This window comes from Haemaphysalis longicornis, unplaced genomic scaffold, assembly GCF_048455015.1.
Source record: "Haemaphysalis longicornis isolate Haplotype H1 unplaced genomic scaffold, Haemaphysalis longicornis Haplotype H1 scaffold_1, whole genome shotgun sequence".
Taxonomy (NCBI): Eukaryota; Metazoa; Arthropoda; class Arachnida; order Ixodida; family Ixodidae; genus Haemaphysalis; species Haemaphysalis longicornis.
The window spans coordinates 419,758,922-419,903,100 of record NW_027526203.1 but is presented as its reverse complement, the minus strand read 5'-3'; the positions used below and the strand labels follow the sequence as shown (position 1 = coordinate 419,903,100).

Sequence of the window (144,179 nt, the reverse complement as noted above, 5' to 3'; positions counted from 1 at the left end):
TCGCGCGGAGAGATCATAAGTGAGCGACGCGTTTCCGTCGCTGTTACAAGGTGTTTACTTGCACACGCATGTCCCGTCACAAGTATTTCATAATGAATTTACAGCGTACTTTTCTCGGCATCAGTTGCATCGTCCTTGGCGTTAGCTGGCTGCGTATGTAAGAGCTGTGGGTCGCGATGGTAGCAACTACTTAAACGCGGCGGTGTCGCCGGGAACAAGCGAGTGGCTGATTGCTTGCCCGAATTACTTGGTTTACAGACAACTTTTTTGGTAATTTGCATCAAATCCACAAGGAGCGGGAGAGACGGTGGCCACAACAAAAAACACGCTTCCGCATACGCACGGGAAATGTGTTGTAGCAGACGACAACACGACTCGGCGTCCTACAAGTGACGTCACTCGTAGGTGGCGCCACGGTATGTCCTCGAGGCCATATTGGCCTCGAGGACATACCGTGGTGAGGGGACGCGCCGGCGCCAGTGCGTCTGCCGCGGCTATGACGCCACACAATCCAACACAATCCACTTTAATCCAATTCAACCCAAATCCAATCCAATCCAATCCAAGCCAAGCCAAGCCAAGTTAAGCCAAGCCAAGCCAAGCCAAGCCAAGCCAATCCAATCGAATCCAATCCAATGCCCCTCGCGAGAGAGTGTTCGCTATCGGAGAGGAGAGGGGGTGAGCGGCGGAGAGCGCAGCTGGCGCGGCGAGGACAATGGGGGAGGGGCGGACTCCGACGACGACGACGCCGGATGCAGGGACAAGGCGGGTGAATGAGATGCGGTCGCATCTAATATATTGTAAGCGCTGGTTAGCGCCACAACGCCAGAGGAACATGCGTCCGGACAATCCCCCGGTAGTTGTACACAAACGCTATGTGCCAAGTACTAGCAGAAGGGTATGCGCCAGTGGACTCTTACTCCGGAGGCCTGTCTTCCACATGCAATCATGCTTCATCATCGTCATCAGTTGTCCATGATCATCAACGCCTGTCTTGGCTGTTCTCTGGGGCTCGCTCCCTGTCACGTAGGACGAGGCTTGCCTAATAAAGACGTCCCCCAAGACTCCTGGTGCGTGCCTTACAAGATATACCAGAAAGCACCTCATTCGCTAAGAAGACGACTGACAACGCCACCACCTTATCGCCTTACAACACCGAGTCTACCAACGAACAGTCAACTGAACAATCCTTGGCGCCATCGAGAACATGACTTTCAAGCCCTTTGGTGCCAGTGGTTTAAAGTGGACCTTAATGAGCGTGGGAATTTCCCATGCAACTAAGTACGTCTAATACAAGTGTGGGGTTTCGTACGAATAGCAGAGTTGATAGCCGGACACGACAGCGGCAGGTCCTACACCCTACACTTTGCGTTTGCCTTGCGACACTGTGCAAAAGAAACTATCGCTTTCATTTCCATACTAAACTTACGGTACTTTTTGTGGGCCACGTAGCGTCATCTGTAGGTGGGGGACACTGTTGTGACTTTTTGATTGATTGATTGATTGATTGATTGATTGATTGATTGATTGATTGATTGATTGATTGATTGATTGATTGATTGATTGATTGATTGTAGGGTTTAACGGACCGACGCAACGCAGGCAATGAGGTGCGCCGTAGTGGAGGGCTCCGGGTTAATTTTGACAACCTGGGTATCTTTAAACTTCTTAATCAACCCGCGACATTAATCATCAGTATGATATTCCGCTCGTTACCAGTTCACGCCTGCTCTCGTGACTGCGTCAGCTCGCCCCCTTTTGTTACGTTCCATTAAAACTCTTCATCCTGGTAAGACGTGCGCTCTCCGCTCTTTGACAACTACACCGCAGTTGGAGGACTCAGAAGTCCAACAGTTACTTTTACGGTGAAGCTGTATATGACTAGCATGACGCGATATTTTTCGTGTTGTGCTTCATGCAAAAACTATGTCCTGCTTGTGCCTGGCCTGCCGCCTGCGCTTGTTATTCGGGCATGACCTCCATCGCTTCTATAGGTGCTGTATCCGGTTCTATCCGTCCGTCGCTCTTCGTGAGCATGCTTCTCTTCAGTATATATTGTTTGGCAATGCGCATGCCCCAGAGACTATCGCATTTATTTCCATACCAAAAGTGAACTCAACTGTTAAACGGGAAGACATCCAAGACAAACGTTCACCCAGCGTGTCTGCTTCATTGGCATACAGCATGAAGGCGCCGCCGAGGGCACAAAGCGATCATAATCTCACTGATACGTTAAGCTATGAGTACCGGTTGACGATGTTAGACAACAAAGCGTAGCTTTAGGCTAAACGGGGGAGGGAGGGAGGGGGGTGCATACTTTTCCCGCACCGCCAGCAGTTCGCCTGGCCCCTTAGCAACGGTGGCTCCGTTGGTAAGGCTTCGCCTTACGTCTGGGCAATCCAGGTAGGCAAATCACCTATAAATGCTTTCACACTAGAAAGCCCGGATGTCAATAACTGAGGAGTTTCAATATCAGCTAAGCAATAGCTCACATGCCCGACATTGCAGAGGAGTTGTTATGACGCGTATATAAACCTAATTCAGAACCCCCGTTTGGCCTCAGCTATACTTAATTAATTTAACGCACTTTTCTGTTCCCCATCAAATAGGGTTTAACACAGTACATCCGCTTTCACGCTCTTAGTTAACTAAGAACTAGTCATCATGAACGATAATGGCGCCTTAGTTGTAATGATCGCGAGAGACAACAACTTTCAATTAATGAGATGGGATGGATTTATACAGCTTCGCTGGCCTTCCACCTTCATAGAGTGTAACGGATACTTAATTTTTTATCTTTACACATTGACCGTAGTTGAGTAAACCTGTTAATGAAAAGTACATCAAGTAATACGGGAGCGCTTCCAGCTCCACCTCGGACGGCAGAGAAATGCATTGCAGTTGTAGAAAGGCATTGTAGTTGTAGTATCAGCGTATACGTGCACGGTGAATTTTGCCACATCAATATAATGAAACAAAAAGTAGCTAACCATAAAACAAAAATGAAGCAAGAATGCGACAGTTAACTAATACCAAATAAGTAGTAATCCCGTTTCTCTTGCGTGCAAATTTACTGCGTCCCCAAAGAAAGCTTCGAATTAGATTTAGATTAACGAAGTTGTTTAATGCGCTTAAGGTTGAGGTACGGTCAAGTTAATGGGGGTTTAGGGATGGCGCAAGGTTGGGGCTAGGCCTATGGTGCATAACTCATGTTTAGATGGGCTGATAAATCTTGACGGCAACCTAAATTTTGAAGTTGAGGTTAAAATCAGGTCAAGAAAACTAATTTGAGTATGAGGGGCGGTCGAAGCTCAGGAGGAACTTTGCCCGCTTCTGCTCGTTCTGCGCGCGGCGGTACCTCAGCGCGACGGGTGTGCATTTTAAAGTTATTTTGATAACTAAACGCAAGAGGAAGCAAAAGAGAGGGATGCTTATCTGAATTTACACCGTGTTGAAGAAAATGACCAGCTAAGACAGCGCCGCCTCTTAAATAAGCGGCCGCGTTGGTGGCTTCCTGGCCGCCGCTGAGAAAGGCACAAGTTCCCACATGGACAGAGAAATAGGAAAAGTCGTCCGAAGCCTGACAGGCCACAAGACGGCAGAGCTTACGTAACAATGACGGCGGCGGCCAAAAAAAGCCGCCTCAGCGGGGAGGAAAAGGGCAGCGTCGGTGGCGACTCCCCCGCTTCTATGGATGCGGATTTGTTCAAGAAGCCATACGGCGCCCGCCGTGACTAACAAGCCCGCCTGGGCGCCTCGGAGCGTGAAAATGTCTCGCGAGTGAAGGGCACGCTCCAGGGATTTGCGGAAGTCGCGGCCGTTGGGCTGGTTGGGCCCACAGGAGCGCGCGCTTTGACTGCACGCACATCAAGCTCCGTGTGTGCGAGGTCTGTTTGAGTTAGCCCGCCGCACCGAGACGCGGTAGAGCACTCATCCGCGCTGCCGATTGACGCGCTTTCCGCGTGCGTGAGTGCGCTATAACAGCAGGAAGCCCCCAGCGGCTAACCCTGCGCACGCATACCCCGTTCAGCTCCTAAAAAGAGACGCATCCTTCTTTTTTTCTTCTTTGTTCGAGCATTTCTTTTTTTTTTTCGAACCACTTCGAGCATTTTGACCGAACAGACACTCACCCTTAAAGGGACCCTGCAACACTTTCTTCAACTTTTTTTGAAATCTTAAATGCTGGCAAAACGTCGTCACCCAACACACCCAGTACTTAGATTAGGGGGTGGCGAAGTACCTCAGCCAAAAATTACTGCTCTATGCCCATCAGATAACTTGGAAACTCGCTCAAAACATTTTTCTCTCTTTCCCGGTCTTGACGTTCTTCGAGGGCCCGAATTACGTCACTGAGGCCATGTAGCGGCTGTTGGCCGGTCTTCTTTCAGTTGCAGCAATGAACGCTTTTCGATAGCAACTTTAAAAATAAAGCCACAAAAAGAAAACAGAAACGGAAGTCGTATCTGGTGCGACGAACAAATTACGCAGTGCCGCTCCGTGCTGGCGATAACAGTAGCTTTCGCAATGCTTCCAGACACGAAGGAAAGAGTGAAAGCGTATATCGACAGTGTTGCAGGGTCCCTTTAAACAACTGTTTACTAACACCAGATCTTTGGGTATTCAGAGCACGCGATTACGTTTTTCTCGAGAGCTCGAGCGACATACCTGCTATGGGCACTGCGTCAGTCAATCACGTCCCAGATTGCACATTCTGCGGTAATTGGAAACTTTGAGAGAACTCCTCAAGTGCATAGTGATTAAGGGACGTTTTAGGAAAGAACAAGTTTTACTGTTCAGTTTCGCTATTGAGTTAGTTGACTACAGCAAAAGTTGTTGGGCAAAAGTAGTTTTCTTGCGCTAGGGCTGAAAGTAACTGTTGGACTTCTTGGCCCTCCGGCTGCAGCGCGGTTGTCAGAGAGCGCAGAACACACGTCTTGCCAGTTTGAAAAAAAACAAAAAAAAAAAAAACAGGGGCAGCCGAAGCAGCCACGAGAGCAAGCGTCATCGAGTCAGGAGAAGATTAGCATAATGGCGGCGCAGTGTCGCGCGCTACAAGTGTGTTGATGAAAAAGTCGCAACAGCCTCCCCGCTGACATGACGCTAGGTGGCCGCCAAAGGCACAGTAGCTGTACCCTGAAACGTATGCACAGAGTCGCAACGCTGCAATCAGGTCTGGATGCTTCCTTCACAAGGGAAAGATTTCTTCTCTGTGCGGCACGGGAAGTGCGAACGAACCCCGCTCCGTGTACAATTTCATTGCGCTCATCGGTGTTTTGGTACTGCATCTACGGCACGGTTGCGGCGAGAGTGGCTGTAAGTGTGGTCATGGGGGCTTTTTTCGCTTCAATTTTATTGTGTCTACGACGAAAGAAAAATGAAAGCAACCACCGAAGACCACATTCCCCCTCCAAACCACATGGATGGAGATGTGTCCGTTAACGAAAGTAAATGCATAAAGAAGCAAACGAAACAAACACTGCTTGTACCGTGGGTTTCTCCTTCTGAGTTCTCGCAAGTGCAACCAGGGGAAACAGCCCTGACCGGATCGAAGGGGAAGTGCCTAAGATAACACGTGTGCATTTGCAATAAAGACGCAATACGCAAAATTAAAAACGTGTTCTAGACACCTGTCTAATATCTCCAGAGTACTCACGCTTAGCGCCCTCTGGCGCACAACTGCCCATGAAAAAATTGGCTAGTTCAGCTTAACAGTGGTGGGTGGGGCCCCTTGTAAAAGCCTAAACGCCAGGGTATGCAACTGTCTTATTGCGGAGGTAAGGATTAATTTCGCCTGCCCTGTTCCCAAGATGCGCAGCGAGATCGCTATGTGGCCGCTTTCGCGTTTGCTGTATCGAAATGCGGCCGTGTATACGCATCCTTGATTTCGAGTTGAGAAGCAGAGCACTCTAACGTCGGCGGTGGAGGTTTCCTCCAATTCGCTATTGCGCTTCCTCAGTGAACCGCTGCGTCCGCCATGTACGGCGGGCTCTGACGCTGCTCATTGGGTGACTCCGTGTAGCAGCCGTCGCAAACATCTCCTCCGGTGTGCTGAAACGTGCCAGATTTCCGTCACTGTACTCAGCTATATCCGGTAAACGCGCAGGTGCTTCCATCGCGGGCGTCGTCGCATCGGCTGCTCCGTCCTTGAAATTAGGTCACATCGCGCGTACATATGCACCGAGCCAGCCAACTGCAACGCGAGAACGGAACGCCTACGAAAACTCACGCGACTGGCCCATACAAAGGCACGACGGAAACGACTTAATTCCGCGTTTCCCGCATGAAACCGCATCACTGCGCTCCGGTCGTCTCGTCTGGGTCGCGGCGGGCTTCGGCCGCTGCGCGTCTCTTCTGTCATCTCTTCCTTCCTCGGTTACGCAAAACGCCGCGTCTCGCCCTTTGGCGGCTGTCCGCGCGGCGGGGAGGAAGTGCGCACTTCTCTGGCTGCCAGTCGTCTGTCAGAGAGGCGTGAAGGTTAAGGACGCCGCCGCTGTGCTGTTTGTTCTTACCCTCACCCGCCCGGGGCGCGGCCGTGCACCCAGGAAGACGCGCTAGGGCATTTCCCAAATTGACCTCTGAGACCTGTTCTAAGACGTCCAAACGCCGCGCAAGAGAAGTGGACGCGCTGGGAAGGGGAAAAATGAAGACGTCATTGTTCTAGCGGCACTGCTCCTGAATTGTGGGCCGCGCATTTGTCGACGCGGAACGTACTCTGGGACGCGCGCACTAGGACTACTGAATGGAAAATCAGTGGACGCCTGCACGTTTGGGGCCGGATACGAGCTTCGGCGCCCTCCCAACTGAAGTCGTAGCATTTACTACCCAGGGTTGAAGTTCCTTCCCATCACGGCCTTAAGCTCTCAAGGGCTGGGACAAACGCAAGGTGACAGGTTGCAACGAATGGCAGAAACGCCCCATCGTTTCTCCATTGTTTGAATGGAATTCGGGACTTGAGATATTGCCTTCACCAAAACTGCCGCGTACCTATATCTACACCATAGTAATGTCACCACAACTAAGAGAGATATAAATAAGAAAACTCTGTCGTATTGCATTTTGCACTACGAGGTGACCTCGTGAGGCTCCAAGCAGCGTGTGGCCGACTCTAACTTTATCTCGACGTCAAGCTCATGGTATAGTGCATGGCCCATCAACAATGTTAGAAAAATTGACCCCAGATAAGTTGTGAGATTTCAAGCTCAAAATAGAAGAAAAACATGTGGTACAGGATCACGGCCCTGCTTTTCTTCATCCAATCTGCGTCGTTTTGGCGTTAAACCTATCGACTGTGCTTCTCAAATTAAACTTTTTCTGCTGCCCATCTTGAATAAATATAGATGCTTAATATTTGAAACCTCGAGGCGTGATTTCTAAAAATTAGATAGCCCGTTTTTCTCAGTAATAAGCTGCATGTATCATCTATTCTTGCTAATCAGAAAGCGTATGTCGAAGAGTTAAATGCTGGTTTTATGCGTGTTATTTATTACTATTTGAACACGAACAAAACCGCACGTCGTTTAAATGATTCAATGGCCTTGTTAATGTAAAACCTGTTTATATGTATACGCAGACCGTCACATTTCACCAAACATTAAATATGGGCCCACTGGCGGGCCTTCACAAAAAATTGTGTAACATCATATGACCCATGACCACACGCTCCCAGAAATTACTATGGAAGGTATATTTCCTTTGGTACAGGCAACGAAGTTCTCGCAAAGTTTATATTTTTATCATCTCCGTGTATGTTCATGCAGCCTCTCACGGCTTTAAAACTGAGATTCCGAAGTAGTGAAACAACAAGAAAAAAAATTCACCTCGTCTCGTCATACACAGTGGCAGAAACTTTGTGCTTATACCAAGTCCGTCCCTACAGTTTGGTGCGCGTAGCACCCGGAGATCATCTTACTGTTCCGGGCATGCAAGAGAACACTGACTTATCGCCACTTGCTATTCAGCAGCTCACTGTGAATTTACTTCGGGGTCTTAAGGTGACGGGCCGAATGTATGCTCCAATCATTCAGTGGCATCCTCTAGTTCAGCGGTGATGTGGTCATCCCAGCAAAGTCAGTCACTACTCAGCCCCGAATACCGAACATCAGAACGCCAACTTCTTGAGATCTTACAGTCCTTCGCGACGCACTAGACCCCATCAAATAGATCTACACCGCAAATGGACAGGTTTTGTGGTTCGAAGGCTGCCCGGCAGCACCTTCATCCGCCCTTGGCTGAGTTGTTATGAAAAACGCCTTGTGGAAATCAGAGAGCCTACAATCAGGCTCTAAATTTTGGCCAAGATGTTGTGTTCCAATGGTTGAAACACAGCCACTGCGGCATCATCCGTAATTACTGTGCGGATCGACACGCTTTGTGTGTCTACGATTCTGTGCCCACCGCAAATACCCCCATTTCAAGAACTGGTGCTACAGGATCATAACACAAAATCACGCGTGGTACTACAAAGGGTAAATTTACAACTAAAGCGCTAAACTGGGCGAGTTGGTTACTAACTAAGGGATTCATCGTACTAGCGAACATTAGGACAGGGACAAAGCTAAAGAGGAGACGAAACATACGTCTCCTCTTAAGCTAAAGAGAAGACAAAACATACGCCCTTTCTTTTGCTTTGTTCCTGTCTTAATGCTTGCTAGTACGATGAATCCTTTAGTAAATTTACAACCTGGAGTTTCAAAATTCCCACCTGACATATCTGGATGCTTAACTTCAGCGTCAGCTTCCTCGTCGTCTCTGCCTGTCGGAAGCAACATTATTCGCAATGCCGAGTTGAAACTCGCCGCATCGCGACGACTGGACTGACTGCCTGGAATAAGCCCCGGTTGCTTTGATGTCCGTGATGCGCCGATGGCGCAGCGCTGCGGCGCGCTTTTCTGATTGCGACCTTCAGTTCAAATGCAATTCGAACTGCAATGTGTTTCTATATATATTTCATTTACGTATTTTCTTTTTACAGCGGCCGTAATTTGGTTTCATTCGTGTAGTCGCCAGCAACTACGGTCACTTTTCACGTTTGATGAGACATCTAAGACTTCCGTCTTAAGAATTATGTCCAAATTGTGTGATCTGTGCGGAATCGTCTTTTCAACTTCTCGTAGTTTTCTGAAAAAAAAAAGCCATTTTTTTTTCGGGCCCCTCTACATTTCATGAAAACTTACATCTCTGGGAATGAGCACAGACGTTTGTTTCCTGGTAACATTTCGCTCTAGATGACTACTAACATACAGTAGGAGGTGACTTGCCTTGAAACCAAATAAAACGAAATTCTTCCTTCAACTCATGCGTAACACGCATTTGTTCAATTAACGTTATCGGTTCGCGTCAACGCTGCGCGCCTGATCTCTCTGTAATTTTTTTGCAGATACTACGGGATGGTTTTCTTCCAGTGCTAGTTGCTCTTTGATGTTCATTAGGAATGGCGGAGCACAGGCCCGCGTCCAAGCAGTCGCTACGGGTTGAAAGAGCGAACGTGCTTGAATGCCAGGGTTGGTGAAGGACAATCAATGCGTGACAGGTGCACATATGCCCGAAGCTCCCATTGCGCCAAGCTATGAGCTCAGGACTGTGAGCGCGTGTTTGTTTTATTCTGCTCATGAGGATGGATCATTACCATTGCTCTTTAGCGCGAAGCGCGCGTGCGCCGGTAGCTTGGTCGTTCCCCGCTAAACATGCTGTATTCATTAAAGGCCCGCTATGCTCCCTAGTTAATCGCGAAGTACGACAACCACGCATTTTAAAAGTTAAATTGACGTTAACACGCCGTTGGTTTGGGCTTCCAGGGCAACGAAACGTGCCGTAGTGGACTGTTTCATATTAGTTTAACGTGCACCAAAGTATCGGACAAACGTATGTGGGTTAATTTCGTCTTCATAAAATAAAAAAAATAAGAAAACCGATCGCTCTCGCAACCATGTGATCAGAAGGTGCCACCGCTGCACGTGTAACGAATAAAACACATCTAATGTAATCCGAGAGCACCATGATAATACTTCAGAAACCGCTGATAATGTAAAAAAACACCCCAGCAGCGTTTGTCCTTTCATAATTACGTGATCACCTTAAACGCACGTTCGTTGATAAGTTGAGTTGTACCCGGCTAATAGGTGGCGCAGCTGTTCCGTTACTAGGAAACTGAAAGACCTGCTTCCATGTAGTGCGAAACAGTAGAAAAAGGAAGGAACGCAAAAAAGTATGCCTGCCTCCATTTCTCTGTTCCGCCAGAATTGTTTACTTCATGCAGTTTTTATACTGATAGAACATTTATTCCTTTCCACACAACGACGGGTCTTTGCAGCCATTTTTAATTCTTAATGGGCTGCCAAACTGCACCTACACTTACATGTAACATTGTTTGGCAATGGGCGAATTGGTTCAGGACCACTGCAAAATTTCAGCTTGAAAGAGAAAATACGAATCACGGTCAAGAAAAAAACAGGTCGTCCTTCACGTTTTTTCGTTCAAGATGAAATTCTGCACTTAAAAGTTCATGAGTGCTGCACAAATGTAATTTCACCTCTCAAACACCCCCTACTGCGCTAGTGCTGCCCCTTCCCCAACCGGAAGCTTGCTGGAAGGGCTGTTCATCTTGAATAAAAAACCGTTTCGTTCCTCAGCAATCCCGACATCTGTTCGCCCCGAACGATAAGTTCACCGTTGTTGGTGGTGCTGGTCACGAAGTCGGTCGAGATGATTCTTCTAGCAGCGGTAATGCACTCTGAATCCATCAAAACCGCGATTACACGCCGCACGAAAAAATTTCGGCACTGGAGCAAGGGAAAGTTAAGCCGAGAACCTGCTTCCAAAGACCATCTTTGTTGTTTTACTCATTGTTGCCAGACTACTCCACGAACTTGAAATATTTTGCGTCGCCTGCGGCTGGGGGTAGCTGCTGCTGCTACCTAACTGAAAGGGCAGGCAGTGCCGCCTACGACGTCTGTGACGTAGTCCCGACTATTGAGCAACTCATGTATCTGCAGCCGCGAGTAGTGCACGCTGCCCCCCCCCCCCCCCCCCCCCCCCCGCCCACCCCCTCGCTGACTGGAACGCCGTCTATTCCCATAACAAACTGGTGTAGGTTCTTGGCGCCAGCCGTCGCTTTTCTGGAAGGTGACGAAAGCGCTTATTCGCTTCATGAAAACAACCGGTCTATGACAACGGCTCAGCAGACTTCTTTGCACGGACCGCTAATGTGTTTGGTGATGTTGTTTTGCTTTTAGTGCAGAATGCGTCGATAGTTCTGTTACTTGTTTTTAATTTGTATGTTTTGCTTTATATATCTTTTGTAATTATTTACTTATCTACATTTTCTTTACCCACCCTTGCCTCTTTCCCACGCATATGGTAGCCAATTTGGCTTCATTTGTTAAACCTCCTTCCGTCCTTCGTTGCTCCACCGATTTCGATAACTTCTGCGTCGACATTTCTCGTGAAAAATGTATTTGTTTGGCATATACGTGTCATGGTATAACAGGAGAACGCTGCGCTGTGAAGGATTACAAAAGATCCTGAAGGGTGACAGACTGCGTTTTGTGTTCAGCTGTCTGTGTCGTCCTTCATAATCTTTTGCAATCCTTGGCAGCCCAGTTTTTTTAGTTATGAAAATTATACGTATATTTAGGTGCGCATCTATCCCCATCAAAAGTAATGGCAGACTGTGGGTGCGTTCTTTAAGCACACAGCGGCGCGGCAAGTCAGAGGGACCCAAATTGTCTGTGAACGTAAGTAAACCAGCAAGTACCTGCGGGTTTTGGCAATAAAGTGAGCATTAAAAAAGCCGAGCACAATCATATGTCCGGTAATGTTGAACCCTCGCGCAATTAAATGCTTACGGCCATTCAGAACGTACATTGGATACGGGTAGCGAATCGACAAGACTGTGTGCATATGGCTCCAGGGAAATCAATTCCGTATGCCCAGTTAGTACGCAGAATTACTCTCAGATAAAAAAAAATCTGAAGACAAGCTCGTTACAATTAAAGCGAGGAAAAAGAAATTAATCACGCGGTATGACGAAACTCAATACGAATAGCTCTGCACCCTAAGAAGGTCGTGTTCCTCGCAGCGCAACAGAAGGACCAATAGAAGTTGCCTAGTGTGCAAATGACGTGGCCGAGCACTCAGTTTGAGTTAAAAAGGACACCTGTGCAGGGACATTGCGCAATGCAGAATGCCATTTACGCCTTGCGTGTTGTCCTTGCGCACACGCACTTTTTCCAGTTAAATCATATGTCGGGCCTCGTCATTCACCGAATTTGCACACTTGGCCCCTTCAATTTGTCGTTGTGGGGCGCTGTGGTGAATGAGACCTACGGGGACTTCCTAGAGTGTACAGCAAATTTTAATTGTATTGTATATAGTAGTCACAACTTGTGTGAGTGAACGCAGTGAGAGGTACCAAAGTGAAATCGTTTGGGTTACTAGAGTGAAATGGAACTGCTTATTTTTGTTTAGTTGCCCATTAAAGGGGCAGGGGGGCAATTTTCGATGTGGGATGCAGTCTTAACGATAAGGTTCAAGTGAACTTGGCAAAGTATGATGTTGTCAATAAATTGAGTGGTTAATGCCCATTGTTAATTATGCTACATTATTATCATGCTACATTACTATTATGCGCACATTTATCGCCAGGTATCCACTTGTCTCATCATACGCATGTTCACAATTAGCGAGGTTGAGCCACATTTGTGTTCCCAGACTCTCGCTGAAAGGTATTGTTGGCGTTGTTACTGACGTACATAAAATGTCTCATTTAACCTGCTGAAACTACACGCCTGGCTCACAAGGCGCACAGTTGTGTGGGTCTAAGGATAAATTTTGTCCCTGTGCGGTTCTTCGCGCGCGTCTTTTTGCTTTTCGCCCTAATCAGAAATGTATTGGAAGGCTACGTCAAGTTAGACCTCGTGAGGACCTTTCACGTACTTCCGGGCGTTTTGTATTTCGCATCCATTGGAAAAGCAACAGCCGTGGCCTAATGGACAACCGCTACGCCATACCAAGCTGTGCTGATAACTGGTCGAAGAAATTCTCGCTGCCGACGCCGCATTTCACGAAATGTGCTTGACGGCATGAGATATCTAACAACCGCATTTTACGTCAGGTCTTCGTCTGCGTTCAACTCCAAATTTTGCACTGTCATATCAAGTTTTCAAAAAATGTTGATCTTTGATGTGGAAAATTACCACATTACCGTACTGATCTGGATACTTGTACAGACAACGGAAGTGTACTTCAGAAAAGAGGAAAGGGGGGGGGGGGGGGGTCTTGCCTTGTCCGAAAGAGCCGGTTTAAGTGGGCGACGGGTTAAAAAAGCGCAATCCATGCTTGCCTTAACGCCCAAGACGGCCATACATATTTGGTTGAGGTACATAGCAGATGAGGCTGGAGCTCCCTTTGTTACCACTCCGCCCTCTTCTACCGCTTTCGGGGTTCCCGTATTTGTGAAAATATAAAGGGGAAGTTAACTGACGTAAACGTCTACAATGGAGCGAGGTGATTGAGTTTTGTAATGCTGTGGACAACATTCATCGTTCAGCCTCGAGTCTTGCTGTTGTTGAAAGACTGATTCGGTGCAATATCGGTCACAGTCTGGGTGCAAAGAGCAATCTATAAGACCGGTGAGCGGTGAGGGCTGTTGTTTCTAATTTAACGCGGCTCTATGGCTAAGAATTTCACGGAGGGGAGGGGGGGGGGGGTTGCAGGAGGCGTACAAAGAGTGCCGGGAGCACACAAAGGACATAATGTATCTGTTTAACCTGCAATCATTCGTACAAAATTTGTAAAACGCCGCCTTTCTTAAGTGTGAAAGGCGGCTAGTTACTAAAATAGGGCAGTGTCATAACGTGAATTCTTTAAGGCGTGGTTCGGTATAAAAAAAAAATACTGGGCATCTTCAGTTTGAAAACTTGATTACGCCACATCATGGCGGCCAAGTTCACGTTTCCGTTCCACCGACCTAGATTACTCCTCCCGGGAGAAATGCCAGAGGCTCGTTATTTACAGATTCCCCTCCACCACTCGGCCAGCTAACCGCTCGATTGGCTTTACGCTGCCGATTTTGTTTCGGCAATCAAAGTGGCAAAATTTAATAATTGGCCTTAGGATGATGTCCCAGAAGAGAACCGATGCTTTTATTCTTTACCTGCACTGTTAATCCGGCGTGGAATTACCAGAAGCACAGCATGATAGGTAAGCATGGCGCCCAAGCCCGGCAGTACACGGAAGTCGCATTGATGCACATGGCTAGAGGTAGGCGTGGGGCTTTTAAGCCCTCCCGAGTCTCCATGATAAAGCGTAAAAGGTGAGGAATTACGTTGGCCGCTTTTATTAGCACTTCCTCAATAGCTGCCAAGCCCAGTTTGACGACTGTGGCCGCCAGTGCCGCCCAGCCCACATTCTTCGCGTGATAAAACCTTCGCGACTTCGTTCTGTGAAGATGCCGCTCCCAGACGGAATAGAACCATTGAGTATTTTCAGTCACGGTCACGAGCGGTTACGACACGGAAACCCAGCCTTCGAATTAAACATCCATTATGAAATTTAGGCCGTGACAATCTAGCATTCCTTTTGGCTCCGCAAGCGTGAACGCCAGATTCTGCTCAATTTCAGAGCACACTACGCCCTTAAGCTGCCTGACGCTACCGCGACTCTCTGTAATCTACTCGAGGTAAGCTGTCGCTACGAAGTAATCCAGGCTGGCTCGGGCTCCGCTTTATATGTATGAGGACCTAAATGCAGTGCTAGAAAAGAAGTTAAACATTTATCTTCGCCAGGGGCGGAAGCCTAGAGGTGGGTTTGGTCGGGCAGTTTTTTTCCAGCAATGCGGCCCCACATCGCGTTCCAGTCTGCTCTTACGGGTAATAAACAATGTAAGAGATGAGGTAGCTCTCTTTTCTCTTCTTCGACGTTGCCAATGGAGGTGCTATCCGAAATTTCCCCGAAAGAGGTTGAAACTCGGATTCGTTAAGTTCGCAAGTTGTGCCACGCACATTTTTTTCACTATTGCCAATAGGTGGTATCGAACATTTCGGGAACTCATAAAAAAACACTGCGTCATTTACATGACCCCATGCGTTAGCGCCGCGATATTGCGCGCTATGACAGCACCCTGGACTGTGCTATGTTCACAGTCCAAAGTGCGCTTTGCGCGCTGTTGGGGGTATAACAGTCCACATGCACGGCTGAGGGAAGAAAAAACCGATGGGCAGCGCATGCGGCAACGATATACCCCCGTTCGGTGCCCGCGCTGTTTACGTGGTCGAGGAGATCGGCGGCCGAAAAGCCTCGTGACGGGGGCCAGCGTGGGAACGCCGGTAGACGTGTGCGCCGGCCGGCGGCATCGGTGCGCGGGCGCAGATGCTCACCTTAGCATGAACAGGAGCCGGGCAGCGTCGTAATCCACAGTGGGCTACAGTGCACCGTGCTCGGCTGACAAAGCGGGCTGTGTGACCCCAAGACGACTCCCTGGTCGGCGTGCAGGCTGGCAGTCGGCGCAGAACGTGCGCGCTTCGCTGGCCGCTCGGTCGGCCGCCGGAGCCGTTGTCCGACAAGGGGAGTCGTTCCACTTTGCGCCGGTACTCCACTGCCGGGCTGGGGAGGCGAGCGACGGCGAGGAAGGGCGGCTGGGCGAGGGGAGAAGCACTTGCGAGCCTCGCGGGCGGAGGAGACGGCAAGGAGGCCTGGCGCTTCTTGTTCAGGACCTCCGGAGCCACTTTTGGGGCGGAGAGGGCGCGAGCTTTGGAAAGCAAGATGCCCAGGTGATCAGCGTTTCTGGAGCAACAGCCACACCGGGAGGCTTTTGCATATCGCCGGCCGGCAGCTCTCGCGCCGCAGTCGTCGCGGAGGCGCGACGCAGTGGAGTGTCCTCGGCTCTTCGCAGTCCCCTCCGGCTTAATGCTGCCGCCTCAAGAATGTTCAGGTGTCGTCGGTACCCGGTGTCTGCTCTCGTTGATTGGGTTGAATGGAGAAGGTGCGCGACGAACGTACGCTCTACTTCTTATTGTGGATGCGTGTTTGTGTGTACGATTCTGCCGTTGGTTGGATTTTCCGTTTATTGACCATTGTATACGGTGACCAGGAAGGAGGCACGGGACGCGGGAATTTAGATTGACCTATTTCGAACTACGGGCTCTCAGTGATTTTGTACGGTGGCTGTTCTTCATGCCTCCCTTCGTTGTTTTATCGCATGCAAGGGGACGGAGTAAGAGCTCTACGCAAACAACTGTCAGTGTCGATAACATAAAATACCAACGATACATTGGTAGCTTACGTTGGGCTCTCACGAAGAAGGGGGCAGGTCGATTGTGTCCGTGCCGGCTCTTATTTCTGGGTGAGGAGAATGACGAAAGCGTCCGTGTGTTTTATACCACATTCCGGCACACATCCAAGAACTCGGGGCGATCTAAAATAATATCAGCGGGCTTTCGACACAACGCGCCTCATAACGAAAGTGGTGGATTCGGAACATCAATACTATATTTTAACTCTCTTTCAGGACTTTGGTAGCGTAACCCAGGATTTGAAGGGCCAAAGGAAGTAACATAGCTGGCGGATACAATCCCAAATTCTTGCATGCAAAGACTGCTTGGTGCCCAAAAAGCTCCGTAGATGGGTTTTGCCACAATTTCTAGCACTGCATCCAAGGGAGAAAAGCTGATAAATTACGAGTCCCGACAGAGGGTTTGGCGCAAAAAAGGGATCTGCGCGGTGACGTCCAGCCTTGTACAACGTCACGCTCGCATTGGGTAATCTCACAGCGCAGACCTCATTTACAGGGTCAAATCATGCTGAGCCTCCTCGTTGGACTACTTCGTCTCTTCAATTGTTGGGATTTTTGGTCATCCGGGTGCATTGTGGGGAAACAGGCCCGTAGATTTTTATTTTAATAGTGCATAGCTAGCTTCAATACGTACGAACGACTGCTTATGACATGTCTGGTTTGTTGAGTGGCAGGCTGGACATCTCAGGCTCGTAGAAATATATAGGGTGATAAATTTCTGCGTAAGCAACATTAAAAACTGTTTGCACCTCCTTTGCCTTGTGGGAACAATTGCTGCGTTCAAGGGAGCAAATCTGACGAGAACCGATGGCCGACATTCGAAAGACTTTGGAAAGCTATGAAAGCGGAATGGGCTGTGGTGGCTCCGGCCACCGTTCGGCATCCTCCGGCACCGACACATCAACAAGCACGCGTCTCACTGGCCTCGCCGAGGGATGTAACCGTAACTAACAAGACAGGGCGCTCCGAGCGGCAGTACGCGCCGTACCGCTCGCAGTCTGAAGCATCTACATCATCGGCAGCAGTAACTCCGGAAGTAACGAAAGGTGACCTCCATGCCAACACCCCGCAGATGCTCCACTTCAAAACTTAAAAACACTACTCGCGGCACAAAGCTCGAAGGAGTACTCAACGGCACTCAACTCAACATTTTTTTTTCGCATTCACAACTCCATTAGTTATCCATCTTACCATACGTCTATCTTCGTCTCTCGGCAGGTGGTCCACCTGTCGTCAGTTCTCCTCTTTACATGCCAGGTTGAAGTCCTCTTCTTTATCTTAATTTGAGCTAGAATATCTTCAAAGGGCAATTCCTAACCGATTATGCTGGTTTTTTACTCCTAAGCATTACTACTTCGTCCTTTGTTATTAAGTTTCAAAAACGCCGGCTTTGCTCAACAGCGCAAAACACTTCATAAGAAGTTTACAACTAGAGAATAAGAATCTCAGCAGCCCTGGTAGTCCGCAAGGGTCCGTGATCTCACCATTACTATTCAATCTGGGAATGATCGGAGTAGCCAACAGACTTGACAGAGTAGGGATCCGGCACACAATTTATGCCGATGATATTGAACTGTGGATAAACAGGGGAAGCGACGGTCACATCGAGACCAAACTACAAGATGCAGTCGACACAATTGAAGAGCATCTCGATGGCTCAGACTTGTTTGCTCTTCAAGCAAATCAGAACTCCTAGTTATACCACCACGGAGGGGTCGCATCAGGGACAGACAACAAGGCACGGCTAGGATCACTACGCGGTCTAATCAAGTTGTTCTTGAAGTCGGCAAGATCAGAGTACTCGCCATGATCATCGAACGGCACCGAAGAAACGGTGCGACTATCAAACGCATCACAGCCAAGACTGCGGACGCAGTGAGGCTCATCCGACGAGTCACGTCACGGAAAGCTGGCATGAACAAGGACAGTCTGATCAGGCTAGTCCACTTCTTTGTGACCAGCCACATCACGGATATCGCGGTCTACTACAACTGGTTACAGCACGAGCGTAACAAGATCAACGCAATCATACGGAATGCCTACAATTCCGTGCTAGTCCTGTTTGAATCTACAAGAACACCGTTTTTCCTCAAGTTACGAGTCCGTAATACGCTCGAGGAGATAGCGGAAGCACAACGTATGCCCCAACTCGAACGTCTATCTGCAACGAAGACTGGAAGAAAGTTCCTAGAGGACCTATAGGATATGTACGCTAGAATGGAGGGGACGACAAACTCACCATTCCGGACGAGATACGTCGCCGGACAGGGAAGATCTACCGAAGAACATGAACCCAGACCACAACTAGGGAAGCAGAGCGGCAAGGGCTGAAGCCCTCGTCGACTTACACGCAAGTGATAAGCACTCTCGCTACGTAGATACGGCGGAATATCAACATGAAGCCTTCGCTGCAGTTGTCATAGTGGCATCCATCGCAGACACTGTCGGCGGAAAGCGTCAAGCGAACCGAGGCAGAACGCGCAGAGGAGGTGGCCATCGCCCTGACCATTACCGACGCAAGCTGTCAGTCGGTGATCAGCGACTCAAGAACGGCAATTCGAAACTACCCCAAGGGACGAATCTGCAAAGAGGCTTTGCAGGTGCTACGCAATGCACGTCTAGAACCAAGAATTCTTCGAGTCAAGTGGATCCCGGCGCATGCGGGCAAGAACGCGTCCAGTAAAAACGCAAACCACAACGAGACGGCACACGGGGAGGCGCGGGCACTAACCAACCGCGCCCCGCAACTGACCGTCCAACGTGGTTCGGTGCCAAGGAACGAACGATGGATTATGCTGAAATCACTAAGGCCTACCGCCTGGCTCGTAGAACTCTGCTATCACCGAACGCGGGGTTGAGCCGGGCGGAGGCAGTACTATTAAGGCAGCTTCAGACCGGGTCCCTACCTACCCTGGCTCTGATGCACCGAACGTACCCGGAGGCGTACCCGGCCGACAAGTGGCAGCTCTGCTGCAGGGAGACTGCACACCAGAAGCACATCTTGTGGCAGTTTATCATGAACCCTGAAGAAGCGGTGTCAGAACGATTCCCCCACGGCTTGTGAAAAAGCCGCAAGGAGCGACACCTACTAGCATCAAAACTGGGCCGTCCAGCAGGTCCTGGGGGCGCTCGAAGGGCATAAGACTCGCGAGCTGGCAACGGCGAGCTGACGTTTAGGCTGAGTAGTAGTTAACCACTAAGGAGACGCCGAGACCTGCGTCACGGCGCGTAAAAACGTCGTTCTGCAGGCTTAAATAACGTTTATTCAATCCAATCATAAGACCTTTCGCCACCTATGCGAGTGGCATCGTCAGTACACATGTCTAATGAACTGTTTAACTCTCTTGAGTAAAGTCAGCGTTTCTGAAACTTAAAAATAATGTCCCCTTGTTTTTGGAACATTTTTTCACGTGTCCTTCTTTGTATGGCTCGATTGCCTGACCTAGGTTTTTTTTTTCAAGGTGTCCTTTAAATCTCCACGTTTCTGCTCCGTAAGTCAGCCCCACACTGGTTGCATACGTTTCTTTTTAGTGGCATCCTGGTGTTCATTATTTGAGAGTTGCTAGCCGAATGCATTGAGCCCGTACTAATTCTCCGCTTGATTTTTTTTTTTTTTAGTGGTTTGGATCAGCACGGTAAACTTGTCCAAGGCAGTTATTATCCTGCACATCTGCTAGTATTTCCTTGCGTAAGTGGTTGGGGACAATATGGGCAATTATTTTAGCTTAAATTTCGTTATATTTATTTGTAATCCTCCGACTAATTTTTCTGATCACAGTTCCTGAAGCATTCTTTTCAGTCTTTTCTCTATTCACTGAACAAGGCGATGCAAGTGTCCAACTTACTTCTATTACTGTCTTTTCACATTCCAGTTTACTACATACCCTCTCTAGACACGCTGTAAATAATTTCAGAAAGAAGGCGTCTTCTTGTCTGACACCATGTCTGACAGGGGTCTTCTCGATCTGGTTTTTTGAGTATTTGATTTTTATTTCTTTGCAAAACCAAGTGGAGGCTGAGACTAAAGGCGAACGTGGTCGGACAGGGTCCTCAGCCACCCGATTTACAGCGTACATAAGAATTAATTGTTATCATGCTGGTACATCACCCATATTTGTTCCCAAGAGACACGTGTCAGTCTTTTTTACTCTATGCTCTCTTAATGGGCTCATTACGTGGGAGTTTGACCGCTAAATCAAAAGTTTTTTTCGCAATCTATGAATTCCATGTACAGACCCGCCGCGACGGCGCAGTGGCTAAGGCGTTGTGCTGGCGAGCCCAAGGACGCGGGTTCGATACCGGCCGTGGTGGCTGCTTTTCAGATGGAGGCGGAGAGCGAACACGCCCATGTGTCGAGATTTCGGCGCATGTTAAAGATCCCCAGGTGGTCAAAATTAATCCGGATTTATTACATTCCGCAGATTTCTCGATAGTAAAATGTGTTGTTGGGCTAGTTGGTGCATTATGAGTTACGAAATTTGCGCTAACTGGACATGTTTGTCCTCCTTCCTCTGTATGTTCAGTTAGTGCAAATTTCGCAATCAATTTCTCGATAACTTACTCATGACATACCCCTATTTCATAGACACTGTTGTCGTAGAACTATTGCAAAGTTACGCTTCCCATGTACTGTAGTCCGCTTGGGGATAGTGACACCATAAGAGCAACAGCCGAAAATCTATGCCAAGAAAATTGCCGGGTTGACCAAAGCATGCTTACTATATAAAAACATCATGGGATTAGTTATTTCCATACTTCGCCCGTAATGAACGGCCAGGTAACTGCGTTGAGGTGAAGTTTAACTAAGTTCTCGTAAAGCCAACTCAGACAGCAATCCCTCGAATTTAGCAACAAGAACAGGCCAAATGGACGGATCAGTTTTAATGTAATATGAAGAAAAGTAAAAAAAAAAAAGCCAGCATCTCCACTCCGTGAATGATGGCGAGGGTTGAGAGTACGGGGACGCGAAATGACCTCCAAGTTGCGCCCAAAGTGACATTTGATTTGAGCCGTGAGTTGCACCTTGATAACTCCCTAAATGAAACTGCAACTCATGGCTCAAATCGAATTTCGCTTGATTTTCGCTTGATGGTGGTGTGCGCACGGATGGACACAGACGGACATTGGGGGGTCGTAAGGTACTCCGCACCGTTACAGGCGAGGGAGTAAGCCGTTTGTAATCCTGCCGGTGCGTGTGTGATTTTTTTTTGCGATTGTAAATGCTATGCGCACGGACGCGGACGGACATTGTGCGGTCCTAAGGTGCTCCGCACCTAATATACATTCTGGAAACGTGCTTCTTTGGTTGAGTTTAAAAAATAGAGCGCAAACAAGGACGAAACACACCTGTAAAACTAAGGGCAAGCAAAAGAGAATTATCATATTGAGCGTAAGAATGGCTGAGAGATCTGGCTAGCGAAGTCATTCAATGTTCCCTGGCGGCCCCTTCCTGATGAGTCCTACGAAGAGGCGGTGCAATCGCGTACGCTTAAAATCGTGGATGGAGGCACACTCCCGAGAGTCGTCGTTCACGCTGAAGCTGTCAGATGAAAGCTAAGCGCCCTATCGACGACATGAGACAGTAACTGTAACCGTTACGGAATCCTGAGAAAACAAGGCCTGCAGATTAGCTTGTTTTGCTCAGCTAGGCGCGTTCCAAGGAATTTCCAGGATTAACAGGACGCCAGTGGCTTTGCTGCTCGTAGCACTCTTATAGCCCCCACGCCAGCTTTCGACAACGTTCCCAGCCAAGGCGTGAGACTGAAATAAGTCGTAATCCACTGTGGGACGAACCGAAAGGAGTAAGCAAAGGAGCGAAAGCCCCGGTGCGCCGGCAGCTAGTGCCGGTTTTGCTTTACGGGAGAATGCATACCCGCAGCTAGTACAACTCAGGAATAATATCCCAAGAGAAGAAATTGGCAAGAATATACAGCAAACTCTCGTTATAATGAAGTTCTCGGTGTAGTGAACTTATTTCTTTATACGCGATATTTCGCTAAAAGCGGGGATGAGTTTCTCTGTGTACATTCCCGTTGGGGGCCATGAAACTCTTCGAACAAAGCGACATTTTGAATAAACTGGCTTCGTTATAACGATTACTGCATAATGTAATGGCATAAGAAAACTTGCTGAGCTAGTTGGTTCATTGTTTCACAGGAAAGAAGAAAAAGGCGCTAAATGGACGTGGACGAAGGAGACACGAAAGACATATACAGGTGCCAATATGTGTCTGTCGTGGCTCCTTCGTCTACGTCGGTTTAGCGCCTTTTTCTTCTTTCAAATGTAATGACAGGTGATGACATAACTATGTTAAATAACACTATGCTTGTAGACAATGAGACCCTGCAGAAGCCCCTAAAGCATGAAACTGATTATAAACTTGGCATGCGCAGTTTAGGGGGAGTCGGAACTCTGATAATTTAAATGTGCCGTTCGCATATTGCAAAGCTTTATACACCAACTGTGACAATATACAATTTTTTAATCTGTAGCGAAATCCCAAAGCTTGTCATTTATAACGAACATTACCGGGCATTCTTGGAGTGCATCTGCTCAAGTACCATTGTTTTTCGAAACACAGATGTCGTTGAATTCAAACGTTTATTTTTAAATGCGTAAAATCGCCTCGTTTTAAACTGGGGTCAAGATTGCCTCCTTTCTCATTCGAATTTGGGCTATTAGAGAAGCTTGAAAGCATTTGATGCGCATGTTTAATAATCAAGTGCAACAAATACAAATTACGAAATGGGAGGTGGTGACACTGAAGCCTGTGGGAACGGGGCTGCAGGTAGGCAGAAGGGCGCAATTGTATCGTACGTTGCACCCAGTTTAGCTGCGAAATTACCCCTTCTTTCCTTCCTCAGTTGTCTGTAATTTCAGTAACTTTGTGTAGCCCAGACAGCATTTCACTATTTATGAAACTCGGAGCTTTACAGGGAGTTCCATGTACTTCTCAATGATGGTGAGGCTCTGTGAGTTCCGCCTCACAAGACCTCGAGTTGTACGGAGCGGGCCTAGAAAACCTGTTGAGATAGCGAGTAAAAACACATCGTCGACACACGCAGTCACTTTGGGAGAGCGAGGGAAACTTTATTAGGCTGTAAAAGTTGTGGGTGGTTTCATAGTCCTGAAGTTCATGAGTGACCCTGGCGCGTCCAGCTCGGTCCACCAGAGTGCATGCTCTTATTAACCAGGCGTGCGCCATAGGCAGCATTTTCTCCCAAAACTGGTAACAGGGATTCGGGGTAGGGAGATCTTGGTTTTGATCGCATTCCCACGCGGCGTGGCAGAGGGTGCCGAAGTTGCCGCGGAAGATTGGCTGGGACGTTGCGGCAATAAGTTGCTGCAACGGTCCCTAAAGTGCATTCAGAAGTGCAGTAAAGGTGGTTAAGCCCTTTACGCTCAGTTTTCACATATATTGAAACGCTTACTAAAATATTTTCTCTACGCGAGTTTTTACCCATGGCAACTGCCATTATTTGCAAGTGACATTATTTTGGCCGTGTAGCCGCGCGTCAAAAAAACGGCATCAAGTCGAACAAATGACATTCGATGAGAATGACATATTTGCCGTGTGGCAAGGGTATAAGTCGGATAAAACTGCAGTCACAAGAAAAATTCGGCAACCTTCCCTTAAAAAAGTGGTGGCAACAAAATAGTTGAGATAACGCAATGAAAATGCATACGCAGATCGTAGTTCGTATCGAAAATAATCCAGTTCCTGCTGTCCCCCCCCCCTTCCCCCTTCCCCCTCTGAGAGAACGAACCAATTCATTAATGCAAAAAAGAAGATATGAGCAGCCTTCTTGTGAAGCATTTGGGAAATTCATGGCAAAGCAATGAAGAGCTTGTTACTTCGTGAGTGCCTTCAGGCATGCCCAAGAAAATTTTCCTAGGAAAAAATTCGAAAAGAGCTGCTAATGGTGCCAAGAGGACTCACCTGCTCTCCATGTATAGTTCTAGTATTCTTGAAGCCCTGTTGCATATTTTAATGCCTTTTCCACCAGAACGCAATTGCACCATACTTTAAAGTCACTTTAAATAAAGTTTTCATAAGAATGCCGCATCAGGTTGAACGTGTCGATTCAATGCGAGCCAAATCCAAGCTTATCACCCAAATATTGCTCATAGTCATGGCATAATTTTTAATTACTCGTGGCAATAAACTTGCCCTAGCTGACATGTAAAATATATCATATAATAGCTTTGACGGCGTTGCATTTAGGTCCGGTAACAAACTTCCGCTTGTATCTCGAATTCGCGTTAGGTGAATCTGGCTCATTTCGAAAAAAAAACCTCATATAAATACATACGTACGTACATATATGCATACACACGCATACATACATACGTACGTGCGCACATACATACATACATACATACATACATACATACATACATACATACATACATACATACATACATACATACATACATACATACATACATACATACATACATACATACATACATACATACATACATACATACATACATACATACATACACATAGTAATCTCTTGTTATAACGAAATCGCTTTGTTCGAAATATCGCTTTAATCGAAACTTATTCTGGTCCCAACCCAAAGGCATGCATTTTAGGCCACATTACTCGAAGTGCACGAAGAGCTTAACCCGCTTAGAACGAAGTGGCGGGCGGAGGCATGGCCAAGCGACGGCGACCCGGCGGCGACCCAGCGGCGAGTCAGGCTGCCAACATGGCGGGTCAACGCAAGCTGGTCTTCCCCGGCGATTTTCTAGAGCCGGTCATGCTCGATTCGTGCCATCCGACTTTAGACAAACGGTCCGAATGCGTGGTAGGATCATTGGATTTTGTTCCTAGACATTGGTCAATGGCGGGGACGCGACGCTGCGCGAACACCAACACTCGAACCGTAGAATTAGCCGTGTCGCCGACAACGGGGTGCCGAAAAACTCTTGTTTTGCAAGCTTCACTGCTGCACACCTCTGAAAAAATTTTCCCTGAGATCATGCAAAGCCACTAGTGCAAAACAGGTCAGTTTTCATGATTGCGCTGCGTACCCAGAATGAGCTGTTAATCGTTTTTTGAGCGCGACAGACACATCCTCAGACTCGAGCCAAAGCATTTGCGGCGCAGACTCGCCTAGCGTTCCGTGACGCCGGCACGCCCCCTTGTAAATTGGCCAAAGCCACTGCCACTTTTATTGGCGGCGACCATGCCCTCATGCAATGTTTAGTCAAATTGGAGCAGGGGTTGCCCGTGCCCGGCAAGAACTTGAAACAGCCAAACCTCACTGCCTTTTTTGCACCTGAATAAAGCTTTGCTTCACTGAACACACCGTGTTTTGATTCCTTGCAGTTGTGGTGCCATTAAAGCTCAACTGCTTTAGCTTATTTCGAGTGGTCGCTTATATAGAAATACTGCTTATAACAAAATTTTTCGCCTTCCCGTTGATTTCGTTATAACGAGGGATTACTGTACATCATGGTTTAGTATATTGCCAACACTCCTGGAATGAGAAACAGAGGAAGTCAGGCCGACCCATACCTGCTTTCTAACGACGTGCTAAACAACGTCAAACTCATCGTTTTAAAGCTGCGCGTACATGCCAAGGAACGTTGAACTCATTGTATGTCAAGCTGCGAGTACATTAGCGTCGTTAGACTTCAGTGTTTCAAAGGAGTACTGACCCGCAATTTTCATTTTATGTTTTCTTCGCTGTTATGGGTGCCTACCAGCCCTCTAATCATAAAATACCACATTAGGTGGTCGACATTACTTAAAGCTTCGTTTATTCGCGTCAGTTTCGGTTTTGATGAAACGAACACCGAGGCAGCTGCCACGACAGGAGGGCGCTGTCGACGTCACTGTTCTCGTCGCACCACGGCCGGTCCGGAAGCGCGGTCGCTCGCGCAAATCTACCTAGAAGAGAATTTTCTGGGTGGCGTTGGCTAGCGTCCGTACCGGCCGTGGTCGCCCCGCCCCGGCAACATGACGTCAGTACCAAGAACTGTGACGTGATTCCCAAGGCGGAGCAAGCCTTGGCTACGTCACGGGAGCCCTGACGTTGTCAGTTTGGGACGAGGCGCACATGGCGTCATGCTGACGCCGATGTCGAAAGGGTAGCCGTTTTTCTTCTGCGCGCGAAGATTAAAACTGATTTAAAGTATATATTCTACGGAACGGTTATGGTTTTAACTTCCTGGGGGTATCTCCATATGCAAAGGAATCCTTTTACATGGCTGTCTGGGCTTTGAAATTTCGTGTCAGTTCTCCTTTAAAGGAGCCATGAAGACTAAATACAAGTTTATTTTATTCGACAGATTTCTCTTTTTATAGTGCCCCAGCGCTTGTCCGGATGCAAACGATGCTTTATTCACATAGAAATAATTCAATGTAAGTTAAAATTTTGATTTTCCCACTAAATCGAGCGTTTTCCTGGTCTGCAATGACATCACAGGAACCGACCGCTCTGCAGCCACTCCAGCCGTTTGCGGCACGGCCGGACTCGAGTCTCCTCCTCCCGCGTGGAACCTCGTTTACTGTTAGTCAACCTAGATGGCGCCACCATACCCTGGCAAGCCGTTTTCTGCCTTAGGTTTGTTTTTGTTCAGGGAGAAAATACTCGCTTCGTGAAAAATAGTACTCGCTCGACAAATATGGTCACGTAAGACACCGTTGCTTGCCTCAATCGGCCAGTGTCGTCTGAGACAAACCCAAAGCCCCGCAGTCCTGTGCAGCTAAAACAAGCATAGTGAGCGCAGTAGCAACAGCAGTACGTATGGGTACTTCTATGTTTACGTGTGATTTCGTAACTTCCATGGTTTGTCCCACGATTATTACTGCTTTAAAAAGGATGTGCCCTAAATTTAAGCGCAAATAGCTCGTTCGGCAAGCTTATACGCTCTGCCTAATTTGCGTTTGCTTTTGGCGGCCTCCGCCAATCGCACAGCTGGCTCGTATGACATCATATATGTTCTGTTGCGGGAAATGAGCTAGTGGGTCGCATGGGCATTCCCTCTTTTCCGAATTAAATTGCTTATTTGAGCCAAGTTTACCTTAAAAGTGGTGTCAGTATGATTCTAACGAGGCAATCTTTTGAATGAACCAAACTTGTGTTTTCTCTTCCTGGCTCCTTTAAGCAAGGCGTAACATCAGGCTCCCGCATATCCGCTTCCCTTCGCCTCCGTGCGTGGGGCAATAATGAAATGAGAAATACGGAGGGTATTGTAAGGACGGTTTTTGGAAGCGCACTCGCTGCTGTCAAATCCGCAGCGCGAATGGCAGATTACGTCGCGCAGATAGGCCTTCTTGGGACCCACACAGTGAAGATCGTTTCCCCGAAGTCCGGTGTCGATCAGGAACCCAATCGCCCGGGCTCCGGTTGATTTGGCAGGAGGCTGGCTGGGCGATAGTGTTGAAGTGCTTGGAGGTGGCGGTCGAATTGACGAACTCGAGGCGTTGAAGTTGATTTAGTGAAACGGAAGTTTATGTACAGCTATTTACAGTACGAAAACTGGGTACATGAATAATAAAAGAAAAACTGCAAACTTCAGCTAGACGCTAGCTCCGAGTGCTCACAAATCACTCGAGCTCCTCAACTTCGTCTAACTCTTCCTATTCTCGGAGCGTACACAAACCGCTCGAGAAACAACGGCCGAGACCCTGTCTCGCCGCAAGATCCGTCTAGTTGCCCGGTGCGGCGCTGCACCCTTAACCTCCGACGCGATCTTAACCTCGACTAGGGGGCTCACAAATCCCAACCTAGCGTTAACGGTCGAGACTCCTTGTCTCGCCGGGAACTGCCAGCTCAGCGCTCAGACAAGAACCCCTTTCCAACGGCCAAGTTCGGCCTTTTAAAACCTCGAGATCACCCTCTCTCGGGAACGCCCCTGTAGCGTTCGTGCACGCGTATGGGCGTGCCCAAATACACGTAGACAGCTGTCACTCAGCACGTCACGGAATATTCATTGAGGCGCCGCCAGCTAATGGTCAACGGCACATCCGCAGACGAGCAGGTTCGAGCGACACCGCGGGGTGAAAACGAAGGGCGGCGACAGTGCGTCATGCTGACCTGGACGCGACAACAATAGAGACACGCCGGTAATCCCAGCGGGTCCGGCAGGCGTTCCTGGAATCCGGCGCCGCAGTCTGCCTTCTCAATGGCGGATTACCCTTTAGGAATGCGGAGGGCCAGACAATCCGTCTCCCGCGCACGCCGCGACGAATTAGCGGTGGTTGCAGCGCAGTGTCGGCAGTGCTACGTCGCCAGACAGAGCGGCGCGTTCTCACGCGCAGCACAGGCACCTGGCCGCTAATCTCATAAGTGGACCTTACACCACACTTTTGGGAACCACACTAAACGAGAAACCGCGAGGTGTCAAATGTATAGCACTACTGAGGTAAAACTGTCCCCAATTAGCGGTGGGAACGTAGTTGGAAGCGAAGTCGAAAGAGTCGACGACACACAACACTATTCGCCGGGGCGCAGTCAAAGGAAAGTAACTGGCACGATTGTTTGTTATTAGTGAACTAACATATACTTCTGATTTCATTACTTTAATGAAATTCAGAAGGGCTAAACCTTAATCCCATAGCAGATAAACATGGGATGTACGTTTTACGGTGGCTTTGAGATGATGCTGCAATGGCTTAGGAGCGGTGGCTTCGTTATTTGCATGAAAACTGCTCCTTATATTTATCCATGATACACGCAGAGGTAAAACGTCTCACGGTTACGTAGTCGCTTGAGCAGTCTCACGACATTGAATGGGTTTACTGGATAGTTCCAATAAAACACGAGTTACAGCCATTTGTAACTATACTCCTCCCATAGCTTCCCGTGTATTGACAATAGACTAGGATTGCGAATTGTTCACGAATCCGCGGTGAACTAGCTAATAGTGTCAAGGAAATAAAACGTCTCGTAGTAATATAGTCGTCTTAGTGGCCAACTTCAGTATAATTTTTCCAAGAAAAAATGACGCAGCTTGCACCATTGGTGCAAGGCTGGAGAAACAGCAAAGCTGGCGGCCCCCCTCCCTTCGTCGGAGACCAGGCTGTTGTACCTCACATAGATTTCCGGACTTGTCGCTGAAAGTTCTCCTAGGCCGGATCGTTTTGCCCGCAGGCTTTCACATCTATTCCAAAAAAAAAAAAAAAGACCGCAATAGCACGCGCTAGAACCCACAGCAACCGGCTTCGCTAACTCGGCGTCCGTAGTGCGAACTCGGCGCCTGTGCGCCCCACTTCAGGCACCAACGCAAGTGAACTGGCAAGGAGAACAGCACGCGAGATATCAGACCACGAACGCTGGGCAGAGTGTTCCGGAAGGTCGAGCTGGCCGACGCCCTGCGCTCATCACGAAGCGCACGCTCACGTGCGCTCGGTGTTTTTTCTTGGTATTTTTTGCGAGTTCCTCACGCGGCGCAAGCCCACGCGCGAGCCTGGCCGACGCCGGGTGCTCTTCACGAGGCCCACGCTCACTTGCGCTCGGAATGTTATCATGGTATTCTGTTCTGGTAACGCTCGACGTGGAACTAAAAGCTGAAACAGCTCTGCTGTTAATACCGACATTGCATTGATATAGTATATCAGCACTCCTGAGAAAGTTAGCTTTCCCGCAGTGCATTGAGGCGTGCATGATAGAGCCATTGGGGGGTGTAGTGGTATACAGCTTCGCTGTAAAAGACGTGGTCGTCACCTTTTGTTTCGGTGTTCGCATACTTCGTCTGTTATTGTCAAAATCAATCAATGTGTATTCTTAATTGTATGAACGCTGGTGCTCTAGGTTACATACTTACATTTTTCCTGAGGTATGCCAGGCGTTTCCTTTGCGCTGAATCTAGCGGGAATGTATTAATAATGCCACCAGTTTAAGAGCTTGTCACGGTGCTGTGCGTAATGAGTCATGCCAACAATTTTAATAGTTTGGCATGGCGCTACCTATACATACTTCGTGTTTGTTTTCTTGACAGGGTGGCTGAATTGAGTGACAGACAGACAGACAGACAGACAGACAGACAGACAGACAGACAGACAGACAGACAGACAGACAGACAGACAGACAGACAGACAGACAGGCGGACGGACGGACGGACGGACATTCTCGTGTTTAGTTAGCCCAAGAAAGACCAGCCTCCTCAAAAAACCGTTGCTGATATCGAACCGTATCTCACATACTGATGAGGAAAAGCGCCCACCGATTGAGCAACGCGTTGTTCGTTCCTGCGAACAACACGCTACCTGGAGAACAACAGGAGCTTCTCAGCCCTACTTATTCTTTAAAGCTTGCTGGAAGCCAGCGGTACAAATCAATATAGATCATTACTTGCCCACGGGTGTCTAGTTCTGACTGCCCTGATCAGCTGATAAGAACTACATCGCACAACCCTTCGGGAGGTTTCTATAATCATTCTAAAAGAGCGCCGCCCACTGGAGGCTGCGCACCTAACGGCCGATGGCGAAAGTAGTCGTGAGCCGTGAAGCTGGGGTAGCACGACAAATTCCTTATAAAGCTTTGTCGTGTTTACTGTTTTATGGCATTCCTCCTGCTTGCTTGTTTTGATCATTCAAACCTTGCAGTTTATATCTTTTTTTTATTTTGGCAACTTTTCTTTCTGCATTTTTACGGCGCAAATATTTTCTTAGAAGCCTCATTCATGCATCTTTCGATATCATTAGATGACGTGTAATGAACGTATATATTTAATTGAGCTCATGACTGCTTCCATATCCAACTATTCAGTCGAATTTGTATTTCTATCCCCGACACAACCAGGGACAAGCTTTTCAATTGTTACTCGTTGCTATATAAATTACTTCGTGTTCGGAATATACCATCTTAAAGAAACACTATTGATAAACACTCTAATTAGTTCATCAGCTGAGAGGTTATAATGTGTAGTCCACCTTCCGCGATTTCTATGCCGATTTACAAGCAGTTTTTCTCTTTTTTTCATGGAAAAGGTGTGCTTGAGAGTGTCACGGCCAGCATTTCGTTACGGATATGGCCCATCTTGGAAACACGCCTGCGTTTTCTCGGCCACAACCCACCTGCACGACCAATCATTGCGATATATCGAACCCGTCAAAAATGCAGAGATGTGATTTGACCCGGAAAATAGTGCCTGGTGTACGTTTTCATCGCGTGATGCCAGGGGGGAAATAAAAAAATCTGTGGACATCTCAGCACTTCTTACGAGTTGTGAATGCGCAAACACTAATGTCCGATCGGGCTGCTTCGAGTTTCGCGCTGAGAGTAGTAGGCTAGTTCTTCTGCGGGCCGTTTTAAGGAATAAAATTAAATTGCTGCGGCTTATTTTTATGGTTTCTACGTTCGCTGTAGAACGGAATCATTTGGAAGATACTACTGACACTTACACTGCGGCGCAGAGGGAAATGGTTCGCTGCTGACTGTTGCGCCGCTGCGTGAGGCCAGCGCACCGCGTGCTTGATGACGTGTACCTGCTGCCGGATACCGAGCATAACGTGTAGCCACCGTGTCGCTCTCAGTTTCCAAGTGACTCTTCGCATGCCCAGGCAGCGCCTAGTAACGCGATTCTCCTGTGCTAAGGGTCGAATGAAGGAATGAACAACGAGAACTGGGCCAGTTGGTATAGATTTCTAACGCTACAACAGCGCGAACTAAAGGGACAAAGAAAATACAGCAAGACGAGCGCTGTATCAGTGCTAATCTTGTTGTATTCTTTTTGTACCGTTAGCGCTGAAGCATCGCGATGAGACTTTGCACGTGTTTCATTAATGCGAATTACGCGCTATGAAACATTCACCGTCACGCGGATTAGGAGCTGTTTCCTGCCGAAGGCGTCGCTAACGCCTCACGCCGGGTTTTTTGCTCAATGGGCCACTCGGTACATTTGTATTAAATTTTTGGGGCCGAATCTGGGCCCTTTATGAAGGACAAAACCTTATTTATCTCCTTGGAAGGTGGCCTTGAAAGACTCAAATGTCGACACGAATGGTTCAAACACCGAGGAAGGTCACAAGCGAACCAAGGCGTGCCAGCCATGCAGATGATTAAAGATTACCCAAGTCAACTAGTGATTGAGTAGCGTGTAATAATGTTTAGTAAGGTGTAATTAAGGTATATTGCCGTGAACTAGGTATGGGTTTGTTTATTTATTGTTTGTTTTTTTTCTGCCGGGCCACGCCCGGCTGTGTTATCTGCGTTCCAAGCGAAGCGCGTCTTCCATTCTTTACTTTTATGCCACACGGCTATCACATTCAGATAAGCAGGCTGTTTCGCCCTAACGTCACTAGCCCAGAATAATCTTCTGTAATCTACAATGTTCTGGATGTGAATCGACGGTTCCAGAAACACTTGCGCCGAAAGATAAAAGCCTGGACGCCGCGGCATTCTATCTCCGACGCTCGCTTGTGTACGTCACTTCGCTGACTGCTGCTTCGCCGCCCGTGTATTATTTGAGTTGTTAGGGGAGCACAAGTTCGCTCCAATAAACTTGTTTTTCTTAAAGACAACTGCGTCGTCTTTGGCAACGTGACAATATTAAAATGCATTAAGGTGGGTTAAGGCGGAAGTAAGGTGGTATAAAGTGGGATTAATTGGATTAAAATGTATTGAATTTGGTAAAATAGCGCATGGCTGCTGTGCCGACGGGTGGACGTGTATACAGGGTGTCCCAGCTATCATGCACCAGGATTTAAAAAAAGCGTAATGGCGTAACTCGAAGAAAACCTCGTGCATAATGTTTGCAGTACTGTGGAGAAGCGGGCAGTATTTTTTTCGTTAATGAGACTTAACTAATTAATTGTAATTAATTATCTAACTCCAGAAGTACTGTCCTAATCATTAAAGTTTCAATGAGGCACTTGTAGGTAACCACGAGGGGCATCTCACTGCGGTATTTTTAGCGACGAACTAATTGCGTACTCATTTATTCTGGCTAATAAAGAAAACCCGCGAAATACAAAAAATACCACGTGACGGAGCCTCCGCGCGCGTAAACGCGCATCGTAAAGCAATGCCCTCAAACAGGCTGCCTCTGAGTTAGCCAGAATGAAATAAACAAAAGAAAAAAAGAAGAAATCGCGACCGAGTTTGTGCCTTATCTGTACACGCGCCCTGCGAATCTTGCTGTTGCTGCTCCTTCAATGCATGCCATTATCAAGGTGATGCGCTGTCTCATCGGGCGGGTGAGAGGCGAAGCAGTTGCTTTCAATCAGCTTATGTGGGGACGCTGCTGTACAATGCGCGCGGAAGCGCCGTCACGTGGTACCTTTCATATTTCGCGGGTTTTCTTTATTAGCCAGAATAAATGAGTACGCAATTAGTTCGACGCTGCAAATACCACAGTTAGATGCCCCTGGTGGGCACCTACAAGTGCCTCATTGACACTTCAGTGATTAGGACAGTAATTCTCTAGTTAGATAATTAATTTCAATTAATTAGTTACATATAATTAACGAAAAAATTACTGTACGCTTCTTCACAGTACTGCAAACAATACGCACTAGGTTTTCTTCGAGTAACGCCATTGCTCTTTTTTTAAATCTTGGTGCATGATAGCTGGGACACCCTGTATAAAAGATAGCTGTCCCAATAGTATGCCAGGCTTCCACATTCATAGCACGTAAGCAGACTTCAATGCTGCGAGAAATTTACATAGTTAAGCTCACTGCAATAAACATCTGATTGGTCATTCCGGTTCCCTGAGGCAAAGCAGAGGAGTGGAAAAGTGTGTGCACTTTTCGGAATGCACTTGCGCCGCATGGATTCAGTGGGGGGCATATGTGAGACAGCCGGAATCGGGGAATGCAATTACGACAACCGGTCTCTTTTCGGAAAATTTAATTCAATTTTTCAAGTTTGTGGAACCTTTGACACCAAGCTAGAAAGTTTTTTATGCCCCCCGTTGTGGTGGCATGGTGGCAAAAGTGTCACATAGCGCCCGAGGTCATGGGTTCGATTCATGACAACAGAGACCGCGTTTCTGATGAAACTAAATAGAAAAAAAAAAAACACGTGGGCACAAGTTTTCAGGGCACTGTAAGGAACGCAAGCGGGGATAAATTATTCTGCACCTCTCCACCGGGACTCGCCTTGTAGATATCTTGACTGCGCCGTGGCCGAAATAGCAGAAAAGATTTTCCGGCGACTTTTTAGCTCCAACAATTCTCTCCCCAAGAGTCTAAATTTTTAAAGTTGTATGTATGGCCGACACTCCGTACTGTCACCGATGTGGACTTATAGTGATCGTTGTAAACGGTATGGACACTGTATTGAGCCACGATCTGCCTCTCGTCTTGGCGGCCAGGCCATTCGGCACAGCCGTTGAGAAGTGGCTGTCGGTCGAGCCAACACCTACTCGATAAAAAGCTACAGAAAGGTAATCATCACGTTCCCCTTAGTCATCACCTAACAAAACAGCAGTAACAGCAACCTACAGCGGTAGACCAGAATAGAGTCAACAAAAAGATGATAGTGTTTCTTCCAAACCCCTAGTGAATGCGCACGTTTTTGTTGCTTGTGTGCAGAGGATGACATTCGACAGGGACTCACAGATAGTTCGAACTTATATTCCTATCATGAACGCGGCAGCATGGACTTTATGAAAGACATAAAGCCTTTTTTCTTTTCTTTACCACCCTTCTTTCGAGCATCGCCGCCGCCACCCGAATCATAGCCCAGTTCAGCGCCTCCCTCAGTTTTGCCTCCCTCCTGAGCGTCGCTGGGCTCCGTGGAGTTGCCACCTTCTTGAGGGCTGCCTCCATGTTGAATGCTGTCACCCCCTTCATCTTTGTGGTTCTCTTCAGCGCCGCCACTCTTTTGAGAATTGCCAGCTTTCCCAGCATCGTCGCCCTTCTGAGAATCAGCACCCTTTTCAGCATCGCCACCTTTTTCAGCATCTTCGCTCTTTTGAGCATCTTCACCCTTTTCAGCCCCGCCACCCTTTTGAGCTTCGCCGCCTTTCTTGGACTTCCGTTTGAGCACCTTGCAGAAGGGCGACTTGGAGTTTGTCTTGAGAAACCGGAGGCCCCTTCCAGGCGTCTCAATGCTGTAGAAACCCATCTCGCTGTCGGGGGGACCCGGGCGGCACTCTCCGCTGCGGAACGCTTTTATTCCGCCCTTGCACTTGAACGACAGAAAGCGGCACTTGTCCCGACGCTTGACGGACTCGATGTAGTACAGTGGGGCTCGACCATGGTCACAGTCAATTTCTGCGAGAAAGAAAAACCTGTTAGAGCAGTACCTAGTGTGCATGAAGGGCAGTGCATTTTCTGAGGGGTATCGTTTACCTGGTCCTTATATTTATCGCTGAGCAGTGCTTCAATAATGCTGAAACGCTAATACGCTGGCCGAAATTATTTTAACAAACCATCCAAAAATACGCATACGCACTTATTATAATCGCTCAAGTGTTTGTTCTCCCGTGTCAGTTTTTTGCGTAGCGAAGAATGTTCTTTTCCTCGATGCATTAAAAATATTTAACTTCAGGTCGATGGCAGAAACCTTCATTTTGCAGTTTACCTAGTGGGCTGTTGGTAATGATAATGATGAGGCACTTTATTCAATGCCTGAGAAGGTGGAAGTAAAAAGTGTGCAGTTTTTAGTTTTCAGTGACTGGAAAGCACTCCCCGCGTATACATTTCATCGTATTCGCTGCAGCCAGAGTCACGTGGAAGCAATACAAGATGTTCAGAAATTGAACAGAAGACAATCACTGTGCATCAAGGCAACACAGACCCAGAAAGTATTGCGGAACACAGAGTACTGGCGCCCTCACCACATTTATTCGGGGTTTTATTGTATGCTCTACTTTTTGTTTTTGCTGATCAGCGATTTTTAAATGTTTATTTTATGCCCACTCCTCACAATTTGTAAATTCATACTGTCCAACTGCTGCAACGACCGAGCAACTGCATTTCAACTTCTCAGCTGCACCAAGTGCGAAGGTAGCGAACTCCTCTTGGAAATGCCGCGTGCTCCGATTAATACTTCGACTCAAGCTTACATTTTTGTTCTGCGAGCATCTCCCCTTTGCTTCAGTGAAGCATTAATTGAAAATTATTTATTGCTTCATTATTCCAAATTTAGTTTGTTACTGAGCAAGAAGCATCAACTACTCACACAGTGCGAAATAATGTGCGACGTATTTCAGAAACGGATGCAGAGCAGCAATTTGTGCTTGCAGTTAGATAGGAGAGCCGTAAAGTCACGGCTAATTTAACAAGACTGAAAAGAAATTTAACCATTCTAAGTGTGGGCGCCATCTTCGCAAACACGCGGTTGCCCACCCATCGACGAAGACCGCGGACGCAGTTATGAACGCGAATTCTTCCCTTTATGGCCAATCTCCTTCGTCGACGAATACTACGACAGTGACAATGACGGATAATGTTTTGTGCCTAGTGATCGACCGAGAAAGCAATTGAATAAGTTGCACCATGGTGTCCCGACAACGCGGCTTAAAGATGAATGATGTGAAGTTTGAACGACCTATATTAATGAATTCCCAGTTGGCCATTGCTGCTACAGTTGTCTTCTATTCCAGTTCGAATCGCGGGGAAAAATATCAACAGGTAGACGCTCCCAGTTTAGAGAAAAGAATTGGCTGCGTATCTGCTCCTTTCATTGCAAATGTCGACAAAAGACGATAGTCTTTGTCGACATTGGCCAAGTAAATGCCTCTCTTCGCTTTCCCGCTCATTTCTCATGCTGTTCCTCTTCCGTCGCGCTCCTTTCAAAATAAACACCCTAAAGTTTTGCTCAAGTCGATTTAAATTTACCGCGTTCCACTCTTCCAGGTCGGGTGCCTCGATGCCAGCGCTGCCGTACGGCGGAGACGCGCGTGAATCGAGGCGCCCTACTTCAACATTTATAGAACCACGTTTCCCTACTCCACGTGCGTTCCAAGCAGAACGTGGAACCTATCCAGTGTAACCTTTCGTAACTGTTGCCGCTTAATTTTTTAAAATGCCGCCAGAAGCTATAGTGGGGTGAGCGACAGCAGGCGACGGCGGAGGGAATTTTTTTTCGGCAGTGGATGTAGTATTTCATTTCGCAAAAATCAAGCATCTATGATTTTTTTATGAAGGAACACCGCAAACATCACTTGTGTATTAATTTGTTGTATTATATTTGCGTAATGCCTTGTTGCGCAGACCTTGTATCACTTTGGCCGGGTGGCTGAATCGAGTCACAGACAGACAGACGAAAATTTCTTGTTTTGAGTAGCCCAAGAAAGATTATCGTCTTTAATAACTTATTTTCTTTGTCAGACCCCGGCATTTGCAAAACTGGACACTCTTGTATGTGCGCAATCCTTGGTTTGGACTCATACGGGGGCTTTACACAATTGTTCTAGAATAATTCTAGTGCGTTTATTCATTTCTGCAAACCTGAAAAGAACATGCCACAGTGATATACTAAAAACGTAAAACTGAAGAAAAAAACTGAAAAGGGAAAACTAAACTGATGTAGTTTTAGAAAGTTTCTGCTGATACGTTCTTCCATTCCTGTAAATTTGAGAGCGCATGCTGCAGTGATTCAATCTTCAGAAAGTTTATAAATATATTGTACTAGCAATATTTTTAGCTAAAATACAGAATATTTTCATTTAATTCAAACAACCCTGCTGAAACGTTTGGCATGTACGGAATTATGGGAATACGAAGTTGACATGGAATACAGCGCTCCGAGGCGTAACTAAAGCCCATACTCTTTCCAAAAACAGGGGAAACAAGTGATTTCTCTCGATGAGAACATTTGGCACTGTTTTAGCGTTGTTATCTTAAACAGAAGCCGAAATCGGGCTCCGTATGTTTTCCGTATTCTCCGTATATACGGATGTTACACGGGCAGCACGTCAATAGCCCCTCATTCTTAGGCGTAACATTAAACAAACACCTGTCCTGTACAGATCATATCAACAATATTCGTGTAAAGGTAGCACGATCGGTCGGCATGCTACGCCGTCTTTATAGTTTTTTACCTGGTTGGTTCAAGGTGCGGTGATATTATTCCATTATACACTCACATTTTACATATAATCTGCTATTATGGGGTTTTGGTAACAAATGTGATATTGATAACATTTCTGTGTTGCAGCGTAGAACCATTCGCTTACTAAACCCGTCAAACAAATATATTACTTCGAGAAATCTTATGGTGCCATACAATATCCCAAATATGAAACAAACCTTCTTGCTCAAACTTGCTGTGTTTGTTTTCAAGCAAGTCGCCCTAAACTACGATGTGTTTACAAATTTTTGAACAGAGCTACTGGGTATGCGCTACGTCACACATATGTTGTTGTAGACAGGCCACTTACAAATTACGGCATGCAAATGATGGAATATTTGATAAAGAAACTTTGTAATGACTACCCTTATGTAATTCCAATTGCCAACTGTTGCAGGAATGTTCGCAAGTTCAAACGTACTGCTCCAGTACTGTTTCGTTCCGCGGATGAGTTATCATTACAATGATGCAACTTTGTTCCAGTACTTCTTAAGCCCCATCTTTGTCCTCGTGATTCGTTGTATTGGTTTATGTTACCTGAGCTGATGTGTGCTGTTACCAATATTTATTATGAAGTGATTGCTATATACCACGTTATACTGCGGGTGTTGAAGTGAAATGCGTTTATTTTTGTTGCTCCATATGTCTGAAGACTATTTGTATAGTGTATGTTGTTTGTGCACTACAACAGCTTCTGTTTCTGCTCAAGAGAGGTGAAGCGTAGTAAGGAGGGTATACCTCCTTTTGCTTTGCCTCGCCGTCATTTCTGCACTGTACTGCCCAAATAGAACAATAAATAGGAATACAATACAAATACAAACGCAATGATTTGGCGTTTGTGGCAGTCCGATAGCAGGCAGAGCGGTGCCAAATTTTGCGGAAGAAATGCACTATTGTATTATCATGTTTTTTTTTTCTTCAAAAATATCCCTCATCTTAAGGCGGCCTTTTGTCGGACTGGGTAAGAACTCCGTATTACCACAATTTCATGTATACAGAACGTTTCAGCTGGGAAATTTAAAAATCTTGGTTGACTCGCTACTGGATTGAATTGGAAAACGATTTTTGAGCATAAAAGTGGGTAGCTTTGTTAGTCCAGAAAGCCGCGAGCCACCCCAGCAGCCGGGGCGATGTTCGGATGTATTTCGAAACTGCCTATGGTTCAATCGTCTTTTTTTTCTCGGTTAATTGTAGCCGTTCATTCACTTTTAAACTACGACTGTCCCACAAAAAAAAAAAAAGCTATGGGGGGATGAATATACAGTCAACCATGAATGAGCATCCAAGTCACTGAGAACCAAAAGAACGACATAGTTTTAAATAACCGTTTATGTTGTTGTCTGTCCCCGTAGTAAGTCGTACAGGTGCTCAGTGAACCCCACACATTAACCCCGATTTTCGCGGGGCCCTTTATTAACTTGTCATTATTGGACTAAAATAAAAGGCGTTCGCTGAAAGGCAGGTTGAATGCGACCTCAATGTACTGTCTCGTTAAAGTATGGCATGCGAGAAAAAGAAGCAAGTGTACATCACTGGAAACGCCGAGGTCAAAAAATATCTAAAAGTGTTGGAAAGAGCTTGTACCAATGGCTGTTGGCACAAGTTAGTAATTAGGCTTAGGTGCAAAGAAGCTTAAAACAACTTTTCCTTTTATGTCGATGTGCATATTTGCAGTGCGTAATTTTGACGTTAATTACAGGTAAAAATAAATTTCAGGTATTAAAATGAAAATATGTGAACCAATGGAGCTTGAATCACACACCCAGCGGACACCGTACTGGGTGGCACGACGATAATAGGAACACTTTAAAAAATTTTCCTAAGCGAACCGCTGCTCACTTCGCGCTCAAACTTCACTCGAAGGTCGCATTTTGTGGTCTATTTTGTTTGACACCAAGAACAACGACGGTGCTTTTCTGTTTATTCTGACAATAAATAAAAAACATTTTCGCTTATGGAAAAATGGCGGCCGATTTGAACGTGCGAGCCAGTGCAAACTGATCTTGGAATGGCGGCGCCACCTCGGGTATGAAGGAGCCAAATGAAGCAGCAGACGATCAGAAAATCTCTGGTCCCTAGTTTACGATGATCAAAAATAGTTGCATAAAAGCTGATACCAATCACAATAAAATATTCTCTCTCTCTCTCACGGTTCATCGTCACGAATAATTTGTTTCCTCATCTGCTTTCACATTTTCTGCAGAGCTCTTAGAAGTAACTCTGATTTTCTGGTCGTCTGCTACTTCATTTCGCTCCTTCCTGCTGTGGAAGGAGCGTAAATTCCCATCACCCGTTTCACTCTGCCTACCCCAAGTGGCGCCGTTGTTCCAAGATCTGCTTGCACAGGCTCGCACGTCCAAATCGGCCGCCATTTTCTTATAGACGGAAATCGTTTTTATTTATTTTCAGAATAAACAGGTAAGTACCGTCGTTGTTCCTGGTGTCATACAAAATAGACCACCAAATGCGACCTTCGTGTGAAGTTTGAGCGCGAACAGAGCGGCGGTTCTTCAAAAAAAAAGTTGAAAGTTTTCTAATTATCGTCGTACCATCCTGCATTTAAGAAACCAGTTAATTTATTTGGTTGCATACAGCACTGTTAGAACACTAAGCCACCGCACGAATTCTATTATATACGTACTCTTGATTCGATCCCCTTGTTTTGGGTAATGTACTGCCATCTGTTGACAAAAAGTTGAACTAGCAAGCGATACACCTAATCACCACGACCTTAAGGACATTGACCGATTCGCTTAAAACAGTTGCTATATTTAAATCGCCTAGTTTTCAAGAAGTGTCATGATGTGTGAAAAAGTCTACATTTTTTATACAACTGTTGCAGGTTTTTTTTCTCACCTCTGGATTTTTACGCAGGGTGGGGAAGGGGTGAGGAATGCGAAGGATGCGTTTGTATTTCAAAATGGAGTTGAAAAAGTTATTTATTTTAAAGGCCAACTGCACCGAATTTTTACCTCGGTCAAATTTAATTTAACGTTGCCACCAAAGCAACTGGGATAGGACGGGTTAACCAATTACAAACATGTAAAACTGCTCCGTAGCAGGCGACGCTCTTCCATCCAGAGGATCGTGCTAACAGCTATGAAGCAAAAGCTAGGCAGACGGCCGGAAAAGCTGTCCATCCCCACTCGGCACGCTTTTCAAATGGCCACCGCGCACGCACGCTTTCCCTTCCGCCGAGCGGTAACGGCCGCGCACTTCATTTCACAATTTTAAAGACGATAGTCTTTCTTGGGCTACTTAAACCCAGAAATTTTGGTCTGTCTGTATGTCTGTCTGTCTGTCTGTCCGTCTGTCTGTCTGTAACTCGATTCAGCCACCCGGCCAAAGTAAAATGATTACTGCGCAAGTCTTATATACTCACAGCCAAATGTAAACGTCTAAGCCTGGTTTATACGTTTATACTTGTCAACTTTGTTGAACAAGAACAAGACATTACACAAATATAAGACAGGAAATTAGTACACAAGAGGTATTTACAGTGTTCCTTCATTAAAAATTCATGGATGCTTGGTTTTTCGATAGCAAATGATATTCTACATCTACTGTAGAAAACCGCTGCCTCCTGGCGGCATATGAAAAATCACGCGGCAACAGCAACAAAGGGTTCCGCTAGCTAGGTTCCACGTTCTGCTTGGAACGCACGTGGAGCACGGCCACGCGGTTCTATAAACCTTGTAGTCAGCCGCCTCCATTCACGCGCGTCTCCGCCGTACTGCAGCGCTGGCATCGAGGAACCCGGCCTGTAGCAGTGGAATGCGGTAAATTCAAATCACCTTGCGCAACCCTTTAGTGTGTTTACCTTGGGATGAGCGCGACGGTACAGGAACAGCATGAGAGGTGAGCCGGAAAGCAAAGGGGGGCATTCCCTTGGCAAATGTCTACAAATACTATCGTCTTTTGACAACATTTGCAACGAAAGGAGCAAATACGCGGCCAATTTTTTGTTTTAAAATTCCCAATTTTTGCTGATTGTTTGCAGCGTGCGTGCACATCACAGGCGAATGTCGTATTTCGTACTTCCGAGGGTTATCAAAAGGTGGAAATTTTCACCGCAGCTGGTTTTTAGGGATTTGGTTGTTCTGCCGCTGTAGCATGGGTTTATTCGGAAGCGTCTTTATTAAGCCCCGGATCTAAGTGGCTGTTGCTCATGGCAATAGTGGGGATCTTTGTTTATGAAAAATAAAGAGTTTTTCCATTGAAAAAAAATTTTTTCGTGGTGTCGATTAGGGGTAGGCGACCCTGGGTGTGTGGGGCCCTTGGACAATACTTCAGGGAAACATTTCGCCGGGGCCGTCATTACGAAGGAAACGTGAGCAGTGACTTATAATTATATAATGAAAGGTACGCCACATTTATACAGCGGACGTTTGAAGAATAAGACAGGCTGTGTATGAATTTGGTCTAACGTTCGCCGGAAAAGCCAGCAGCGTCTTGTTTCCCGCTGCCATGCGGGCCGGGCATGTCCAGATGAGGTGTTCAGTCATTGCTCAGTCAAGGTGTTCAGGTTTTCAACCTTGCTTATTTAGCGAAACTCGTTAGTTAATAGACTCTACTCTAAAAATCTTAGTGCACCCGCCGCGGTGCCTTAGTGGATATTGTTGTGCTCCCGAGTACAAAGAAGCGCGTTTGGTCCTGGCCGCGGCAGCAGTTTTTCGGGTGAAGAAGGAAAAGTTAAACACCCGCGCCGACATTTCGGGGCTTGTTAAATATCCCCAGTTGGTCTTAACGTTGGTCTTAATTAATCCGCCGCCCGCCAATACCGCCCGCCTCGTAACCAAGGTGCAGCTTCGGCAGGTAATACCTCTGAAATTTCTAAACCTTCAGCTAAGGAAGTAGGGGTCGAAGCAGTCCCGCAAGGAGGCGGGGAATTGAGATCTGTTGCTCTCAGACCAAGCCATTTGGCAGAGACCACACGCTAATGTCGCTGGCCAGAACTGTAGCGTCTTAAGGAATGGGAAAACCAGCGAAAAACGACGCAAACACAAAGGAGAGACGAGACAACACACACGCTGGTCTTTGCGTCGTTTTTCGTTCTTTCGCTGTTTTTACCAGCCGTCAACATGTACCAACTGGCCCAGCAAGCTGAACTTCCTAAGTAAGGTCGAGGGGCACGTTAAGGCAGCCTTGTTTCAGGTTCGTGAGCATTCCTCCGAGGTCATATCAAGGATCCCAGTGGGGAGCAATGTTTCTCACGGATAACACCCGAAAGCTTAAGCCACCTCAGTATAACTGTGAATTCAGCTGTCAGATGTGAAGCAAAAAAAAAAAAAAAAAAAGAACAAGGCAGTATCATTGCGGCTAAAGTCCTCGGCTATTATATTCTCGAAAAAAGATACAATAGCGCAATGGGGATAAACCTCTAGGCCGTTAGACGTGAGAGACAAGGCCACAAAGGCCGTTTCTCGGATGCAATCGAACAAAACAAAAATTCTGCGTGCACAACGCTAACCTCGCCTGACGCTAGGCGCTTCTTTGTTTTCAAGCAAACGCGTTTTTATGTTTTGAGAATTATAGTTGGACAGACAGACAGTAGCATATAGTTGGATAGGTAGTCGAATAAAGCACGATAGAAGGTCGAAAAATTTTAGATTGACATGTATTCGTGCGTTGCTTGCCATCTTGTCTTTGTCTTTGGGATAATAAAAGCTGCCTGCTAATGATGCGCCTCTTGTCGACGGTGAGGCTTAATTTCAAAAAATTAACACAGAAAACAGCTACGCGTTTTGACTACCAAACGATAAGCCAGTACATTGAAAAATTACGATTACGTGTTCTGAACGAATGCCTAATTGACCTGATGATATATTAAAATAATTTCAGGATGTACATACGCTGCAGTCACCATGTTCAACATTCGAAATCTTGTTTTCCAGTAATCCATGAGGTCTAAGATTGGCCAGTGACGATGAGAGCTGCTGTGAGAGGCTCACGGCCGATTAGCAGCTCCCATTGGCTGCCACCTACCCACATGCCTGCTTTCGCCTATAGCACACGTAAAGAGTATTCAGTGTCTAATTGTTTTTAGAAAAATTGTGTGCAGTAGTCAAAAAAGCCCCTTTGTGTGTATGAGTTTACGTGAGTCGTGTTTACGGTATACTGTTGTATGGTACGTGGGCACATTCCTGGCGTGCTCTTTCTTGGTGGTGCGCACATTACTCTACATTCGACGCTACACTCTTGTGAAACAAGTATTTTATCCCTAGTAGCCAAACACGCATATTCGATACTTTTTAATTGTAACCAGTTCGTCTAGCCTTACTGAAGCCCATTATATCCAACGCAATACCTGAGAACCCCCGCAATAGTACAACAGCTTCCCCTCTATGCAGTTCCTGTGCTACCCTACTAAAAAAACATGATGCATAGTTTTCTGCAGTGCTCACCATGTCATGCTCATATCCGTACCACTCTAAGAATTTGGCACCGCAACAAACATTCGCGGTGTTTCTAGATTTTCGTACCTGCGTGGTACAAGCATTTACCACTTGTATACTGGATAAAGGCAGACATTTTTGTACTTTTGTGATATGTATTGGATCTCTGACGCATAGTTTCCTCGAGGCATGTTATGTACTTGCTTCGATGAAAACACCAAATTGGCCTCTTTGTATTTACTCTTTAGTGTTAAACATCTCAGGGTTCAAACTCCAATGATGGCCTGTCTGGAGTTCGAGTTTTTATGGCACCCTCTTCCGCATCGCTCTCTTGACTGCCACATTATTAAGGTGCTCCACAGCAGCTCGGTGCTGACGGCCGTGAGCTTTATCGTCGCTTCGTAGGGGCGTTACGGCCAAATAGCTGCTCCAGGATGACCAGATCTTGAGCTGGTGTGGGAGTGTTCTCATTATGCCGCAGATAGTCTTCCGATTACGATGTCACCTATCTACTTTAACATCACTGCTGTCCGTAGATAGATATTTTTTCACCCTGGTCCATACAACACTCCAGTTTTGGGTCACGGCTATAGACCCCTAGTTTTCCTCGTGGTATTTCTCTGCGAAGTAAGGGCCAACCTCAATACTGTTTAGCCTTAGTTGTGTAACGAGCACCACGGTATAGCCTGCGTAGTGTTAAGCAAATCGTTGTTTTGTCACTCATGTGGAATCTTGGAGAGATTGAGTACTGTCTGAACTCAATCCTGTTTAACCTTGGCTATATTACTCGCCACGAAGCAACTAAATTGCTAATGAAGAGGCTGAGGGTGCACTACATCATTTCCAGTACTGGACTTGCCTATCTCTTTATGCTACTCTTTCATTTCATGCACCAAAGTTCCTCTAGTTTTCTGCCACGCCGTTCTGGTTCACACCATACAACGAAAAGTTTGCGCCTTGGTCAGCATTTACAACAAAGCTGCATACCTCTTTCCTCCTACGGTTTTATCGCCGTAGGCAAAAAGCTCTCCGTGGGCAAAAACGCCAAGGCGTCAAGGCCTAAGACGCCGAGCGCATGGGTCAGATTAATCAGGCATACTGCATAGAGCCCAGAATTCGTTAAGGGAAACCACAAAACAAGCATCGAAACCGCATTATGGATGACAAGGCCCCTGTGAACAATGGGAGCCCCCCCCCCCCCCCCCCGGCCAAAGTGATACAAGGTCTGCGCAACAAGGCATTACGCAAATATAAGACAACTAATTAATACATAACTGATGTTTGCGGTGTTCCTTTATAAAAAAAAATCATAGATGCTTGATTTTTGCGAAATGAAATACTACATACACTGCCGAAAAAAAAAATTCACTCCGCTGTCGCCTGCTGTCGCCCGCGCCACAATAGCTTCTGGCGGCATTTTAAGAAATCAAGCGGCAACAGTTACGAAAGGTTCCACTAGATAGGCTCCACGTTCTGCTTGGAACGCACGTGGACTAGGGAAACGCGGTACTATAAGCATAGGGCGCCTCAATTCAAGCGCGTCTCAACGGCAGCGCTGGCATCGAGGCACCCGGCCTGGAGGAGTGGAACGCGGTAAATTTAAATCGACTTGAGCAAAACTTTAGCGAGTTTACCTTGAGTGGAACGCGACGGAAGAGGAACAGCATGGGGGGTGAGCGGCAAAGCGAAGGGAGGCATTTACTTGGCAAATGTCGGCAAAGGCTATCGTCTTTTTTTCTACACATCCTTGTTTTTAGTCTCTAAAAGCGCAGCTTCTTACGCCAAACTGCCCGTATCTTGACTAGTGCATTGTACGACTGAACTGAACGTTGCCTTTCTTCGATTTCTCTTCTTGTACTACGGTTTGTAGGAATATAATTTGGAGTTTGACGTGATTGGGAGTTTGGCGTACTGGGAGTTTGAAGTGATCCGGCCGCCTGCTTCGGGTGAGGTGGCAGTTTTGGCGTAGGCCACCAACACCGACGGCGGCACGAGTCAGCCAAAACAAGCTTCCCTTGAAAACGCCGGAACAGTCTCTAGCCATTCAGAAATGGTATTCAGGACTTGTGATGCCGGAAAATTTTAGTAAAAAAAAACGCACGGGCGGCGATTCCGATTTCACTCTTTTGTCCTTTTCTGTTTTATTAACCGCTGCTACTGCGAGGGGCACATTGGAATCCTCGGATCTGCAAACTACCTTGCTATAGGCGAACTTATGTCATACTTTAACGTCTTTTTACAAGACAGAGGGTCTTCTTTTAGTGAATGTCACACAATTTAAACGAACTCCCACTGAATGCCTTCGAAACTGCGTGGCCATTTATCGCTATGGGGCTATTCTCGCTATGTTATCACACCAAACAGTAAAACTTCGCTACTACATATTTGGTCCGCTGAAGTTCTTTCAATTGAAATTCATTGTATAAAAAACCAATAAAATGCATCCATGGGGTCTGTTTTAATTGGGTTTATGCTGAATTGCGGGTGAATAAATTTTTGCAAATTAATGGCATTATCAGTTTCCTGTGGAACGGTGACACAGGAGGGGCGGCAGACATCTCTTCGACATTTCAGAATGCTCATGTAGCGATTTTGAGCCCATCCACCACTCTTTCAACCACAAGTGGTGATACCAATTGCTTATGAGTGCGGCAGTTCATTGCAGATAGGTGTACTTTGAGCAAAATAAAAGAATGGAGTGCACGCACCCAGCAAGCCGCCGCATCCAGGCTGGTCCCTGCCTCCGTTGGGGTAAAAGTCGACGTGCGCGAAGGGTGTTCCCATACCGAGCGACTTTTGCAGCACCGTCCAGCCTGAGCTCGTGTGTATGGCGTCCACGAAGACCGCGTCCTTGCGCGTCACGTACACGTTGGTCTGCTCGAACAGCGGCCTTGCGGCATCCAGCGCTGCGTGAAAGGCCCAGAAGGAGCGAAATGTAGGGCGCATTTCCGGTTTCATCCTGTCATTGATGATAAGCCCCACTGATGTTGTTGTGGACGTTGCTTCCATATAACGGTTTGCTGGTCCTCGTCAAGCTGACTGCAGCTTTAGCTCAGCAACCCAGCCAGAAATACAGGTAAAATAAAATGAATTGAATGGAATTCATATACGCTACCCTCCTCTGGGACTGCTCATACGTTAGAATGAGGAGGAGGTACATACATACATACATACATACATACATACATACATACATACATACATACATACATACATGCATGCATACATGCATACATGCATACATGCATACATACATACATACATACATACATACATACATACATACATACATACATACATACATACATACATACATACATACATACATACATACATACATACACCGACTAAGCAACCTCTGAAGTCAGAATAGGTTTTTTCACACAGGGTATTACAACAATAATGAGCGTCTTTCAGTTTTTTTCCTGAGCAAACCCCTCTTCCGTTTGAGCTCAGATTTTATCGGCTCAGCTAGCATTTTGTGGTCTGTTTTGTTTAACACCAAGAACGGTGACGGCACTTGCTCACTTCCTCAAATATTTTCGCCGTTGAGAGAGCCAGTGGCCATCTTGGCGCGATGACTACCATAGCATTGCGACGCCACTTGGCGTATTTAGCACAAAACACCTGATGCCGTTTCAGGGGCATACATTTTGGTGCGCAGCACTTAAGCGTCCGCTACTGTGGTTTGGCTGCTTCGTCGGCCTCGTAACAAGGCAAACGAAGGAAACACCGAAGACAGAATGAAAACGGAGAAGGTTGTTGTAAAATTTATTATGAATAGGACGGCACTATACTGTTGAGGTGGGAGGGGGAAAAGGGAAGGGGGTTACGTGCGTCGCACTATGAAGGCTTCACACGCAAATTTCCACAGTGAGAGTAGAATTCTCTTGTGGTCGCGTGTTGGCCGGATCCAGTCCTCGTATGTAGATACGGATGACGGGCGATGTTTGTCACGTGCGTCCTTCAGTCCTTCACAGTCCCACACCAGGTGACGCATGTTGGCCGGCTGGGCGGCCAAGCACACACTACACTGGGGTGGCGAGAAAGGTGGCGGGTTCGGCTGCTTGGAGTTCTTCTGTGGGTGGTTCCACCTTGCCACCACGTACTGCGTGACGGCAAAGACACTTCGTGCTTTCACCACGAACACTTGGGCGCCCCGTGGAAGACCCTTAGGTAGGGGATCCTCAAGGGGTGGTACGTGGGTCAGGAGCGCTTTGGACCTTTGAAGCTTATTCCTTCTTCGCTTCTCTTCAGGGCTATGACTCAGGGCTTTGAGAGGAGTGAGCTCAAGCTGCGAGTGGTGGGAAGAGCGAGCCTCACTGGCCAGCTTGTGCACAGTCTCATTGCTCGTGTTGCCAGAGTGTCCGGGTACCCAGATGGCCTTGACATCAATATTGTTGTTCCGTTGTACTTCGCGGCAAGTCTGCTTTATGGCATATTCCGTGGAGGTCACTCGCGGGGGTCCAAACAGGTTTTTGAGTGCCGTATCCCTGTCCGTTAAAACCCTGATCTGTCGTACTTGCTTGGTGCCATCTGTAGAAAAGAATTCAAGCACCCAGAGGAGGCTAAGGTGAATGGCTCGGAGTTGGAGCTCTGTGGTTGAGGGGGTCTCTTCTAGAAGGAACCTTTCTGAGGGGTAGGCACCGTCCTCTCTTCTCGCTGCCATAGCTGCGATTCGGGCCTCGGGGTCCCATGAGCAGTCTGTATGGATGCGTAGCTCCTCCGGGTCAGGTTTATGTGCGTTAAGGGCCTGTGCTATTGTTTTTCGTTGCTGGGTGTATTTATGTACGTTTGTCTTGAGCGATAGTGGCTTGAGGTCTATTATTTGGAGGTCTGTCCATGGCGGAATGTGGGGTAGGACATCTTCTAGTACGGCTTGCATCTAAGGGTCTTCATGTAGTAGGAGCCGCTGTCCTTGAAGAGTGTTCTGACGGCGGTCAGCCGCACGTTTCTGTCGATCGTTTATTAGCTCCCGCAAAGGTGGGAGTCGCGCATAATGGTACAGTTCGTCGATGCGTGTGTGCCGTGGCAGGCCGGTCACTACTCGCAGAACAGCTTTAAACATCGTTTCGAGCTTTTCAGTTTGTGCTTTCGTCAGGCGGTAGCATAGAGCACCATACGTGGCGCGTGAGACGAGCACGGCCTGAACTAGAGTGCGGGCTATCTCCGACGTGGCTCCTCCAAATTTGCCTGCGGGTCGTTTGATCAGGTGGAGGAGTTTTTCCCATGTAGGTGCCAGTTGTCTTAACCATTCGGTTGCACCACCCCGCTCCGCGATGGGTATACCGAGGATCCTGATCCAGCCTGCGTCTGGTCGCTTGAGTGGTTTCCCCTCTAGCGAAAGGGACACTTTGGCTCATTCTTCAGGAGTGCCTCCAATCAGGATATACTGTGTCTTCTCGACCGACAGCTGCATGCCGGTATGCTGGAGGTATCGCGCCAGGGCGGAGAGTACCTCCTGCAGTGCGGCCACAGCCAACTCCGTCTTTTTCTGGTCAGGGGCTTCAGTCCAGATGGTAATATCATCTGCGTACAGAGTAAAATGCACACCTGGAATTTTATAGAGTTCTTCGGTGAGCCCACGCATAACCACATTGAAGAGCAGGGGCGAGAGAATCGACCCCTGTGGAACCCCAACGCAGTTCGTGAAGCTGGTTGGTTCTGTATGCCCAGAGCGAATCTGGAAAGGAAAGTGTGGCGAAAATGTGACGCTGAGGGTGGGAGGCCGATGTGGCGCCACAGAAGCCTCGCACACGTTGCATGATGCACGTGCATGGGTCAATCGGCGTCCTCCTCGTTGCTCCTTTCCTATTCAATAAAGCAACTCTCTCTCTCTCTCTCTACTCACCGTTGCGTGGCTCATTCGAACCATCTGACATTTGCGCGGGAGCTTCAAACACGATTCGGAACAATATGCCCAGCGGCGGCGGGGACGCGCTGCGAGGCAACGGCAGAGTAGCGCACGCCGCCGTGCGTTCGCTGATCACGCGATCGCTTTCTGAGACGTAGCAGCTATGCGTCGTGACAAAGACGACTGCAGTTCGCGCTGCGCACAAATTTTGCATTCAAGAGTATAGTAGTCGTCAGCCATTTTTTTTTTTTTTGTCCTGGATACCCCATATTTTGGATACACCAGGTGGCGTCGCATTTCTAAGGTGGCCATCGCGCCAAGCTTGGCCACTGGCTCTCTCATAGGCTGAAATATTTTTTATTCGGTTACTGAGGAAGTGAGCAAGTGTCGCCACAGTTCTTAGGGTTAAACAAAACAAACAACAAAGTGCTACCTTCACCGTTAAAATTCGAGCTCGAACAGTTTCCTCGGGCATTTTTCTCAAACGATCATTTATTGTCTAACAGCTTGTGTACCAAAAGGAATCTGACGCTGGCGTTAATGCGGCTCACTCGAGGTCGTTCATGTCACCATGGGCAGGATGGATAGACTACGGCTTTCTATTACCATCGTAATTAGCTTGGCTTGCAGCATTTTAGTGGATGTGAAAACACGTAAAGTTCAGCAAAAATCACTACAAAAGTGTTTGCTTACATAGGTTGGAAATTGTCAAATCTCGATCTAACGAAACCAAATCTTACGAATTTCACTATATGATGAACAGAATCGGATTCGCCAGCAGGTGAGAATACGGCTCAATGCCTTTATAAACTCGAACTAGCGAAATACATTCAGCGCTACTCACGATTTAACGAAGAATTTCGAGAAATGGATAAATTTAAAAACGTAACAATATTGAATGTATTTCCTCAGAACGCCACGAAGATTATTGCGCCATGTCAGAAAAAAGAAAAAGAAACGAGACATCCAGTTTCATTTTTACGGAGCTCTACGACATAAACTCAGCAATCCCATGGCCGCGGACCCCGGCATCAGGGCCAGCACGCTTTCCACAATCTTGAAGAGAAAGGACGTCATCATTCATGCCACTTTGTCGCGAGTTGCGTCGAAGACAAATAACCTCAAGACCACCCTGCACGAGAAGTGGGAGGAAGCCCTGTTTTCGCGGTTCAGTATAAAGCCAAGCGCATTCCGCTCAACGGGGAAGCGGTACAACAAAACCCGCAGTGATTCGCGCGTCTGACGGGTGCGACGGCTTCAAGGCAAGCCCCGGCTGGTTTATAATTTTCACTGTGGACTTTCACGGCATTGCTCAATTATCGGCAGGCGAGCGTCGTGGCCAACGCAATTACGATGTTACGGTAGCTGCTGGGATATGCCTCCCTTTAGACATCAAATTTATGGAACCAACTGCTTCTAATATGACATTCCCGATTTTACAAAGTTCTCAATTTAACAAAATAATTCGCGGTTCCCGGTTACTTCGTTAGATCGGGTTTTAACTGTAAAAACATGCCGCAGCAACGAAGGAGTGAAATAAGGTGTAATTCTTTCGTGTTTTTTTTTTTTTTTTTTTTAGCAAGAGGCCTACGTGAACATTGGTCGCCTGCGATTCATCTGCGACGATGACGTGGTAAGCCAGCCATTCCAAAATACTCTTAAAGGGGCCATGAAGAGGAAACAAAAGTTTGTTTTATTCGAAAGATTAGGTGTTTCATAGTACCCCAAGCGCTTTCCCGGAAGCAAATGATGCTTTATTCACTGAGAAATAAGGCAATTTAAGCCAAAATTTTAAATCTCCCGCTAAAATTGCACATTTCGTCACGTGAACAATGGCGTCATACGAGCCGGTCCATGAAACAGATACTTAGTATGTCGACTCCATATAGCACCCACACGCGGGAGTCGACCGAGACGGCGGCCATTTTAAAAATACTAGTAAAACCTAGTGCACCCGCAGCCCTAGTCATGGAATCGCCTGATCCGGAGAACAAAACTCTCGCCGAGGAGCTCGGGCTTGCATTTAACAACCTCACACCACTTGAACGCTCAATGCTTCTAAGTGCACGAGCGGCAAGAGTTGTGGGATACGCGGTGGACGGGAAAGCGACCATTCCGCGATAGCCACAACAGACGAACGCCCAGCCGTCGGCACCGCTGCCTCGTCAGCTCCGTCGCGACGGACGAATACAGACTGGTACGTATGTGCCGTATTTTCAATTTCAGTAGCAGTATCGCTTATGCCAGTTGGCCGGTGTCGTGTATGGAAAGCCGTTCGCTCGAGCTCTCTGCTCCGACCAGAAAGATTCGAGCGTCAATGCGCGGTGTTTACGGCAATTTTTTTCCCCAAGGTCAGAGCGCTTTGACGAAGTCGGCGACGAGCGCCAGCATGTCCGGGTCCCTGCCGTAATCACTTCCTCGGAAATGAAGCGAGCACACTCGTACTTCCTTTAGCCCTCTTTCTCCTCCGTTTGCAAAGTTCACAAAACCAACAAAACGTAGCCACTTGCTTCGCCGAGGTTCGTCGTTGGGCAGCACATGAAAGGAGATCTCACCGGCGGGGATGTCGCACTCCCTCGACGATTTGCCCGTACTACATGGGCATTTCAAAACACAGCAACGAAATTTCATTGTAAAGTACTCGAACAAACTGAAGTTTTCAGTGGTTGTAAACTGTAAACGAGCTCGTAACGACAGCAGCAAGCCAACACGACCTCCATACCGAAACCTGTGCGACGAGTGGCACTATCTCGTTGCTGCTCTGTGTTCCTTACTCCCCTTGTTTCTATTTTTACCTTTGCTGGTTGGCGATATGACGGCCAACCTCCTGTGAAGGGATTACGATACCAAGCAAGGTCGCGGCTGTGCGTGCTGGGACGGTTCGTTGGCCCCGAAGAGCCTTGAACCCGAAAATTCGTCTGCGCGACGGTGGCGACGGCGAGATGTCGAGTTCGGCTGGCGGTAGTTTTGTACGCATTGGCATACACGCTTGCGTGTTCATTCGGAACTTCAACCGCTTACTCCGCCGTTCTTTGTCATAAAAAGAATGTGCAGTATGTTTCACGGGCATTTAGCTCGCTATGCAAACTGTAAGCCCTGCCTAACATGCGTTTGCTTTTGCCGGCCTCCGCCAATCGCAGAGCATTCTCGAGTGACATCATAGGTTCTGTTGCGGAAAATGAGCTGGTGGGTCGCATGGTCATTTCCTTTTTTCCTAATTATGTAGCTTACTTGAGCGAAGTTTGCGTTATAAGTGGTGTCGTTATGGTTCTAACGAGGCAATCTTTCGAAAGAACCAAACTTGTGTTTTCTCTTCATGGCTCCTTTAACTTTCGCAGTATCCCACGAAGGCATATTTTAATCGTTTCGCAGTCCTTTTAAAGAAACACGGAACATAGTGATTTCGCATGATATTCCGTGGTAGGTGCACCCAGAACATCTGTCAACTCTTTCTATTTCATATAAAACTTTGATGCAAATTATTCAGTTGTCCTGAGAAGTTTGCGGGATTGTTTATGCGCAGTTATATTGATGTGAGCGCCAAGGAAAGAAGAATATATTTGCGCGAAGTGTTTCGCGCTGAATTCCGGTGCCACGGCCGACGTCCGGCATTCATGAGTTATCGCTATGCTGTATCGTAACGCCTTGAAAATAGTGCGCTGCACCTTTTGCTTTACGCAGAGTCAATCTATTTCAGTTGCCCCTGCCACCCCTCCTTCCTGCCTCTAGTTGAGAAGTATTTGGTTACACACGCACAAAAAAAAATCTTTTCGTGTCATCTAGGCTTTTTCTGCGTGATTGGACGGAAAGAGTTGGGGAATAGCTGGAAACTCACCAGAGATCCTAGCCAGCTTTTTGCCTGTCGTCTTCTTGAAATGGCGGCCAACAAATCCGGCTGTTTGGGCTCCCAGGCTGAATCCAATCACGTGCATCCGTTCGCGCGTCACCGCTTCAGGAAAGGCTTTGGCCAGCTCCTGCAGCAGCAACGACGTCTGCCGGCCTACCAACGCTGTGTTGCCAACTCCCGACAGGTACTTGGGCGACCGGCAGCCACGTCCCCAATCCACGACGATCACGTTGCAGTCTTTCTGCACACGAGCACCACAGGGCAACTGCTGACTTCCGTTTCCCACATGTTAGTTGGGCAGAACGGGCGCAGGGAGCACCGCGAGGGAGCCTGGGGCTGCAGGCGTGCGTCTTTATGCGACGACCGTAACGTTGCCTCGGGGGGAAAGAAGGGGGGGGGGGGCGGGCTTCAATCTAGACGCCATCTTGTGTACATTTGTGACGTCACAAATCGTTGTGCGAAAAAGTCCACTGGATGGCGATACCTGTTTTTATGGTTGCGCGCTTTCTGCAACTGCCGCTGCCGCGACTGCTACTTGTGTTCTCGGCACTGCAATCTACGAATGAAGGCCAACTTGTTTCCCGTTTTAGTTCATCTTTAAGTAATTAGTAAAAATACATTCTATACCATTCAAACCTGATTAATCGGTCAGATGAGCAATGGAAGTATTTATGCATCAAATATAAAGGCAGACTAATAGTTTGCGCTGTTTTTTTTTATTTTCATTATGAACTGATTTATATCACTGCGCTTTGATCCTTTTTATTTATGTTTTTCTAGGAAGAACAAGACCACGTGCAACTGTCGCGTATATGCTAGCTAGCCCGGACTTCCGGCTTGTTGCTAGAAACAAGTGCGCCGAAATTGTGGTTTTTATTCTTCCGTAAGTCGGGGTCATCCGTGCTTATCTTGGAGCGCGTTTACTGTGCTTGCTAGTGCTTACCGTGCATTACCTCAAAAGGTCCTGAAGAGGTCTCCGCCGACGTTATGGGGCCTATTGGAAGTGCCCTTCGCAGGTCATCCTTCTTCAAAGGGTGGAAATGCCCTTAAGCTCTGTGAAGAAGGATGACCTGCGAAGCTGGACACAGTCAACAAAGTTCCCGAAAAAACAAACACGCTTGTGTGTAATTTGCGATTGGGAATACTTCCTAGCCAATTAGCTGACCTTAGCTTGAAAGGACTCGAGCTTTATTCTAGCGAACAAACATGGAGCTAACTGTTTCCCTCCAATGCCGTAGACATCTTACAGTTTTTGTAACACACCGACCCAATATCTTCGACCACTGAAAACATTGAACAGGTCGCATTGGGCCGTTCGACGTCCGCACTTAAAGCTCCCGCCACGCAAAGGACACGTCACCAGTAAGGGCCTCAAACCTATATCTGCGCGTGTTGGCAGCCACCCAATACCGCCACGCTACAAATAAATTATTAACAAAATTGCCTATCACGTGGCTCCAAATGAACAAAGACAGCCACGTGCTTTGAGCGTGCCCAGAGAAGAAGCATGGTCGCCAACATGGCAGGCGTTCTGGTGCAACCTAAAAACTGCGGCTCTGCTGAAGAGACATTCGAAAAAAGCGTTGCAGTTCCTACTGAACTTGATGTGACATTGTGCCATCATGTAGCAATTTTTTGTGCCGTAGAGTTCCTGCCACTTGCTGCCTACATTCCAATCTTTTCGGTTTTCTAAATTACCGTAGCTTTCAGTGCCTATACATCGTGTATACAATGGAAGCTACGTTTTGAATTTTGTCTCGTCCGATGCACGTGTTTTGACAATAGAGGGTACAATCGCGGTTTTCTGTTTTATTTGGGGTTTTTCCTGACGCATTATAGAAAATCCGGTTAAAGACACCAACTTTCCAAATGTTCGGGCAAGCATACGACGCTTAAACTCTCGCTCGGGGGCGTTTTAGGCGTTTGGTGGGCAGTGAGCATGCAACCCACGCGTGCAGATATGTGCAAAGGCCCACAAAAGGGGCGTGGAGCAGCGCACCACATCAAGCAGGGCCTCCTTGAGCTCGTGCAGCCAGCTGCTGTTGACGTCCTGCTGATAGCCATGTATCAAGACGATAAGGTCCTTGGGCGTCTTGAAGAAGGGCGCTGCGTCTTTGGACAGCTTTTTTACTCGCAGCCGATGGCCATATCTTTTCTCGCGGTTGTAAACATAGAACTTGGTCCTCACGTACTTTGGCGGCTTGGGCAGCACAAAAGGGTGTGTGAGCCGATTCTTGTCACCTCTCCGGAAGCAACCCACGCCTTTGTAGCATTCCTCTTCGGAGATACCGGGGATCGCAGAGAGCTTGAACATGTCGTTCCATTGCTACACCGGAAAAAAAACAGTGAAAGGCCGTGTTAGTGAGATGAGAGCCAAGGGCGGCACGCTCTGGAAGGAGCCGCCATATATGAGGAACCACGCATCTGCCCCGCATATGTGAAATGTTTGTAAACGAATTTGCAGTCGTTAACATGAAAGTTACTTTGTTTATCTGTATAAGTTAAGAAATCAAACTATTTCTGCTGCACTTCCCGCGATACAAACACCATTAGCTGACCCCGGCTGTCAAAAGTAGTATACGTAGTAGCCCTTTTAGTATGGAACAGGAGAAACCGGGGTCGAAGTACGAGGAATTGGGGATTAGGGACGGGGGTGAGGAGTAATACAGGTAAAAAAATATCAGCTGCTTCAGAGCTAAGATGTATTATCTCACCTGTCTCATTCAGTCGTGCCTGCGAGCTGTAGAGCTTTCTTTGTTGAATTAAATATGATAGCACCAATGAACTCGCAAGGTATCCTCTGTTGTTTAGCTGACTCGAATTTAGGTTTGAGAGTGGGCGTTTTTTTTTCTCAAACTAAAACTCAAAAGAAAAAATACGTTTGTCCCTGAAGTAGAGGTTTTATTTTTATGCCGCTTCAAACTGCATGATGTAGACGGACATGACGATCGCTGTCATACGTGATGTGGGTTTGAGCCACGTATAACATTAAAGTGCAATGCGAGAAAAAACATAATGGGTGGCATTCGCATCTTCACCAGCACACCTCCTAGACCCCCGGAAACCAGAGTGAAAGATGCATGGCGGCATCGTCGCTCAAAACGGTGTGCACACACCCTTTGCGTCGTCCCTTGTTACACAGCAAACTTTCACCTGAATGAACTTTTAGCGGAATGCGAGGAAAGGTCCGGATTTGTGTCGAGAGGGTAGAAATTTCGGGCATAAAATATTGCCTTTATCACATCACACGGAGACAGCGCGTGAATTTTAAACATCTCTTCCAAGCGGAAACAAATTGAATGATTGGCAGGTTCCGGAAGCAGTAAGGTACCACTCATAAGCCTAGCCACTTTGGTTATGCCACTGCTTCGCCTTCGAGTCGAACAAAATGTGCTCCATATTGCACCACACACACAGGCTTGCAATTGTCCAACCATCAAACACCGCTGTCCGTACAGGGTTGCGTTGGCGTTCGTGGCTGCGTCAACAGACGGCGGCGTTGGGATCAGTACCGTGTACCTGAAAGCTGCATTGAAGGACTCTGTCTAAACTGAGCTAAGGCAGCGTGTCAATAAAAAAGTAGTGAAACGTACGTTTGCACTAGGATTTTTTCTGCTGTCTCACATGATAGCTTTCAGTGATAATTGGTGGTTCTAATCCCCAAAGAACAAATATTACAATTTTTAATAACTATGCCTTCGAAGAGCTTTTGATTCACAGCCATCCATGTCAGTGTAAGGATACTGTGAACATACAAAGATACAAAGCTCCCAAATGAAAGCCTATACTAACTTTCATTTCAGAGCTTTGTATCTTCATTCCAATGTAAATTCAAATGTAAATTTCAATATAAATTTCAATGTCTGCATTCGAGGTGCACCAAATGATCTGAGATATGTGCAGTCAGGATTCATAAATTGGAGAGCTCAATCGCACTCTCTCAGGATGCCTGCAACTTAAGAGCACTTACCTTCGTATAACATGTTTTCGTCAATACCATTCATTCAAATTTTTTCCAGTGGCGTTTTTTTTAAGAACGTTTGTATAAAGAAAACGCCACTGGAAATGTTTCTTCATCTAAAGTTTTACATTACTTATGGTCCAGTCGTGCTATAGACAAATCCTGCAATCAGAAATTTAGTTCACTTGGGATTTCATTTTCTAAAGGGTACCACTTAAAAAACCGAATTTCGCTCATTCTCTGCCTGCATCTGAACGACAGTTTCATTGCATTGCTTAAGTATAACGATTTACTACTGGAAAAACCTCTTACGACCTATTAGACTCGTATTTCACGCACTACAGTCAATCTCGGGTTTTTACTCCAGCTATTGTCGCAATTCTCCATTCTATTACACTATTCTCGCAATAAAAATGTGTACAAGACTTAAATGGCATGAAGAATTAATTTTTACTAGTATTTGCCGGGTCGATCTCCTAACTTCCAAAAAATGAATTTTTAAACATACTCTAATGCTTACTTTTTCGTTTCCCAAGTCCTCGACGTCATCTTTCTTGCTGGATGCGCTTTTCCAACCAGCCTTGATCTCTGCCACAAGCCCGAGAGCAGCGAAAAGAACGACTACTTCGGGGGCTGGTACCAGAAGTCCCGAAGAGAAGACACGAAGCATAAGAAAATGTGCATGATTGAAACACTGGAATGCAGGCGATCAGAGTATGCATTACCCGGCAATCGTTAAAAGGAAGTTGTTCTCAGTTGTATTACTATAGTTCATTTCAGAAGCTGCGTGCATCTCTGTGATGCTACGCTGTCGTCAGCAATCCGCCCACTGAGCTCGCCTATCTCAGCGCGAAGAAGGCAGCAATAGTCGTTGGGGCCTGGGTAGAGCATTTCCGTCCCACCGTGTGGCAGGTGCAACCGGAGGGCTTCAACACCTACTGTCGCTTTTCTTCACGGTGAATTAGACCTGCTTAGTGGGCGGATTGCTGAAGACAACGTAGCATCCACAGTGCTGCACGCGGCTTCTGAAATGGACTATAAAATGTGGAACACATTACAGCTCGAAGGTTGACGAAGACTGAGAAACAACACGGGACAAGCGCTGCCTGTGTTCTCTCTCAGTCTTCGTGGCTGGCTGCCGACTATTTATTACAACTCAAGAGGTAGGAACATTCGCAGTAGTTTGGGCGTTGGAGACAGCACTGGCCAGCGTTCGACGCGTGAGGCGCGCTCGTGCCACGGAACCCAGTGCCTCTCTCACGCGCACATCATCGTTGTCGTCTTCTGGCGACATATCAATTCTTCGTCAACCTTCGCGCTGTTGTGTGTTCCACAGATTAGTACCAACTTTCCCAATAACCCATTCTTCCGAACTATACAATGTTTATTTTCGTCATCATGATACAGTATACATAAGCTACAAAATGGTTCACGCTGTGATACGTTTGTTAGCATGACTGTTTTCAACAGAGTGCTACACCAGGTTGGGAAGGTATATATTTTGGCGAAGCAATGCTGCTTGTGTTCCCGAGAGCATTCTTAGTATTTCTACAACTATTTAGTGTGGCCGCACTGATATCCGGGATGATGTTTCTTATCTGATCAGATAGCACTCCGTACATGGAGGTGGGCGACACTAAACAGTGAACCTTTTACTGGGCTTAACGCTGATCTTATAGTCTGTGCCTATACCTGTTAAAACGCAGGTAGCAACGCTGGCCCCAAGGAAGAATTAAAATACACCCCCAAACGAGCGCGGATGTGGAGCTGTGCACATGAAGCTCATATTGCATAGGGAGGTGACATTTCACCACCGGAATGACGAGAAAGACGTGTGGTGGGAATTAAATACTGAACATGTGACTTTTCGGACAGTTCATTCAGGTTTATAATTAGTTTTCCATAAACACTTGACAAAGGCCAACCCTCCCTGAATTTTTTTTGAAAATTGCACTTACATGCAAAGTATAAATACGGTAACAAAATTAACCTGACTGAGAAAAGAATAAAGTTTGTATCATATAGCAGTAAGTGTGTTCCCTACACGGCGCAACATCTAAATGACCGAACTGTAGCATCAACAACAAATGAAAAAAACACTCGGGGGAAAGGGTCAGGGAGGGAAAGAAACAAATAGTAATTTATAGCAATGAAAATATAGCAGACGGCTGCAAAACGCGGCAAAAACACTTAATGTACAAAAGGCAAACCCTTCTTTTTTGAAAATGAAACAAAAAAATGGAAACGATAGAAGTAAGAGGCAGTATGAATTTCAAGACATTTCATGAAATCGGTCGCCCTAATGCTTCGTCACCCTGAGATCTTCCCTCCAGCCAAATCCTGCCACAAAGCGCCCTTATACGCCTTATGCGCTGCCTGTAGGTGAGCCACTGAAATCCCCCTAGCGGCCCGTTTCGAAAGTAGTCGCGGGAGTCTTCGGCCAGCTCACCACTGTCGCCGCTGCTTTTGCGACACGCTGACAACAGAAACATACGTTTGTGTCGTCAGCGTATACTATAATATCTGGGGTAGAACTGGCGAAATCATTTATGTACAGAGGAAAGAGAACGGGACCTAATACTGAACGTTCACATATGCCAATAGTAATTTTCCCTGTTGTGTATTCATAGCTGTTTACTACGCATATAATTTAGTACCTTACTATATCAGTTCCGGAATATGCGGATAGGCATATTGAATCTGGACGGGAAGTTTTTCGCGAGAAATGTAAAAACACAAGTTCATGAGGAATCCTTAACAAAGCAAGGGCACATTTACTGCATACTGTAGCAGCCAACGAAGCTTTTATAGTCTGTAAAGTTGAGGTGACGGCTTCAAAATAAAACTACTGTGTTTACTCAATTGTAACATGAGTTTTTTTTCCTAATTTTTGTTACCTGAAGTCGGCCCTCGCGTTACAATCGCATACCGAATTCCAATTTGCCTAAAAAATGCAGTGCTGCACTCAATTCCCATCGACGGCTACAGTACTCGCCATTTCCCGATCTATGTCGGCAACGTGCCAGAGCCGTTCGGATCCACTACAAGCCAACACCGGCTCTCTTCGTTTTCTTGTTCCTTCGTCTTCTACTCTGGTAGTGACAGCGTTGACGGCGTGCGCAGCCCTCGGTGGTTTTCGTTGCCCTCAAGTGTTTAGACTCTTCTCGGCTCCTCTTGAGATGGCAACGTGTCGCGCCCTAGATACGACACCCGTTTCAAGAGAGCCGCTATTTTTATGGCTGAAGGAATCGGCAAGTCAGCTGCTACCCGAAGACTTGACGTGAATGAATCGACCACCTGCGGATGGTTGCTACAGCGGGAGCGCAAGCGAACCCCGCCAAAAGGTTTCCATGGGCCTCGCCGCAGCCGCCACGTTGAATAGAGAAGCATGTTGATGATTTCATCACAGAACAGCGCAACCGCCTCATGGCGGTGTGTTGAACTGATACAGTTCGAAGCAAGTGATGTCGCTCGGCAAATGGGCATCCCGCGAATAAAGGTGATATCGTCATAGATGCACGTTTAGTCACAGTGTTGCTTTCCCGTGCTTCCACTGGTCTCGCGTGAGTACTTCGGGGTTTCTTCCTTTCTTTCTTTCTTTCTTTCTTTCTTTCTTTCTTTCTTTCTTTCTTTCTTTCTTTCTTCCGTCCTTTCTTTCTTTCTTTCTTTCTTTCTTTCTTTCTTTCTTTTTTCTTTTTTTTGCTTGACGTGATAGAGTTACCCCTGGTGTTTGGATTGGATTGGATCGGACCTGTAGCTATACCCCTTTGGAACGCGTTGACACTCCCCGAGAACACCCGTGAGTGTCATAGCAGGTTTATTACACTTCTGCACCTGGCCCCCCACCCCTATTGTTTCCCACCCACGCCATTGTCCGGCTCCTCCACACCTCCAGTCTACGCTTAGTCCGGTCGATGATGGCCGTCACTGCTTCTCGATCACGTCCATCACTAGTGGCCGCCGCGTCCCCTGACGGCCCAGTCTGTCCGAACCCCAATGCCTGCTCCAGCGACACCCCACTGGGCTGTTGGGGCTCCAGCCGCGGGCATGACAGCACGACGTGTTCTATCGACTCCTCTTCTTCGCCGCAGAGTTCACAGATGGCGCTCTCCGCCGTCCCACATGACACCTGCCACCACCTTGTTCGTGGCGTCCCAGATCACGCTTCGAACAGAAGGCCATTCCCGCTTGCGTCGCCATAGAAGCTTGCACAACGTATCTCTCTCTTGTGGGCGACGTAGAAATGTAGCGCTGGCTTGGCTGCGGCCCTGCCGGCCCACTGCTGGGTTTCCACCTGCGACACGCACTCACGCACCTTGGCCCTTGTCATGGTTGTGTCCTTTAGGTTACAAAGGGCTGGTAGTGGCACTCCATACTTTTCCGACCTTGTACTTGCCTGAAAGCTGCATAGAGGTGCAAAGTCAGCTTGATGTAGTGTTGGGTAGGTTGCCAGGTGTGGGTGGGCAGTTGTCAACGTGTTAAAAGGCAACAGGTTGTTACTTTCGTGATTTTATTTTTTTCTTTTTAGATGCAATGAGAAGTCACCCCTCCAATCGTGGTCGTGTTACAATCGAGTGAATACGGTACATGATTTTTTTAGTAAAAGAAGGCTCCCTTCTACATATGCATATAAAGCAAAAGTTCTTCGGCGAGCTGAAGCGCGTTCCAGTCTACTACACAATAAAATAGAAAGAAAAAGAAATCACAAAATACTGTCGTGCCCTTGCCTTGAGTCTGGTATTATAGTCACATTTTAAAGGGGCCCTAAATATGGTTCCGAAGGCTATAGGGCCTTTCCATGAAGCTTTCCATCTTACTTCGCGCCTCAAAGCTCTGTGTATGCTATGAGCTGATTAGCTCGGACCAAGACAACCTAGAGACACTTTTCAGGGCCCTTGCGTCTAAGATGCGCGCAGTCATTGGCTCCGCTCGGCGGTACGTCACGCTTTCTTTTTAGCCGCCGACACGCATGCTCCGCCTACTACTGGCGGCGCGGCACTCTTTTTCGCGTCGGCCATGCTAGTGCCGGCATCATAGGTCGGCAAAACAGAAAGAACTCACTCAAACTAAATCACGCTTATTTTTCCTTCACGCTGTACTCACTCAAACTCAGACTCAAAAAGCTTTTCTGTACTCAAAATCACTCGTACTCACTCATAACTTGCTCATTTGCAATCGTACTCACTTGAACTCATTTGTCCTCACGAGTACTCGTACTCATTCTGTACTCCCGAGAACTCAGCTCATCTGTACTCACTTGCACTCGTACTCAATTTGTACTCACTCACACTGGTACTCAATCTGCAATCCCTCGTACTCACTTGTACTCACTGTGTAGTCCCATTTATTCGTATTCAAAAGTGTTTCTACTAATTTGTTCTCGCAAGCAACAACTTGCATTCCCGTCCTGCACTATGTCTATGGACTCGACTAAGCCAGAGCCAGAGAACGCTTCCAGCCCGTACCAGTTGGTTCTCCCGATTACCCGTTCCACCATTTTGTCTAACTAAAACAGACGGAAGCTTTTCTGGTTACCGATTCTGAAGACTGCGAAACAGTGGCTTCAGCGTGCATGCTACCGGCCTCCCGCGCCCCTTCCTTCAAACAGTTTGAACGAAGATAGTGCAGCGAAGCCACCCATGCTTGCAGCGGGCTTTTACTATGGCAATCCAGAGAGCGGCAGCACCGAGGAAGAGGAAATACGAAGAACCGCGGTTTTCCCCTTTGACACCTCATTGTAACTTCCTTTTAGGGGCGCCGCGTAATTCAGGAGACTCGCTCACGCACGTCGCGACACCAGGGCATGATCAAAATCACAAATTTGTACTTATGAGTACTACTCGTGAGTGTATGTACTCGTGAGTGCAATACTCGCGCGTACTGTACTCGCAGGTACTGTACTCCCGAGTACTGTACTCGCGAGTGCATGTTCTCACGTCTGTACTTACTCATCATCGTACTCACTTTTTTGTCTGGGTCTGTACTCATTCGTCATTGTACACACTCGTGAGTTTGAGTACAAATGAGTGTACTCACAAGTGAATACATGGTCGGCACGCCAGTTTTAATATAGGGGAAACGAGTGTTTGAAGGCCAGATAGGGGGCATCAAACTTAACATGCTTTAGAACGGTGGTTTGGGCTAGTTAGTGCATACTAACTAGAATTCAAAACAGCGCCGTGTGCCGTATTTTGTCCCGTTTATTTGCGCTGTTTTGACTTTCAGTTACAACATGCTTGCTCACGACAATAATTTGTAAAGGGGTTTATTGGTGCTCAGGAGAGCTCGAGCACTGAGAAAGCAGTTAGGGGTGATGCCGAGCAATCTGATCCGCTTCTTCGGAATCTTGCTAATGATGATTGATGACGGGATTACAAAAGAATAGCGGTAATGATGATACGTGATGATGGCACTGGTGTTGTTGAATAATGCCCTGTCATTTTCGTTTCAATTTCTCCCCGTGGAAGAAGACACCATCCTGGCCAATATCGGAGCAGACAGAAACAAAGGCTCGTGCTAGTGTTTCAAACGCTGCACGCCAACAGTGCAGCCATTCATGCATATGTGTCCAAGACCAGGCGTCTGCCCTGTTAGCCTTGATTATTACGGGTATGTTTTCTCAAATTCAACCGCAACTTTAAATTTTTAACCAATTATTTCTTCTAATCTCGCTCTGTTACTGGATGCCAACGGATAGGTAGTTGTGAGCGGGCGAATTAGCCCACTTCTTTCTCGATTCCTGGCCAATTCCCCGCGTGGGTATGCTCCATGAGATGTGGAACAACAACAACAGCCCCCACGGCGGCGAAGAACCATAGAAAGGGTCACAGGAAGGACCAGTACTTTGTGCCTGCGCCATTATTCCCATGCCGTTGTCTGTCTGTCTGTCTCGCAGTGCCAACACATGATATAGCGGCAGCCTTTCTGCAGTTGTCGGCAGCCAAAGCGGCATCCCACCAGTCGGCTGCAGCAGATAAAAATTGTCCATGTATATGCTTGAATAGGGCATATGACGTCAGAAGCATTTCGAACGTGCATAGCGATAATAGAATTCACGAAATGCCTATCTTGTGGGGAAATGGTGCACTGGCAGTGTATTATACCTTAGAGTGTGCTGATCAAACCTGTGTTTCAGTCCTTACTTAGCTGCATTACGCGCAATGTACTTATGGTCAAAAATTAAAGGAGACCATTACTCACTTACGGGTGCAGTAACTATTGCAGCCAGCTTACGTTCAATTCTCCCTCTGTATTAATAAGTAGAGTACATTGCTATCTCCGGCTCAGCATTTTTCACGTGTTTTTACAATGCTATTTCCGTTGACAGAGATAATTCAGGGTGGCAGCATTCCAGACGGGCCATCAGTTTCGCCGAAAGTTGCATGGGGTGAGGTTCTACGAAAACCTTCTACAGAAGGTTTTCGTAGAACCTTCTGTAGAACCTTCTACAGAAGGTTCTACGAAAAAACAGTCCCCACACAGACGCGACAACAGAAAAGGAATGTGCACAACACAAGCGCACGGGTTAGACGTCTCCAGGCAGCATGATTTCCAGATACCTGGATAATGTCCGTGTACGAAGGCTTAGTTACAGATGAAGTACGGTAAGCATGAATCGCAGAAAGAACCGGTGTTGTGTATCGAATACCCCTGTCCTGTGGGAAAGTGTACGTGGGGCAGACGGGCCACTGCCTGAATATTCGGTTGAGGGAGCACTCGGGGACCATAAAAATGGAATATCTGCAAACCTGCGTTACCATTGTAAATTGTGTAAGCCGCATGGATTCAGGCCTCTTTTTGATAGCACCGAGGTGCTATTCAAACACAAAAATCAGACTACAAGAGAACTTGTAGAAGCGTTCTACATTGACCGCGTTGAAGACAAATAGGTTAGTTCCACGTCGATCACACTCCACGTAAAGGAATCACGTATAATGAGCTCCATGTTTGAGTGAATTGCCGGCCTGTATGCATACATGTGCCCTCTTTCGTGTTTTTTACGCGCAGTGCTTTCCCTGCGTTCCATCCTTGGTTTTCAGTGCGTAAATGTATGTGCAGATTTCATGTATAAATTCATTTGTCTTTCTAACAAACCTTCAGTTGAGAGCCCCGCTTGTGTGGTGCACCTTTCTTTTCTGTTGTCCCGTGCGTTTGCGCGCTGTTTTTTCGTAAGATCTTCTTTACCAACTAGCCGACCTTTCAGTTTTGCTTGAGCACAGAAGGGCCATCTGTGACATGGAGCCGGCGAAGTTATGACCCTGGGTCCTGCTAGTAGCCTTAAAAAGCACTTTTTGCTTTTTTTATGTTATGTTGGTGTTATTGCTTTGTACTTAAGGCAAAAGAAATCAGTTGTTATTTGCACTAAGACCTTAGGGTGTCATGAATGAGGTAGGCTATTTTCATCAGGCACTTGTGCATTCACATAACATCAGAGCGTCAAAATATGTGTAACAATTATGCACCCAACTCAGTTCTATGCTCATGTCTCAAACGCGTATGAGGGGAAATGGTTTCAATATCTGGGTAATACTGTGGTTTAAAACGGCAATCGCTTGACAATTTGGCTTGCACCATGACACGTTGAACTATTTGGACGTAGTAAGCCACGGTGCATTGTGCGATTGGGCTCGACGATTCCTGTGGAAACACTGGGGCTCTTAAGTTAGCTGACAAACCTGATTGGCATATAAATAGTAAAAATAAAAATAACCTATTATGGCTCACGAAATCTCAAAGGTCTATCTAATCAATCACTCTCCCGCGATTAATTCAGCAACAAATAAGCAAAACTAGAAATACGAAAAATAAAGGCATCCGAAATGAACTCACGAAAACACGAGTGTCTATCGAATCTCGCGTCCTAGCACAAATGACTAAAGAAAACAAAAACAAAGGACCCCGCCTGTGTCGACGTGTCCCTTCAGTGCCAAGAAACGTACGGCTGGTGAAACTGAAGCGGAGTAAGAATGCTTACTCAATAGCAGACAGTTCACAGAATTTCTGTAGCTTTTTGTCTTTGTAATCTATAGGTGAAGAAACGAACACGATTGCAGATGCAACCGCAAACGCCATGCATTCACTGCGACGTTTCGTCGCAAGCGTCCTATCCAAGCATTTAAATTTTACAGGCGAGGCCGAAATTGCGCGCGTAAATCGGTTCGTGTCAAAAAAGAACCACACGCGCTCGCTCCACAGCTAGTTTAAAATGTCCTGTAGCTCTCAATTTAATCTAGGTATCTTGAAAAAGAAATCATACTGAAATTGACCGCTAAGGCGACTCTATCATTACACCGAGTTTCATTTACTTGTCATAATTGGTTATTTGATAGTTCAGTTTTAAACGTTAGAGAATTCCCGTCGGCTGTCAATACAAGGCCGCCTACGGAGGGAGTATGGTTACAGAAAACGGCTGTAACTCTTGTTTTATCCAAACCATCCCGAAACAAATTATATGAGAAATAATTTTAAAATATTTTGAATTAATTTAGAGTAGTGAGTCACCATGCATAGCTTAAAAATATTTAACCCCCATTTCAGCTTCGCTGGACTTCCATCTTCACAGCAGTGGAAGGGATCTAAACTTTTTCTTTACGAACGAGAGGGTGTGGGAGCAGCTCTCGCTGTCCAACAAGTTAGCCTGTTCTATGCAGGCTAAATTTTGGGAATCATATAAGCGTCACGGCATGCGCAACGGCAAAGTGATTGGTTTAATATTGGTTCATTAAATTACCGGATGCATAATATAAACCCCTTCTCCCTCCTCCCCCAGAAAAGAAACGTAACGCGCCACGTAACGATGCAGCTACGATGAGCGCGGGAAAAAGTCAGTGCACTACCTGCTTCTTTGAAACGTCATTGCGCTAAGACGGCTCCTGCTTTCAGCATGGCAGTGCGCCTTCTGTGCAAGTTATTTGCAAACATTTAGGGGAAGGACCTGATGCGCCAATGGCCAAGAACACTCTTGCTAACAATCAGTTGGTAATCAGTTGGTTGTACATGGAAGGCGTGAATAACTGCGTGAAAAAATGTTAGCACCGCATCGCAAAATGTTTCCGCTCGCACCGACCCTTCGTAAGGTTCCACACACCATCATGTATGTTATGCCTGTGTGCTACAGCGATTCAAGAGTAGCCGAAAAAAATCCACTTACTGCCGAATATATATTTTTGGCTCCTGCGTGTCGAGTTATAGTCCGCGGTGTTTATATATGTCCATGTTGCACCCCCGTCCATCCGGGAGGTCTTGTTGTGGAGGTTATGACATCTGATTCTTGTTGAGATGAACCCCGGTTACATTGCGCGGTGGGTATTTGTATATGCTTTTTTCTAGTGCGTTTTATACGTCCGAGTCTATATTATGGTTCGATGTATGTTGTTGGGAATGATTGGGCAGAGGAGGGGGGAGTTGGCAAAGGGGGGGGGGTGGGGGGGGATTGCTTATTTCTGATTTTTTTTGTGCGAAAAACGAAAGCATCAGGGCCGCATATCGGAGGGGTCGTATGTTTTGGCGACCACTTCGTAGGTGCGACTAGATTCCCGAAATGGGCCGTGTGCAAAAATTAGTACCAGCGGCCCACCGACCTTGCGGCCCGTTGATCACGCGGCTTGGCGCTTGGGCTGGTGAAAGGTCCGTCAGCTTTTTCGAGGACCCGCTTGCGCGCCAGGCGCGGCCTAAACGGCCATTTTACATGCGCGTTTAAATTCCCGCTATTTGACACCAGAATGTGGGTCGTGTAATCAGGAATTGGCTGGGTGTGTACAAAAGGATAAACCATATATTAATACCAGACACTGCTACCAAAGTTTCAAAAAGCTCGGTTGCACTTTGCGGTAGCCGAAAGATATATGCGTAATTATTGGAGATGTCTGTATATTTCTATGGGATTTTTTTTGCTCCCTGGGATGTAATTTAGGGACATTCTGACGTATTAACTCTCAACGAATGAAGAAAACCCGAAGAATCACAAGAAAAATTTACGAAAGCTGGGGTTACTCACTTGTTAGACGCCTCAGGATCATCCTTACCCGGATTTAGCCCTAGAAACACGCCGCCAATATTTGTTGGTAAACCTACGACTGAATGTGACAAACATTCCAAGCAAACAGCTAGAATAAACAGCCACAAAATGTAGCATGCCGCATTTTGTGCTTGTTTTTCTCCAACCATAACGGAGCCAGTTGGATAGCCTAACTCAGTTAACATTATTCATCCCGAATCCATACACTATTTTAGTTCCTATCGCTTCAGTGTCTGAAAGTAGTTCGTTTGTTGATTTGCTTGAATATAGGCCATGAAGACGAAAAACAAGTCTGGTTGATTAAAAACACTTTGTCTCAGTAACAGGGGTTAAATTTTAACGCGTGCTTTCGTGACCTCACGACGACACAGGGGCTTGTTTAGATAGGCGCATGACTGCGCGACTGGGGTCATGCCTCTAGTTTCGTTTAATCGTACAACTAGAACGCTAGCGTGTAGTATATGAACTATTATAAGTATTTTTGGTAGTACTCCTATTACGTCACTGCTGACGTTGCTCAGTGCGAAAATAAAATGTTGCTTACATTTCTTATCTTTCTCGATTAAAAAAATGTCTTTTGGGCCTGGAATGGAGTTGAGTGAGTTACCGAACAGTCGCTCTTTTGAGTTCAAGAAGGTTGTATTTTGTCTCCATGGCACTTGTAGCTTTGGATACCATCGAAAAATTCAATAAAAAACATAAAAGTCAAATAGGAACAAAAAAAGACCCAAACAAAAGAGTCAGATATGCAGGTATGCACCTAAACTATATATACAAATTCATTCCTTATTGTGAGCTTAAAATAATTTTCTCTCTCCCTCTTTTTTATGTTTTCCTTTCGATCACGCCACGACTGGCACAAACACTCGGCGGAATAATTTGACCGCTTAACCAGATTGTAGCGCAAACGCGTGGCACCATTTACTCACCGAGTAACAAGATTAAGAGCAGTTGAAACTTTTTTTGCCTGGCCCTCCCAGACGAAAAAAAAAGTCACATCATTTAAGAGCGAAGCACACACAGTTCCGTCGCTTCTCCGCGCATACCCTCGAAAAACAGGTGCGGGCAAGCGGTCAAGCGGCCTCTCGGGCCTTTCTGCCACAAGGATCGCATCCGTCCGTCTCCTCCACCCAACGCCATGAACAGATGTGCTGCGTCGCGATTGTTTTCAGTCCTAAAATTAAGGGCATTGTTGAGCGGCTGGAGGGCAGCCGAGGAGTCGCTGCCGCCTTCAGGTGCTGCATGTGACGTGCGCGAAACCTGAATCACCCGCCCACTTAAGGGACGACGGCCATTGTTGCTGCAGGCGCCTTGTATTTCGGGCAAGAAAAAAATGGTGTTACGTTTCTAGCCCCGACGATTCGTGCGGTCAGTTTGGTACCACTCTACATACCCGTAGTTTTTTAAACAATATGGGTTGCGCATTGAAACGCTGAATAAGCAGTGAGCTAGGATATGAGGAGCTGAACGATTATTAGTTTCAAGAGCGTTAGCGTTTAGAGGTTACATCTCCGGAGGTCTCCACGAGTAGCCGCGGCTCTTGAAAAGCATAAAAGCCTTCAGGGTCCACATTTCCAGACAGGTATAATTGCTTACAACACCCTTTCCAACCATCCCAGTAGCTATCGCGATGCTATAGGCTGCATGTCAAAACTCCCGATAAACTATTCACACCTGTGGATTGAACTAGAGTAATTACGGCAACGGTTGGTTGGCGCAATGGCTGCGGGGGGGGGGGGGGGGGGGGGGCTTTAGAATTGCTTCCAATTATCCAAACTAAAATGTGACACGCCCAGGTAGCTCAGTGGCAAGGGCGGACGATACCGAGCAAGCGGTCCGACTGCTTTTTTCTGATGGACAGACAAAAACTCCGAGGACACCTAAGCACTTCTTATGAGTGTGAACGCGAAAGAATCAAAGTCCAACCCCTGCACTTTTCCCGCGCACATCCTGCGCAGAAACTACCCAATTCATGTACATCATTCGTTCTCCCAAATACGGACACACCACTCTTATCTTATATCATTCCTCTTCCTCAGACTTGTACACGCTACAGAGAATAAGTAACCAGTTACAATCGCAATCGCTTCCTTTAAAATGTAATTGATTACAGTGCTCAGTTGCAGCCCCAGAAAAGTAACTGAGCAATTACAGAAACGCAAACGATTACTCTGGCGTTACTTTCCTTCAAAGGTTTATTGCCGTGCGACAATATCACAAGTTTACTCAAACTACAACGAACTATTGAGGCTTGCATGGTAGAGAGGAGGCTGGAGGCTTGCGTGAAGGCTGGGAGGCTTACTGCGGCTTCTGTGATACAGTTACGCGTCGTTAACTTCCAACCGGAGTTGTTTTTCAAAGTTGTCATCACTCATTCTTCCACGGTTCCTCGTTAGACATCTTCTGTGATACAGTGTTACACGTTAACTTTCAACAGGAGCTCTTTTTCAAAGTTGTCGCTGATTCGTCCCCGTTTCCTTGTTAGACGTCAGCTGCTACACTGAACATTCTCTCAATGCATGCGCTGGTGGGAAGGGCGGTATTATGACGCAGGGGCATATTGCGCACCAGCTTGTAGTTGCGCACTGCTTCCATGTTAGTGTCCATGTCCTCTATGAAGCGGCGCGCTTCGCTGTGGCCGGCGCTCGGGTGAGGCGTTGCAGGTAAGGCCGATGAAAAAATCGTCGGTAGGCGATTCCTTCCGGACATCAGATGAGTAATCTGGTGTGGAACCATAGTAGTGGAGGTTCAATTCGTCGATCTACAACTGGTGAACCTGCTGGCGTCGCCTTTCACTTGTCACCCATTTGGCTTCAAAACGAGGAATTAAGAGCGATTCCAGCAGAAGTTCGCGCCCTTCGAAGAGGTGGCCAAACCTGTAGCGTAAGCAAAACCCGATTTTTAACGATTCATGAAACCAAAATATTCCCTGCGCGGAATCAAGGGCACAAAAGCGTTTTTATGAGTTGATTTTCAGGTAAAAATATTAAAGCTTAGAAGGAAAACAGTTGCGACTATTCCAGAACAGACGTACCCCAGGTTGTATTATACGGAGGATCTTACCGTTTGTGGATGCCGCTTAGGAGCAGCGCATTGGCGATGGGTGTGCAGAACCGGAGACCTTCCTTCGAGGTTTAGTTTCAGTACACAGATCTTGGGGAGAAAACATGAAAATGTTTTCATCCCTCTAGACAATGTCAATCGCTGATGCTAGGGGCTTCATTACCTGCGTACGCGATAAAAAAATTCCTTCATGCACTTAATTGAAGTTGTCATAGTTCACAAGCCCGTGGAATGTGAAGCGGAACGCAGAGCGGTCCATTCGTTTATTCCTGATTGATTGATTGTAGGGTTTAACGCGCCGACGCAACGCAGGCGATGAGGCGCGCCGTAGTGGAGGGCTCCGGATTAATTTTGACCACCTGGGGATCTTTAACGTGCGCCGAAATCTCGTACACACGGGCGTTTTTCCTTTTCGCCTCCATCAGAAAAGCGGCCGCCGCGACAGGGAATCGAACCCGCGACCTTGTGCTCAGCAGCGCAACGCCTTAGCCACTGAGCCACCGCGGCGGGTCATTCATTTATTCCTAAAGTACTCCGTTAACAGTGCATTATGTTTGCCACTGAGCCAAACAGGAGGAGAATATCTTTACAGGGTGTGGTTCTGCCCGGCCAACCAACCCTAGAGCAATTCCAAGTTTAAGCCCACCTCGTTTTGTACTCTACTAAAATCTAAGCCGATATACATTTAAGATTCCTTAATGAATTAAACATTTGTAGGCTCTCATTGTAAATGAAACAGGAGAGCATGTGCCACTAAATCTGCCTTCATCTCGCAGTTCTCCTTCACAAACTGTAGGTCCTGCGGGCGCTGGAAAGGAGGCACTTGTAGAGCTCGGCAAAGGCAAACCAAGTCCTTTTCTGCAGAGTAAATGCTAAGGGTACACTCCAGGGAATCGAAGAAGGAGTTCCATCGAGTGGCAACAGGTCCGAGAAGTGACCTTCCGCAGGACTTCACAATTGTCTCAGAAGCAGTGGAAGAATGGCTTTGTTTATTCCACATGCCACGGTCTGTCCGTAAGACGGAGTTGAGGCGAAGTGAGAACTGAGCGTCGTTAAGCTCTGCGGAGGATGCGTCAGAAGCTGCTACCAGGTTGAATGTGTGCGCAGAGCAAGGGGGGTGAGGGAGAAGACGGGTTTCACCTTCAGGCACATTGTTCAAGAAAAGAGATACATCTACACCCCACGAGAGGGTTTCTTCTACTTCATCCTCCTCCGAACTGCGTGTCTCGCCTAACAGGCTGCATACGTTCAGCACAAGAATGAATTAACCACTGCATAAAACGTAAATAGGAACTCGGCAAAATAGAATTCACTACCTGAAAGACTTCACAAAGTTAGAGCCATTGTCCGTCACAATGTTAGTACCTTTCCCCTGTAGGTCGTACTCTTCAAATGACTCAAGCATGGTGTTAGCTAACTTGTCGTATGTCATCCGACCCGTCATACCCCGACAAAGAAACACTGCTGATTGGTGCGTTAACGATGTGGGTTCCAGCCACGACGTAGTAATTCCCACGCAGCTCCTGTAATGCAAAGACGGCGAATGAGAACGTACCCATAAAACAGAACACAGGGTCCCAAAAACTATCAGCATGAAGAAATTCGCGAAGCGAAACGTTCACGCGCGATCAGACTGATCTTCGTATCGGCACGCCATCTAACGGAATGTGGCCCGAGCCGCTGCTCCTGGCGTATGATTTGTTTGCGGAGGGGAATAACGCATGTGCCTAGCAATGCGAGCTGCTCCTTAATTTCTTCTTCCCCTGGTTTAGCGGCTATTTGAAAAAGAACTTACCGATGAAATGCCCAGCAGTCGGCTGTAACCACCACGTATGGAACGCTTTTCAACATTTCCTTCAGCCGAACCTTCCCTTACATGTAGCTTGCTTCCAGACATCTCCTCAATATTCTCCTTGTCAAAAGCTTGCAATATGGCGCCAAGTATGCTGAAGTAAATCCGCAAAGCTTGCCTGTATGACCGAAAATGTCTGCAAAAAGTCGACGACAAAGTTTAGGACGAGCTTGTCGAGCTCGGACTGAGACAAAGGCGTATTTTTAATCGGTATATTCGAGTGTTTTGGCTGCGAACATGAAGCCTCAGAAGTTTCCCACTTTCGCAGTATATTTTCAAATTCTGACAAGCTGCCAGGATGTTGCCGCTGAAAAAATAAAGAATCGATAAGTTCCTACTACACTGCAGCCTGTGAATGAAACATGACGTCGCAGGGAGTATAGCAAACAACAACACAGCGTTCAGAAATGTTATTCTTCAACGTTGAGCGGCGAACAAGGAAGCTTTGTTGATCCAAGTAAAATCCAAGGTTTTAGACGTTTAAACGTAATCGCACTCAAATAAGCACGTACTGGTATGCGTATCATATTTATTATGATCTCCTACCTAGAAGCGTAAACCGCCGCAAATTATCCCACGAGTTGAATAGTAGATCTTGTATATGTCAGCTTGATTATGTATAGCTTGCAACAAACAACAGTGAAATAAATTCTTAAATACGCACCCGCTATAGGCGTCCAGCAAATATAACCACCTCTCCCACTCTGGTGGCTGCCCCGTTGCGTTGCAGCTATGGGCGGAATATTTCATTACTCTAAGCGGACTGATCGCCGTGGAAAGGAAACGCTTACGGACAGAAGCAACGAGCACGTTGAGAAGCGAGCGCCTGGAGAAGCGGTAATAACTAAAAAAAAAACACGTCACACGTCGCGTTTATGTGTGTCCGCAGGTCGGAGTTCGTCCTTCTTGAGCACGAAAGAATATTTTGCATTGGGCGACAGAGCAAGTATTCGAACGTCACGCTCTTTTTATCTTTCGTGTCTTTACCGCAAACATTGGAGCCAGCTGTGGCCAGGCAGATGCTAGGCTTCATTCCTACATGACACCAGGTCCTTTCAAAGCACTTATGGCCACAAAAGTCAAGGCAAGGTACAGACAATGCACAGAAAAATTCCCGCGCCTTCCCGCGAGGGGAACACGAGTAAATGCACAGCATTGGGGCCTCAGTACTGATTGAAGACAGTGTTGCTTCCATCGCTTCTTCCGTGATGCTGGAGTAGCAGACACGAGTAAACGTGGGCACGAGCGTCAACCAAGGAAGGAAGGAGCAACGCAGTGACTGAAACACGAGCGACCGCTAGCCGCTATATTTGCAGCGCGCGCAGTAGAGGGAGAGCAGTACGGGGGGGAGAGCGCGCATGCGCAAGCAGCGCGCGCCCTTCCACGCCCCACCGCGCTGCTATCACGCACCTGTTACGCCGAGACCACGACGGAGCGAACGGGCTGACTACGACGCATGCGCGCGCCAGCTGCTGTTGAGAGAGAGGAGGGAAGGAGAGGCGCACCTGCTGCGGACGCGGAACTGTTGACACCGTCCGACGCAGGAACAGGCGAGGCTAAGAAATGCTCTGCATTTAAAATGCCTGAACTCGCTACACTCTGCCACAACTTTTTGCAGAAATATCTATTCAGCCGAAACACGCACTTCCTCTCTGTATGCTCAGAAGAATATAGTCCCCGCTTATTGCAGTTACCTGTCTCTGAAAACGTAATATGCAGTCAATATTGGCAACTAAAGACATATTTATAATACAACTGTCAACTGTAAACTTTAAAAAAGCAAAATAAACAGCTTTCTTGATTAGAACGGACTCTCTGCTCACCACTTGTTTCAACTTGCGAGAACACCACCACGGACGGAAACCGCAGAAAGATCGACGAGCCGGGCAGCTAGGCGCACCGTCGTGCGGCCGCGCCACCGTGCTCTGTGTCAAACACAGCATCAATCAAATCATACACATGATCATGCTAGTGGCCACCAAGAAGTGAGGCCTCAAGGAAGCCGATAGCCTTCGATTAATTCAAGCTTTTGACCTCTGGAGAATCACTTACGTCACCCCCTATCTTCTTCTCGGCAAGGAGGACATGAAGATGCTTGATATAATGATTAGAAAGGTGGTTAAGCAGGTCATTGGTCTTCCCATGAGTGCGTCCACGGAGAGGCTGCTTAAAATGGGGCTCCACAACACGGTGGAAGAGCTGATAGAGGGCCATCTTTCTAACCAGAAGCTGCTATTGAGCAGAACTGCAGTGGGTCGCGCATTCTTTACCAGGTTGGCTGGGCAGCACAGAATGTCACTCCGCGTGATCTACTCCCGTGACGAGAACTTAAGATGCTCCCTTTACCTAGAAATATGAACCCCTCACACCGCGAGTGTCGCCGACATGCGCGGGCTGAAGCACTCAACACCACCCTCGGCGGGGATCATTCAGTTATCTACACAGACGCCTCCCAACATCGAGGGCAGCAGTACGCCATCATCGTGGCTTCCACCAGAACCAACCTCCTTGCGTGTGCCTCACTCAAGATCCAAGACATGACGGCAGCAGAAGAGGCAGCCATTGCCTTGGCACCATTGTCAAACGAGGGGTTCGGAACCAGGTGTTCAGAACCAGGGGTTCGGAAGGTAGTAATCGATTCCCAACAAGCCTACCGGAATTACCAGTCGAGGTGGGTGTCCAGAACTGCACTTCGTGGGCTAAAAAACCACTCCCCAGCCGGTACCATTTAGCTCACCTGGACGCCCGCTCACGCTTTCATGGAGGGAAACGAATACGCCTACCAACAAGACAGCGCGTTTACCCCCCAGTCGATGGAGCTACACGAGGACAGTCAACCGCTTGTCACGTTCAGGGACATAACTCAGCATTATCGCCTTCAGAGACAGAGCCTACCCTCGCCTTACCCTGACCTTTCCAGAGAACAACAAACTACCCTACGGCTCATACAATCCGGATCCTTCCCACACCCGACGCGTCTTCGTTTAACGCACCCGAATCTTTACGACACTGAATGTAAATTTTGCTCAGAAGTAGGAACACTCCGCCATATAATCGGGGTGGGCGATTTTAGCCCTGAGCACCCTCCTCTCTTCCCGTCAACTAACCAACAAGAGCAATGGGAGATGTTGCTGTCCAACCCCTCTTTGCCTACCCAGCTTCAGCTGGTGGACAGAGCGCAGGCGGCGCGGACTGCATATGGGGTCCAGTGAAGAAGGAACCACTTCCTTTGGCCGCCCTGTGGGCCGTTAAGAAAGTTGAATAAAAGTATTTTCTCCTCCTCCTCCTCCTCCTCCTCCTCTGTGTGGAAGCTGTCGAGTTGGGTGTAATGGGAGGTGAGGTGAGCTGCGGCGACATCTCACAGGACGAGGGGTCCCTACAGAGCGGTCGCATATTTTTTAAACGAGAACTGCCATACACGACTGGCTACAACTTGATTTTGGAAAAAGTAATTGATGACCGGTAATCAAGTACAAGAAAGTTTAATTGAATTACCCAGAACATTACAGTTTCAAAAAAGTAATCGCTTATATTACAAAACTACATCAAAATGTAACTGATTACAAGTAAACGATTACTTGTAACGCGTCACGTATTACTCTGCTCCTCCTCTATTGACATGAGGAACCCCAACCCCTTCAATGTATAGTAACAGTGCCGTTTTCGCCCATCATCATAATCATTATCATCGTGGTCATCGTCGTCATCATCGTCATCAGCCTGTTTATGTACGCTGCATGACGAAGGTCTCTCCCAAAGATTTCCAGCCACTTCTGTCGAGAGTTAGCCAGGTCCATAATTTGTGCCGATTTTTTTTCCCTCCATCGAGTCCTTGATCTTTTTTAGTTCGTTTGCCGTCTCTTGGTAACCATTTCCTTGGTAAACAGATGGTCCACCTGTTGTCTGTCATCCGAATTACATGTTCTGCCCGACCCCGCTTTTTCGCTTAATCTGAATGAGACGCCGGACTTCTCCACATTAAAGTGCTTTCATGAGATACCGACGAACGTTGAAGATCCATAGGTGACGTGAATTAATCCATATACACTTCTCACATGCCGCGCGTCTTACTTGATACTGAAATATAAGCATGCAAGCAAGTGGAAAAGTGTGAGACAAGGCAACTCACCAAGCAAAAAAAAAAATTCACAGCATATCCACGGGGTGAATGATGATGAGTGGGCGAAGCTCCTGAGGGGAAATCATCGGTAAAACCGTGACTCTTCAGTGAAAGTTCGCCCACTACATCTGTGTCCGAACGTAACGTCTAGAAAGTCTCGCTTAAACCGCGCGTCGGCACCTTGGGGCTGAGCTCGCCTGATGCGTTTTGCAGACGCCTCACGAGCTCTCACTGCATCGGGGTCTGCCTGCCGATACGCGCGCTTTCTCGCCGCTTCCCGTTCCCTGACGTTTTGGAGATCCTCTTCGCGCCGCAGCCGTGCCGCTTCGCGTACGGCAGGGTCCTCGCGCCGTTGCCGTGACGCTTGGGCCTCTCGTTCTCGAACGCTGGGATCTTGGCGGCGTCGTAGAGCAGCCAGACGACACGCTTCGGCCTCCCGCTCTCGTACGGCAGGATCTTGGCGGCGGCGTCGCGCAGCTTCACGGAGCGCTTCTGCCTCGCGGGCTCGCACATCTGCAGCCTTATCCATCGGGCGACTCCGAGCGCGCGCCAACAGCGAATGGATTTTATTACAACGCTCCCCGCCATCTAGTAAACAATCCAAGAACTAAACTAGAGGTAGCCACGCCATCTAGTAAACAATCCAAGCGCATCTTTTCATCATATACAAGTACCGCCATCTAGTAAACAATCCAAGAACTAAACTAGAGGTAGCCACGCCATCTAGTAAACAATCCAAGAACTAAACTAGAGGTGGCTACATACATACGTCGAGGATGGACAGACCCACGCCCTAAGGAGCTTCGCCCCTAAAACGCGAATTTCGCTTCAGTGGCACGCGGCAGAACCAGAGAAGTTGACCGCAGCCGGCCGGCTGGCTGTGGTCTGAAGGCGTGGCATGCTGTGTCGGGAGGTGGCAGTACTTCGCTAATGTTTTAGCGTTCGAGCAGAGTTTTGCCTTCGCCAGCAATTTGACCTTCCTTTAACCGCCGCTGCACCGTAGCCTTGGCAACGCATCGCGTGACTAACCGCGGCGAACTCCGCCGCCGCCTCCGCTGTCGCCGCCTGCTTGGCGCATGCGCTCTCCACAGCTGGGTCGCCGCCTGAGCGTTGCGCCGGAGCGGGAGGCTTTGAGCCGTCGTCGGCAAGCGTCGCCTGACTACCCGCGAATATCGCCTGGCGAGCTGTTTCACTGGAGACAACGCCGCCTGTATAAACAGTGCCTAACGCGTGAGCGAAAAATGGCCAAACAGCCACTCTCCTGTTGCTCTCTCCTACCCTTCCCCGCTCCGTAGCCTTCCAGCGTGCTTTCGTGTCCGCCAGCCAGCGCCGCTTCTCGGAAACTATGCAAAATAGTGGAAAGTTTGTTTAGCGTTCCCGAGGCGGCGCTCTTACGCCTTCTTGTTTTTCACCATGCCTGTCTGTCTTGGTCTGTCACTGATAAAACTTCCTTTGTCACGAAGCAAAATCCCTTGCGCTGCAGCAGGCTGATGCCGGCTTTGCGCGCTTATCTACTCGGATCACAGGCCCTGAAATTTTCTGAGTGGGGCATCCCACCTCTGTCCCCTCCGCATTTAGGTATTGTTTTGACCCCGCTGTTCGCACTCCGCATCGGTACGCACTTCTAAAATTGAGGACTGTACTGTAGAAGCGCCCGGACAGCGTGGCGGGATCCCAGCTGCTTATCCTTTTGTTTCCTATAATTTTCTGAAGTTTACAAGCACGTGATATTATCGGAAAGTAATCGTAGAAGTGAGCGCCTGAACAAAAAACGCGCACGCAAGTTTTTCTTCTCTAAATACTCCAGAAAAAAAATATCAGTAAACTAATGGCTGCCCCACACAAAATATCGTTTTTCTGTTAGCTATATGTCTACCCGACAATCAGTATGTTCTTACACTATTTCAGTTCGCCTCCGTCTTTATCTTTCGAAAAATGCAGCAAGTATGAAGCGAGCGACACGTTGAACGAGATCCCCAGTGTGCCACAGAACTAGCGCCCCGTCGCGGCTAAGATGTAAGCGAAACGGCCCTTGAAGCCCAACAGGCAAGCTGACAGACACACGTCGTAGAAGTGGGTGCAGCGTTCGCGACTCGCGAGCAGTGACGTAAGGCGTGATGTCCGCCGGAACGCGCCACATAGTGGATCAGTGCCTGAACTAAGCGTCCCTACCCTTCCCATTGAAAAGCGCGCGACGCGTCAGGCAATGTTAATACAGGCGGCGTTGCTAGAGAGGATCCGTAATGCCGAGCGTGCGAAGCTAGCGTCGGAGACAGGAAGAGCGAGCCGTTGGGCTCGCAAAATCGACCAAGTCGACCCAATCGACACAAGCTTTCGCTTTGCATATCCAGGGTCAGCTGAGCCGCAGCCATTTTTATGATTACTTCGCGCCAAGTGCCTCTTTACTTTCATCTCGGTAACTGTAACAGTAAATTAACTTGTAATTTTACGTATTAGTCACAATTAAGGTACAAATTTGTGTATGAATTGTGGTTTCATTTTTACAGCGTAAATTTATTCCAGCGTGCGGGAAATTTCTTCCCGGGCTGGAACTACGCCGGAATTTGTCCGATCCGGAGCCACTCCATCTACAAAAAATAAAACAAAAGCGGGTACCTGTATACTTGCCGGCATGTTGCCCCGCGGAGAGACGTTCTCGGAGTTGCTTCTTTCCTCGACATGCAGTGCGCCGCTAAGACCGGGTGAAGTGGGAAGTCTTTTTACAATAAAGGCTGTGCGCCTCCGCTCGAAGGTCTGCCGCCGCGCAACGCGAATAACTGACGCAGTGGTTTCACCTGCTGATTCCGTGTAAAGGGACAAACCAAGAACGTACACGTTTTTGCCGACATTTTTCTTACCTGGATACCGGTATAAATAAATAAATAAATAAATAAATAAATAAATAAATAAATAAGAACGATGACATAGCTGCCGCGTCAGTTTCATTAATACCACGCTATCCTGATTGCATCAAGCATCATAGGTTACATATATTTGTGGTCGCGTAAAAAAAGTTCAATTTGTAACAACACAAATACCTAAGCTTCGCTGTACGCCTTAAATAAACTGCCAAGTTGAACACACAGTGTGTTAATACGCGTGTACTTCTGAGCATCGAAAGGTCAGATCGTCCCAGTCGAGCTAGCTCCGAGTAGGCTTGATGTACGCATCGGACAGGCTGCGTGGTTTTGGCTCTTTTAAAGGTCGCCTGATCTAGTATCTCAACGTTTAGAACCGCAAAATATGCCCGCCCCTCCTACTCCTTTCCCCCCCTCCCCCTTTTCAATGGCCGAACGCTTGTTTTGGGCGCACCGCTGGGGGTATACGCTCGGAATTTTAGTCCCCGAAGCCTGTGTGATCACGGCCCGCACAGTGATTGCGAAAAGGCATGCACGAAACTAAAAGGAGGAGTAAAAGACAATACTGTGCCTATATGCGGATCTAATACCGATGTAAGGGTCTAATCAAAGCATTAATTGAGGTTTAAGCAAATATGTTAGTTCGATTATTGCAGTAGTAGTAGTAAAAAACGTTTTATTGAGCCGGTGAAGTGGGATTGGTTCCCTATTCCAGGAAGCCTTGTGATAAGCGGGCAGCCTTCACTGAAAAGTGTCTGGGCATCCACATCTCTGCCGCAGGTTCTCCCACAGCTCAAAGGTGGGAAGGGGGGATGGAAGAGGGGGGAGCTTGGGGCTGTGTAATTGCACTCTAATATCATATTAGGAAGAGTGCCGGGTTTGCATTCGGCAGGTAATTGAGTACAGCCCGATGACGTTCAATGCAAGCAGCTATACCTACGGGAGGGGCTCAATTGCTGTTGCTCCCGTTTCCAGCGAAGACGACGGGGTTCGATTCCCACCAGCAATACTACCGAAATATATTTTAAAGCGAAGCTTGCTATGCCTCACTTGCGCTGTAGATCGTAACACCAAAACGCACTGCAGGAAAGCTAACCTTACACAATAGGTTTCCACAAAGGGCACATGGTGATGACAATGATGATTAGGATGATTAAACGCGAAGCGTCTGAAGAGGAAAACGCTTCCACGGTCGGAGTCTAACCTGAGTCCCTTGCGTTATGAAGCCGACGTCCATCCGATCGAGCCACTCAGACACGGTCGAAGCAGTGTGGATTTTGGACTTTGACTTTGACTCAGGTTGCATGGGCGAAAGCTTCGCGTTTCAGCCACCTTCCTCGCAAGACAGGGGCTTCAGGTTTTTTTCTTGCTACTTCCTTAACTGCTTCGCGAAAGTTGCTAGAGACACTACGAAATCGCTGTGAAGCTGTGGAGAATGCGTCGTATTAAAATTACCGTGTATCTGCTTGCTTCGCTGCAAAAGTCGTAGAAAGACGATAGCCTTTCTGTCACTTCCATTGAACACCTTCGACCTTCAATTTTATTGAAGGACAGATTCCATGGATTTTGTATTTCGCGGGCTCTTTAAGAACTCAGATTAAGTTTCAACTTGTCGCCCCGATGAACAGCAGTGCAAGAGCACTGTAATACTCGCCTCGCTGTGTGGGATGCATAGAATGCAAAAGTTTTGAAGCAAAATCAAATGTGTGGGATATATGCGTATCTTTATGATGCAACTAGGTCACCACTGCCTCTGCGTATTTAATGATACGCGGTACTGTATCATCTCGGGCGACGCCCGCGTCTACGGCCCGATAACGTTCAACACCAACACCTGTCATTTAACTGAACGCCTCACAGTCATCCTCGCTGCGGGGCCTGGTCGATCGGGCTTCAGCTTCCCACGCGCAATATGTCACTTCGATTCCCAAGTGGGACCCAGATGAACCTTTTTTTTTTTTTTCGGCTGTTAAATTTATCTCCTGTGTTCGGGGGACAAACAGATGGGCTGACCGACATGTCAAGACTCCTATATTTACGACCTCGTGTTGGAATGCCCGTTCCACCCAACATCCCTCCATCCCCCTTCCCGGAACAGTGGGAGTGCGAAATGACCAGCTCGCTGCCTGAAGGCCAAGGACAGCTGGTCTCACGGGCCCGAGCAGATGCGACAGCTCGCGGCTTTCTACACTGAGAAAGGCAGCCCACATGTCTTTTTTTTTTTTTTCAAGAGTACAATAACTCCTCCTTCTCCTCCCCCCCCCCCGCCAAATTGAAAGCAATGCTTGTTTGTACCACTTGTTTCGGGAGGCTTGTAATCTTTTTTTTTTTCTTTTTTTTCTCACAATTATGTACCCATAGTCGCTGTCGGTGCAAACACCTGAAATCAGGGGGTGGAAAATCACTTTGAAGGCTGGGTCGACTCTTACGGGGAGTAAGACGAGCCGTAACCATGTACTGTCCTCCAAAACTAGCCCACTTTCAAAGTTTTATTAGGCTCATGGTTAAGAAATTTTGCAACTAGATGCTGGCGTATAACTTCTGCCACGAATTAGTCCGGTACCTCCTAGAAAGATTCCAGATTACATCATCTACGTACGAGAAGAAGGCGGAAGTCAGGCTCCCGCCCCACAAACTCTCTACACCTATTCCAGTCTGCACTGTAGCCTAACACACTACGATCCCCGCGAATAATAGCATGGCAGACGTAGGTTCGCTTCGTGTCGGTGAGAAATATCAGTGCGCGGTGACGTGCTCATCGAACGTTCCAAATTCTTTATTTCCAGCACGACTCCTCATCGCCATGGAAGTTGAACCATGTGCCAAGCCTTTGCAGGTGCAAACACAGAGAAGCACTAAGTGACCGTGTTCAGCTCGGTGGACGGTCGGCAGAAAGGCGGTTCGTTGTTGGTGTTTAGGAACTGCTCGCCTCGCCCTGGTGCCCCCTCGCTGCCGTAGCCCATTTCGCCCCAGGGAAGCTGCTCGCACGGTGTCCCTGCGCCGTCCTGGTGGCATGGACTGGACAGGAACTTGCACGAGCGCGAAGTCAGGGACTCGATGAAATACTTGTGCGCCCTCCTGTGTCCGCATGAAAGGTCTGGCGGCAAGGGAAAGCGAACCGGTAAAATTGGCTTTAGGAAGGCGGCAAAGCAATAAAACAAGCAGCCCGGACAAAGGTGCAAGAGTAATGCTGGACGTGTAAAATAAACAGTCGGGATACAAGAGAAGCGTGAAACCAGGAGCACTCAGCAAAACTCCGCGTTCCTGGAACAGCGAAAAAAAAAGAAAGAAAGAAAGGCGTGGGCGAGATGTAAACGCTACACAGCGCTGTGTCCCGTTTGCGTCTTGTTCGTGTCTTTCAAAGCGTAGCCTTCTCGGCCTCACTGATGGCGGTGTTGTTGCCTAAAACTCACTGCAGGAAAGCCAACTTTATACAATTGGAGGGCACATGATAATATGATGATGACGACGATTCTGCTGCTGATGATGATGATTATTGTGATGAGGACACAAAAAACGTTTTCCGTGGTCGGAATCGAACCTCTGTCCCTCGCGTTATGAAGCCGACGCCTATCCGATTGCCCCATTCCGACACAGTCGAAGTGGTTTGGATTTTAACGCAAATTTGAACGCTTCACTTCGACCTGCGACGGTGGGGGAAGGAGGGGGGGGGGGAGCTCAGCTTTCCCGTGAGGGATTCGTTTGCTGCCATCTGAGTTTGGATTTTGACTCTCATGCGGCTAACACTTTGATGGTTGACGTTTTGACTTTCATTGTTGCGGCTTTGACTTTGGCACTCCGGCATTTGATTTTCCCGCGCAAGAAAGCTTCGCGTTTCAACCGTCGTCGTCGTTAGGTGGAGAGAATTGGAATTGTTTTGCGCTGTTTTAAGACGTATTTATCAACACCCCCAAGCTTATGCTTCGGTAAAACTCCGTGGTCGTGCACTGCACGAATGTGCGGGGAACCATTATAACATTTTGAAGCACCAAAAAATTATACACGGGACGAAAAGGACAGAGGCGCTTCTCTTTAGCGCATGTCTCTGTCCTTTTTGCCCCCTGTCTAAATATTCGGCGCTTGAAAATCTTATGATGCATTACCCACTAGGTCGACCCACACGTTGTGAATGGAACGCCTATTCGCATAAGCTCCGCTACGTTGAGCGGATGTGCTTACCTGTCAACGTGCCGCAGTTAGGGTATCCGTTACAAAGTGTAGAGTAACCTGATTTGCTTAAAGTATTCACTTACTCGGGCTGACCAAAGCACGGTGAATCATTTCAGCATGCTGCATCGAGATATGTCTCGTCGGCGCATTTGCACGGAGAGCATACAAATAATGTGCTTGTGAACATTCGCCGAGTGAAATACTAGAAAAAGTAACAATGTTGGTTAAATTCAGCTTCATGTATATGAGTGGTGGAGGTGGCAGCCACGCCGACTAAAACTTTGGTTTAGTTGGTTAAAATTTGCTCTGTTTAAATGTAATGTCTGGTTAACGGGGTCCGGGTTATAGTTTTCTTTATAAAATACAAAGGGAACGAAACGTTGGCAAAGGATTGCCGCAACAACTTCTCCTGCAGCCCCATGCCCGCAACGCCTGCCAATATTGGTGCATTATACGATATGATATGATTGTACGCCCTAAACCCTCTCGGGGGTCTGCCTGGCTACATCGCACCATGTTACCAATCTGTGAGACCAACCACCGCGCATACCATTGGACACAAACTTTGTCTGCGTGGTGTTATCACAAAACGCCGAATTCAATGCCTGCATTGCATTATGCCACAGTGCAGACCCCGCTTCTTTATCCAAATCCTGTGGTGAGCTTTGTGATTCTGCTTTCACGGATTGGTCAACCATGTGCGTTTATAGGCAAGCAGTCCTGCGTGTGGGAATTGAGTATGCCCTGCCGCTGGTAGGAAGACCTGTGATGGTGGCACACCGCACATGGGGCTCCATCTGCGGACTGACTGTCACGTTGTGTGAGACAACGTTGTGCAAGACGCCAGTTAGAAGCCATAGTTGAAAAAATATAATTGACACCGTTAGTGAGTCGTCGGAAGCTCTTAAATTCATGTGGGAGCTGCCGAGTAACACTGAAATCGCTTCTTTTGTTGCACATTACGTTTTCAGGAGGCACACATGGGTGTTGGCAGTCATGTCTTAGGGCAAACAAGGAGCTGATTCCCCTTCAACAGCGCAAACTCAAAGCTAATAAAATGAGGTGGGCCGATTACTTGTCTTCAAGGGGCCCTGAATATATCGTGCCTCCATAAAGTAGAAGCTAGCTTCCACGGCCAGGTTAGGAAGCTTAGCCAGGCAGGATTTTAGATGCGAAGCAGCTTATGGTGGCGCCTTTTCCCTCCGCCGTTGTGTGGGCGCCGTTGTGCGGCGTCCACACCCCCACTGATCATGCCTGGCCAGGCACCACTGATGATGATTGTGGCAGGATGCCCCTAGGGATTGGCCAACCAAAGAATCCATCATGAGATAGCTTCGCGTTCAACCACCTCCGCCATCTTCCCGTAGGGGAACCTCCTCCCACAACGCCGCGATGAGTGCCACGGGCAACGCCGCCGGTAACGCCACCTGTAACGCCAGCGTCAACGCAGCGCCGCGGACAGCGCCGCGGAGAAGAGGGCTCGAGCCGCTGCCACGAAACGGCAACGGCGACAGGCCGACACCGAACTTCGGGCTCGCGAAGCCGAAAGGAGACGTCAACGCCGCCAAGAAGCTGCTACTGATACAACGAGGGCTCGCGCAGCTGAAGCCGCACGTCAACGCCGGCAAGCAAATCCTGAACTTCGGGCTCGGGAAGCTGAAGCGGCACGTCAACGTCGCAAAGACGATCATGAGCTACGGGCTCGGGAAGCTGAAGGGCGCCGTAAACACCGTCAAGAAGCTCGGGCTCGCGAAGCCGAAAGGAAACGTCAACGCCGCCAAGAAGCTGCTACTGATGCAACGAGGGCTCGCGCAGCTGAAGCCGCACGTCAACGCCGGCAAGCAGATCGTGAACTTCGGACTCGGGAAGCTGAAACAGCACGTCAACGTCGCAAAGACGATCCTGAGCCCCGGGCTCGGGAAGCTGAAGGGCGCCGTAAACACCGTCAAGAAGCTACGGATGCAACGAAGGCTCGCGAAGCCGAATCGAAACGTCAACGCCCGCCGAGCAGCAGATCCCTAAGCGGCGCGGCAACGCCAGCCGGCGGCGAAGGCAGCCAGCAGCTTAAAGCAACTACAGCGACCTAGAAACACCGGAGCCGACGCGCGGTTCAAGCGCAATTTCCTCGACCGGAGCTTCGGGCACAGCTGAAGTGTGTGCGACCGGTTTTGGTTCGATAACAACTTGACCAAAGTCGGAAGCATCCAGAACGAACAGTACTGGAACGCGGCCATCGGCGTGCTGCAACAAGAGTTCGGTAACATCACTGAAGCGGATGGCGCCAACAACATTACTGAAGTGGATCGCGCCAACAACAGCAACGTCATCAGAAACTACGCCGAGTACACGGTGTGTGCCACTTGCAAGGACGCGTTAACGTCGGGCAGGGTGCCCGTGATGCGCGAGACCAACGGCTACCGCTACCCGCCGAAACCCGAGCACCTGCCCTGAGTAGTATGCGAAGCAGCCGTGGGGTCAACGCAAGTTCCCATTTCGTAGTTCCGGTAAGTGAAAAGTGTGGTAGTTACCATGAAAACCAAACGGTAAATATAACGGTAGCTACGAACCACAACTTAACGGAAACGACGAACTGAAAACTAATGGGAACTTGAGTCGACCCCATGGCTGCTTCGCATACTTGTTCCCCTACGGGAAGTTGGTGAAATTTTTTTTATCTTTTCTTCCTTCCAGCGCGTGCGACGCTATTCTGCAGAAGATTAGGCGAAAAGAAAACCCTGACGACCAAGAAAAGTCGACGAAAAAGAAGGTGCACGTCATAGTCTATTTTCACAACGTTAATAAAGTGCCTCAAAGGTGCGACGTCATTGTTGTTTTTATTGCCTCGTGCAAGCTGTCAAAAATATACCACATGACGGAAAGAAAAAAGAAACCGGACCCTTGTGCCAAAAAGCACGCTGTTCGCTACGCTGATTGCTGCATGGAGGTTCTGTACAAAATTCTCATAAACAGTGGCAAAGTGCACATATGGCAAACTGGACGGTGTTCTCATAAGAGGGCGATGGAGTACAGTTGGCCTGTAAAAAAAAACAATACAGGTAGTCACCTTTCAGAGCCCTGAAAATGATTTAACTTCAACCCCGTGGTAGATCACACAAAGTTCATGCAGAAGGCAAGGGATAAGCTTGAGCCCGAGATTCTTGATGCTTATTTTATCAGGCGGGCAGAGAACAACTGTATCAGTTCGGAAAAATAAATAGCCTTTTAACGAATTCGGCGTACAGCGACGTCACATGGTTCTCAGTCATTTTATATAAGCAGCGGTATTTTTTTTTCAAAAAACAATAGTTCGAAGTTGGCACTGTGTTGCTGTACGTGTTTTTATTCTACGGTCCTCGTTTTCTTCTTGCGCCGTAGTTAGCATGAGTAAACAGCTGGAAGTCATTTCACATAAAAAAATGGTTGCGGTTTACGTGAACTGCAGTAATGTTGTAAGCTACTAGTGCTGTCAGCAATATGCGCCGGCACGTACGAAATATGAGCGTCCAAGTGATATCTACTGAAACAATTCAGGTGTTCGTTCGGGGCAAACCGAACTGCAGTTAAAAGGGGCTCTTTCCCGAAGTGCAGTTAAAGGGTGCTCTTTCCCGAGGAAGAGGTGATTGCTCCGTCAAATACCATCTGTACCAAAGATATGCCGCACAAAACCAACACCCGTGCTTTGGTTACGCGTTTTAATTAAGGTTCGTGAAGCTTTCATTTCCTTTCCCTGTATTGCCAAGATCTGATTTCCAACTTCCTTATTACGATCCTATTTTTCTTTCCATACAACGGAGTGCCCAGGTACGGTTGCGACGAAAGAACGAATTAATTGAAGTTGGGCGCGATTCTTAGGTACGGAGATGAGGCCAGAAATGGTATAGATTCTTTGTGGAAAATTCTAGGCTAAAAGTACTTCAACAGAAAAAGCTAAGAGCAGTAGTGATAACATGCCATCTTATTAGATGGACAGGGAATTAAAATTGGCTCCCCCGCACTCCGCGAATCACCGCCTGCCTCGTAACCTTGGGCCAGAAGGAAAGATGTGACAGTGGCACTGCATTTTGAATTGTGCGTGTCGCACCGCTGAATACTCACTGAAAGCACTGCATCCAGGCTGTCTCTGCTGGAAGTTCGGATAGAAGTCGACGTGTCCCGTGGCAGCCCGCATACCCAGGTCCCCGTTCAGTAAGTTCCAGCCGTATGTAGTGTGGATGATGTCGACAAATTTCGCATCTTCCTTGGTAACTCGAACATCGGTGTCCTCGAAGAGTGGACCGGCAGGATCCAGAGCTGGCAAATAAAGGCGTGGTCCTCATGAAATAACTAATTTGTCGTGTTTTTGGACTTGTGGCGCTTGGTGAAATGAAGTTTGGCGCGCAGGCAGTGTGCGTATGATTTTTTACGGATAATCTGGGCTGATGGCTATGCGGCAGTAATTAGAGTGGTGTGCGAATAATCAGGTTTCAAAATAGTTTGGTGAGCATGCAGATAGGAACACCAGTTTCGAATCGGGTATGTTGGGTCAGGTGGGGCCGGGTCAAAGGTTGTGTAACGGGCAATGGTGTGACATCTGCTTTTCATCCTCATTATAGGGCGGAGTGAATGGCACGCCGCTGTTCCTTTTAAGGAGAATTAAAATGTCTGGAGACAATGGGGGATGGAATGAGTAAACGGTTGAGCAGGACACGCACATGCCTTTCTTCAGATGAAGTACAATGAGCAGCATTCTACATTATCCATGTCCATTATCCACACTATCCACACATCCATGTCCATTATCCATATCTACATTATCCATTATACATTATACATTATTCGGAAGAGAGGCATCACGCACTTCCGCGTCTTCGGTTACTCGAATGCATGATCAGCCAGATGCCCCTTAACCGTCTATTATCAGCAGTGGGATTATGATCCCACTCGCCATTTCTCTAATACAGATGGTAAGGAGCGAGTCGTGGAGATGACGCATCATGACGGCAATACGTATGGACAAAACGTTGCTGGTAGCCCAGCGTGTAGCATATTTCATGATAAAAAGAGATTATTGTTACGAGGGAAATGAAGCAAAGGAGAAAAAACGTTTGCTTCCTGCGTTTCTCGGACAACTTGCTCCAGTACCCGTTAGGAGCTTAAAACTGGATCGAAATAAGGTTAATGCGTATTTCTTGCACTCGTTCAATATTTTTGTTTAGTACGCGAATAACGACTTAGTACATCCTTATGCCACTTGCTTTTGAAAATGATAGCCCTATTTGTGTCTAGCCATGAGTGTGGATGTGTGGAAAAGAGAACGAAGCCAGTGAGAGAAGCAAATCTTTCTACACGAAAAGTTCGAACAATCATGAAGGATTATAAAAAAAGCTTGCGCACTATAAGGCTAGTTTAATGAACCTTAGGTGCACCAGTATCTCCTTGCGGTTACAAAAAGCTAGGTATATTAGCTTTATCTCACGAAGTCATTATTCCTAAAACACGTGTGAAAGTAGCGTCTGATTGAAAATTTTCCTGTGCGAGTCTTGCGGTGTCGAAAGGCCGGGCTTTCCTTCGTTCACTGTCGAACTGGTTTTGCATTTTTTTAATGCCTCCCGATACAGTTCATTCTAAAAAAACTTTTTTTTGCGTAATAACATCATACTAAGCGTCTATTCTTCTTAAATCCCAATTAAGAAAGGGGTATTGTTGAATAGGAATTATTTGAAGGCAATATTGTTTTTGCTCACGGACGCACAGCTACATACACACACCGGGGCAGCTACTTGCTGTCACAAGCGGTAGTTGTCCGTATCGTAATATCACTAAAGACTATGAAATGCAGCATTTGTTGGGGATTTCTGGTCGGTGCTTGACTAGCGTTGCATGAAACAGCGTAACCTGAGAGCTGCGAGGTCATACCCGTGATTCTGCCCAGGCTGCGTCCAGTTGAGTTGAAGAAGTGTCGGCCGCAGAAGCCGGAGGCCTGGCCACCCAAACTGAAGCCGACTACGTGTATCATGGCGGGGTCTACGGCGTCGGGAAAGTTCTCGACCAAGGTCTGCAGCGCTATCGACACCTGGCGCCCGATGAGCGCGGTGTTGCCCACAGCGGACAGGTAGTTGGGGGAGCGGCAGCCTCTGGCCCAGTCCACAAGCATTATGTTGACGTCTTCCTGTGTAGCCCACCATTAAATGAATGCTACGGCAGCAGGAATGCTATGGGAAACTGTACCATAGCACAGATATATGCGGGGCAGGGGTGCTTCAGTGGGGCTGATAGAAAAAGAGGGAGAGAAAGACACGCAGTGAGATCACTTGTAATTATTGGGTTCATCCCGAGGGACGTCTTTATGGCTGGGAGTAGTAGTTGGCCCTAAGATGATATTTCTCGTGTCGAGCCAGGCTAGGCCAGCTGGATTTTCCGCCATCCTTATTGCAAGAATTCCTGTGGCCTGGAGCGGCGGGGCAGTGACGCCACCATCATCAATAGCACCATCATCCTCGTCGCCACCACCCTATTTATGCCTAAAGGCCTCTCTCATAAACTTCTGGTTTCTCCTATTCTGCGTTGTGCGAATTCCTTCTTGCCCTGAATTTGTTTAGCTGATTCTTATATCGTTTATCTGGCTTCCGTGCTCCTACTCTAGACGATCCAGTGTTTTAGCTTCACCACAATGCACTCGATTGTCCAATCAGTACCACTGCCCAAGCGAATTCGGCGAATGAAAGCAACGGGGGCGCAATTTGACTCAGAAATGGTACCTCAGCTGAGGCTTTCGGCAATGCAGGACGTCACGCTTGCATTGCGTGATGCCCCTGCGCAGGCCAAACTTGTGAGAAACATCGTATGTGCGAAACATCGCGTGAGAACGTGTGAGAAACAGCGTGAGCGTAACTGAACTGTTACTATTTCATCTGCCATGACGTTGTGCTCGTCAGCGTTGGTAATACCACACTACTGCAGGTGCTCAATGTAAAAGAACAATTGCGCACAAGCAAAAACCCCCATACGAAAATAATTGGAAAGAGGAGAAGCATGGCCGAAAAAGAGGAGACACCTGAAATGCACGGCATCAGTTGAGAATCCCAGAGTTGGATATGTCTACCACAGTTGTCCAGCGATTGACGCAATGCAATGAAACCTTTTGTTGAAAAAGCAAAATAGTTCCTGCCTATTTGGACGTCTTTGTCCGTGCGGGTTCAACAGTAAGGGGTAGCCTGCAATATAGATTTTTTTCGCTTGGGGGAGGGGAATTTAAACAGCTGCTTTCTATCAAACATAATAATTAAAGCCATGTCATCGCCACTTTAAGTGCAAATGGAAGTCATTTTACTGTAGATTGTTGGGAATACACCCTTTCTTAGACCGCACATAGAAGCTCAACTATGAGGGACGGGGCCGCAAAGAAAATTTGAGTGCATAATAAAAGCTGTCAAATCTCCCCTTCGTCTCTTCCACTACCTCCCGCAAAGATCGAAATGGGACAGGTGCCATAAGCAAAGCTGGAAATGAAAACAACAGAAGACTGAACTGCTCATTCCCAAGAAAAGATTCCCGCTCACAGCCTGGCTAGATATGTTTTGTAATTACTTAGAAATAATGCCAGGCTTCGGCACTGTACCAGGTAGCAGTCGGTTCAATTTCGAAGTGACTGAAGTGTTGTTGCTATGAGTGCATGCGACAGCTCTGAGGGCGTATACCTTATTCAGCAGACCGTCCTTTGTGTCATGAAGCCATGGCGTGGTAACAGACTGCGTGAAACCATGCAGCAAAACCACGAGCTTCTTCGGTTGCTGAAAAAATTGTGTTTGGGAGGCCAGGAGCCTGGAACTTGACTGCACGACCACTGTTGGAACGACTGGGTTGCTCCTGCTGTAGAGGTGGAACTCCGTGCTCACGTCCCCCGGGTCCTGGGGAAGCGCTACCGGGTGGGTCATGCGGTCCCCTTGGAATCTTGAGAAGCATCCCACATCGATGTAGCAGATGCTCTGCTTGAATATGCTTATCGTCTTTTCTTGTTGCTGAAAAAGAGTGAGGGGATGGCACGCACTATTTTTGCAAAACGAAAGCACTGCAAACATGAGAGAATTTAGCTTTGAACTTCACAAAGGAATGTAACCTCGACTCGGTGTCAACTTAGTCATATCCCAGTAGTAAAAAAAAAAAGATCCAAAACCAGCTGGGAGTGCGCAGGCCGCGCCTGCCGCCTCTTCCAAGAGAAGATATCAAGGTATTCGACCATGCGACGGCTTGAACACGTTGCGTGTGAGTTACGCGCAGCTCCGTGACGGTGTTACGCGCCGCCGTAGTGTCGACGGAGAGGGCGAGTGACGACATCTTTCGCCTTCACCCCGGACAGAACATCATGGTCGTAAGTACGCCAACGATGGAAAATGCCAAGAAGTATTGCAGCATCAAAGAAATTCAAGTCGGAAACCAGACCTATGCTACGACGGCGTATGTAACGCCCCCGGACGACACATCGAAAGGCGTGATTCGCAATATACCCAGCTATGACACGCCAGAAGACATCACAAAGAGTCTGGTCAACTCGAAGAACCCCGCGATCCTCCAGGCGAGACGAATGGGCAAGACAAGCTCGGTTATTATCGTCTTCGAAGGTACCAAAGTTCCGCACTACGTATACTACCGCGGTGCGGAATATCGATGCTTCTTGCACAAGAAGAAGGTGGAAGTCTGCAACACCTGCGGTCGTCTCGGACATCGCACGGACGTCTGCCCCAGCCCAAACGAAACATACTGCCAGGGCTGCAGGATTAAAGACCCACCGGCAGATCACAATTGCCATCCAACATGCGCCATTTGCGGCCAAGCGCACGTCACAGGCGACAAAAAAATGTCGCAACCGTTTCAGGACACCGCACTTGCTCAAGCAACGGCAATGGGAGCATCAGCAGCGCTCGAGACAAGAAGATGGCGAGAGAACCAGCTCCGGGATTCTCCACGGGGAAAATCACCTGAGCAGAGCTACGAGCAAGCAAGATCCCACCAAAGACAACGGATACGACCGAAGAGAGCGCTCCAGCTGCTCCTTTCCCCGACTCGCTCCCAGAGAAGAAGCGGAAAAGCAGAACTCCAAGCGTCATCGATCTCGGTCGAAGTCAAAAACCAGGAAAGATTCAAGGCGGGCCCAATCGCGGTCCTGCTCTAGCTCCAGGCCCCAGACCAGGAGGGGTCGCTCGCAGTCCTCGGAAAGGAACAAAGAAGACAATGCAAATAAGGCGAGCTGGGCAGATGCCGTCTCTCATAATGCTCCTAGCAGAGACAACAAAAAGTCAGGGCCTTCCCCCCTAGAACAGGAATTGGTGAGGATCAGGCAAATTCTTGAGCAAGTAACCAAGGAAAACAGAATCTTAAAGGAAGAAATAGTAAGGCTGAAAGCGGATCAGCAAACTCATGCGGAAACCGCTGCAGCGCCAATAGAAATAGGAGAACTAGAAACGGAAACCGTGCCGGTCGCAGTTGCGACGCAGAGTGATGGGGATTCTTCACCACCTTTCAAAAGAAAGGCGGGTGAACAACCCAAAGAACATAACGACTCCGAAGAACTAAAACAATTAAACCAGAGTATTAACTGCAGGATTGAAGCTATGAACCTAAGGATAGAGGCTGCGATCTCTGAGTTAACCAACGCCATTAAAGATCAATTTGACAAGGTGGTAACCCGGCTTACAGCCTTAGAGGCTACCCATATGAACTCCCGCCCGGCTGGCGTTGGGCCGATCAAATCCTCAAAACCTTACAGTAGACCCGCTTCGGCAGACATGGCCAAATTTAACAAGAATCAAATTCGAACAATGGCCCGGAGCAACGAGAAATACGTGATTTGGCAATGGAACTGCCGTGGGTTTCGCCGGAAATGAGGGAACCTGCAGCAGTTCATAGACACCAATGTGCAAGAGGCGCCGGACGTAATAGCGCTGCAGGAGACAGGGGCACAGGCAAAATTATCCGGGTATAAAACGTACGGTAAAGCCTCGGACGATAAGACGCCCGTCACCACTTTAGTAAGACGAAATTTACCGGTTATGGAACACGAGACTGGAGTCGCCACCGTGGACCACGTCCTCGTCGAAATTATTCCTACCAAAAAGGGAAGGGAAGACAGCGTTTTCGTTCTAAACGTATACAGTATTCCCAGGAAAAGGCACAGGTTCGGAACCCTATTCCGTAAGATCTTAGACATAGTCAAACGACAGCCACTCGTCGTAGTAGGCGACTTTAACGCGCCTCACCCGGCCTGAGGTTACGGTAAGGAGGTCGCCAAAGGACGAAACCTTTGGATGGACGCACAGCAGCAGGGTCTCACTTTGGTGACCGATCCTGCTTATCCCACTAGGGTGGGTAACAGCGTATGCCGTGACACCACTCCAGACTTAACCTTCGTCAAGAACATGCCGGATCCTGATTGGCTAAACACTCAAGAAAATTTGGGAAGCGATCACTATATTGTAGCCACCGCTGTGAAGGCCGGTCCTTCGAAATTAAAGGGTAACAAGATCAAAATAACAGAATGGGATTCTTTTCGTGATATCAGAAGAGCAGAGAACTTGAGTAGCGAAGTTGATGACATCGAGTCTTGGATCAAAAATATACACACATGCGTAGAAAAAGCTACTAAAACCATCCCCGAGGAAGCCGCACTGAAAGTGGCTGACAGCAGGCTCCTGCACATGTGGGAAGCGAAGAATGGCCTGCAGAGATGGCTCAGTAAGCAGAAACATAATAGTAGCCTGCGCAGAAGAACAGCAGTTTTAAACAAAGAAATTGAGGACTACGCGAATCAGCTCACCCTCAAGAACTGGCACAGCATGTGCGGCGGCATGGAGCGTCAGATGGGGCTCGCTAAAACTTGTCACATTCTCAGATACCTAATCGATCCCGAAAGTAGTAGAACTACCCAGAAACACAACCTGAGTAAGATTGTTCACACTTACCAGGGAACGGAGCAGGACTTGCTCAAAGAAATTAAAGATAGGTACATTGGATCTACCGAAAAGAGGGCGCTAAAACGGTACACTGGTAAAGAAAACACAGACCTTAACCGACCCGTTACGATATTCGAGATTCGGGCAGCTTTGGACAATCTCCGGACAAGGTCCACCCCCGGCCCCGACGGTATATCGAACAAAATTTTAAGAAATCTAGACGAGGAATCTATACTTGACGAAGTACATTAATGTATGCTGGGAAAGGGATAGCATCCCGCGGCAATGGAAGACTGCCCAAGTGGTCATGATTCCAAAGCCTGGAAAGAAATTACAATTGGAAAACTTGAGACCCATCTCACTGACTTCGTGCGTCGGCAAGTTGATGGAGCACGTCATCCTCAATAGACTGAACGCCTACATGGAGGACAGAGGGCTCTTCCCTCACACCATGATAGGGTTTAGACTCAGATTGTTTACCCAGGACGTAATGCTACGCCTCAAACATCAGATCAGATGGAGACGAGGGCTCGTCCCTAGACACTAAAGCAATTTTGGGATTGGACTTAACAAAGGCCTTCGATAACATCGCTCATGAGGCCGTCCTAGAAAACTTACAAAAACTGGAAGTGGGTCGTAGAACTTACGATTACATAAAAGACTTTCTCTCCGACCGGAATGCTCATATAACTATCGGAGGGGTCAGATCAGAGGACATAGAATTGGGTCGCCGGGGAACACCGCAAGGTTCAGTCCTGTCGCCATTTCTTTTTAATGTCGCCATGATTGGGCTTCCTGAAATACTAGATCGGATAGAAGGCTTGAATCACAGCCTTTACGCTGATGACATCACCCTCTGGGTCACCGGAGGTAGTGATGGTCGAATTCCGGATATTCTTCAGACAGCGATCGGCGCAATCGAAACATACGTGAAGCCGAGAGGTCTAGCGAGCTCTCCGCAATAATCCGAGTTGTTGCTTCACCAACCCACGATGAGAGGACGCAACTGTGCCTTGGAAGTCCCCAAAATTGAGCTTTTCGCTGATGGTAATCTCATGCCAGTTGTGACGAGTATCAGGAGTCTCGGCTTGAAAATTCAGGGCAATGGACAAAATACTGAAACCGTTAAAGGAGCCATGAAGACAAAATACAAGTTGGGTTTATTAGAGAGACTGCTTAGTCCCGATAACAATGATACCAATACCATCGCAATCTTCGAACAAATAACGGAGATATTAAAGAAAACGTGTGAAGCCGTGGCGACCCCCTAGCCAATTTCCCGCAACTTTCCTATGACGTCACGGAACCTTGTTTGTGCGATTGGCGGCCGCCTAACTGACCTGTCGCGACGACACATGACTGGACGTCTGTAATGGGGCCTCTAGTTCCATTTGACCGCATCACTTGAATGCTAACGTGCAGTTAACGCACTGAAAATTATGTTTTATTGTTGGCCCGTATGACGTCATTCTTGCTCATAACACGTCACTGTGGCGCAAAATTTGAAAGTTTTTAAATACTTCTTGCTTTTTTTTCGTTAAAAAACATCTTTTGTGCCTCTAATGGAGCTGAGTGAGATACTGAATCCTAGTTCTTTCAAATTAAACGAAGATGTATTTTCTCTTCATGGCTCCTTTAAAGCTTTGGAAAAAAGCGTCCATAAAACCTCCAGACTGACTTCCAGGTTAGCAAGCAGACATCATGGAATGAAGGAGGGCAATCAGGCTGGTCGCATAGCGTACGTAACACCTTTCCTGAGACTAAGGGTGGACGAAAAGAGCAAAATTAATACCATGATCAGGAAATCATACAAACAAACTCTCGGGATACCAGCTACCACGTCCAACAAACGTTTCGAGGCGTTAGGAATTCATAACACATTAGAGGAACTAATAGAGACGCAGAGAGTTAGCCAGCTCGAGAGACTCACAAAGACCTAAACGCTGGTCGACCACTCTCGACATGTCGCAGACACTCGAGTCACGGCCCGGGGGTTAAAAAGAAGGTCCCCTTCACCCCGAGTAGTCCGAGTGGCGCTGGCTACCACCCCCAAGTGCAGGAAACAAAAATACCTTAACATAAATACCCGAGAAAGTGCTGTGGAAACAGCCCCGCCGGTAGCGTAGTGGTTATCGCACCAGACCGGTATTCTGGAGGTCGTGGGTTCGGATCCCACCCGGCGGGCATTTTTCCACCACTTTCTTTTCGACTCAAAAAATTCTTCATCTCTTTCTATGACTCACCACAACCTCCCCTTTGCTTTCCGAGGTTTTCTTGACTGCCAACCCTTATTTTCTGTCTTATTTCACGGAGCCCCTCATTTCCCATTTTATGATTCGCTACATGCTTAGCGAGGGCCTCTGTTCTGGCAGTCTTGGTGCCAAAGGGAGCTTAAGAGGGTTCAACGCTGGTCGACCACTCTCGACATGTCGTAGACACTCGAGTCACGGCCCGGGGGTTAAAAAGAAGGTCCGCTTCACCCCGAGTAGTCCGAGTGGCGCTGGCTACCACCCCCAGGTGCAGGAAACAAAAATACCTTAACTTGAATAGCCGAGAAAGTGCTGGGGAAACAGCCCCGCCGGTAGCGTAGTGGTTATCGCACCAGACCAGTATTCTGGAGGTCATGGGTTCGGATCCCACCCGGCGGGCATTTTTTCACCGCTTTCTTTTCGACTCAAAAAATTCTTCATCTCTTTCTATGACTCACCACAACCTCCCCTTTGCTTTCCGAGGTTTTCTTGACTGCCAACCCTTATTTTCTGTCTTATTTCACGGAACCCCTCATTTCCCATTTTCTGATTCGCTATATATATATATATATATATATATATATATATATATATATATATAGCGAATCAGAATAGGAAATGAGGGGCTCGTTGAAAATAACACAGAAATAAGGGTTGGCAGTCGAGAAAACCTCGGAAAGCAAAGGGGAGGATGTGGTAGATCATTGAAACAGATTAAGAATTTGGAAAGAAAGAAAGAAAGTGAAGAAAAAATTCCCGCCAGGTGGGATCCGAACCCACGACCTCCAGAATACCGGTCTGGTGCGATAACCACTACGCTACCGGCGGGGCGATTTTCCCCTTCACTTTCTGGGCTATTTATGTTAGGTATTTTTGTTTCCTGTGCTTGGGGGTGGCAGCCAGCGCCATTCGGACTACTCGGGGTGAAGGGGACCTTCTTTTTAACCCCCGGGTCGTGACTCGAGTGTCTACGACATGTCCAGAGTGGTCGACCAGCGTTGAACCCTCTTTAGCTCCCTGTGGCACCAAGACTGCCAGAACAGAGGCCCTCGCTATGCATGTAGCGAATCAGAATAGGAAATGAGGGGCTCGTTGAAAATAACACAGAAATAAGGGTTGGCAGTCGAGAAAACCTCGGAAAGCAAAGGGGAGGATGTGGTAGATCATTGAAACAGATTAAGAATTTGGAAGAACTGCCAACCCTTATTTCTGTGTTATATATATATATATATATATATATATATATATATATATATATATATATATATATATATATATATATATATATATAAGAATACGAAATAATTACAGTCCCGATGACAAAATGCTTTTGCGTTGTTTCTACCTGTATTGAAGTTCCAGTACACGCGGTGGCCTCGCGGTCGATCGGGCGAAGCACATGAAATTCGTCCCGCTTAGGCGTTCCCCCACTGCTGAGGAGAATAAATTCGCGTCTCCTTCTTATTCTGCGCTCTTCTACTAGTATTCATCCTCCCTCGCTTTCGCCGCACGCCCGACGACATATTTTTGTGACCACCTCTTTTTTGGTCACACCGCAGCGGCCTTGTTTTGTAGTGCGGCAATTTAGAAAGATGAATCGGAAACTACGCGTCCTCGAATCGTCCGAGTGTCGCAAAACGGGGCCACACAGCCAAGAATGGGACACAGTTCTGCATCCAAGGTACCCTTCCCATGCACCGACTCATCTCTCGGGCAACAAAGCGTCTAAATCGGCTACGCGGCATCACCTCCATAGACTTGGCCATAATTACAGCGCATCGCAAGAAGACCTCGTGGAATAGCTTAAATAACCATACAGGACAGTCACCCAGCAACCTCCTTCCGAGGTGCTTCAAACGACGAAATGGATGCACCCTTGGCTCTGGTAGAAACAGAAGCTACGGTCCGTAACTAAACGAGAAACGCAGCGCCACGCAATTATAGAATACCCAATTACTAATCTGGAACCTCGACACAGCTTCTACAAGGGCTGTGTAAACTATATCAACGAAGAGTGCGCTGATGGCGGTGCGCTACCCCATGAAAGCACGTCGACAATGCCCTCATTGCGAAGCCCAGTAAACCGCTTTCTCCCACCACTCTCCGGCCCGCCCCGTCTGTGTAGGCAAGATAATGTAACGTATGGTGCAGGGTAGCTTATCTGCTTACATTGAAGACAACGAACATTTTCCAGATATCATGTATGGTTTCCGATCACTTCTTATCCAGGGTATAATTGCTTTGTCTCATTCACTTTTTTTTTTTCCAGCTTTCACCTGCTCCGAGTTTGGAGTTGGGGAAAAAGAAATTTCGGGTTCTCTCTCATCAATGCTTGCCCGGGGCCAGGTGGCTAAATAAGGTCAATAAACATGGCGGCGGCGAAAGAATTGTCACTGTTTTGCTGCATGGCTTGTCGGAGTTGGCATTTCCAGTCCCAGATGCCACAAAATATTATAAAAAGTTTGTTGTTCTTGAGCTACTCAGCCAATCTAGAGACATTGAACACAACCCATAGATCTGGCAGCCATTTATAAGCAGTTGGAGAACTCAAAAGGTTCTGAAAATGTGGAGGATGGGTACCTGCATGTCGCTTGGAGGAAATGTGAAGGACGGAAACTCAAAGGACGCTTGGAGGACGCATAAAGTCGGTGGCCAAATTCCAATGCAGGGGACGCTCACAGAGTATACATAGTCTGTTGCCTCCGGGACATAGACTGCCTTTTTACTCGACATAGAAATTTGTATCCGGGCGGCTGCACTTAGCGTCACTAAATAATCTACGCTCAATAGTACCGCCACTTCGTGCACCCGGAAGCGTCTGGGGGCCATTTTGGTTCTGGCTTGCAATGTTGCCATCTCTGCTAACAAAACCGCCGCCAGTTGTGACAGGCAGAGTGTGACTGGCAGCTCTAGCGTCCGCGCAGCAGAGAGAGAGAGAGAGAGAGAGAGAGAGAGAGAGAGAGAGAGAGAGAGAGAGAGGGGGGGGAGGCGCCTAGAAACAACATAGCCGCGCCCATATGTAAACAAATATCACGTGGTGCCGACCGACCAATGAAAATCCTGGCGGCACATAACAATGAGAGAAACGCCCAGTGACGCTCGCCAGCGCTTTATTTAGTGACGCCAGCTGCACTCCGGTGACAGAAGACGCGACACACGTTCCCAGACTCAGCGGCGGAGGTTGGACCTGTCGAGTGGCATATCCAGCTTTTCATCATCGTGGCTAGCTGTTACAGAACGTCTGGCGGCCTTCTGCAAGCAGGCACCAGCGGCGCGGAGAAGATGTGGTGCTTTTCCCGCTCTTCCGCTCGAGGAAGGTCCAATGTCATCGGTGATGGAGGCTTTAGCATGGGAGCAGCTCGCTCTGCACGAAGGCGCTGTCCTCGAGGCAGAAGCAGCCCGGCATCATGGTCACGGGGACGGTACACCCACCGCAGGTGGACGCATCCAGGAGGAAGAATCCAAGGTGCCTAAATGAGGGTAGGCGAACACTGCTGGGTCCGCCGGGAACTGACTCCGGGGGTTCCCGAGAGGAGCGCCCAGCTTTCTTGCCTGAATGTGCCCCCTTGTTCTTCGTCTTCGCTTTCTTCGTGGGATAGTCCTTACACTTAGCCACCCCTCGCCGCGTAGACCGGAGCGCGAAGATATCCACTTTCACGTTGAAGTTCTCCTGAAGCGGGGAGAACTGGATGTCGTCCACCTTGAAGTCTAGGCAGATGCCCCCGTTCCTGCTCGCCAGATCGTCGCTCGACATCAGCGCTGACGCACGCACGGTGTGGTCGTGCTGAAACAGCAGGACGAAATAGTGCAGCAGGCCGTCGGAAAGTTCCAGGGCCTCTACGATGATGGGTAATATAATTTTGCTCACCACCAGTGAGCGCTGGCGACCGTCACTGGGCGTTTCCTCTTCGCCTCTGAGCCGTTGCATTTCGTTTAGTGCGGCCAGACGGGCTTGCGTGGCTACGAGCAGAACTTTCTCCGCCTCGACGTGCGTCCGCGTGCCACTGAACCACTCTGAGGTCTCGCAGTGGTCGATGGCCCTGCTTGCTTGCTGCATGGTCTGAAGGTGCACGAATGCAGTTGTCGCTAGTCCTTCATTCCCCTCAAAGGTGAGTGGAGTCTTCTCAACTTTCTCTGCGGCAGACTGAGACGTGCCTGCTGTCTCCGCAGACGAGCCCAATTCTGGTTTCCAACTGCTCGAAGCCTCCCCGTCGGCCTTCTTTTCGTCCATTCCTTCCATCAGACTGTGCGAAGCAGCGGATGCCGACGGCCGACGGCCAGTGATGCCGATGTGATGTGATGCGATGCCAGTGATGTGATGCGGACGGCCAGTGCGGCTGCGCCGTTCCTCCAAGGTAACGTCCAGCGCCTGCTGCTGGAGAGCACGCAGTGCTGCGGGCTTTTGAGGCGGCATCTCGTCCCCGACTCCGTGCTCGGCCTCACGGTCACGCTCATTCACGACGGTCTTCGACTCCATGAAGCCCGCTGTCTGGCGCTCGTCGGCGCGTCGCCTCTCGGTCGGCTCAGGCGGCACCGTCTGTGACCGGCCGTCCGACATCCTCAAAATGGCGACGAGTGGTCCTCGTTTTCTTTCTTGCTTGTCCTGAGTACCGCGATGATAATGTCGCTCTCTCACACAAGCAGCTTATCAGCAAATACAGTTGATGCACGCATCGCCGCCACGCTATCCCTGGTGTCACTAGTACGCTATATGTGACAGCACATATAGCAACGGCGAGACAGACACATGCTTCTCTGCTAAAACGAGCCAGCTCTTCCGCGCCGTGACTCGGGCATAATGCGCCAGAATCGACCACAAATGAGCGGTTTTATTTCTTCGTGCTGCCATGTAAGCGGTACATTTGCAAAGAATAACGAAGTTCATTCGGCCGTATTTATTGGTTCCTGTTTAGTCATGCTAATGATGCGCAACTTCCCGGTATCAGGTACAGCGGTGTTCAATCCCCCAACGTACCCATGCGCTGTAACCCACCGCGCTGCATTTTTCAGAGGCGCACAGAGGCCCGATCCCCTCCGCTCCTGCAACTGCCCCTCGCACCGACCCTTTTTCGCACTTCCTCTTCCCGCGTCTGCTTGTTCGTTGCGACGTCTTCGGGCCCCCCGTTTTCTTGTGACCCACTACAAAACAAACTGCGATTTTCAGAGTCATAATAACAGAAACGATTTTTACGAGTGCCTTGGCACATAGTCAGATGGGTAAATAGCCTTCGGCGCTTTGCCTCCGGATGCTGTACGTCCAGCGCTGCAGAGCGTGTAAAGGAGTAAGGTCTTCCATGTGCTGTGAAAGTTCTGTTAATGTCCTAAGCAGAAGGGAAAACAAAGGAAAGGAAGAGTTGCCGAAGAGAAATCGGCGCAAACCTCCATAGGCGCTGAAACTGCGGCATTCGGGAGAAACAGAGGCGCTACACACTCATAGAGCACACGGAAGACGTGATGTTGTTTGTCAAAGTGCAAGGTCTTAATGCAGCCAAAAGGGATATGCTAAGACCAGTACGTATACTAAATACGCAAAATACAGGGTGGCATGTGTTAAAGCACTCCGGGCTATGTATAGGCCTTATGCAAAATCTGCTGCCCTCTCGCGGCCACCGCGAGCGCGACCGCCATGTTCAAGGGCTCAACTGGAAAGCGGAGCATCGAACTGCAGCGAGTTCCCGGCGATCTATCGTTTCCTGTCGTCCAGGATATGCCTACATACTGTTGTGTGCCATGTTGCACACCAAGTGGGAACAAGGATTCTCAAGGGGCAAAGGTAAGAATGCTAGAAGTCAAAGTATTAATGTTTATTGCGTGTCGCGCGCGTGTGTGCGTGCCGCGCGTGCGTGTCGCGCGCGCAGCGAATCGTATCCGTGTAAAATTGATTGATTGATTGTGGGGTTTAACGCGCCGACGCAACGCAGGCGATGAGGCGCGCCGTAGTGGAGGGCTCCGGATTAATTTTGACCACCTGGGGATCTTTATCGTGCGCCGAAACCTCGTACACACGGGCGTTTTTGCTTTTCGCCTCCATCAGAAAAGCGGCCGCCGCGGCCGGGAATCGAACCCGCGACCTCGTGCTCAGCAGCGCAACGCCTTCCGTGTAAAATTCGTTCATGTAACAATGACAACAACAAATTAGGTCCGTGTGATATGAAAGGGGTTACCAAAGAACTGCCTGCTTGTCTCAATATGCCAGAATTACCTCGCGCTAACGCAGCGGTGATCGCGGACTATACTACTTCGGTGATCGGCGCGAACGCGACCTCGCGCTAACGCAGCGGCGATTGCGGACTACTACTTCGGTGATCGGCGCGGACGCGATCGAAGCTATAAAAAAATTACAGCGAATGCTGAATGGAACGGCCAGCGCTCGTGCGTGTAATACTGATAAATTAGCGTTCGTGCTTGCTGGTCCGGTGTTTGAAATTATTTGAATCCTCGGAAGGCAGGAGTGTCAACTGGCTTGAACATAGAGGGTGCAACCGCTGTGTTTACATGCTTTGCGAGTTCAAGGCGAACGTCGCTGCTACAGTTCATGTCCGGACGTACTTTATGTACTGTTTTAAAGATTCCGTTTTTTACATTCTCACAACGAAGAGAAGTTTGCATGCGATGTAAGCATTCTGCGTTCACACCAAATGCAGGGCAAAATGAGTTCGAGTGGTCGCGTGAACGAACTCCGTGCCGAACACGAACCATCGCTTGATCCGCGATTTTTCTTGCCATGAATGACGATTATCTGTCCAAAAGCACACGCAAAAAAAAAAAAACGCTGCGCAAAAAAAGATGCCCTTCTAACGAAAAAAGATACATGGAAAAAGACGCAGTTTAGGTACATTTATTGTATGCCTTATTGTATGCCAGTTCTGAAATTAGCGCAATAAATGATTATTGAGCATTTTCAGTGCATAATTGAGGAGGTAGAACGAAGGGGAGGAGGGGGTAGCTGTTTCGTAGACATTGTTCTCTGGGGTGTACCACCATTGTACCCTCTCATTTTATCAAGTATTTCTTTGCTACCTTCCTTAGGTGAACCTATCGTATCGTACTTGCGATCACAAGCTAGCACACACTTTCAGTACGGAAAACAAGCTAAAGAGGCCATCGTGAAGGTTAGGTTGACAGTGTTCGGGTCTGCATTCTTTTTCCGGCTCCGGTAGCAGGCACAACGCACAGCAACAGCAGGACCAGCGACACTGAAACGAAACAACAGACCCGTGAAATTCAATACAGGCACAGAAACATTTGGTCTCTTTTTTTTTGCCTGCTCAAAGCAGCTCTGAGCAGCTCCAAGCAGCTCCGTATTTTATTTGCCCATATAACATCTATGGCGGGAGCAGTTTTGGGCTGCCTGGAACTGCTCAGAGCTGCTCTGAGCAGGCAAAAAAAAGAGACCTATTACCTGTTCAAGAACTAGACTAGTGCAAAGGGACACTGAAGTGATATGTAAACATTGCGGGATTACTAGCGCAAATTGTAGTCCGGAGTCCCCAGGCCATGTTTCGACCACTCTAGGCGCGTTTACGCGATTTTATTTAGTAGAAAAACTAATTCGAAAACGCTGTCCTCCTCTCTTTACGCTCGCCCATTTTCTGTGGCGTTTTCGTGTGACGTCAGGAGGGGATGAGCTGGCAATTGGCTGCGCCACGGCTGCGCTACTGCACGGCTCCCCGGCCGACAGAGTCAGTCGGCCCAGCGTTTCGTCCGCCGGCCGCCGGCGGGTCGTCGCAATCAAGGAGGTTAAAAAAAATTGCTTGGTCGCAATTCGTTCGCTTAGTTGAAACGAAGCCAGGACACGTTTGTGAATGGAAGAATGTGCCTTTCTTTACTTGGTTTGTTTGTACACTGTATCTAGCTCCAAGTCAAGGTCGCTTCACACAAGCGCTGCACATGCGACGCTTCGCTGACTGGTACGCCAGTAGGAAAATATAAGGCCTCTTGAAGGCGGGAGAAGAGTCAGCGAAGTCAATATAGGTACTAAGCAAATAAAATCAACTGATATTTTTACCGTACAGCGTAAAACTAGGGCGCGGGAAGCACTTTTTTTGCGCTGGGCGAACAAGCACAGCGGTCAGCAGCACGACTACGCATCTGCGAACGCTTTTCCGTCTACGAAATGCAATTGCTAGACGTGAGCTACTGTGGAAACCCGGGCGACGCTTACTGCACGATCGCAGTACAACAAATAGTCACCTAAGCGGCTTGAAATGCCAAAACTAAATAAAAGTGTAAACCGGTTGTACAATATATACCAATGTTTTGCGAGTCACGAGTTCGAATCCCCGCGGGTACGTGCTTTTTTTTTTGTAAGTTAACTTTTTTGTTTTCCGCCGATGTTTTCTATATTGAGTTCACCTTTTTTGGGGCCGCAACGTTCATGGCTACGCGAACTAGTTCACAAAACGCGCGCTGGCTGGCACTGGCGCGCTAGCGAGTTCTCGTTGGCGTGCTGTTGCCATATGCACCGACTGCTTGCAGGCAGTGGGCACAGGCCAGAATCAACAGACCCTTGGCCTGGTGCGAGCACGCTTATTACGATACAGGCATGAGTGCGGCAAGCTCCAAATATGGGGGAAAAGCGCATGGCATTTGAGCGTCTGCGGGGACGCGGAGGGCGTTCATGCACTGCGTAGGCCTCGGGTAGTGAATGCTACGATTCCAAGCCGTCCTGGGAGGTTTATCTTACGCATTTTACAGCCGACAGCATGGCAGAAGCGCGGTACGATGATTACTGAGATATTGAGAATGCCCATCCAACAAAGCCATTGGTTATGTTTTACAAAACCGAAACCGAAACCGAAACTTGTGTGATTGCTAACCTTGGGCATCGTCCAATCACGGCGCCCCTCCTCTCAACGTCACAGCCTTAGTTGGTGCGGCCGCCGCAAACCGCGCATGGTAGTTTTTCTTCTTTCGCGCTTTGTAAAATAATTACCGATTTGTCAACCGGATAAACGATGAAAAGTGTGCTAATTTGAGCCGGTCTACGCAGTGCAAGCAAAAACGGGAGCTTGACAAATTCACTTCAGTGTCCCTTTAAAAATAAGAGAAGGGGAGGAAGCCGTCATTTAGACCTAAATTTGAATACGGTGTGACGTGGCCTTTAATGCAGACCCTTGGGAATAAACAGGACGGCTGGTAGTTGAAGCATTTATGACGATTATAAAAATAATCCAAGATGATTTACGTAGTGTGCAACTAGAGCACCATGGTCTTTGACCATGTTAGAGACTACAGTACCTGCTCTGCATAACAAGAGAGTCCTTAAACACTCCATAAGTAGTATACACGTTAAAAGCGTGGGTAAAATAAATTAACAGAGTCTTCACACAGACAAAATAAATGAAACGAGCGCCACAAGCAAAGGTGACGAAAATATGACAGCCTTTTTAATGACCCTCGCACAAACAATGCACTTGCGCATGATGCGTTCAGGTGTGCTTTCACGCGACAGAAAGCGCAACCCGCAGTCCATAGCGTTAGTCCTATAAAAATTAATCACCAACTGTGTTCGATCGTTTGTAATCTGCACATTAATTATCGTGGCAAGAATTCCTTAGTATTTATTTTTTATTCAAAACGCTTCCATCAATCGAAAATTTACTCTGCACCGGGCTGCAGCACTGCAGTGCTATTTGATTTCTTAAAAACGGGATTTTTTTTTTGCAAGCGACCCAGGATTGCTGTTACAAAAACAAGCGCAAAGTTGAATCGCGGAAGAGCGAGCATTCGTCAATGTTTTTTCGCTTTCATAAGGACGATTTACCGCACTGTTTGTTGCAAAACACGATACCCCAGCGCTACTTGAACAAACAAGAGCCGTGAGCCAAATATTTATTGCATAAAATAAGAAACGCACAAGAAGTGAAACGGAACACGCGTGTTGCGGCTGCCCGAGCGACTGATTTTTCAAAACTTCGATTTGCGTGCGGCACCATTGATGGCTCGGTAGACTTTAGAATGTAATTCATTCTAGGCCCCATTAAAGAACTTCTGCGCAAACTCAAAAGCACATACAAATAACAACAAACCAAGAGTACTTACCCAGTGCACCGTTTCGTCTTCATCGTCGGCAGGAAAACGTACGATTCGGTGGCGAACTTGTAACTGCGCTCCTGCTGCCGTTGCGATTGCGTTTTGGACGCGTAATATGTCTCCGCGAAGCCGGACGGGAACCGGGGCAACGCAGACAAGCCCACACACCATTCATCAGTCATTACGTGCGACAACACAGCACGAGACGTGCAGCGAGTCACCAAGAAGCGATAACGCGCACGCGCAGCATCTTGTAGCACACCTATTCCCGACCGGCGCTATCCTTAAACATGGCGTCGAAGCGAGGGTTCGATTCGGCTGCGACAGAGGGCAGCACTTTTGCATAAGGCCTATTGACCTTGACAGAGATCACGGCATAACGTTTTTTTTGGGGCACCCCCTACTCGTGTCGCGCTAATTTTAGTGGGACGTAAATGAAGAACGGCAGGCAGTCTTAAAGGTGATTACGTGTGTATTATGTATATATATATATATATATATATATATATATATATATATATATATATATATATATATATATATATATATATATATATATATATATATATATATATATATACCTTACAAAATACCTTAAATACCTTAACATAAATACCCGAGAAAGTGCTGGGGAAACAGCCCCGCCGGTAGCGTAGTGGTTATCGCACCAGACCGGTATTCTGGAGGTCGTGGGTTCGGATCCCACCCGGCGGGCATTTTTTTACCACTTTCTTTTCGACTCAAAAAATTCTTCGTCTCTTTCTATGACTCACCACAACCTCCCCTTTGCTTTTCGAGGTTTTCTTGACTGCCAACCCTTATTTTCTGCCTTATTTCACGGAGCCCCTCATTTCCCATTTTCTGATTCGCTATATGCTTAGCGAGGGCCTCTGTTCTGGCAGTCTTGGTGCCAAACGGAGCTTAAAGGCCAACTGCAACGAAATTTTCGGCTCCTTAAATGCACTATTTTCCGGTAGTGTAACCTTAAAAGTTGCTACCTGCAAAATTTGGAGGCCCAAATGTGCTTCGCTGCATCGTAAACGAAGATCAAAAACGCTCTTTTCAAACCGAAACTGGAAAAAAAGGGCGGCCATTACGGACGGCCGGAAGTGACGTTACACTCAAGAATCGAGTGGGCGCAGCCGGCGGATTTTCCCATAGCTGCCTGTGAGAAGACGGCGCGCATTCGATGTGTTACGGGCCGTCTTTTGCTTCAGACATTTAAAACATGCGCGAAAAGGGGCTGGAAAGTTCGTGCAACCATTATTACTTCGTTGTGAGCTGCTGAGACGCGTGTATAGTCGTCCGGTAAAACGAAAACACAGGCATCGCGAGACGTCGTGGCGAAGCTGGGTGCGCAAAAGGCAGTGTTGAGCGCTAGATGGGCGCCGGCACAGCTAAAATGCCCTGTGCCGATCGAACCATCCTGTGTTTCTGAGGGAAAATTAAAAAAAAAAAGCTACCGTGGGAGGAAAGTGTCGAAACGTGCCGGCTAGGGTGTAAGAATTCAGTTTCTGCGCATGTTGTGAAAGTTCAAATCCAGAATTTTATTATTTTTGTTTACACGGTCAGTTTCGTTCCTGTTAGCAGGGTGCCCGCGTCAAATCTTTAGATAATGATGCCATGCAGCGACGAAAGCACTGCAGTGTCTTCACTCGTGAAGCAGTCACCTTCCCCGAGGCTCAGTGCTGCGAAATATGTGGCCCCGTTTTTCACGTTTTTTTTTTTTCTATTCTAACTGGCGAGAGAAATGTTTCCCACAGTGGCTAGTATTTATGTGTTTTTTGACGAAGTTGTTTGAACTAAATCGATTCCGTGTAGTGCGCCGCGTGCTGTACTCATCCGCGCCCCGACCACGTTATCACCTCGCGTCGGCGCAGAGCTCTTCGATGGCGTCGGCGTACTCGCGCTCTCGAAAAGTCGACCGGCCGATCGTGCAGTGGGCCGAACAGCTAGCTGCCGTACTCGTTCACGCTCCGACCGGCCGCCTCGCGCCGGCCGTTCTGCTCGTAGAGACGCCCGGCCGCGAGCTTGCAGCGCGCCGCACAGCCGCCGTTGTCGTTCGCGCGCCGACGCACCGAGCGGCCACGACAATAACGTGTCGTCTCGCACTCATAGAGACGCCCGGCCGCGAGCTTGCAGTGCGCCGCACAGCTGCCGTAGTCGTTTGCGCCCCACCGCAACGACCAGCCGCGCCAACAGCGTATCGCCTCATAGGCCGTACACGCGTTTCGCGTGCTCGTCGAGTCGACCGAGAGCCTGCTGCCGCCGTCGCTACCACGAAATCGGCCGTTGTGCTACTGCCGTATTCGCTCCAGACCGGCCCCAGCACTTTTCGAATTTGCTCTTTATGTATCGGCAACCCAGAGTTTCTTCAGCTTCTCGCATTACAGAAACGCGTGAAAGCAATTATTCATGCAAGAGGCTGGAATTACGCTGCTCACTAGCGTGAGGCCGCACGTAAAAGTACCACTGAGGAGAGGCGATGGCCGCACGGGAGTCCTGACTGGCACGTCACATCCGGAAGTCCGCCGCAGTGGCGACAAGTTGCGGCGACACTCCGCTAGGTGCTGCGTCGGCTGAAGTGGCGTGTTTTCGAACGGTTTTAATAAAAAAACTACGCGTTTGTGGAGTTTAAAATCAGGTCACAAGGGACTTTAGAGGTGCATACCACACATTGAAGCAGAATTTAGGGCAGGTAAATTTTCGTTGCAGTTGGCCTTTAATGACTCTAGGCATTCGGTACGAATCTCAATTCGGCACCGAACGCGAGATTCCATGTGAAGTATGGGTATGCATATACGTCCCTCCTATACCGAGGAATATGCATCCCGAACACAACAAAGAAAGAAGACGCGAAAGAGCGAAAGCCTTACAAAAGAGGTTCAAAAACTCCGAGAATGTGGCCTACGTAGACGCCGCTGAATACGCAGCCCGCGATGCCATGTCCGTGGTAGCTATCGATTGCAACGGCAATTCCGTAACTAGCGGCACGATACTGACGTCGTCGCAGGATGCGGCAGAAGAGGCGGTTATTGCGATGGCCTCCACGAAAGCTAAATTTATTGTCAGCGACTCTAAAACAGCAATTCGGAATTTCACAAAGGGACGGATCTCGTCCGAGGCACTGAGAATTCTGGTCGGCTTCAAAGACTGGAGACAGGTCCAAATTGTGTGGACGCCGGCACACTCTTCTCTTCCCGGTAACGAGAACGCTCACGACGCGGCTCGAGATTTGGCTAACCGAGCCGATCACGTCGAGGAAACATCTGAGCACTTCTCGCGCGCTGGGATGGGGAGGGACCGCATGGTCTCGTACAGAGACATAATTAATCATTACAGATTGGAACGGGTTAAGTATCCTCCCCCTCACTGTAGTATCAACAAATGGCAGTCTGTAGCATGGCGCCTCTTACAGACAAATGCATTCCCCAATCCGGTTCTGTACAGCCATTGTTACCCGGGGCTCCACACGAGCGAATGTAAGCTATGTACGGGCAGGGCAGACCTGCGCCATATTATTTGGGAATGTCCCCAGAAGAAGGATTCGTTAGGGGCTTTGCTATTAATTAAGACCGAGGAACAATGGGAGACCGTTCTGCGCAGCTCCGATCCGGACGTACAGATCCGGGTTGTCCAAATGGGCGAAGACGCCGTCGGAGCCCAAGGACTTCTGGCCGCCGTCTGAGGGGGTGAAGAGGCTCCGCCTCCTTTGCTTCAAAACCATGTTGGACAAATAAATGTTGTCTCTCTCTCTCTCTCTCTCTCTCTCTCTCTCTCTCTCTCTCTCTCTCTCTCTCTCTCTCTCTCTCTCTCTCTCTCTCTCTCTCTCTCTCTCTCTCTCTCCCGAGCTTGGTACCTCAGTAAAAGAAAAGAGGACATTGGACCGCTAACGCCTCGTGATAGGCTCGCTAGTGGAGACTTGCCTCGAAGACCAAGGAAAGCTGTTCTCCCGTGCGGAGAGCTAGACGTCAGTGAGCTTCGTAAACGCTGACAGACTTCCAAAGCTACGCATGTATGAACTCAACATCAAAACAGTTATTACACAGCCCCCTTGGTCACGGCGACTTTATACAATTTTTTTCTAGTCGTTCCAATTGCTTCCTTTAGGAAACATCAATTCTTCCCGTAACTTGTTTGACTCGTCAATATCGCCCTAAGTTAAGTATTACTCAGGTTTAAGTCAACAAACAGCCATTTAGTGCAATTTATATAACTTTTTTGTCGTTGGCATGTCGCCTGAACGTAGATATCCTTTTGTTATCGCAATCAGTGAAACAGAGACCATTGCCTCAGTAAGAATAAGTATTTGCCGCTTCCTCTCAACATTTAAAATTACATTTCTTGTGAATACATCCTGTCATGTTCTTTATCTCTTACGTGCTACTCAGGTATCCATGTTTCTTGTGTAATGACGTGTTGAAAATCTCGGTAGACTATTCGAGCACCTGATGTCTAGAGCAAAAGCAACACTTAAACAAACGGCTAAATTTTAGCATCTAAGCACTTGGGTTAACCGTTTTTGTGGAATTATTGTTTAGTTGCTCGAGCCACAGCATTGCTAGAAGGTGATCCGGGCTGTAACTTTTCGGCCAGCGACTGCATTCAAAAGACGTGGTTAAAGTCTCCAAACGCCTATTCCTCTTTAACAGTCGTTATAAATAAAAAAAATGCGAAACAAAATACAACAGACAACGTGTAAGGAAATTATTTGCGTGTCTACAATCCAAATCCCTTCATCACTTGTAAGAACTGCGAAGAAACAGCGATTTTCTTTAATTTATATCGGTAGTATTTGAATGAAAAACGGAGAAGGCTTAAATGACCCCGGTCAGCTGCAGATTGCCGACAATATTGAGCGAAAGGATAACTTTGAATGCAAGTATGTACCAACAAGCCCGCACAAACCCTCTTTTTAAATGCATGGCCGGTTCGCAATGCCCACGCTTTACTGCACATCGTGGATTTTATGTTTCCTGTGATTAGTGTCACGGCCCTCATGCACTTTTCGTTGGTTAGAATACTCGCAACGTCTTATCAATCTTAGCGTCCTCTCTAGCCTGAACGTCTTTACCATGAAACGTTCTTGTGGTACTTCTCCGACTTTGCGGGCCGTCCCGTGTAGTACGTGCCGTGGACATATGACATTGATACTCTCAAAGCCTATGGCGGGCTCAACGCTCTTTTGTCAGTAATGGCAACGCCGAGCATGTCGACACGCTAAATGGCGGAAAAATTAATCCGTTACCCTCGAGACTATTGAAACTGAAACTCCTGTTATTTGTCGTTATTTTGGCGTGAAAAAATGTTGCACAAAGTGTTAGGCAAATAGTGTCGCGTATTGCGTTTCACGTATGCAACACAATTGCGTAACAATTTTCCATTATTTTTGTGCAGTGATGACGAATGTGACAAGAAAGCCCTGTTACAATAAAATGCAACGCCACAGGCTTTCACTGAGTATAAAATAGCGCAACCTAAAATGATACCGAGTGGGCACCACCAGCCAGCGAAAAAGGCAGTTCAGAAAACAAATCGCTACACAGTCTCCTCTGGTTAATCAGCCGGCTCTAGCTACCTTTTAACCGCTTGCAACTAGTACAACGAAGTAATTGCGAGAACGCTTCACCAATCGTGAATTTTCGTATGATGTGATACTTTGGAGAGGTTTGAAAATTATTGCCTTGTTCAAAATTTAAAAGCACGGCCAGAACGAGAGGCTGCAATCTACTGCCAGAAAACGACCTGACCTGCGCACCGGAATATCAGATTGCCTACATTGTGTCGTTTACGCGAAATACTCACTTTCTATGCTGTTCGCTTTTTACAAAAGCTCATTTTTGAAAAAATAAACTCCACGAAAGTGGTCGCTTTGCGAATTTGTTCGACGCTGATAAACTTCTGTAAGCCGCGTTCGGTAAAAAGCGGGACATCGGCTAACGGAACATTGCTCACCTTTGCGATTTCAGTGAAGTAGTCAATCGCTTTAATTATTGCAACATCTCCTGATTCGCTTTGTCCGAGCTCAATGTAACGTTCTGGAGAAGCGGCCACAGGGTTCGAGGCTAACGCAGCCACAAAAAGCCATGCTTTCACTTGGAAGGGTGTGCAAGCTGAAAGAAATGTGCATATGTTAGCAAACCCGTTGCCTTAGAAGTACGGGGGCACCGTTTCTTTGTAAGCGTTAAATATCTCGAATCTTATGAGTACGGAAGGCATTCAGAGGGAAACATAATTGATCAGGTAAATACATCATTCATTCATTCATTCATTCATGCTTATAGCGGGGCCAAAACACCACAAGGGTTTTACGTTGGTGCACGTGTGGTTACAAAAAATGCCATTGTCAATACATGCAGCCTGTCATTACAATTCACTTTAAGCACATGCTTCTAGTGTGGATGACACACTACGATAAAATCAAATAAACATGCTAGTATAGAGAAAACTAAGATGTAAATTTCGGTATCAAGGGGGTACCGAATGTAGACGCCGAATGATTCCGATCCAGATTCCGATCCAGAATGATCCGATCCAGAATGATTCCGATCCAGAATGATTCCGATCTGAATGATTCTGATCCAGACCAGAACTGGACATCACTGTTACCGTTTACTTCATGAAATCAAGTTCAGCCTCAAATTTCCTTCAGCGTCATTGAATAGGGTGAGGTTGAGGGGAATTAAGAAGCTCAATCCAGAGGCAGGTTCGACGTTTTCCCTCTAACCTCAGTGCTGGAGGTCGAGAGAATTTCAGGTTAGATTTGAGGTTAGAAAAGAGGTCCAAAAGTCAACCATTTTTAAGCATAGCCCCTTTCTCATCCTCATGGAAATAAAATCTGCTCAGGATTCTGGCTTATTCAACTATTCATTTTACACTGTACTTGGTGTATCCTGGAATGCCATTTATGCACTTATTTATACTTTGTTTTGATCACCTTTAGTTGGTAAGATCTTGCTCGGTTAAGCAATGCCGTCTAACTCATATAGATTATTTAGCAAAATTCACGAAAAAATTCGGGCTAACACTTTTGCGGTAAAACATTCAACTGGTTATGGCTACTAGATCCTGCTAAATGTCAGCACACTTGGTAGGAATCACAAGTACCAGATGCATTACGTTTTTTTTTTTTTCTTACATACTCACTTGAGATCAACAAGAACCACTTATTTGTGCTTGAGGTTGAGGTGACATGAAGTGGTGAAGTGATGTTTGATAGCGATGGTAGGATTATGGAATTCAACCGATGTTGCGGGGGATTGCTTAAATGGATCTCAACGTGAAAGGTGTCCTTTAGCTTTAAATGAGGTCGAAAAGATTGCTTTCTGTTCGATGTGAGGTCAAATCTAGGGATCATTTGCTCGTCCGTACACCGGTGAGCAGCGCGTGCGTCCACACTGAACAACTTTCGTAGATCTGTTTCCAAACAATGTTCCTGAATTGCTACGTTCAATTAGACATGTTTGATAATTAAAAAAGCCAAACATCCTTTTTTCGTCACAAAATTCGGCACAGACAGACAGACAGACAGACAGACAGACTAAAGGACTATAAAGTAAAATAAAAGCCCAACCCGTACCACATACGTATCACGACTGACGCCAATTAAAAATAAACAAACTGGACCGAAGTCAAAAAGAGTCTTTAAGAGACAGGAAAAGAAGAAAGAAAGAAGAGAGATCTATCACGCGAAACCAAGCCAAGGGAGGGGACAGACAGACAGGCAGACAGACTTGCAGAGACAGATCTATGTAAATAGATGGGTATGTATAGATGGAATGGAAGCCATTTTATCGCACATCGCACATGTTTCTAGGGTGCGGCGCGCTGCATGGATTCTGTAGTAATGTCTCTTGTTAAAGCGACGAAATGCACCTTGCAGTAGAGCTTCCTGCTATTCTACTAAACGTGTGATAGCGCATGCTCGAGCAGCTAAGAAGCACGTTTGGGGCGTTTCTTCTTATCCCTGCAGCTATTGCTGGCACACCTCCGCTACGGTGTCAAGGATAACAGCCTTGAGACCATCGTTTGACCCTAACAGTGGCATTCACCATTACGAGAAATTAATATTAGTCAATGCGTTATTTAATTATTTGAAATGTTAATTTATTAATTATTTAACCCTACTGAATGCCAACGAGTGTTGTAGGTTATACGGGAGGTCATGCTACATTGTACTAGGTCATGCTAAGGAGGGTTGTGAAGCGTTGTAGCTAACGTTTGTGTGCGTAGGATGTGTCCTTTGTACTCTTATAAAATACTTGGTGCGTGCACACGTACACGTATAAATAATGCCCGCATATATGCATGCGTCGTATCCATACATTTCCACATAACTATTGTACAATAGAACGGGGTGTCACGTCTTCTTTTGCGGTGAAGCAAGCAGATACGCGGCCATTTTTTTATCTTTGACATCTTATGGCGCACAAAGACATGTTTTACCACACTTTCTTCATTCACATTAGCTTTTTTTAACGAGATAAACTTTATCAGGCTGCTCGACGGCTGAAGTACTGGTGGTTGCGGTAACAGGAATTGGAAGCTGCTACTGCAATAAATGCCGATCACGCCTATTTTCAACGCTATAGATACAACACGAATCCTTTTGATAGTTAACGTAATCCGCAATTTGGCACTTACATGCTATCCAGCTGGCTGACATTATCCCGGGGCGCTGAAGTGGGCCAGATATGACGACGAACGGCAGGATGTTGACCTTCAACCTGTGATACTGAGCAGTAGAAAAATAAATTCCCAACGTTTATTACCTTCCCCCTTCACACATGTAATGCCAGCATGAGGGGAAAACACTTCAGGCAACTGATGTCTACGTGGAAATCCAATGTTACCAGTGCCCGGCAATATCAGATATCCATGTTCAGTGCAAATCAATCCGCTTGATGCAGCATTTATAAAGCAACCGGTGTAGTTTTCTTTCTTTCCTTGGGGGAAGGGGGGGAAGGTGGGGGCAACTGCTACATCTTTTGCGCGCTCGAAGTGTCTAAGAAGGGGATCTGCTTAAAACGGTTACACCGGTTACACAGAGGGTCGATCTGTGCAACTGAAGAGCGCTTTTGTAATTAGCCTATCATGACAAGGCCAAAATGAATGTCCTAAGAGGTTTCAATAGGCAACGGGTGTTATTCTGACATTCTGGTTTTCTTATTCCGAGGCGAGCTGCCACTTCCTGGGAATAAAGGTGCGCTATGGAGATAAAAAACACATTTGGAGCTCATCCGCATACTTTGTAACTTGATTTTAGTTGAATGGTGTCTTATATTGAAGGTCTACTTCATGAGGGCGGTTTCACTGTTATTCTTAAGGCGTACCCCAGCAGCTTGTCATAAGACTTTCACCTTCATGTACGTCAGCATACAAATAGCTAAAGCGCTAAGGTGGGACATTTGGTTGCTGCCATTATGCAAACTCGCATACCAGCACGTTAAGGGACGGGTAACAAACGGTCCTCTTTTACAACGAAGTTTTCTATGGCTAGGATGCGGGATTTTCTGGCGTCCGTGCGGGAAAACTATGTTGGAAAGTCAGCTTTCAAATCAAAGCTTACGCCAATTATGTCGTACGGCCTTCATATATTGATATAAGACGGCTTGTATTTTTCCGTAAAATAATGTTTCCCATCAATGCATGTTTGTTTAAAAGCGAAGCCCTCTTTAAAAAAAAGCGGTGTCAACTTGGTCTTTGTAAGCGGTCTTTCCCACATGGTTAGTTGCACAGTGAAGCCTACTCACAAAGAAAAAAATAGCAGTGGCTTAGCTCGGCTATGCCAGGATATACGTAGCGTGAGCTAAGGTTCAGCTGGTTAAGGTTAGGTTGCCTGGTTGTCTAGAATTAGCTGATTATCATGCTTGCTGCTGCTAAAACGATTTCCAATCCAATCCAATCCAGTCCAGTTCAGTCACGTCACTGCTCCTCCTCTCCAGGAGCCACGCGGAGCGGCTATCAAGCGGCTCCGGCGCAGTGACAGACTGGAGCCGACAGCTGGGCACGCGCCGGCGCCAGTGCGTCTGCCACGGCTATGGCGTCACTCCTCTGGAAGGCGCAGTCCGGCGAATGTGGAGACCCAATTCTCTACACACCCGTACTAGAATTGGATTGGATTTCCAATACAATCCAATTTAATCCAATCCAATCCAATCCAATTTAATCCAATCCAAATCCAATTCAATCCAATCTCATGCTCTTCGCGCTTGCGCAGTACGGCCCTTCACGGCCCACGCGAAACTGCTCAACCTCGGCCAGTGTAGCTTACACTACAAAAAGCGATGTGAACGGGGCTCGACAACAGCGAAGCGAACGTGATCTACGCAACGGCTTGCCGCTAGCAATGCGGCGCCCGACGAGCGTGTCCGCGAGGCGGCACGACGAGTGAGAACCGACGGTGCATATCGTGAGCCAGAGAATGCCGTATAGCGCCTTCGGCGCCAAGGTGCCAACTTGGAAGAGTTCAGGAGCGCGTACGCCAGATTCTAAAGGGACTTTCTCGATCGTCATTTCGGCTCGAGCTGCAACGTGTGCGACAGACTGTGGCTCGATAATGACCTGACTTCAGGCATGAAAGTCCGACACACACTCGCCGGGGAAGCCCCCAACGCGCGCAGCTTCGCTGGTCAACCACCTTCACAGAGTGTAATGGCCTGTGATTTTTTTCTTTGTCCGGTCCTTTAGGCGCTGCCTACTATGTTTCATGAATACCAATGGTTACTGATTCGAAGTTCAAACAGAGACACTTCGCTTGCCTCAACTCGACAAGCGTCGTGACAGCTCTCCACTTGAAACATACTTCTCTGGAAGCGTATTTTCTACTTGATACTCCATGCGCCATTGGAGAAAGCCTACAATCAAGTCTATAGCTTATTTTATTTCGTTTTGATCTCTGGTGTGCGGTTTTCTATTTTTTTTATGTTTCCGTTGACCTCGAAAATTTCACAACCGCGTTATTAAAGGTTCCTTTACACTTTTTTTTTCAACTTGTTTCAGGATCTGAAATGCTTAGAATGTAGCCAATAAGCGCATCTAGTACTTAGATTGGGTGACCGCAAAGAACTTAGGTCAACTATTATTACACTGCGCACAGCAGATGACTTACAACCTTGCTTCAATTATCTGTCTTTCTTGGTGTGGGCATTGTTTGCGGTCGTGAGTGATGCCACTCAAGCCTTATCGCGGCGATTGGTTGGATAAACGCACCTAAACGCACCTAACAAACGCACTTTAAAAATCGCAAAAAAGGACTACCAGCACCCCTAAAAACTTCTTATGATGTTTTGAATGCGGAAACAATTACGGTCCTATTGCCGAATGTATAGGTTAATATGGTGGCCACCCCCTTGTTTATCGGCCACCACCATGATTGGTCCGGAGAGGAAAATAAGCGGCCATAGTGCCAGCAGTCACTACGGTGGTTGCCGCGCAAAGAGCCCTGACCCCATGTTGATTGCTGGGCCACTAATGAGGCAGCAGGTTGATTACAAAGCTCGGAGTAGTGTGTGCATAACTAAGAAACGACGTGCCCTCTCATTATCATAATCATCTTCATCATTATTTGCATTTTGCCTCTTTTACTTCTCTCGGCTATTATCCTCAGCGCCTTGGCCAGTCGCCCTTGTTACGCCTACATCCTGGCACAGCATTGGGTATCCTCAACTTTGAGCCTAACGGCGCTCAAAGCAACGTAAACTCATTGTACGTATGGTTTGCGGCACGAGTTGACGACGTTTTACCTTACAGCGATGCATTCTAGCCGCGAAATGCCCAAGCCCAATCGGCACACCAGGTAACATATATAGAAACTACCCAAACAATTTTTTCTGTCTCTTTCCCCCATTTTTCCAATTCCGTGCATCTTTTGTTCTTATCGCGTTCTTAGTACACAAGATATTCCTTGCTTTCTCGGACCGCACCCAAAGAGTTGGGGCAGCGACTTGGTGGGGAGGGGGCGCGGGAGAAACGTATCACGTCCTGTGATTGAAACTTAGAACGCTTCCTTTGCGTATCGTAATTCTGGACGTACTCGCTGTGGCTTACCTTTTTGAATAAGCAGCACCTACGGTTAGCCCAATAACCCTAAAAAAATGTCACGCCAGTTCATTTCAACCCAGCCATGCCACGATGAAAGTTTCGCGTTACGCCGATTGCCACCTCTGCGTGGATCCGGCAATTCCTTTAGTGTCGTGGTGGCTTCACGAAGTTACACCTTATATAGACACTGCGGATTACTGTATCATCCACAGGAATGGTCTGCACTCATATGCCCACACGTAGAAATAATCATTATGCTGTAAATTGTCGTATGCTATACGGGCAGGTATTATTACGTGATGGCTTCCAGACACAGCTCTTCTTTTATATTGATAAGCTGTAGAAATTATACTGGAGGGTATAAATGTACGAAATGTAGCCAACTGTCTAAAAGTGTCCGCCTGGAGCACCGAACATCAGAGCCCTTCACTAACTATCAGCAACTGCAGTCAACAATCTGCACATAACCAGTCGACCGTGAACTTGCTGGCTCAAGGAGAAACACGTTTAGGGTGCGAACCTTCCTACAAATTGGATGCTGAAAGGCGTTTTAGATTCATTCTTAAATTGAACATGAAGGCTACGAATTATGTCTTACCTTTTTCTGATCCGGGCTACACGTTGGGAACCTACGCCGCGATGCTTGTGAGGAATGATCTCTCGCTGCACAAAGCATAAAAGCCCGCGCTCGAAATTCAGAACAGAGCGCCCACACCTCTTGCAAATACAACCCGCTTGTTTTTGAGGGAGCCGGCGATCCAGCATTGTTAAATAAACCGCTCCGACATCACGGTGACCCGTGTTCTGGGTTTCAGATTCATGACTCGTGTTTGCTGGATGCAGAAAAGATAAAAGAGTTGCGAATTGTCCGTTGGAGGCACTCATATATACACGTCTCCTGCAGCCAGCATCTTTCCTGCCCTGCATATGTTGGTCTTGACATGGATCCATGCGGGCAGCGATGTATGTTACTGTGCTACCGTGTCTTTCACAACGAACTTAGCGCTGCATGCATAAAACACTCCGTGGGTGCGCGTGGCGATAACCCGAAGGCCTGTCTGAATGGGGATAACTCTGGGTTCGCGTTCGCTTTGTACGTCTTCCTCGTGCATTGTTTGCCTTGGTGCTCGCACCTCTCTGAACGGCGCGAACGTAACGCGACCTTCGATGGTCACGTGCGCCTATGCTGCCAAGGTTCGCGCGTGTCTCTTTTTTTTCCATGACCTACATACGTTCAGCGCTCTGGCTATCCTACGCGTATTGTTTTAGAGGCGAAGCCCCTTAGGGGCTCGGGCTGTCGGCTTCACCTGTCGTAGTCGTCGTTTCATGTAGTCATGGTACTAAAACACCGGAGCACTCGTTTTTCAAGGCCTCGCGCTAGAACGCTTCATCTCCATCGGCGTAAACGTGTACTAAAAGAACACACCGGGACACTCGTTTTCCAACGCCTCGCTCTAGAACGCTTTGTGCTTCAGACACGAGACCTTTACAACCAAGCTATATACCTCTACCCCCCAAAGGTTTCATCTGCGTGGGCAAAAACGCCAAATCGCCAAGAATGCACTTACACCCTGCATGCTTCGCCCCTCCCCAGGTTTCATGTTAGTAGATATGGCCCGGTTTTTTTTTTTTTTTTTCAGTCCGCCGCGTTTTGAGTACAGTTAAGCGGAGTGATTTGAAGAATTAATTTACTGCAACAGAATAGGCAATTGTGCGAGCTGGTAATGATTCTGACTTGCTGACAGCGTGCATATACCTGGCATCCCGTTTTGCACTATCGTCACTGATAGGGGATGTGGCAACTTGTAATGCTGCACCACCTGCAGAGCTAACTTAACGCGTTCATGTTGCATGATCCATTTCCTTGTCGCCGGAGTGGTGCAGGTCCCTTCACTCGCCATGTCTCCCCACCCTCTGTACGAAGGGGTGCGAGCTTAGTGGGTCACGCTTACGGTTCTCCCCAGCTGACAAATATTGCAAATTGCAGAAATGGCAAAGAAGGGAAGTCGTAGTCTCTGTCACGTAGAAGGAACTTAACACTTCCCTTCAGATTCTTGTTTAGTGGCTACCTCGCCAATGGAAATAAGAACTTATACTAGATTGGATTAGATTGTGGGGTTAGACGTGCCGAAGCCGCACCTGAGCTATGAGGCACACCGTAGTGGAGGACTCCGGATTAATTTTGACCCGCTGGGGATCGTTAACGTGCGTCGAAATCTCGACACACGTGCGTTCTCGCTTTTTGCCTCTACCTGAAAAGCGGTCACCGCAGCCGGGATCGAACCCGCGTCCTTGAGTTCGGCAGCACCGCGCCTTAGCCACTGAGCCACCGCGGCTGGTTGGAAACAAGAGCATTGGAAGGAGGGGAGGGGGGCAAGGCGCAATTTTATTTAATTTGTTTTGAATTTTATTCGATTTCTGATTTCAATTGTATTTGTTTATTTGAGCTAGCGCGGGGGCTTCCCAGAGAGGAGGACCCCACCGGGCGGGCGCCCAACCATCAGCGCTTGAAGCTCGTCTAAATAAAGTTTATTCACTCACTCACTCACAATGCTGGGACATTTTGTGTGCAAGCGTGACGGAAAAATATAAAATACACTGTACAGCATCAGGAGGCTGGATTAACTTTTATTCAGAGCAACACAGTAGAGGGTGAACCGTTCGCTCACGTGGACGGCGTCCACAGTCTGGGATGTCCTGGGGACATGCAATGAGCTGCGGCCGGGAGATCAGCTCAAGCTGGGCGTCCAGATGGGAGCTGGCCAGCTGGCCCCTTCACCTCTCTTTGGTAGAAGTTGGCGAAGATGGGGTTTGAGGGCACTATCATATCGCGTGGTATAGGGCACGGAGAGATTCGCAGAATGTGAATGTCGAGGAATGCTAGGAGGTATAGGTCCCGGAGTCGAGTTCTGTGGGGAAAAGTATTCGTTTAAATTTTGCGAAGCTTTGTTTCTTCGTTGTTTTGTAGCCTGAAGTGAGGGAGCGGTAGAGTTCGTCGTTGAAGCTGATGATGAGCCAGGATGTCATTGTAATGAAATGGTTCTCAGAAATGACGCTGCATATGGTTTTCAGGGTCAGCAGCTCCCAAGGATGGCCGGGGTGTGAGTGTGTGGGCAGTGCCATGTGCTCCCTCGTTATCTTGGAGGGATGCGTGATCCGGAGTCCACACGATGGTCGTCATCTTTGAGGGCGGATGCTCAGTTGGTAGAGTAGGACGGAGCATCGGTATAGTGAACATCTGAGCGTTATTCATATTCGGAGCGTGGGCAGGCGGCACAAGCTTGCCGTTGGCCTAGATTGTGAGTGGGATGCATATGACAAGGGATGGCTGGAACAGTCATCTCGCTGCGATTTTGCAAGGGATGCGTTGTTTGGTGAACGCAGAAGGGAGTAAGAGGAGCCGAGTTGCCTTAAGACGGAACGGCTGTTATCCGTGAGGAAGTTTTCAAGTTGACTAGTTTTGTGTGCCTCGATGAGCTCTTCGAGGCTGTTGAGTTACCGAACTGGGGGAAGCGTTGGGTTCATGTTGGGATAGAGAGACTTAGGGCGACCTTGTAGGTTTGTGAATAATTGCATTAAGTTTGGTGTGTTGGGCTGGCTTCGTGGCGAGATACGGCATGCCGCATGGGGAGCGACTGATGAGTTGTACCACGGCCGCTCGATGGGAACTCGAGTGGCCGTGGTTGTACAAAACGGAAAGTCTCTTTCCGACCGTGACATTGGTGGGTTATGCGGAAGATGAGGTCCATAAGTTGCGAGACTGTTGCCTGGAGTTCTGAGATGGCGGCAGGACCCACACTGTCTTGCTGAATTAGTGGGTTGAGGAACCGGAAAGTGTTGACTTGAGGAACGCGAGTGTCGTTGATTGCGACAGTGGGACCTGACTTGTGATGGGCTTCGTCCACGAGTACGGATTCGACGGGTGGGTAATTAAGATTATTCGGGAGCGCCAGTCAGGCCACGGCGAGAAAGATAGCCGAACCCTGCTGGAGCAATATAGCCAAGTGAAGTGTGGTTACTACTTCTTGTATAACGTTGCTGTTGTCCAACAGAACCCTCGGTAGTTAATTTGCTGAGATCGTCGGCGTATACGGCATAATGGAGATTATGTGTGATGTCGAGGACAGGTGATAGACCTAGAAGAGCAACAATAAAGTTTAAAGAAGACATAACGGGCCCATGCGGTGTTCCTTTAGCGGTGTTCCGTAGAAAGCCAATACCGACTTTGGCTGTACCACGCCCGTCACCACTTGACCAACTCCCAGGACCGCACCCTCCGAATTGCGCTCCGCTTGTTCACCATTGCCAGGAGCATCCTGTCGAACTGCTGTTGAACTTTATCTTGACCTTTGCGACCGCGCCAATCACCACTTGAGCAGCCCTCTGGACAGCAACCTCCAATACTCGTTCCTCTCGCTTGCCATCCCCAGTGGCCTCCTGTTCGTTCCCGATACCTTCACGTGTTAAAGGGGGCATGCAGACAAAATACGTTCGTTTTATTCGAATGATTTGGTGTTTTATAATGCCCAAGCGCTTTTCCGGCGCTAAACGGTGCTTTATTTACTGAGAAATTAAACAATTTAAGTCATAATATTGATCTTTCCACTGAATCATGTGTTTCGTGACGTTTGCAATGATGTATACAGAACAAGTCCTTAAAGGAGCCATGAAGAGAAAATAGAACTTTGTTTATTTTGAAAGAACTAGGATTCAGTATCTCACTCAGCTCCATTACAGCCACAAAAGATATTTATTTAACGAAAAAAAGCAAGAAGTATTTAAAGACTTTCAAATTTTGCGCTACAGTGACGTGTTATGAGCAAGAATGACGTCATACGGGCCAACAATAAAACATAATTTTCAGTGCGTTAACTGCACGTTAGCATTCAAGTGATGCGGTCAAATGGAACTAGAGGCCCCATTATAGACGTCCAGTCATGTGTCGTCACGGCAGTTCAGTTAGGCGGCCGCCAATCGTAGAAACAAGGTTCCGTGACGTCATAGAAAAGTTGCGGGAAATTGGCTAGGGGGTCGCGACTGCTTCACACGTTTTATTTAATATCTCCGTTATTTTTTCGAAGATTGCGATGATATTGGTATCATTGTTATCGGGACTAAGCAGTCTTTCTAATAAACCCAACTTGTATTTTGTCTTCATGGCTCCTTTAAGAGAACGTAAGTATGCGGACTAGGGCTGCAGCAAACGGCGGAACGCCTTGTTTGCTGTCAGTTCTCCTAGATGGCGCCACCGTACCACTCGGAACTGCTGTCCACCGTCGCTTTGTTTTTGATCGCATTTGTGCTTGGATAATGTTTTTTTACGGTTGATAGTACTCTTTTAGGAAACATTGGGTATGCTCAACAAGCAGACGTTTATGCCAGTAAGCTCAACGCGCCAGAAGGATGTACAACTATAACCGGCATGCCGGCTATAGCCGGAATGCCGGGATAGCCGGGATGCCTCAGAAAACTGAGGTAGTTTTAGAGTTTGTTTTCCAGTTTGTTTCACTCATGCTGTTTCTCCCTCCAGCTGCTGCTGGATTGCCAGTGATTGCCAGTGATTGCCATGCTGTGATTGCCAGTGTTAGCTTCCTCCCTTTTCCAGCGTTTCCTCCTCTAACACTGCCATGTTGTACGCACAAATGTCGTTCGGTTTACATATGCTAATAACTTCGACAGCTCCGCTACTTCAATTTGATCCGCTGCACTTGACACTTTCATATTCTTGTGTTTCACAATTAGCTTCTTCGTTTTCTGAGTTAGTTTTTCAGTTTGTTTGTTACACGCTGCTTCTTCCACAGCTGTTGTTGAATCTGTGATTGCAGTTATTAGTTTATCATTTAGCCTTTCTACGGTGTCTTCGTTCTGCCCGTTTAAAAGCGCGAATTAGTTTTGAAGGGTTATTTTAAATTCTTGCGTCCTGGCTTTGAATAACTCCATGCTGGGTTTCTTACCTTTTCCGTGTCTCTTTCTTTCTCTTTAACGATTCACCCTTACTCAGGACTTAAGCATCCTATGATAGCCGCTCCGAATCTTGCCTAGCATCTCTACGCCCTGCCCCATACCTGGGTTGTCACTTAAAGTGAAGTCAATTTCATTTTTTTGTTATACCACTGAGACTTTTCCCTGTCTATTTCCTATTATTTCGTTTGTAGACGAATACGTTCATTAACCTCAGGTATTTTTGCCTCTACAAATACCACCAGTGTATCTCGTTGACTGTTGGGACTGCCTATTCCAAGGTTTCGCACTGACCTTTCTCCTATTTGCTTCTTACCGACCACTGCGTTAAAGTCTCCCATCACAATCGTGAACTGTGTTGTCCCCTTCTTCATTGCTTCTCGCTAATGCTGAAGTATTCCTCCACGTTCCCTGCTATTTTGCCGTGTTTTAAAAATCCCACCCCGTGTTGTTTCTTCTCTTGAGGTCTTTGGTAGTACAGGATGTGCCTGCTAGTGAGCTCCATGAAGCCTTCTCCTACCATTCTAACTTCGCTTAACCCTATTATATCCCACTTAATCTCCGAGAGCTCCTCTAATAGTACACCTAAGCTTCCCCCGCTAGACAGGACTGGCGTGTTGAACGTTGCCAGGTTCAAGTTCCAAATGCGGCCTGCCGGGACCCAGAGATTATTAGCACCCTCTGCTGTATTGTTGGCCTAACCGCCGCCGTGATGCTCTGCAGCTGCTGAAGACTGAGGGCCGAGAGTTGAGTTGGTCAGTCATGGGAGGTGGGGGCCAACTACTATACCAGGGTGACCTTCTCTGGTGAGGGAGTGCGGTTTGTGTATCAAATAGCCTTCCTAGCGTGGTGGCACCTATCTAGTTTAGCCTCTTAGGTATCCGTGGTGATGGCTACTTCCGGAACAGGTAGCACTCCATACCTGCACGGGTTGTGCTCGGGGAGCTAGAAGAAGAACGTCGCGCACTCATTCTTGTACTACATCTATTCCTAATCGGAACGTTAAAATCGCGGACATTGCTTGTCACTGTTGTACCTGGGCGGCTTTGCGGTCAGATAAGAAAAAAATGTCGATGTGTAAGGTGGTGTCGTGCTAAGATACTCCGTGGTCTCAAAGCTATAATAGCTGTACGAGGGGCCTTATAAAAGACGACCGGGGATTGGCGCCGGAGAGCGAAGCGAAATGACATGAATTAGCCCTGCGCGTGTTTCTTTTATACTGGATAAGTTAGGTGGCGATTCCTTTGAACACTCAGAGCGCGGGTGTCTTCTAACCTCCCGGCTAACTTGCGGTTGCAAAACATATATACACTATTGCTGGTTTCAACTATTCCGCGAGCATTGTATCCTTCTCTCCTCTACGCGTGTAACACCGTCTCGTACAAGAAAGAAAGGCAGCAATAAGAAACGAGATTTTTTGTTCTGCGTCCTGGGAATTAAAACATACGACTAAATCTAAATACAAAACACGCAATCACGCAAATTAACAACAAGGACTCAGGTTATCCCTGCCTCCGAAGCGCTGTGGCCTGGGTTCATTCTTTAGAAGTCGTGAACTTCCAATACTGCGAACTTTATGATATTTGTGGCCGGCGAGTTGCATGTACCGGGATACGGGCAATGGACACAGGGAGACGCACATGCATGGTGACAGACATACGCCGAGAAACAGTGGTCGCATTAAACCACTGACGGCCTTCGCTTTGACAACAAAACCAAGAATGTCAGACTCAACCCGTACCAAGCTGCTAAAGTTGCAAGCACTTTAATTTAAGAGAGAAAACAAGCTTTAATTTCGTACACCTGCTGCCACAACTAAAACAGCTGTCGTTCAAAGGTACACAGTGCAGTATTCCTTTTTTTCTTCAATGATAAAAACTGCGTTGCACATGGGGAAGCTATGATTAGTGGTATACTTTACAACGCAAGCGATATAATGCAAGAAGCGCTAAACCGGGCTTACGGTTTCTTTCAACAAAATCGTGGGTGTTTTACACGCCGACGGTGCACAGAGATACGAGGCACGCCGCAGCTGATGGCTCCGGATCAATGTAGACCACCTGGGGATCTTTGCCGTGGGCAAACCGACGTTTTTATTTTTCCCCTCCATCAGAAAAACTGCCGCCGTGGCCGGGGTCGAACTTGGGTCCCGGTCGCTTGGTGCTGAAACGTCTGTTGCACTTACTGGTTCGCGGCAGCTGATTGGTTCGTGCAACAATCAAATTATTCCTGTGGTCACTGGGAGCAATTGTTTGGGCGAACGGGCTTCTTAATTTTGAATGTAGGTCATTTTATTGGAAATTCAAATCCCAGTTAAATCAAGTCGAATGACTTGTTTTCAGCACCAAAATACTTCCCCTTTCTCTGCTAGAGCCCATATTTTAATTCTAACAAGGCAGGCAAAAATACCAGCAAAAGTTCTTTCTAACAAAGGACCACCATGAAATAACAACCCGGCCTTTTTTTGTGATACCTATCACTGCGAGCAATATGATCGGTAAAAATAAACTCTCATGTTATGTCTTCCATTTTCGCAAGTTTTTGCACGTCCATACACACACAAAAAAAAACACAACATGCCTGAGCAAGGAAAGTTTATTTATTTGGCCTATACATATTTACAGTATTGACGATGTGTATTTTACAGGTGATTTGAAACCAAGTGGAAGGCGAGGCCAGCTTAATGCACGGGGGCAAACGAAGCTTCACCAATGACATCATACTCGTTGAGTATTTGGGAGCAGGTGAACCGCTACTCATATTTTGAAGTGACGGCTGCCAGAGCAGCTTAATGCCTTTGGACTATCCCGTCAGCGGTTGGGCACTCGGTAAACGATTATATAAGGCCCAACGTTGGAAATATTTATGCCTCAGCCGTCAGGATGCCAAGTCAGCTTAAACAGCCTTGTGACAAGGTTTCCGCTCCCAGGCATTCTTTTTCTAGGTGGCATCGCTAATAGATACTCAACGTGCACTGCTGTGCTTCACTTTGTAGCCCGTTGCTCGTGTAAACTATGAGGTCAGACCTCTTAGAGACGGCATCTTGGCCCTGTAAGGAGAAGCATGAAAGCTACTGCAAGCTTGCTGCATGTTCTACGGAGTAGAATTTGCAGGGAAATCAGGCCTTGCAAAAAGGATTGTGTCCGTTGGTCCAAAGATACTGTGGTCCACGGCCCTCGGCGCTGGTGCTGAAGTAGCCCATCTCTCCCTGAAGCCCAGTGACGTTGCATTGAGATTTCAAGAAAGCTTCGGCGTTGTCACACGGGTGAGACTGAAACAGGCAGTGCCTGTTCTCGTAGATGGACTCTATGAAGTACTGCACGGAGCGCCGGTGATGGCAGAACAGGTCTGAAAACAAACGGGACGCAGTGCTTAGTGATCGGAGACTTCGGGAACACTAGTGAGCGAGAATTCACTTTTCTTGGTGGGATCAGTGTGCCGGTATCTATAAACGCTTTGTTGTTCCATAGTAACGAATATGATTCACGCCTCGCATTCTTGCATTGTCAACGTAGAGTCGAAAGACAGCTAGCGCTGGTAGTAAAATTACAGCTGAATGCACGGTTTCGCTAAGCGGCAGCTAATAGAGCTCCTCCGAAAGCGTTTTAAGAATAAATTCGGGCGCTTGTGTACATTGCGGCATTTCTTTTAGGGGTGTGTGGGAGTTTCAATAACCTCCTACAGAATAGGGTCAAGAAAAATTTGGGCCATGTTGTGCTGACGTGAACCGATGTGCCGAGTCTTTCTAGAGGTTGGCACTCACTTGGCCATGCCTGTCATTTCGGAACGTAGTCTATACCTAGCAGTCGCGAAGCAGAGGCCTCCTGCAGTGATTTCGGCGTGCGCATGCAGTCTCGCGTGCGTGTCGAGCGCTTACCGAAGAACCAGCAGCCGGGCTGAGACCTCCCTCCATTGGGGTAGAAGTTGACGTGACCGAACGCCTCTTCCACGCCCAGCAATCCGGCCAGCACGTTGCTGCCGGCCGTGGTGTGGATGGCGTCCACGTAGCTGGCGTCCTCTTTGCGCAGTTGGAAGTCATACGATTCGAACAGTGGGCCAGCAGCATCCAGAGCTGCGAATCATGGGAAAATGACAGCGTGGTTTGTCTGTATTGGCTTCGGTTTCACGTTTGCTTTGCTTTTCCGTACGCTATACAGCAGGCCGCAGTGATCTGGCAGGAACGCGGCACCACCATCCGGATGCAACCTTACAATGTATTTTCGGAGAGGTGTGTGCATGCAAGGCTTCTTTCGCGAACTAGCTGCGTGGCATTGGAATAAAATGCTGTGAAAGGAGGTTTAGCTCGCCTTGAAGCAATGGTCGGTATTGGTGGGTTCCTTCACGTATTACACAGCGTTATTGGCCCGCTTCGCAGTAGACAGGGCGCCAGCTAGTCATGATGCCCTCTTACGGGTGAATAGTTCTTTTTTTTTCGTTGTTGTTTAATAATATCAAACCAAATGTATCTTATATTGAAGGCTAGTAGATGCTGAAAAATTTGAGCTGTTGCATGCTGGCATGGCATTAAAACACTGATTACCCTGTTTTCGATATTTGAACAGCAACGTCACCTGTGACGTTTTGCAGCGGAATATTTAAACCTTTGTCATATATTTGTGATTTTTTTGTGCGCGAGAACGACGTCCATCGGGGGCGGAAAAGAAATGAGCCGGCTACCAAGTGCTACCTCTGAAATAAGGCCGAGATCTACGTCACCTTCATGGCCTCTTTTAAGCATTCCCAATCATCCCCACCCACATTTTGCCTCCTCCATCTTTCTATTTGAAGGGCGCATGTCCGTTTCGTCTGCGGCGAGCATTAACAAGCATCATGTTCTTATTCAGTGCACCTGCAGCATGGTTATTCAGCTTGAGCAACTAATTGCGATATGATAATGAGGCTTCAAGCAGTTTTGCACGCGCACGACCACGGAAGCGGTTCTTGTATACACGGTGTCACACCCTTTTAAAGAGCCCCACTATCGCATTTAAGGAACAATTCCTTGGTAGCCTGTTCTCAAAAGGCGAACGTGAGAGCTGTTTTTTAAACAGTCATATAAAGTAAAGTAAAGTATATATTATAAGTGGGCTGTAAACTTTGCATGGTTCATTCGGCACGCACTCTTCAGTACTGAACGGCTACTTTTGTCACGAAAAAGCAAAATATGAAACCAATGAGCACCTGCGATGTTGACTTACTAAACACCTCAAAAGAAAACTTAGGTCCACCTTACGAGCCGTAGGAATAAGAACGGTGGTAGTGACTCTTAGCGATAGGAAACAATCATCTTTGATTAAGGAGAAAACTCGGGTGAAAGATATACTTGCTCCATATTTGAGAAAAAGGTGGCGCTGGCCTGGGCGTACGTGTAATGTGGAGAACTGGCCACCGGTGGACCACCAAGGCAACGGAGTGATTACCGACAGATGGGACTAGAATTAGGAGAATACTGATGGCCAGAGGGAGGGATCAGGTAAGCAAATCTGGCGGCAACGAATGGACTAGGACAACGGAGGATGAGAGCAGTTGGAAATCTATCGGAGGGAAAAGCCTTTATCCTGCAGTGCACATACAAATCATCGTCACCATCATCGTCATCATCATCAGAGGGACGTAGCATTTGCAGGGTGCTACCCCGCTTTGTGCACAAAAGCCCTTCCTCGGCTGGTCAAAGAGGTGTTTTTGCTGGAAAACCTGGCACGCACCAGGCCTCGACGCCTCTAGGTGAGGCCCATGAAAAAGACTTACAAAGTTCTCTGCCATGGGGCCACTGAGATGAAGAAATGGTCCTGACAGGTCGCTGGTTACGTGGCATGCGACGTAAACGATCGCATTTACAACAAACACCCTCGAAGATGGTGCAGCCACTTTGCTTTCTTTCAAAGAAGACCGAATGGTCCGAACAGAATAGTTCTTTCTAACGCACGCGCCCAATCGGGGCCGGTTTTTAAGAAAGCCTGCGTACCAGTGATGCGTCCAATCTTCGTTCCGGTGGCGTTGAGGAAGTGGCGTCCACAGAAGCCGGCCACCTGGGCTCCCAGGCTGAAGCCGACCAGGTAGGTGTTGTTGGCTGTCACAGTCTTCTGGTGTCGCGCCATAAGTGCCTGTATCAGCAGAGACATCTGGCGGCCCACCAGCGCCGAGTTTGCGGCCGCCGAGACGTAGTCGGGATGTCGGCTTCCATTGCTCCAGTCGACTAGGACCACGTTCAAGTCCTTCTGCAAACGCAGGCGAATAACACGCATGAGCGACGATAACAAACCGCCTCTGCTTTTGCAAGCGTTGATATTATAAAGGGCATACTAGTATACCTTATGCTGCTCGGATAACGGCCTCCGTGCTTATACGAGCTAGCACGCTAGCTACCGCCATCATATGTGCAGTGTTTTGCGGTGCTTTATCCCTCGCTTGATAGCTACAAGTACAGGCAGGCAGGTGCCTTTGCCGCAATTGAAACTAAATAAGAATAGAAACATATCGTGCTTCATGCTCAGGCTGCCATGAAACGCGACAGCTAGCGGCTTTCTGGCGGCTTTTTTCAACGGTCCGGCCTTGCAACCGTCTCTCGCCGACAGGCAGACACCTCGAAAACGGTCATTCGCTGTGCTAATTGCTTTTAAATGAGGCAGTATTAAGGCAATGGTCGGGTGTGCGCAAAAAAAAAAAAAAAAGACTGGTTTGCGCCGAATAGTAAGATGAAGAGTAACATCTTTATAACCTTTGTTCGAAAAGAACTTTATCAGAGAGAGAGAGAGAGAGAGAGAGAGAGAGAGAGAGAGAGAGAGAGAGAGAGAGAGAGAGAGAGAGAGAGAGAGAGAGAGAGAGAGAGAGAGAGAGAGAGAGAGAAAGTTTATTGGAAGGAGAAGAGGTCGGCCTGAGACTTATGTTTGGCCTGCTACTTTCCACTGGAGCAAGGGTACGGAAAACAAATAGAAAAAGGAATGAATGGCAGGGAAAGCAGCCAATCAACTATGTACATTTAAAGCACGTCTAAAATGTAACGGGGAGCAGCAACAGACTATCACAGTCCAATTTGTCCCACACATAATTATCGACCATATAAAGAAAAAAGCACGAAATGTGATAAATTAATCCGCAGTCTGTGGAATCTCGCAACCTCTAGTAGGGCCGATCAAAAGTGTGGTTACGAGTCCCAAGGCACGTAAAATGCGTATGGTCCACAGACAAATGCTACCACATTGAAAAACATGCACTAAGAGGAGCACTGATTTATTGAATAGGCAATCCAAAACTAGTTGTATGTGGTCGAATGCTGCTCGCGTTATTCATTCACAACACTGGACAGAACAAATACGCCACTATGTTAGTACAGTCACCTTTTCCCACGTCGGCGTATATAGGCCTGCCGACGTCTTCTGCACGCCAGAGTCTAAGCATACTCCGCACCTATAGCAACGCTACTTTCACTGTGTCTTGTATTACCGTTAGGTCGCCCGGGAACGCTGTGGGTGCTGCCTTTTCGCCAACAGCAGCTGGGACATGTGTAATGAGCAGAAGAAGCGCGACCCAGGCTTGTGCCGTAATCGGGGCCCCGAAAAGGCGCACTCAGCGTCCGCCGAAATGGTGTTGACAGTAACGCGTTCCTGTTTCTCGGTAATTTAGTGGCGCACTTGTTACAACTTCAAAATAGTAACGCATAACGCATTCGAGCTAAGATTTTTCGAGTAGCATGTCCTCTTTCCAAGAATCGACGGGAACAGGACACGAAAGCCATCCTTACCGCATCGATTTCTTCGCTGTCACCACTCAACCGCACTTCCAAAATAGCGGAAAAGGAAATGCGAAGGTGCTTTTGACGAGTGGCGCCCCGTCCGGGAAAATGCGTAAATTTACCTCTCTTTACAACGTACGTACAGGTACAACTAAAGAACACAAAGTGCACATGCGCACGCACAGATGATTAATAGTAAAAAAATGTTCGGAAATAAACTTTATTTCATTGCGCCTGTGACTGCGAAGCTATGTTTCGGTTGACACTTAAGCAATCGACCGTGTCGTAAAGCATCACGGACACATTGCTTCTTGCTGTTAAATATTCAGATTTTAAAAATTTGTTTCTCCGTGCAAGTATTCTTCTCTTTTCATCTTTAACTTTGAAATTTACGCATGTCGTTAATGGTTACAGTTCCGTACACCTTTATTTCTGTGGGATGAAAAGAGTTGCGAAGAACGTGCGTTATTTTTAAAGGCGATAGTCTTTCATGGGCTACTCGAATGTTTAAATTTTGGTCCGTCTGTCTACCTGCCTGTGTCTCGATTCAACCGCCCGGCCAAAGTTGACAGAATTCTTGAGAGATGAGACATTTATATAGGCAAAACATTTGCAATCTGATCAATCTAGAAAAGGTGCTTCATACTTGTCAGCCTTGTTCAGCAAAAAGAAGTTAGGTTTATTTCAGGACAAACGTCAACACATAACTGGTGTTTGCAGTGCTCCTTTCGTTAAAAGTAGATGTGCGCTCGTTTTTTGCGGGACCAAATAAAAAAAGCGCGTTGAAAACAGTGTTTTAACCACAAAATACGAACACGGCTGTCGCTCGTAAGCCTCGCGCTCGTTGCTCGAGAGCTAAGTCTCAGCAGCCCAAACTGATGGCGCGCCAGCTGAATGCGAACGCGGCAAACTTGAATTCCGCAAACCTCCCATGGGTGGACCGGGACAAGAAGAGAACAGCGTGAGAGGTGGCGGATGAGACAGACGAGAAAGTTACGTTGCAGGTGCGACAGAAGGCTATCGTCTTTCGACGACATTTGGAGCGGCGAGAGCAGATAAGCGGCTTTTTTTTTTCTTGGCAACGTAACAACAACACTGTACTTTCATTCGGTGGTAGCGTAAACCTGTAACGCGTTCTTTTTATTTGCAGGTAACCAGTAACGCATTTAGTTGCGTTTTTCGGTAACGCCTACAACACTAATCGGAATGATCTTCAGAAGGTGCAGAGAAACGGGGAAAGGGGAGAGAGCTCGCAATTATGGGTCAGTAAAATCATAATCATAATCATAAAGTTATCAATTCCCAGAACGCGGCTGTTTGGAATTAAAAAGATTAAACTGTATTGGTAGCCGAAGTGCACAGGTAGGCAACAGTTTTCTCTGAAAAGTAGAGCAGATAATCAGACGCGTAAGCCCTTTTGTTAGGCAGCACACGATAAGATAGCAGACAAAGCGCTGGGGCTCCCCACCCAGGTCAATAGCTCCCTAATGAATACATGTGATTCCTAGAACGGACCAGCACTGAACCGTGGTGTAGATTTCTACAATGGGTAGAGTCTTCTGTTCTTTTTTCCTTCACTGATAAGCTGTGCGCTCTTCGTGGCGAATGTTATGCAGCCGTAGTTTCTGAACGCTGTCCTTCTATTTAATACGGCGTTAGGCTTGAGAAATCACGAAAAACTTGCACAAATTAGACTCCCACTATTTGTTCTTGTCGTGCTGAATTAAACGATCGCCTATAGTGTGCCACACTCTAAAAAATTTCGCTTCACCCCAGTGCACCTGAATGACCAATCGCAGTTTTAATGGGACACATGCGGCGAATGACGTAGCCAGGCGTATGATTTGAATAAAAAGTTGTTTGGCATTACGCGATGCAAAGCTGGATTCTTACTTTGTGTAATGCGCGCACGCTACATTTCCCCAATCAAATTGTATGTTGTACTTCGTCCCTGGCCTACTTTGCTACTTTGATCGCTATGATTGGTAATTCGGTTGCTCTGTGGTGAAGCAGACCCATGGATACTGTTAGGAGTGAAATTGTGAACAGTTAGCTACAAGCAATACAGATTTATATTATCGGTTTTACTTTTGGAGGAGCCATTCGTGTTTTAATCCCAAGAACAAAACGTCGTTATTGTCGATTGCCCATTTCAAGCGCTAAGGTGTCGCCCAGGTACAGCAGTCGACTCGGGGCCTGCCTCTACTTTCATCGCCTCGCGGAAGGTTACGCGTGTGCCCGCGTTCTCCAATAGACGAAACTTAATGCTTAACGTCGCAAAAAAGACCACCGATCACGTTTGTTATGAGCGATCAAGTCGTCCGCAGCGCGAAGCCAGCGACATTACTCGAAATATTTCTCTAGGCAGAGAGCCGGACATACCTACGCCCAGGTCAAAAGCATCAGTAGCGGCGATAAATAGCGATAAATTTCATCAAACAGACTATTGATAATAAATAGCTGCATTGCATGTTTGCGCCCTACTTCAGCCAATACCAAGAAAGGGACGCCAACTTTTAGAGGGAGCGGCTGTGAACAGTTCCGTCGTGCTCTCGTCCGGCACGGGCGAGTGGAACATCGGTAAGGGCACGCGTGGTGTGCATGTACACGCACTGCGTAATAAGTTGAGAAGCTTCGAGGTGATAGGTCGAATTCATCAAAGGGGTACGTGTTCGCCATCCTATAATTATGGGAAAAGGTTGCATAAATTCTGCGAGTTCTTTTATCATCTCCAATAACTGGTGAGAGAAACTACATACACTAAGCGAACCTATCGTACCTGCCGTTATTTTTAAAGCCACTGAAACTAAGAGATATGGTTGGTATGTCTTTAGGTTCGGTAGGTCTGTATGCCGACCTTCAATAAATTTCAATGCACACACAACCGCAAACGCAAATTTGCAAGAACAAATAACTGAATGCATCCTTTGGCCGCCCTTGAAAGAAGAAGGTAGAGTAACGAATTACTTCGATTTTATTTACTACTTTAAGAAAATTAAGAGACCTATAAAACGAGACCTGTAAATCCCATATTTAGTGAAATAGTTTCCTTCTATTACACATTTGCAGGTTTGCTGAATAGTCGGCCAAGAAAATGATCTTCCTTAGGGAATTACTTTTTTGTTCCCGTGTATAGTGTGCGGCTGAGCACTGATCAAGACGGCGCGTGCTTCCAGTGAGGACAGCATAGTGGCCGTCTGGTCGAATCAGCGTGGTTAAAAACAACATCTCATTTGTGCTGTAAAGTAGGAGATATTTAGGACTAGGGAAAACTGGCTGCTCATCAAGAAGACTGCATTTAACGCATTGCGCTGCCCTTGTGTGGCTCACCAGTTGAAGGAAGGCGTCCCGCATGCTGGTGACCCATTTCTTTTGAGAGGACGCGCCGAAGCCGTGAACCACGAACACCAGGTCCTTTGGCTTCTTGAAGTGGGCAACGTCGAGCGTGGCGTTGTCAGCGTAGTCGAGGAACACCGGAACGTCCTTGTTAAGCCGCGAGTGCAGATGGAATTTGGTGCCGATTGTCTCGGGACGGCGCGGGGTAGCGATGAAGTGCGAGAATTTTCCCCCGAGGCGATCAAAGCAGCCAAGACGCTCGTAGCACACGCTCTCGTCATTGTAGAAGGCAGTCTTGGGAAGATTCTGCGCACAAAAAGTTTGATAAGTGTACAGCTTCGCAGAACAAAGCGCCGACAAGGACGAAGACCTTGCCGACGTCTTATTCTGAGCCTCCGTACAGTACACAACCGCCACAACAACAATAGACTGAGTCAAAGTGCCAGATGACCACTGGGTGAGCTGGCGGAAACATGTTTTAAGTTTCTACAGAATTCGACCGGAGCCGCTTTACGTATTACTTATTGCTTGATCTGCAATACGTACGCAGCCCCACGGATAGGCTCCATTGTTTGGGACAGGGAAACTTCTACTGCATGCGCTGTTCTCTCAGCCAGGTGTTTCGTGTTGCATCATTATAATAGTATGGCCCTGAAATCACTAGGGACGCAATAAAAAAATCATGCACCACTCCGTAACACGACGACGATGGTTGAACGCGAAGCTTTCTCGTGACGGATTCTTTGGTTTCCGTCTGAGTTTGGAGTGAGTTTTGACCATGTCGAAATGGAGCGGTCGGATAGACGCCGGCTTCATAAATCGAGGGACCCACATTCGATTCTTGCCACAGAAGTTTTTTTTTTTTTTTTTTTTTTCTCTCTTTCATTTCACTCACAATCATTCATCATCGTCTGAGAAAGTTGGCTTTTCTGTAGAGCGTTTTTGCGTTACAGACGCCATCAGTGAGAACACTAAAGGTTCGCTTTAAAGGTGTTTCTTTCGTTCCTTTTTTTATTTTTATTCGGTTCATACAGTGATAATCTGTGTAGCCTTTTTTTAGCACCCCGAATCGGAACATAACATAAAAAACCGGTCACCTGTCCGGAACGAAATACCGTTTAGATGGATTTTAGAAGGGAATTGAAAGGATGCAAATATAATATTCCCTCGCGGTAGGAGGGGCGGCAGCTCGATGCGAAAGGCACCAAAGTCCGTTCGACGCGCTGTTCCTCTGCGGCGTCTCCTTACACGCCTGGCTTGGGAGGTTAAACCCCGCACTTTAATTTTTTAATGCTTTGTTACCTCTCTATACTTCCCTTGAACTGTTATTCTACGTAGTTCTGTTATTCTACGTAGTTCAGTCGAACCGGAAGCGAACTGGGACGAAATGAAGCCGCACGACTCCGAACACAAACCGAACCGGTATCTTTTCAGTTCGACACCCTGTCTGCAAGACACGTTGGTAGATGATTGCTAAATCTTTAACGCAACCGGCCGAATTCACAGCTTTTTCACTTCGTTTCTTACTTTGAAGTAAGGGCTTTTTAATTAATTAAAAAAAATAGAGAAAATTGTCGCGTCTAAATAGCTGGTGTTTCTGTGAATGCTCGTGATCTTTTCTTGCTTCTTTTTTGTTTTCTCTCTCTCTCTCTCTTCTTACCTTAACAGCTTTGTCGGCGAGGTGGATACTCCGCAGCATCATTTTTCCCAGCTTCAGCTCTTCTTCCGACATTAAGTCCATGTCAGAGTAGCCTCCTGCCTTGCCGCCTTTGGCAACCCACGCCTTCTGGTCGTGGCGGGACTTTTCGCTAGGCTTGCCAGCTGCCGCCAGCGAGGCGGCTAGCAGAAGCACTGAAAGTTTAAGAACGAAAAGAAATGAGAAAAGGAGCCGTGGTTACGTCCAGCCAAAAACCACAAATTTCCCGCAAGTTCGGGAATTCCCTTCTTCTTAGTCAAGGCTACATCTTTAACTATAGACTTATTTCTCCGTAATGTTTTCTGCTTTCACATTTTGTTTCAACCCAATCGGGCTGCATAAAGAAATAATGGTTATTTTAGATCGTGGGCCTTCAGTATCCAGCTGAAAGTTTTTTTCCCGCATTCGTAATATGTGGTTTTTTGATCGCAAATAATGTCTAATGAACTTACGCGACTAAAATTACATTGGGCGAAAAAAACAAACAGCACAAATTTCCCTTCCCCCGTTGAATTCAAGCTACTGCGCGGTTTGGCAACAAGGCCGGTGTGCCATAGGAGTCCCACTGTCACCCTCATTGTTTCTATTGCTATTACAAAAACATATCTGTGAGATAAAAAAAAACAGAGAAGCTCGCTGTAACTGGTTCTTCAGAGAAACAGAGCACGTTAAACAGACCACGTTAACTCGGGCGCGCATTAAAGATCCCCAGGTGGTGAAAATTAATCCGGAAACCTCTGCTACGGCGTGCCTCATCGCCTGCGTTGCGTGGGCGCGTCAAACCGTACACTCAATCAAACAGAGAACTCGACGGGGAAGAAAGAGATGAAGCTATTTCTGACAGCACTTGAACGAGCCGCGATATGATTGTGGAAATTCGCGGCCCGGACCTTGTGTTCTCAGGCGTTAAACTCAGTTTACTGGTACACCAAACTCAAAAAGCGGGCTAGAACGTTGACGTCCCTCCACCCCTCGAACCTTCACATGTGCAGCGCAACAGGGGATAACGGCTTGCGTCGCGCTAAACAATTGTCTCTTATCGTTTTCTGATAGTTGCTTTGTGGGTGCCCTGTTCAGCACGCCGTTATTCCTGACGCTGCTCGAAACGTTTTTAGTTGACTTTTAGTTTATCAACTTTATTCTTTTTCTCTTCGTTTTCTTTACCTGCACTCTTAATGCCATTTTGAACCTTGTGTCATTGTCTCACGTTGCTTAGTTTTATCCTGTGTTGTGCTTCCGTTTGTTATACACCACATTGCGCGTGATAACGTTGTGCACAATAACAAAATAATTTTCAGCTGCTCATTCACAAAGCTTTCTATCGGTGCCCTCAACGGGCAGTGAACGTTTATCGCGATCGAAACAAGTCATGTGGTTTTGGGGTGACACTTTTGTTGTTTTCCGTATAACGCTGTTCGGTCGAACGGCGTTGTACGGGTGTTCGATTGTCATTTCCCTCAGAACAACGAAGTCGCTTATTGATTACTTAACAGTATTTTGCTTGTTTTCTAAGAAGCATTTTATTATTGTAGAGTTTATGATTGAGGGTCACGGCAAGCGACCAAAAATGAGCCCTTGATTAATTTAAGGCTGCTGGGATTCCTTTAAAGTGAACCAATGCTTCAGAATTCTTGGCCTCAGAAATCCCGTGCTTCAGGAGTCCTAACAGCGACGAAAGAGGCTAATTGGTAGTACATTGTTATGAATGCGACGAGTCTCTTGTTCTCGTCGTCTGTCTTACTTGTGGTATGTTCAAGCTGTGCGCATTCGTAACATCAAACTCGGAAGTTCTTAAATTATGTCTACTTGAGCCTAAATGAACTATAAATCCTTAAGGTCAGAACGCATTTTTCTTTCACCGGCTCCAGATAGCATACTTCTATCGGCATCAGTTCATACAATGTGCGTCAATAAGTACGAACCGCGGAAGTGCTACATTCCTGTTGTACAAAAAATTGTTTTGGGTTGCACCCTAATAATTCTCGTGCCTTGGCGTCATCGTGGTTCAGATGAATTAAATTAATGTCCACTCAATGCCATCAGGAGGTATAAGCACGCCAATGACGAGTCACCGCATATGACGAAAAGAAGGGATCGACATCATACAATGCAAACTGGGTGGTTTGCACTGCGTAATAGCACACTGCAGGTCCTATTTTTGAGTCTAGTCGTATGTCTGGTCTCGCTATTTGTCAAATTCGCTCCGAATCACTGCCTAAAGTAGACCCACGGAATCGTCTCAGAGTGTGCGAGTTGTAAGTAGTTCGTAACTCGCGAAAACAGTTTCGCAAACTTTCATAGTGTTGAAGTTTTTTTGAGTTCAAGAAATCCCGCCAGCAGAAGAGGTTAAATGAGCTTCGCAGCTTTTAAATCCCCTGCAACAAAAACCAGTTGCTTCCACCTCACCCTAATTTAGACCCCATCGTTGAGGCCGAGCTCCGTTTAGGGAAGCCGACCTCAGCGCCATTAAAACCTCAAAGGCTTCTTAAGTTGTTCGAACCACATAGGCGCTCACATCATAAGTGAGAAAAGAGAGTGTCCCTAGCCACTACAAGGTGCTAACAGTTATTAGGTATAATGGAGGAGGACCTACAACTGTATTAGCCCATAGGTTTTGGTAAAGTTGATCATTCATCTCGTCCCCTAGCATTACCAGGCATAAACACCTTGCATAGTGTCAACAAAAGCAATAAGCAGTGCCTCAAAAGAAAGTACGGAAGATTTTGCCCGCCAGGGCGGCTCAGTGGCTGAGCCGTTGTGCTGCCGAACCCAAGGATGCGGGTTCGATTCCCGGCCGCGGCGGCCGCTTTTCTGGTGAGGCTAAAAGCAAAAACGCTCGTGTGTTCGAGATTTCGGCGCACATTGAAGATCCCCAGGTGGTCAAAATTAATACGTAGCCCTCAACTACGACGCGCCTCATCGTCTGTGTAGCTTCGTAGCGCTAAACCTCATAATCAACCAAGTACGCTAGTTTATAAGGCTTTCGGAGACCATATACGCACAGTTGCAGCGAGTAGACAATTAAATAATAGCGTGATAAACATAGAAAACGTAATGGTGTTGATTTCTGTTAATTTTGCCCAAAAGTGCGCTTAATTTCACCGTGCACAATGAAAAATTCGAAAGAATAAAAAATCCTGGGCCATCTCCGCTAACGTGACTCCTGGGGAGGGGCGAAGCCTGGTGTATTCAAAGATTGTGAGTCTCTCTCTTGTCACATGGCGCCCGCTGATTGGGCGCCGGAGAAGCGTCGGTGAGAGGAGGAATCGCGCGCTTGCTGAGGCGGTGGCGCCCTCTCTTGAGATGAACCGGATTTAAGCAAGTAAATGAGAAACCGACTGGCCGTAAGCTGTCTTGGTGTCCCACGCCGCAGCAAGCTTTGAAGTATGCTAAGAAGTAGCGCGAGGTGTTAGAAAACAAGTGTCGCGGTGTTTTAGTACCAAATACGACGACATGATATGATGACGACATGAGACGCCGACAGCCCTAGCCCCTCCTAAAAACCGCCCACGAGAATAAGGGGATCAAGCAGTGTTTGTTATACGCTCACTCCAACCGCGCACCTCACTCACGCAGCAGGTAGCAGCCCCCGACACCACCTCTACCTCATGTCAACTGGTGAGGTTGAGGTCCATTCGAGGTTGAGGTAAATCTCATGAGAATCGAAACCTCATAAACTTGCTCACCTGTGCTCGCAAGGTTGTTCAATTAAAAGCCGATTGTGCAGGGCCCAGTCATTGATGTTTCTTAATAAGCATTCCGGGAAAAAAAGATATTCGCCTGTGACGTTCGCACGACACTTACCGAGGCAAGCTCTGAGAATCATCATCCTCATCAGAAGCAGCAGGTTTTTCGTGCTCCAAAGTGCGACTTGCCTGCGACTGGTGCTAAAAGGTTGCCTCCTGCCTCTTTTATCGTGTCCGGCGCGAACTGGAAAGGACATGGCAGGGAATTCCCGCTTATCTAATGATAAAAAGCACGTGGCTTAATAATGATCTTATCGGCCATGCCCACTCCAAATGCATATCGGCAGCTTATCGTTGAGCCTTTCTTCTTTTGTTCTCCGTTTTGTTCTCCACGGCTGGAAAGCGCTGAAGGAGGTGTGAGTATGCTGAACTAGGCTGGCGTGTCTATAGGCTGCTTACTCCGCGGACATGTCGCTAAGGTCACGCTTTCATTGTACCCTTAGTACTGAGAACGCAAAACAGTAGCGCGCTCCTCAAAAGACCGAGATAACGTCTAAAGAGCTGCGATCGTACGAGCTTTTAGATAGCGTCGTCAGATTTTAATCAGACCCTACATTTGAATCGTATCTCATGTCTATCAGTTTCGGCTTGCGTGCGTCTGCGTGAATGCCGTTACAAACATGACACCGCGGACTTCAAGAGTATGTCGATTTACGAACATACAGCGGAACGTTGGTTTCCGAGCATACGGACCGTCGTTTATGTTGCTAAGCACCGAAAGGTTTGTTTATTGACAGATAGGCTGCCCCTGTTCGGTGCTGTTGCTGACGCAAGCCTGGGCCGGTTTATTACCATAGGAACAGTATAATTTTGGGACTTCATGCAATCATTTAAAAACGATGCGTTCAAACAAAGTTACAGGTGTCTGAGCATTTTCCGTTCTTTACGTACTTCCGTAACGTTAAAGAAACGATGCTTTATTTCGGGCACCCATTTACAAACCTCTGTAAAACAGCCAGTGTTCCATATTTCAACTCCACCAGGAAAAAAATCAAATTCGCGCTTAACGTGCCGAAACTACACATTTGTTGTGAACTTAAGGGACA

General features: G+C 47.5%; 4 protein-coding genes and 1 non-coding gene across 5 annotated transcripts in view; 1 reads left to right on the top strand and 4 right to left on the bottom strand.

Annotated features, from left to right (window-relative positions):
• Positions 1-17,396, bottom strand: part of LOC144155630 (uncharacterized) — a 77,317-nt gene extending 59,921 nt beyond the window's left edge. Inside the window, exon 1 of the mRNA XM_077687194.1 lies at positions 15,375-17,396. The gene's annotated coding sequence lies outside the window, so the exon portion shown is untranslated. The remainder of the gene's footprint in view (positions 1-15,374) is intronic.
• A 17,412-nt stretch (positions 17,397-34,808) lies between these two features.
• On the bottom strand, positions 34,809-70,490 carry LOC144155628 (pancreatic lipase-related protein 2-like). Its single transcript, XM_077687193.1, has 7 exons — positions 70,278-70,490; positions 69,328-69,367; positions 58,852-58,964; positions 56,370-56,696; positions 54,359-54,611; positions 47,378-47,575; positions 34,809-35,471 (listed from the first exon to the last, which is right to left on the bottom strand). The coding sequence occupies exons 2-7, from the start codon at positions 69,347-69,349 to the stop codon at positions 34,837-34,839; spliced, it is 1,548 nt and encodes a 515-aa protein (XP_077543319.1). The 5' UTR covers positions 69,350-69,367; positions 70,278-70,490; the 3' UTR covers positions 34,809-34,836.
• A 13,606-nt stretch (positions 70,491-84,096) lies between these two features.
• LOC144161668 (pancreatic lipase-related protein 2-like) lies at positions 84,097-117,285 on the bottom strand. Its single transcript, XM_077692295.1, has 6 exons — positions 117,264-117,285; positions 114,576-114,685; positions 93,088-93,408; positions 91,307-91,559; positions 89,507-89,701; positions 84,097-84,338 (listed from the first exon to the last, which is right to left on the bottom strand). Exons 1-6 carry the CDS (start codon positions 117,283-117,285, stop codon positions 84,097-84,099), a joined length of 1,143 nt encoding a protein of 380 aa, XP_077548421.1.
• Positions 98,912-98,984, top strand: Trnat-agu (transfer RNA threonine (anticodon AGU)). Its single transcript has one exon. It is a non-coding gene; the product is annotated as a tRNA-Thr (tRNA).
• An 11,919-nt stretch (positions 117,286-129,204) lies between the features above and the next one.
• Positions 129,205-143,319, bottom strand: LOC144155626 (pancreatic lipase-related protein 2-like). The gene is made up of 6 exons (XM_077687191.1): positions 143,192-143,319; positions 139,352-139,542; positions 137,686-137,997; positions 132,589-132,841; positions 130,501-130,695; positions 129,205-129,971 (listed from the first exon to the last, which is right to left on the bottom strand). The coding sequence occupies exons 1-6, from the start codon at positions 143,220-143,222 to the stop codon at positions 129,742-129,744; spliced, it is 1,212 nt and encodes a 403-aa protein (XP_077543317.1). The 5' UTR covers positions 143,223-143,319; the 3' UTR covers positions 129,205-129,741.
• Positions 143,320-144,179: the final 860 nt, after the last annotated feature.

Bases quoted from the DNA above. Each gene is read 5' to 3' on its own strand.
- LOC144155626 (XM_077687191.1), bottom strand. From the start codon at position 143,222: ATGAGGATGATGATTCTCAGAGCTTGCCTCG. The intron at 139,543-143,191 runs GTAAGTGTCGTG...TTAAACTTTCAG, and splicing joins GATTCTCAGAGCTTGCCTCG to TGCTTCTGCTAGCCGCCTCG. The intron at 137,998-139,351 runs GTAAGAAGAGAG...TTTTGTGCGCAG, and splicing joins TCGCCGACAAAGCTGTTAAG to AATCTTCCCAAGACTGCCTT.
- LOC144155628 (XM_077687193.1), bottom strand. From the start codon at position 69,349: ATGATCCTGAGGCGTCTAACAA. The intron at 58,965-69,327 runs GTGAGTAACCCC...TTCTGGTACCAG, and splicing joins GATCCTGAGGCGTCTAACAA to CCCCCGAAGTAGTCGTTCTT. The intron at 47,576-54,358 runs GTGAGTTTCCAG...CCTTTCACGCAG, and splicing joins AAAGCTGGCTAGGATCTCTG to CGCTGGATGCCGCAAGGCCG.
- LOC144161668 (XM_077692295.1), bottom strand. From the start codon at position 117,285: ATGTCAGCCAGCTGGATAGCAT. The intron at 93,409-114,575 runs GTGAGCAATGTT...ACTCTTTTTCAG, and splicing joins ACTTCACTGAAATCGCAAAG to CAACAAGAAAAGACGATAAG. The intron at 91,560-93,087 runs GTATACGCCCTC...TGGGCTACACAG, and splicing joins AGGACGGTCTGCTGAATAAG to GAAGACGTCAACATAATGCT.